The sequence below is a fragment of the Heterodontus francisci genome, unplaced genomic scaffold (genome assembly GCF_036365525.1).
Source record: "Heterodontus francisci isolate sHetFra1 unplaced genomic scaffold, sHetFra1.hap1 HAP1_SCAFFOLD_188, whole genome shotgun sequence".
NCBI classification, from domain to species: Eukaryota; Metazoa; Chordata; class Chondrichthyes; order Heterodontiformes; family Heterodontidae; genus Heterodontus; species Heterodontus francisci.
Genome location: NW_027140635.1, coordinates 2,605,222 through 2,749,400, shown reverse-complemented (window position 1 = coordinate 2,749,400; position 144,179 = coordinate 2,605,222). Strand labels below are relative to the sequence as shown.

At 48.8% G+C, this 144,179-nt stretch overlaps 1 protein-coding gene across 1 annotated transcript; it reads left to right on the top strand.

Annotated features, from left to right (window-relative positions):
• Positions 1-23,322: 23,322 nt before the first annotated feature.
• On the top strand, positions 23,323-84,428 carry LOC137360369 (probable G-protein coupled receptor 139; the record flags this gene model as incomplete). Its single annotated transcript, XM_068025833.1, has 2 exons — positions 23,323-23,497; positions 83,530-84,428. Coding segments are annotated over 2 exons (1,074 nt in total), but the record flags the coding sequence as incomplete, so codon positions are not given.
• Between the last annotated feature and the right edge of the window lie 59,751 nt (positions 84,429-144,179).

The window sequence follows — 144,179 nt, the reverse complement described above, 5'->3', positions numbered from 1 at the left end:
TCGTGGAGGTTCTGTGGATGGTTATCTGTACGTTGAGTTGTGAGCTGCTGCAGACATTCAGGGACGAAGTATGGGGACTGTAGTTACAGTGCCTCTGGGTCTGTAACATGACCAACAAATGGAGCAGAGACTGCAGAGAGGTGACGCACTGTAAAGAAAGAGGAGGAGGGGGCTCTGCCCTACCAACCCCGGGTTTTTCAAGAGCACTTTTCCTACCTATACCTAACCCTGGAGCGGTGTGAGGTGACTCTGATTCAATAAGGACGTGGTCATAGAGCTTTATCAGCAACACGACCAGGAACCTTTCACCAGGGTGAGGACAGAGCTGTCAGTGGCAGTTAAGGTCACAGTTTAATTGAACGTGTACGTATTGAGATCTTTCTACGCAGAAGCGGACGCCATATCCACCATAGACTCACAGAGAGTGATAGGGTCATAGAGTCATTTACAACACAGAAGGGGGCCATTCAACAAGTCCATGCCGGCTCTCTGTGGAACAATACAGTCAGTCCCACTCCCCTGCTCAATTCCCGCTTTCCTGCAAGTTCATTTCCTTCAGGTGTCCATCCAGTTTCCTTTTGAAATCATTGATTGTCTCGGCTTCCACCACCCTCATGGGCAGTGAGTTCCAGTTCATTACCATCCACTGTGTAAAAAGGTTCTTCCTCATATCCCCCTGCATCTCTTACCCAAAACCTTCCATTGGTGTCCCCAGTCCGTGTTTCATCAGTTAATGGGAACAGTTTTCCTTGTCTATCTTATCCAAGCCTATCATAATCCTGTACACCTCTATCAAATCTCTCTCAACCTGCTTTACTCCAGGGAGAACAACTCCTTCTTCTCCAAACCAATCTTGTAATTAAACCCCCCATCCCTGGAACCATTCTGGTAAATCTCCTCTGCACCCTCTCAAGGACCTTCACATTCTTCCGAAAGTGTGGTGACCAGAACTGGACACAGTTCTCTAGTTGGGGTCTAACCAAAGCTTTATAACGTTTCAGCATAACTTGCCTGCTTTTGTATCTTTGTCTCAAATGATGAAGTCAAAGATCTGATATGTTTTGCCATGCACTCCCCTAATATGTCCTGCTACTTTCAAAGATCAATGCATATGGATCCCCAGGTCCCTCTGTTCCTTCACAATCTTTAGAACTGTGTCATTAAGTCTATATTGTTTCCTATTCCATCTGATAAAATGCATCACCTCACACTCCTCTGTCTGAAATTCCACCTGCCACTTCTCTGGTGGATATGGTGTTATCTTGACACCGCTGCAGAACACGGAATGAAATGTGATAACAGGAAAATTTTATCACAAAATTGTGGGAAGAAATAGAAGGAAACGCACATTCATTCTCAATAATAACTTCTCAAATTGACATATTAATCTTAGCATCACTGCAGCTGACATTGTCTGTTACAGTTGTACTGATTTCATGTTTTGGTGTTTTTTTTCTGGGATGGTTATGTGTCGGGTTAGACCCTGGACAATGGATCAGCAATTACATTGTTTTTTTTTTCTCTCCTGCAATGAATGTTTAGCTATTCAACTTCCTGCACCATGATAATCTTTCTCACTAAACCAACAGTGTGTAATACTTTGTTTTTAGCCCCTGTGAGGTGTCTGAAATTTTCTTTGGGCCTTTGTTCTTGCTAAGTTCTGCTTTGAAATTGTTGGGTTTGATTAGCTTTGGGTTTGGGACATGATCATTGGCTTCTTCAGTGGGTAGATCCACACTGACCTTTTTTTTAGCTTCTTGGTGAGGTACACAAGTGCTGTTTACATTAGGGTATTTTCCCCTCACTTTTCCCTTTACTATAGGGAGCATCATTGTTTTCTGATCTGCCCTATGTCCTCTGGGACATTAGTGCTCGCAAGTGTTTGTCCAGCTTCCACTTCACTCTCCTGCTGCACCTCGACTCGGTGAGGCATCTCCCTCACCATTGGCATGCCTTTTCGGGACCTTTCCTTGCCCCTGCACGTTTCTGTAAATACTGTTAGCAGCCTTTTCAGTGTGCCTCTTTGACCTGCATTTAAGGAGGAGACAGTAGGGACTGACACATCTACCATTTCCGGGTTGGCTAATCGGAGAGTTGGAGGTTCCAGTTGACAATCCTCATGGCCCTCTTCTAACCTGTCCACACTGTCCTTTGCAATCCTTCCCTACTGATTGGCTGAAAGATCTGTACTTGTCTGTCCCTTTCACAGCCTTTGCTTTTTGCCTTTGGTCTGTGGTGTCAATTAAATAATTTACCCGCTATACCTTTTGTCACTCGATACGGACCACTGAAACGGGATTTCACAGGTTCACCCTGCAGTAGGAATAGTAACAATACATGGTCTGTGGGCTGAAATGTTCTAACCTTGGCATTTGTGCCTGCTTACATTTTCATAGCTGCCTGGGAGATCTTTAGGTGCTCCTAAGCCATTGCACAAGCTTTCATGAGCCTCTCCCAGAGCATGGAAATGTAATCTAACATGGAAGACTCATCCTTGTGTCCCAAAAACTTCTCCTTGATAAGTTTAAGTGGACCTCTCACTTCGTGTCGATCAACTAATTCAATGGGACTAAAGCCAGTGGAATCATTAGATAGGTCCCTGGTAGGCAACAGGAGAAATCCTAGCGCTTTGTCCCAGTCATGGGGTTACTCATAGCAGTATGACCTGATCATTGTCTTTAGGGTCTGGTGATGCCGCTCCAAAGCCCCTTGTGACAGTAGGTGGTAGACTGAGGGCTTTAGCTGGGTTGTGTCCAGAATACCCATGACTTTTTCAAAAATACTGGACATAATACTGTTTGCCCTGGTCCATCTGGATCTCAGCAGGCAGCCAATATCGGGTAAAGAATTGTGTTAGAGATAGTTCTTTGGGGAATGGCCTCTGGGAATCGGGTCACCACATCCATAATGGTGAGAAGATACTGGTAGTCCCTGTTTTGTTTTCAACAGGTGTTCCACACAATCTACCAGCACTCTGCTGAAGGGTTCCCCCAAAGCTGGTATGAGAATTCAGGCTTCGATTTTTCGTTCATCTGCACATCCAGTCATTGGAGGCTCGTGGGCCATTCTTAATAATTATTTAAGGGACCTCAGCGGCACTACTATCTGGTGAACCACTGTCCACTCTTCATCTGCAGGACTGTGAGGAGGTCTCCACTTCCTCATTAGCACCTCATTCTCTAAATAGTAGCACTCTGGAACTCCCTCTGCTTCAGTTTTGGTTTGGACAGCCTGTGCTATATTTTAAACACAGGGTCGGATTGTTGAACCTCAGCTAACGAAGATATGCTAACACAACATTTGGGTCCTTTACCTTCCCAAATAAGTTTTCAGGCAACCAGTCAGTAGGGTCATCCGTCTGCAGTGTCAGTTCAGGGAATTGTTTGGCCATGGACGGAGTCACCACACTATCAGGGAGAATGCCAGGGACCTTCTCCTGCAGCTGCTCTGGGACAGATAAAATGATGTGACCACGCAGTCGGCTACTTCTACTGTGGTCAGCACAGTGCCCCATACTGGTCAGGGCTCCAGTCTGGTCAGCACAGTGTCCCATGCTGGACAGGGCTCGAGTGTGGTCAACACAGTGCCCCATTCTGTACAGGGCTCTACGGTGGTCAGCATAGTGCCGCATGCTGGACAGGGCTCCAGTGTGGTCAGCATAGTGCCCCGTGCTGGAGAGGCTCCAGTGTGATCAGCAGAGCGCCCCATGCTGGAGAGGGCTCCAATGTGGTCAGTCCAGTGCCCCATGCTGGAGAGGGCTCCAGTGTGGTCAGTACAGTGCCCCATGCTGGGCAGGCGTCCAGCTCAGTCGTACCATGTATGTTATGCTCACAAATAGAGGATTTTGAATGTGATGTCAATGTGCCATTCCAGCAACAATGGTGCACGTCTTTTAAACTTGGTCTGTGCATGTCCACTGACCGCCTGTGCTAGTCACTCTCAGCTGAACCCCCTGTAGTGTTATTTAAAAGGACAAGGCATTCAACCTACAGGTGAGGGGCTTTTGACTTACTTTTGCTATTGTAAATTTAGTGGAGGTGCTGTGGACCGTTTTCTGGAGGTTGTGTTGTTAGCTGCAGCAGACATGCAGGGAGGACAGATGTTTCGGTGACCCAACTCTGGACGACTTATGGGGACTGTAGTTACAGTGTCTCTGGATCTGTAACATGACCAACACTTGGAGCAGAGGCTGCACAGAGGGGACATTCTGGAAAGAGGGAGGAGGACGGGGCTTTGCCCAACCAACCCCAGGTTTTCCAAGAGCACATTTCCTACCTACACCTACCCCAGGAGCAGTGTGTGAGGTGACTCTGATTCAATAAGGAGGTGGTCACCAGAGCTGTGCCACCTCCTGTAACACGACCTGTAGCCTCACACCAGAGTGAGGACGGAGCTGTCAGTGGCTGTTAAGGTCACAGTTCCATTGAAACTCTATGTATCTGGATCATTCCCGGCAGGAGGAGGAGACATATCCCACATAGAGTCACAGAGAGTGATAGGGTCATAGAGTCATTTACAACACAGAAGGTGGCCATTCTGCCCCTCTGTGCCAGCTCTCTGTGCAACAGTCCAGTCAGCCCCACTTCCCCGCTCAATGCCCGTATCCCTGCATGTTCATTTCCTTCAGGTGTCCATCCAGTTTCCTTCAGAAATTATTGATTGTCTCGGCTTCCACCACCCTGGTGGGCAGTGAGTTCCAGCTCATTAGCATCCACTGTGTTAAAAAGTTCTTCCTCATATCCCCCTGCATCCCTTACCCCAAACCTTCCATCTGTGTCCCCTAGTCCGTGTTTCATCAGTTAATGGGAACGGTTTTTCCATGTCTATCTTATCTAAGCCTATCATAATCTCGGACACGTCTATCAAATCTCTCTGAATCTCCTTTACTCCAGGGAGAAGAACTACATCTTCTCCAAACTAACCTTGTAACTAAACTCCTCCATCTCTGGAATAACTCTGGTAAATCAACCCTGCACCCTCTCAAGGGCCTTCACATCCTTCCGAAAGTGTGGTGACCAGAACTGAACACAGTTCTCTAGTTGGGGCCTAACCAAAGCTTTATAAAGGTTCTGCATAGCATCCCTTATTTTGTATCTTTGCCTCTAATGATGAAGCCCAAGATCTGATATGTTTTGATAAACACTCTCTTAATATGTCCAAACACCTTCAAAGATCAATGCATATGGAGCCTGCACAATCTTTAGAACTGTGTCACTAATTCTATATTGCATTCCTATTCCATCTGACAAAATACATCACCTCACACTCTTTTGTATTAAATTCCACCTGCCTGTTCTCTGTCCATTCTGCTAGCCTATCTATATCCTGTTGCAGACAGTTTGTGTCGTCCTCACTGTTACCACACCTGCAAGATTGGTATCCTCGGAAAATTTTGAAATTCTACTCTGTATTCCAAGATCCATGTCATTTATAAATAGCAAAAATACTCAATAAATCAGTGGTCCTAGCACTGACCTTTGGGGAACATCATTGTCTGCCATCCTTCAGTCTGAAAAACAACCATTTAACGCATTCCTCTTTTTGCTGTGCTTTGGTCAAATTCTGATCCAATTGAATGCTATTCCATGAGCTTCAATTTTGTTAACCAAGCTTTTGTGTGGTTCTTCATCAAACAATTTCATAAAATTCATATAGACAACATCCACCACATTCCCTTCATCAACCTTCTCAGATCACCGAAATAAATTCAATTAGTTCAGTCAAGCATGATCTGCCTTTTAGAAATCCGTGCTGACAATCCTCAATTAACTCAAACCTGTCCAAATGTGTGTTGCCCTTTTCCCCTGATTATTGTTTCTAAAACCATTCCCACCACTGATGTTAAGCTAACTGACCAGTAGCTGCAAAGCCTGTGTGTTGTCCATTGATAATTCTGGGAGGTGAGGGTGACCATCTACATCATCATTTTCTCCCTCAGCAGGGAGAAGCAGGTTCAGGGATCCCGTGGCTTTGTCAGGATAGCGGGATTCCTGATGGTGTAGGTGACTCCGCGGTGCCCGCATGTCTACGGGGAGAGGTACAGGAACTGAAAGAACTCTCACTCCATTAAGGTACAGTTGGTGTGTGAGCATGTCCAGTACATCATGTTAGTGAATGTCCACTATCCTGGCAGCAGCAACCATACCTTCATTTTGAAATTGTCAGCCAGTCCAAACACTTCGGGTCTTCATGGAGAACCAGAATGTGGCTCCTCGGAGGCAAAGGGAACCCCCTCTAGACACAGCTCATGTTTCTACTCCCCCAAACCACCTCCCACTGCTAACCAACCTCACGCAGTTAACATATGTATAATGTGAGCAATGGAGTCACCAGGAACATGGTGGAACAGACCATCGGTGTGATTAAGCAATGCTTCCGATGTCTGAACCGCTCGGATGGAGCCATCCAGTGCACACTGGAGCAGGTGTCCAAGTTCATGGTGTTCTGCTGCACCCTTCATATCATCACCATCATGAGGACACAGTCATTGGCACAAGGAATCCGGAGAACACCTCAGGAGGAGGAGGAGGAGGAGGCAGGGAGGATATTTCCTGGATGCCTTCGACCCGGACAGGCTGTCGGAGAGACACTGCTAAGATTACGGTTCCTGCAGGACAACTTCCCTTTCCAACCATGAATTCCCCATTCTCCACCATTACACCCATCTGAGACGCCCCATCATGTGTCCTCTTGGTCATTATCCTGTAATAAAAACAGCAGAGAATTATTACAGCACAGAAGGAACCATTCAGCCTTTCGTGCCTGCACTGGCTTTCCGAATGGACAATTCACCGAATGCCGTTCCCTGCATTCTCCCTGTGACCCTGCACATTATTCCTTCTCATATAACAGTCTATTCAGCTTCAGTTGAACCTGCCTCCACCACACTCTCAGGCAGTGCATTCCAGAATCTAACCATTCACTGTGTGAAAAAAAGCTTTTCCTCATGTCTTCTTTGCACCTTTTACCCTTTACTTTAAATCTGTGCCCTCTTGTTCTCGATCCTTTCACGAGTGGCAACCGTTTCTCTCTATCTACTCTGTCCAGACACCTCATGAGTTTTGAAACCTCTAATAAATCACCTCTCATACTTCTCCAAGGAGAACAGTGGTAAATTCTCCAATCTATCTTCATAACTGAAATTCCTCATCCCGGGAATCATTCACGTGAATATTTTCTGCACTCTCTCCAATGCCCTCACGTATTTTCTCAAGTATGGTGCCCAGAACTGGATGCCATACTCCAGCTGAGGCCGAAGTAGTGTCTTATGCAAGTTCAATATAACATCCTTGCTCTTGTACTCTATGCCCCTATTAATAAAGCCTCGGATACTATATGATTTATTAAATGCTCACTCAACCTGTCCTGCCACCTTCAATGACTTATGCACATATACACACAGGTCCCTCTGCTCCTTCACCCCCTTTAGAATTGTACCCTTTATTTTACATTGTCTCTCCATGTTCTTCCTACTAAAATGAATCACTTCACGTTTCTCTGCATTGAACTTCACCTGCCACCTGTCTGCCCATTCCAGCAACTTTTCTATGTCCTTTTGAAGTTCTTCACTGTCCTCCTCACAGTTCACAATGCTTCCAGTTTCGAATCATCTGTAACCTTTGAAATTGTGCCATGTACACCAAGGTCTGGGTCAGTAATATATATCAGGAAAAGCAAGGATCCCAACACTGACCCTGGGGAACTCCACTACAAACCTTCCTCCAGCCTGAACAGCATCCATTAACCACTATCCTCTGTTTCCTCTCACTCAGCCAATTTTGTATCCATGTTGCTGCCATCCCTTTTGTTCCATGAGCGACAGGTTTGCTCACAGGTCTGTTGTGTGGCACTGTATCAAAAGGATTTTGCACGCAGTGAGTGGTTAAAGTCTGGACTGCACTGCCTGAATGTGGTGGAGGCAGGTTCAATTGCAACTGAATAGCCTGTTATATGAAAATCCATGTTCACCACCTCAACAGCATTGCGCTCATCAACTCTCTCTGTTACCACCTCAAAAAACTCCAGCAAGTTAGTTAAACATGATTTTCCCTTAAGAAATCTATGCTGGCTTGCTTAATCAACTCGTATTTGTCCATGTGATCATTGAGTTTATCCAAAATTACTTTTTTTCGACGTTTTCCCACCACTGAAGTTAAACTGACTGGCATGTAGTTGCTGGGTTAATCTTTACACCCTTTTTTGATCAAGGGTGTAACGTTTACAATTCTCCAGTCGTCTGGCATCACCCCGAGTCTAAGGATGACTGAAAAATTATGGCCAGTGCCTCTGCGATTTCAACCCTCACTTCCCTCAGTATCCTTGGATACATCTTATCTGGTCCTGTTGCCTTATCCGCTTTAACGCGACCTGGAGCCTCACACCAGGGTGAGGACGGAGCTGTCAGTGGCTGTTAAGGTCACAGTTTCATTGAAACTCTATGTATATGGATCTTCCCAGGCTGGAGCATGAGGCATATCCAACATAGAGTCACAGAGAGTGATAGGGTCATAGAGTCATTTACAACACAGAAGGTGGCCATTCTGCCCCTCTGTGCCAGCTCTCTGTGTAACAATCCAGTCAGCCCCATTTCCCCGCCCAATCCCCGCACGTTCATTTCCTTCAGGTGTCCATCCAGTTTCCTTTAGAAATTATTGATTGTCTCGGCTTCCACCACCCTCATGGGCAGTGAGTTCCAGCTCATTAACATCCACTGCGTAAAAAGGTTCTTCCTCATATTCCCCCTGCATCTGTTACCCCAAACCATCCATCTGTGCCCCCTAGTACATGTTTCATTAGTTAATGGGAACGGTTTTTCCATGTCTATCTTATCTAAGCCTATCATAATCTTGGACACCTCTGTCAAATCTTTCTCAATCTTCTTTACTCCAGGGAGAGCAAATCCAGCTTCTCCAAACTAACCTTGTAGCTAAACCCCCATCCCTAGAATCATTCCTGTCAAATCTTCTCTGCGACCTCTCAAGGAACTTCACATCCGTCATAAAGTGTGGTAACCAGAACTGGACATAGTTCTATAGTTGGGGCTTAACCAAAGCTTTATCAAGTTTCAGTATAACTTCCCTGCTTTTGTATCTTTGTCTCTAATGATGAAGCCCAAGATCTGATATGTTTTGCTAAACATTCTCCTAATATGTCCTGCTACCTTCAAAGATCAATGTTTATGGAGCCCCAGGTACCTCTGTTCCTGCACAATCTTTAGAACTGTGTCATTAAGTCTGTATTGTTTTCCTATTCCAACTGACAAAATATGTCACCTCACACTCCTCTGTATTAAATGCCACCTTCCACTTCTCTGTCCATTCTGCTAGCCGATCTATATCCTGTTGCAGGCAGTTTGTATCATCCTCACTGTTTCCCACTCCTCCAAGATTGGTATCATCTGAAAATTTTGAAATTCTTCTCTGTATTCCAAGATCCATGTCATTTATATGTAGCAACAAAATAAAAAGCTCAGTGTTCCTAGCACTGACCGTTGGGGAACATCACTGTCTACCATCCTCCAGTCTGATAAAAAATCATTTAACACATTTCTCTTTTTGCTGTCCTCTGGACAATTTTTGATCCAATTGGATGGTATTCCATGAGCTTCAATTTTGTTAACAAAGCTTTTTTTTGGTTCTTCATCAAATAATTTCATAAAATCCAGGTAGACAACATCCACCACATTCCCTTCATCAACGTTCTCTGATCATCGAAATAAATTCAATTAGTTCATCAAGCATAATCTGCCTTTTAGAAATCCGTGCTGAAATCCTTAAATAACTCAAACCTCTCCAAGTGTGTGTTCTCCTTTTTCCCTGATCATTGTTTCCAAAACCTTACTCACCACTGATGTTAAACTAACTGACCAGTAGTTACTAGTCTTGTGTGTTGTCCATTGATAATTCTGGGAGGTGAGCGTGAGCATCTATGTCATCATTTCTCCCTCAGCAGGGAGAAGCAGGATGAGAGATCCCGTGGCTTTGTCAGGATAGCGGGATTCCTGATGGTGTAGGTTTCTCTGCGGGGTCACCATGTCAACGGGGAGAGGTACAGGAACTGAAAGAACTCTCACTCCATTCATGTACAGTTGGTGTGTGAGCATGCCCAGTACATCATGTTGGTGAATGTCCACTATCCTGGCAGCAGCAACGATACCTTCATGCTGAAGCAGTCAGCCGATCCCAACACTTCGGATCTCCATGGAGAACCAGAATGTGGCTCCTCGGAGACAAAGGAAACCCCCTCCAGACACAGCTCATGTTTCTACACACCCAAACCACCTCCCACCGCCAACCAAACACACACAATTAACATGTGTATAACGTGAGGAATGGAGTCGCCATGAACAATGTGGAACAGACCATCGGTGTGATGAAGCAATGATTCCGATGTCTGAACCGCTGTGGGGGTGGGGGGGGGGGGGGAGCCTTCCAGTACACCTGGAGTAGGTGTCCAAGTTCATGGTGTTCTGCTGCAACCTTTATGTCATCATCATCATGAGGACACAGGCATTGGCACCAGGAATACGGAGGCCACCTCAGGAGGAGGAGGAGGAGGAGGAGCAGGATATTTCCTGGCTGCCTTCCACCAGGACAGGCAGTCGTAGAGTCCCTGCTGAGATTCAGTTTCCCATAGGACAACTTCCCTATCCCACCATGGATCCCCCATTCTCCACCATTACACCCATCTGAGATGCCCCATCACATTTTTATTACAGCACAGAAGGGACTATTCAGCCCGTCGTGTCTGCACCGGCTCTCCGAATGAGCAATTCACCTAATCCCATTCCCTGCCTTCTTCACGTAACCCTGCACATTCTTCCTTCTCATATACCAGTTTATTCAGCTTTAGCATGTTTACAGATGTGGTCACCCCACAGTTTAGGAGTATGCAGGGAGAGAGGGAATGACAGTGAAAAATTATCTGGCAGGTAGCGCAGGTGACCCCTAAGTACATCTCACTCTCCAACAGGTATTCAGTTCTGAATACTGAGGAAAGTGATGCTTCACCTGGGGAGTGCAGCCAGAGCCAAGTCCATGGCACCACGTTTGGCTCAGCTGCAGACTGGGGTACTAGGATGACTGGAAGAGCTATAGTGATCAATAATTAGGTGAGCAGGCAGGCGTTTCTGGGCCACAGACGTGAATCCAGGATGGTGTGCTGCCTCCCTGGTGCCAGGGTCAAGGATATCATTGAGCGACTACAGAGCATCCTGAAGGAGGAGGGGAACAGCCAGAGGTTGTGATCCACATGGGAACCAAAGACATAGGTAGAAAGAGGAATGTGGTCCTGCAGTCAGAATTTAAGGAGCTAGTGAAGAAATTGGCCAGCAGGACCTCAAAGTAGTAACTTCTGGATTGCTCCCAGTGCCACGCACAACTGAGTATAGAAATATAAAACTAAGACAGATGAATGCGTGGCTGGAAAGATGGTGCAGGAGGGAGGGCTTCAGATTCCTGGGACATCGTGATCGGCTCTGCTGGAGATGGGACCTGTACAGGCCTGACTGGTTGTACCTGATCGGAGCCAGAACTGGGTTAATTGCAATACGTTTTGCCAGTGCTGTCGGGGAGATTTTCAACAAGTTTTGCAGGGGGATGGGTACCTGAGGGTAGACTCAGTTGGGACAAAACCTGAAATGAAAATAGAAGGCAGAAAATTAATGGATGAGTCGAGAAGACAGAGGAAAAGAGGGTTAGAATTTTTTTAAAGAGCTTGGCAGTGGTCAAGGGTATCTATTTCAATGCAGGGAGTATAGCAAATAAAGCAGATGAGCTGAGGGCACAGATAGACACGTGGCAGTATGATATCATAGCTATTACAGAAACATGGCTTAAGGAGGGACAGGAATGGTAGCTCAACATTCCTGGTTACAGCGTTTTCAGACACAATCGGGAGGGGGATAAGAAAGGAGGGGGAGTGGCAATTTTGGTCAAGGAATCTATTGCAGCTGTGAGGAGGGATGGTATGTTGGATGGTTCATCAAGTGAGGCGATATGGATTGAGCTAAGGAACCAAAAAGGGGCAATCTCACTGCTGGGAGTGTGATGCCGACAGCCAAATGGACAGAGGGAGATAGAAGAGCAGATATGTATGGAATTCTCTGAGAAGTGCAAGAACAATAGGCCTGTAATAGTAGGGGATTTTAATTACCCCAATATTAACTGGGATAATTTTAGTGGGAAAAGAATTGAGGAAGCAGAATTCTTGAGATACATTCAGGAGAACGTTGTTGTCCAGGATGTAGCAAGTCCAACAAGAGAGGGTGCGGTTTTAGACATCGTTTTAGGAAATGAAGATGGGCAGGTGGAAGGAGAGACAGTGGGGAGCATTTTGGTGGGAGTGATAATAATTCAGTTAGTTTTAACTTAATAATGGAACAGGACAAGAGATATATCAGCAGTTAGAGTTTTCAATGGGGCAAGGACGATATTACTAAACGGAGGAGCGAAAGTGGACTGGAAACAGTTGTTTGAAGGTAATTTAGTCTCAGAGCAGTGGGAGGCATTCAAAGGGGAGATTCAAAAGGTTCATGATAAACATGTTGCCACAAAGAAAAAGGGTGAGGCGGCCAAATCTCGAGTCCCATGGATGTCAAGGAGCCGACAGGGTAGGATAATGCAGAAAAGGAAAGCTTATGTCCGACACTGAGAACTCAATACTGCAGAAAGCCAAGAGGAGTATGGAAAGTGGAGGCATCAATTCAAAAAGGAAATTAGGAAAGGAAAGAGATGGCATGAAAGAATATTCGCAAGCAAAGTCAAGGTGAATCCAAAGATGTTTTCTCAATACGATAAGCGTAAGAGTATAACTAAGGGGAGTGTGGGGCCCATAAAAGACCAAGAAGGTAACATTTGCATAAGGGTGGAAGATATTGGCATGGTTCTTATTGAATACTTTGCCTCTGTCTTCAGAAAAGAGGGGGGATTTAGATATTGTCGTTAAGGAGGAAGAGTGTGAATTATGGGGTGTGTTAAACATAGGGAGAGAGGAAGTATTGATGGAATTAACATCCGTGAAAGTTGATAAATCACCAGAGCCGGATGAAATATACCCCAGGCTGTTCAAAGAAGCAAGAGAGTAAATAGCAGAGAGTCTGCCCACCATCATTTTCCAATCCTCACTAGATACAGTTGTGGTGCCCCAGTATTGGAGAATTGCTAACGTTTTACCTCTGTTTAAAAAGGGAGCGAAGGATAGTCTGAATAATTACAGGCCAGTCAGTCTAACCTCAGTAGTGGGCAAATTATTGGAATCTGTTCTGAGAGACGGGATAAACTGTCACTTAGAGAGGCTCAGGTTTATCAAGGATAGTCAGCATGGATTTGTTAAGGGAAGCTCTTGTTTGACCAAATTGATCGAATTTTTTCAAGATGTTACAAGGAATATAGATGTGGGTAGTGCAGTCGATGTCGTCTACATGGATTTTAGCAAGGCTTCTGAAAAGGTCCCACATGACAGACTGGTTCAAAAAATAAAATCCCATGGCATCCAGAGAAATGCAGCAAGGCGGATACAAAATTGGCTCAGTGGCAGGAAACAAAGGATAATTATTGACAAGTATTTTTGCGACTGGAGGACTGTTTCCAGTGTCATTCCACAGGGCTCAGTAATGGGTCCCCTACTTTATGTGGTCTATATTAAAGATTTAGACGTAAATGTTGGGGGTATGATCAAGAATTTTGCAGACGACATAAAGATTGGTCATGTGGTAGACAGCGAGAAGGATAGCTGTGAGCTGCAGGAAGATATTGACGGTCTGGTCAGATGGACAGAAAAATGGGATTCGACCTGGATAAGTGTGAGGTGATGCAATTGGGGAGCTCAAACAAGCAAAGGAATACACGATTACTAGGACAATACTGAGAAGTGTAGAGCAAGTAAGTTTGGAATGAATGCCTTCAGATCCCTGAAGATAGCAGGACAGGTCAGTAAGGTGGTTAAGAAAGCATATGGAGTCCTTTCCTTTATTAGCCGAGATATAGAATACAAGAGCACGGAGGTTATGCTGGAGCTGCATAAATCATTGGTTAGGCCACAACTTGAATATTTTCTGCAGTTCTGGTCACCTCATTAAAGAAAGTATGTAATTGCACTGGAGAGGGTACAGAGGAGATTTACGAGGATGTTGCCAGGACTGGAAAAATGCAGCTATGAGGAAAGATTGGATAGGCTGGAGTTGTTCTCCTTGGAACAGAGAAGGCTGAGGGGGAGATCTTATTGAAGCGAACAACAAATTGAGGGGCCTGGATAGATTGGCGGTGCAGGGTCTAGTCACGTTAGCAGAAAGGACAGTGACTAGGGGGCATAGATTTAAAGTGATTGGTAGAAATATTAGAGGGAGATGAGGAAGAACTTGTTGACCCAGAAATACAAAATTGCCTCAGTGACAGGAAACGAAGGCTAATTGTTGACGGGTATTTTATTAACTGGAGGATTGTTTCCAGTGTTCTTCCACAGGGCTCGGTACTGGGTCCCCTGCTTTTAGTGAGCGTCTGGAACTCACTACCTGAAAGGATGGTTGAGGCAGAAACCCTGTACTCATTCAAAAGGAGTCTGAATGTACACCTCAAGTGTCACAATATGCAGGGCTATGGAACAAATGCTGGAAGGTGGGATTAGAATAGGTGGATAACTTTTAGGCCTACACAGACACGGTGGGCCAAGTGGTCTCTTTCTGTGCCTTAAACTTTCTACGATTCTATAATTCTATAACATGAAACACGTTATCCTCGTTAACACTCACAGTTATGTCAACACACTACCAAAATGATCAGAAATGATTTTCCATTAACCTATCCGTGCTGCTAGCCATTTATTAAGACATGATTTTGCAAGCAATATACATTGTTGTGCTGCATTGTGGCCTCCAGAATTTTCCAACTACCAACACCAGCAATGGAACAATTGGTTGTGGCTCAGTTGGGAGCACTCTCACCTTTGAATTGCAGGGTTTTGGGTTCAAGTCCTACTCCAGGACTTAAGTCCACAAATTAAGGTTGACACTCCAGTGCAAATCTAAGGGAGCATTGTTAGATGTATTTTGGGCGGCACAGTGGTTTGCACCGCAGCCTCACAACTCCAGGGACCCAGGTTCGATTCTGGGTACTGCCTGTGACCGCGTGCGTTTTCGCCGGGTGCTCCGGTTTCCTCCCACAGTTGAAGACATGCAGGTGATAGGTAAATTGGCCGTTGTAAATTGCCCTTAGTGTAGGTAGGTGGTAGGGAATATGGGATTACTGTAGGGTTAGTATAAATGGGTGGTTGTTGGTCGGCACTGAGTCGGTGGGCCGAAGGGCCTGTTTCAGTGCTGTATCTCTAAAAAAAAATTACACTGATAGTAACAGGGCTGATCCGACTACACCCTTTTTAAAACAGGGTGTAACATTTACAGCCCTCCAGTCCTCTGGCATCATTTTTTAAAAATTCATTCATGGTATGTGGGCATCGCTGGCCAGGCCAACATTTATTGCCCATCACTAATTGCCCATGCGAAGGTGGTGGTGAGTTGCCTTCTTGAACCACGGCAGTCCGCGTGGGGTAGGTACACTCACAGTGCTGTTCGGAAGGAAGTTCCAGTATTTTGACCCAGCGACAGTGAAGGAACGGCAAGATAGTTTCAAATTAACATGGTGTGTGGCTTGGAGGGGAACTTGCAGGTGGTGGTGTTTCCATGCATCTGCTGCCCTTGGCCTTCTATGTGATAGTGGTTGTGTGTTTGGAAGGTGCTGCCTAAGGAGCCTTGCTGCGCTGCTGCAGTGCATCTTGCAGATGGTATACACTGCTACCACTTTGCGTTGGTGGTAAAGGGAGTGAAAGTTGTGGATGGGGTGCCAATCAAGTGCTGCTTTGTCCTAGATGGTACTGACCTTCTTGAGTGTTGTTGGAGCTGCACCCATCCAGATAAGCACAGAGTATTCCATCACACTCCTGACTTGTGCCTTGTAGATGGTGGACTGGCTTTGGGGAGTCAGGAGGTGAGTTAATCGCCTCAGGATTCCTCGCCTATGACCTGCTCTTTTTAGCCATGCTATTTATATGGCTACTCCAGTTCAGTTTCCGGTCAAAAGTAGCCCCGAGGATGTTGATAGTGGGGGATTCATCTATGGCAATGTCATTGAATGTCAAGGGAGATGATTAGATTCTCTCTTGTCGAAGATGGTCATCGCCTGGCACTGGTGCAGTGCGAATGATGCTTGCCAATTATCAGCCAAACCTTGATATTGATCAAGTCTTGCTGCATTTCCACATGAACTGCTTCAGTATTTGAGGAGTCACGAATGGTGCTGAAAATTGTGCAATCATCAGCGAACATCCCCACTTCTGACCTTATGATTGAAGGAAGGTCATTGATGAAGCAGCTGAAGGTGGTTCGGCCAAGGGCACTACCCTGAGGAACTCCTGTAGTGATGTCCTGGAGCTGAGCTGATTGACCTGCAACAACCACAGCCATCTTCATTTGCGCTAGTTATAACTCGAACCAGCTCCTTGATATCAGGGCAGTCACTCATACCTCACCTCTTGAGTTCAGCTCCTTTGTCCATGCTTGAGCCAAGGCTGTAATGAGGTCAGGAGCTGAGTGACCATGGTGGAACCCAAACTGAGCGTCACTGAGCAGGTTATTGCTGAGCAATGGGGAAGGTGGGACATGTACAAGAAGGATGGGTTGCATCTGAACTGGAGGGGCACCAATATCCTGGGCGGGAGGTTAGCAAGAGCTCTTCGGTAGGGTTTAAATTAGTTTGGCATGGGGATGGGAACCGGAGCGATGGATCAGTGGATGGGATAGCTGTTGTACAGGCAGATACCGTGTGCAGAGTGCCTGTGAGGAAGGTTAGACAATTGACACGACAAAGTTGCAGCCAGTAAGATGGGTTGAAGTGAGTCTATTTTAACGCAAGAAGTGTCAGAAATAAGGCAGATGAACTTGGAGCATGGATTAGTACTTGGAGCTACGATGTTGTGGCCATTACGGAGACCTGGATATCACAGGGGCAGGAATGAATGTTGGATGTTCCGGGGTTTAGATGTTTCAAAAGGAATAGGGAGGGAGGTAAAAGAGGTGGGGGAGTGGCATTGCTAATCGGAGATAGTATCACAGCAGCAGAAAGGGAGGTCGTCGAGGAGGGTTTGTCTACTGAGTCATTATGGGTGGAAGTCAGAATCAGGAAAGGAGCAGTCACTTTGTTGGGAGTTTTCTATAGACGCCCCAATAGCAACAGAGACACGGAGGAACAGAATGGGAGGCAGATTTTGGAAAGGTGCAGAAGTAACAGGATTGTGGTCATGGGTGACTTCAACTTCCCTAATATTGATTGGAACCTCCTTAGTGCAAATAGTTTGGATGGAGCCGTTTTTGTCAGGTGTGTCGAGGAAGGTTTCCTGACTCAATATGTAGAGAGGCCGACCAGAGGGGATCTATGTTGGATTTGGTGCTTGGCAACGAACCAGGCCAGTTGGCAGATCTCTCGGTGGGAGAGCATTTCGTTGATAGTGATCACAACTCCCTGACCTTCACTATAGTCATGGAGAGGGACAGGAGCAGACGGGATGGGAAAATATTTAATTGGGGGAGGGGGAACTACAATGCTATTAGGCAGGAACTGGGGAGCATAAACTGGGAACAGATGTTCTCAGGGAAATGCACGACAGAAATGTGGAGGTTGTTTAGGGAGCACTTGCTGCGACTGCTGGATAGGTTTGTCCCGATGAGGCAGGGAAGGGATGGTAGGGTGAAGGAACCTTGGATGGCAAGAGATGTGGAATAGCTAGTCAAGAGGAAGAAGGAAGCTGACTTAAGGTTGAGGAAGCAAGGATCAGACAGGGCTCTAGAAGGTTACAAGGTATCCAGGAAGGGACTGAAGGATGGACTTAGGAGAGCGAGAAGGGGACATGAGAAAATCTTGGCGGGTTGGATTAAGGAAAATCCCAAGGCGTTCTAGGGTGGCACAGTGGCGCAGTGGTTAGCACTGCAGCCTCACAGCTCCAGGGACCCGGGTTCGATTCTGGGCACTGCCTGTGTGAAGTTTGCAAGTTCTCCCTGTGTCTGCGTGGGTTTTCTCCGGGTGCTCCGGTTTCCTCCCACAAGCCAAAAGACTTGCAGGTTGGTAGGTAAATTGGCCATTATAAATTGTCACTAGTATAGGTAGGTGGTAGGGAAATATAGGGACAGATGGGGATGTTTGGTAGGAATGTGGGATTAGTGTAGGATTAGTATAAATGGGTGGTTGATGTTCGGCACAGACTCGGTGGGCCGAAGGGCCTGTTTCAGTGCTGTATCTCTAATCTAATCTAATCTACACTTTTGTGAGGAACAAGAGGATGGCCAGAGTGAGGGTAGGGCCGATCAGGGATCGTGGTGGGAACTTGTGCCTGGAGTCGGAGGAGGTAAGAGAGGTCCTAAATGAATACTTTGCTTCAGTATTCACTAATGAGAGGAACCTTGTCGTTTGGGAGGACAGCGTGAAACAGGCTGATATGCTCGAACAGGTTGAGGTTAAGAGGGAGGATGTGCTGGAAATTATGAATGATATGAGGACAGAAAAGTGCCCGCGGCCAGATGGTATATACCCAAGGATATTACGGGAAGCGAGGGAAGAGATTGCTGCGCCTTCGGCGATGATCTTTGCATCCTCACTGTCCACTGGAGTCGTACCGGATGATTGGAGGGTGGCAAATGTTGTTTCCTTGATCAAGAAAGGAAATAGAGACACCCCTGGGAATTATAGACCAGTCAGTCTTACGTCGGTAGTGGGCAAATTATTGGAGAAGATTGTGAGAGACAGGATTTAAGATTTTTTGGAAAAGCATGGTTTGATTAGAGTCAGTCAGCATGGCTTTGTGAGGGGCAGGTCACTCCTCACAAGCCTTATTGAATTCTTTGAAGATGTGACAAAACACATTGATGAAGGAAGAGCAGTGGATGTGGTGTATACGGATTTTAGCTAGGCGTTTGATGAGGTTTCCCATGGTAGGCTCATTCAGAAAGTGAGGACAGCATGGGATACAGGGAACGTTGGCTGTCTGGATACAAAATTGGCTGGCCAATAGTAGATGGCAAGTATTCAGCATGGAGCTCGGTGACCAGTGGTGTTCCGCAGGGATCTGTTCTGGGACCTCTGCTCTTTGTGATCTTGATAAATGACTTGGATGAGGAAGTAGAAGGCTGGGTTAGCAAGTTTTCCGATGACACGAAGGTTGCTGGAGTTGTGGATAGTGTGGAAGGCTGTTGTAGGTTGCAATGGGGCATTGACAGGATGCAGAGCTGGGCTGAGAAGTGGCAGATGGAGTTCAACCTGGAAAAGTGCGAAGTGATTCATTTTGGAAGGTCGAATTTGAATGCGGAATGTAGGCTTAAAGACAGGATTTTTGGTATTGTGGAGGAACAGAGGGACCTTGGGGTCTATGTCCATAGATCGCTCAAAGTTGCCACCCAAGTTGATAGGGTTGTTAAGAAGGCGTATGGTGTGTTGGCTTTCATTAACAGGGGGATTGAGTTTAAGAGCTGCGAGGTTATGCTGCAGCTCTATAAGGCCCTGGTTCGACCACACTTGGAATATTGTGTTCAGTTCTGGTCGCCTCATTATTGGAAGGATGTGGAAGCTTTAGAGAGGGTGCAGAGAAGATTTACCAGGATGCTGCCTGGACTGGAGGGCATGTCTTACGAAGGAAGATTGAGGGAGCTAGGGCTTTCCTCATTGGAGCGAAGAAGGATGAGAGGTGACTTGATAGAGGTGTACAAGATGATGAGAGGCATCGATAGAGTGGATAGCCAGAGACTTTTTCCCAGGGTGGAAAGGTCTTTCACCAGGGGGCATAATATTAAGGTGATTGGAGGAAGGCTTCGGGGAGATGTCAGAGGTAGGTTCTTTACACAGAGAGTGGTGGGTGCGTGGAATGCACTGCCAGCGGCGGTAGTAGAAGCAGATACATTAGGGACATTTCAGCGAGTCTTGGATAGGTACATGGATGATAGTAGAATGAAGGGTAGGTGGTTAGTTTGAGCTTAGAGTAGGTTAAAGGTTCTGCACAACATCGTGGGCCGAAGGTCCTTTACTGTGCTGTACTGTTCTATGTTCTATGTTCTTTGTTCAAGTGCTGTTTGATAGCACTGTCGATGACACCTTCCATCACTTTACTGGTGATTGAGAGGAGGCTAATGGGGCGGTAATTGGCCGGGTTGTCCTGCCTTTTGTGTACAGGACATACCTGGGCAATTTTTCACATTGCAGGGTAGATGCCAATGTTGTTGCTGTACTGGAACAACTTGATGGGGGAACGGAGGTTCTGGAGCTCAGGTATTCAGTTCTATTTCCGAAATATTATCAGGGCCCATAGCCTTTGCAGTATCCTGTGCCTTCAGTCGTTTCTTGATATCACGCGGAGTGAATCGAATCCTGAGAAACAGCACTGTATACTCCCCTCCACCTCCGGTCTGTACAATGACCCTTCAACACTTCTCTCTGCTTTCTGTCCCAGGGTCAGTGTCATATCCACACTATCACTGTCACATTAATCCGTGTCACAACAAGTCTATAAAATGTCATTTGATCACAGGCCTTTTGAAAATCTATATCCATAAGTGGATAAACATGATAAGGGGCGGAAGATGTTGGTATGGTCCCTTCTGATTACTTTGTTTCTGTCTTAACAAAAGCGGTTGTAGATTCAGATATTGTGGTTAAGGAGGAGGAGTGTGACTTATTGGATGTGATCTCCATCGGGAGAGATGAAGTATTAATGGGATTAGCATCCTTGAAAGTTGATAAATCACCAGGGCCAGTTGAAATGTATTCCAGGCTGTCAAAAGAAGTGAGAGAGGAAATAGCAGAGGGTCTGATCATCATTTTCCAGTCCTCACTGGATACAGGTGTAGTGCTAGAAGATTGGTGAACTGTTAACATTGTACCTCTTTGAAAAGGGAGCAAAGGATAGACCGAATAATTGCAGGCCAGTCAGTGTAACCTCAGTTGTGGGCAAATTATTGGAATATATTCTGAGAGACAGGATAAACTGTAACTTAGAAAGGCTCAGGTCAATCAAGGACAGTCAGCATGGATTTGACAAGGGAAGATATTGTTTGACTAACTTGATTGAATTTTTCGACGAAGTAGCAAGGATGATAGATGAGGGTAGTGCAGTTGATGTGGTCGACATGGATTTTGGCAAGAATTTTGACAAGGTCCCATGTGGCATACTCGTTAAAAAAAATCCCATGGAATCCAGGAAAATGCAGTAAGCTGGATACAAAATTGGCTCCGTGGCAGGAAACAAAGGGTGATTGTTGACGTGTGTTTTACTAACTTGAGGTCTGTTTGCAGTAGCATTCCACAGGACTCAGTACTGGATCCCATGCTTTTTTCAGTCTTTATTAACGATTTTAACGTAAAGGTAGGGGGCATGATCAAGATGTGTGCAGATGGTACACAGATTGGCCGTGCAGTAGATAGCGAGGAGGATAGCTGTAGGCTGCAGGAAGATATTGATGGCAGAAACGTGTCAAATGGAATTCAACCTGGTTAAGTTTGAGACGATGCAATTGAGGAGGTCAGACATGGCAAACAGATAGACGATCAATCGGAAAATACTGAGAAATGTAGAAGAAGTGAGGGACCTTGGAGTCAATGTTCACTGATGTCCTGAAGGTAGCACGTCAGTTAGATAAGGTGGTTAAGAAGGCATATGGAATTCTTTCCTTTATTAGCTGAAGTATATAATACAAGAGCAGGGAGGTTATGCTGGAACTGTATACATCATTGGTTAGGCCACAACCTGAGTACTGTGTGCAGTTCTGGTCACCTCATTACACAAAGGATGTAATTGCACTAGACAGGCGACAGAGGAGATTTGCAAGGATGCTTGCCAGGCCTGGAAAATGCAGCTATGAAGAAAGATTAGATAGGCTGGGGTTGTTTTACTTGGAACAGAGAATGCTGAATGGAGATCTGATTGAAATGGATATGATTTTGGCGGGCTGGATAGAGTGGAGGTGAAGAGTCTATTCACCTCAGCAGAGAGATCAGTGACTAGGGGGCAGTGACTTAAAGTGCTTGGTCGAAGGATTAGCGGGGAGTTGAGGAGAAACTTGTTCATTCAAAAATACAAAATTGGCTCAGTGGCAGGAAACAACGAGTAATTGTTATAATAAAAGCAAAATACTGCGGAAGCTGGAAATCTGAAGTAAAAACAAGAAATGCTGGAAATACTCGGCAGATCTGTCAGCATCTGTGGAGGGAGAAGCAGAGCTAACGTTTCAGGTCAGTGATGAAGGGTCACTGACCTGTTACATTAACTCTGCTTCTATCTCCACAGATGCTGCCAGACCTGCTGAGTATTTCCAGCATTTCTTGTTTTTATTCAAGGGTAGTTGTTGACGGGTATTTTACTGACCGGAGGACTGTTGACAGTGGCGTTCCACAGGGTTCAGTACTGCATCCCTTGTTTATTGTGAGGGTCTAGAACTTACTGCTTGAAAGGATAGTTGAAGCAGAATCCCTCCACTCAGTGAAAAGGAATCTGGATGTTCACCTCAAGTGTCATTATCTGCAGGGCTATGGATCAAATGCTGGAAGGTGGGATTAGAATAGGTGTATCATTTTGCGGCCGGTGCAGACACAATGGGCCAAGTGGCCTCTTTCTGTATCTTAAACTTTCTATGATTATATTACATGAAAGACTCACAGTTACGTCCTCAACGAACTTGATCAAGATTATCAGGAATTATATTCCATTAAGCTATCCGTGCTGTATTTCATTTATTAACCCGTGTTTTACCACCAAGAAATATTTTTGTGCTGGGTTATGACCTGTAGAAGTTTCCAACCACCTTACTTACAGGGTTTACCCAACTTCTCTCTTTTTAAACAGGGTATCACATTGACAATCCTCCAGACCTCTGGCATCACTCCCATATCCAAGGAGGACTGAAATATTCTGTCCAGTGCCTCTGTCATTTCCACCATTCCTTCCCTCAGTAACTCTCATAATTCCGATCCAGACTGGGTAAATGTTCCACTTTATTGTGGTACAAAAAGTGTTGAATTGAAAGTAGTTAACTGAACCAGTTTGTTCAGTGACTGCAATTAGTGTCAGTCTCCATGGACCCTAATTGTGTCACTGGAGGGTTTCCCTCTCCTCTTAATACAGGACTCCTTTCAATGTGTTTTCCGAAAGTGTCAGTGGGAGCATCAGCTCCGGCACCAAAAGGGATCCGAGGCGGCAGAGAGAGGGAGAGGAGAGATCAGAATCTGAACAGTAGATTGGAATGTTACAACAATGGATCAGAATCGGAGAACAATAGATTGGAATATTACAGCAATTGGTCAGAATCGGAGAACAATAGATTGGAATGATACAACAATGGACAGGAGTTTATCCGATTGGTTTTACTGGCTCACTGCCGATTATTATTGGATAACATTGGAACGGCGGATCGCTTATGCTCTGAAGATGATTCAATTTATTTACTATCCCATCCTCGCTACTATTGGTGTCCCTGGTAAGTCTCTGTATCCAACTATTTGATTCATAAACCATATTTCACTGATTTAGTGTTCTTGTCATTTAAATCGTGAGAAGACTGAAACCATTATCTTCAGTTTCTGTCACAAACTCCATTCCCTGTCCATGATCTGCATCCCCCTCGATAGCCGCTGTTTCAGGCTGAACCAGGAAGTTTACAACCTCTGGTATCTATTTAAAGATGAGCTGAGTTCATTCCCATATTCTCTCCATCCCCAGCCCGGCCAATTGTTATGGCCAGGTGATGAGGGGTCACAGTGGATCTTCTTTATTTGTCTGCAACAGTGTTTTTCCTTTATAAACAGTGAATATGCTTAACGTCTCAGTGAGTGTTTTACATTTTACCTTTGGTGTGATAATGAAGAAACCAATTGGACAAGTTCTCTTGAGTTTAAACATGAAAGAGGTGAGTATATTATACTTAACAATATAAACCCGATCTAAATAAAATCATAAAAAAACAGAACACACAGTTATGCACACACTCACACGAGAATCACACACACACAAATAGATTACAGAGTGAGAAGTAAATTTGTGGTTGGATGTGAATCCAGAATACATTTTTAAAAACTCATTCTGTGATGTTGGACGATTCCGTAGTCTTCCAGCTGAAGTTATAATCTTGAAGTCTTTGGCTTGTCGAAGTGCAGTTTGTGGCTGGTCCACATTGCTCAGGGTTTTCTTTGAGGCAAACTTGTAGGTGGCTTTCTTCCCCTGGTTACTCTGTCTGTAGCAATCTGTCGGCTTGAGGGGCCCACAGTCGCATATGGTTTTCAAACTTGTGATGTTAGGTGGAGAGAGAGAGATGGAGAGAGAGAGGGGGACACAGCCCTTCTGCCTCTGCACAGTTTGAATCATTGGCTTGTCTGTCTTTGTCCAGGGCAATCTCCCAGCTTTCACAGAGATGGACGGAAGGTCTCATGACTGCCTCAGTGTATTCTCTGGACCCTTTTAATGAGATTCAAGTTGAGAAACTTCTATCTCCCCAGGGCTCAGGATACCAGTATTTATACTTGGAGGAGTTTGCTCTTTCAAAGTCAATGTGTCAGGGTAGCCATGTATGCCGTGTTAATGAATGTAATCTTAGGTAATTCAATCACTATAGCAAGCCAATGATATAGGTCCAGGCTCATCAGACATGTGTCTCCTGTTGTAGGCCTTGGAATGTGAAAAGGTGTTTCAGATGCCAATTGCGGTGGTTATCTTGGCTGACAGTTTTTTGAAGGTTAACTGTCGGATGTTTTCTATTAAAAGTTTCGTGTAAATTTCCAATCGATGAATTAAAATTCCCCATTTGGCATATTGTGTTATCTTGACACCGCCGCAGCACATGGAAAGAAATGTGATAATGGGAACATTTCATTACAGAATTGTGGGAAGAAAAAGAAAGAAACACACATGCATTCTCAAATAATAATTTCTCAAATTCACACATAAATCTTAGAATTACTGCAGCTGACATTATCTGTTACAGCTCTACTGATTTAATTATTTTGGGGTTTTGTCTGGGATGGTTATGTGTCGGGTTCGACACTGGACAATGCATCAGCGATTACATTGTTTTTCTTTTCTCTCCTCTAATGAAGTTTTAGTGGACTCTGTCGTCAGGGACACAGATAGGTGCTTCTGTGGACGTGAAAGAGACTCCAGGATGGTATGTTGCCTCCCTGGTGGCAGGGTCAAGAATGTCTGTGAACGGACAGGGGGCATTCTGAAGGGGGAGGGTGAACAGCCGGAGGTTGTGGTACACATCGGTACCAATGACATAGGCAGGAAGAGTGATGAGGTCCTGCAGGGGGAGTTTAGGGAGTTAGGGAGAAAGATAAAAGTCAGGACCTCTGGGGTTGTAATCTCTTGATTACTCCCTGTGCCACGTGCCAGTGAGGCTAGAAATAGGAAGATACTGCAGCTAAACACGTGACTAAACAGCTGGTTTAGAAGGGAGGGTTTCAGATATCTGGACCATTGGGATCTCTTCAGGGACAGATGGGACCTGTACAAGAAGGACTGGTTACATCTAAACTGGAGGGGCACACAAATCCTGGCTGCGAGGTTTGCTAGCGTCACTCGGGAGGGTTTAAACTAGTGTGACGGGGGGTGGGAACCAGAGCAGTAGGACAGCCAGTGAAATAGATGAGGGGGGACTAGCAAATAAGGCCAGTAAGACTAAGAGGAAGAACAGGCAGGGAGATGTTGCGGAGCACAGCGGGACTGGTTGTCTGAAGTGCATTTGTTTCGATGCGAGAAGTATAACAGGTAAGACAGATGAACTTAGAGCTTAGATTAGGACTTGGAACTATGATGTTGCTCTCACAGAGACTTGGTTGAGGGAAGGACAGGATTGGCAGCTAAATGTTCCAGGATCTAGAAGCTTCAGGCGGGCTAGAGGGGGATGTAAAAGGGGTGGGGGAGATGCATTACTGGTTAAGGAGAATATCACAGCTGTACTGCGGGAGGACACCTCGGAGGGGTCATGCAGCGAGGCAATATGGGTGGAGCTCAGGGATAGGGAAAGTGAAGTCACGATGTTGGGGGTTTACTACAGACCTCCCAACAGCGAGTGGGAGGTGGAGGAGCAGATATGTAGACAGATTTTGGAAAGATGTAAAGGTAACAGTGTTGTAGTGGTGGGTGATATTAACTTCCCCTATATTGACTGGGACTCACTTCGTGCCAGGAGCTTAGATGGAGCAGAATTTGTAAGGAGCATCCAGGAGGGCTTCTTGAAACAATACGTAGATAGTCCAACTAGCGATGGGGCCATTCTGGACCTGGTCTTGGGGAATGAGCCCGGTCAGGTCGTCGAAGTTTCAGTAGGGGAGCATTTCGGGAACAGTGACCGTAATTCCATAAGTTTTAAGGTACTGGTGGATAAGGATAAGAGTAGTCCTCGGGTGAAGTTGCTAAATTGGGGGAAGGCTAATTATAACAATATTAGACAGGAACTGAAGAATTTAGATTGGGGTCGGCTATTTCAGGCTCAACCATCATCTGACATGTGGGACTCTTTCAAACATCAGTTGATTAGAATCCAGGACCAGCATGTTCCTGTGAGGAAGAAGGATAAGTTTGGCAAGTTTCGGGAACATTGGATAACGCGGGATATTGTGAGCCTCGCCAAAATAAAAAGAAAGCATTCGTAAGGGCTGGAAGGCTAGGAACAGACGGATCCCTTGAGGAATATAAAGACAGTAGGAAGGAACTTAAGCAAGGAGTCAGGAGGGCTAAAAGGGGTTATGAGAAGTCATTGGCAAACAGGATTAAGGAAAATCCAAAGGCTTTTCGCACGTATATAAAGAGCAAGAGGGTAACCAGGGAAAGGGTTGACCCACTCAAGGACAGAGAGGAAATGGGCGAGGTACTAAATGAGGACTTTGCATCAGTATTCACCAAGGAGATGGCCTTGGTGAATGACGAGCCGAGGGAAGGGACTGTAGATAGTCTCAGTCATCTCATTATCAAAAAGGATGAGGTGTTGGGTGTCTTGCAAAGCATTAAGATAGATAGGACCCCAGGGCCTGATGGGATCTACTCCAGAATATTGAGGGAGGCAAGGGAAGAAATTGCTGGGGCCTTGACAGAAACCTTTGTATGCTCATTGGCTGCAGGTGAGATCCCAGAGGACTGGAAAATAGCCAATGTTGTTCCTTCGTTTAAGAAGGGTAGCAAGGATATTCCAGGAAATTATAAACCGGTGAGGCTTACGTCAGTGGTAGGGAAATTATCAGAGAGCATTCTTCGGGACAGGATTTACTCCCATTTGGAAACAAATGGACTTATTAGCAAGGGGCAGCATGGTTTTGTGAAGGGAAGGTCGCGTCTCTCTAATTTGATTGAGTTTTTTGAGGAAGTGACAAAGATGATGAATGAAGGAAGGTCAGAGGAAGTTATCTATATGGACTTCAGTAAAGCCTTTGACAAGGTCCCTCATGACAGACTGGTACAAAAGGTAAAGTCACACGGGATCAGAAGGGAGCTCGCAAGATGGATACAGAACTGGCTTGGTCATAGAAGACAGAGGGTAGCAGTGGAAGGGTGCTTTTCTGAATGGAGGGGTGTGACTATTGGTGTTTCGCAGGGATCAGGGCTGGGACCATTGCTATTTGTAGTCTATATAAATGATTTGGAGGAAAATGAAGCTGATCTGATTAGTAAGTTTGCGGATGACACAACGGTTGGTGTAGTTGCGGACAGTGATGAGGATTTTCAGAGGATACAGTAGGATATAGATCGGTTGGAGACTTGGGCGGAGAAATGGCAGATGGAGTTTAATCCAGACAAATGTGAGGTAATGCATTTTGGAAGATCTAATGCAGGTGGGAAGTATACAGTAATTGGCAGAAACCTTAGGAATATTGACAGGCAGAGAGATCTGGTCGTACAGGTCCACAGGTCACTGAAAGTGGCAACGCAGGTGGATAAGGTAGTCAAGAAGGCATATGGCATACTTGCCTTCATCGGTCGGGCATAGAGTATAAAAATAGGTAAGTCATGCTGCAGCTGTACAGAACTTTACTTAGGCCACACTTAAAATATTGTGTGCAATTCCGGTCGCCACACTACCAGAAGGATGTGGAGGCTTTGGAGAGGGTACAGAAGAGGTTTAGCAGGATGTTGCCTGGTCTGGAAGGCATTAGCTATGAGGAGAGGTTGGATAAACTTTGACTGTTTTCATTGGAACGACGAAGGTGGAGGGGCGACATGATGGAGGTTTACAAAGTTGTAAGCAGCGTGGACAGAGTGGATGGTCAGAAACCTTTTCCCAGGGTGGAAGTGTTAGTTACTAGGGGATATAGGTTTAAGGTTCGAGGAGCAAAATTTAGATGGGATGTGCGAGGCAAGTTCTTTACACAGAGGGTGGTGAGCGCCTGGAACTTGTTGCCGGTGGAGGTGGTGGAAGCAGGTACAATAATGATGTTGAACAGGTAGCTTGACAAATACATGAATAGGATGGGAATACAGGGATAGAGACCCCGGAAGTGCAGAAGGCTTTAGTTTAGGCAGGCACCAAATCAGCGCAGGCTTGGAGGGCCGAATGGCCTGTTCTCTGCTGTACTGTTCTTTGTTCTTTTGTTCTTTGTACTCAGGTTCCTGCACCTTGATAATATTTCTCCCGAAACCGGCAGTGTGCAATACATTGTGCTTTTTTTATCCCCTGTGAGGTGTCCGAGATTTCCTCTGGGCCTTTGTTCTTGCTGAGTTCTGCTTTGAAATTGTTGTGCTTGATTAGCTTTGGGTTTGGAACCTGATCATTGAGTTCTAAAGTGGGTAGATCCACATTGACCTTACTTTTAGCTTTCTGGTGAGGTACACAAGTGCTGTTTACTTGATTGTATTTTCCCTTCACTTTTCCCTTTACTATGGGGAGGATCATTTTGTTTTACCTACCCTATGTCCTCTGCGACATTACTTCTCGCAGGTGTCTGTCCAGCTTTCGTTGCACTCTCCAGCGGCACTTCGACTGGGTGAGGCATTTCCCTCACCATTGACATGCCTTTTGGGGACCTTTCCTTGTCCTTGCACGTTTCTGTAAATGCCTTTTTAGGGTGCCTCTTTGACCTGCATTTAAGGAGAGCATAGGGTCTGATTTATCTAACATTTCAGGGTTGGCCTTTCGGAGAGTAGGGGGTTCCAGTTGGGAATCCTCCTGGACCTCCTCTAACCTGTCCTTTTCGATCCTTCCCTCCTGCCTGTCTGACAGATCTGTGCTTGTCTGTCCCCTTCACAGCATTTACTTTTTTTCCTTTGGTCTGGGGTGTCAATTAAATAATTTACCTGACTCTTCCTTTTGCCACTCGATATGGACTACTGAACTGGGCTTTAAGGGGTTCCTCGTGCATTGAATCTAGTAACAATACACGGTCTCTGGGCTGAAATGTTCTAACCTGGGCATTTCTGTCTGCTTACCATTACATAGCCGTCTGGGAGGTCTTTAGGTGTTCCTGAGCCATTGCACAGGCTCTCGCGGGCCGCTCCCAGACCATGGAAATGTAGTCTAACATGGAAGACTCATCCCTGTGTCCCAAAAACTTCTCCTTGATTAGTTTAAGAGGACCTCTCACCTCGTGTCCATAAACTAATTCAAAGAGCCTAAAGCCAGTGGAACCATTGGATAAGTCCCGGTAACCAACAGGAGAAAACCCAGCTCTTTGTCCCAGTCATGGGGTTATTCATAGCAATATGGCCTGATCATTGTCTTTAGGGTCTGGTGGTACCGCTCCAAAGCCCCTTGTGACTGTGGATGGTAGGCTGACGATTTTATTTATTTACTTATTTTATTTATTTAGAGATGCAGCACTGAAACAGACCCTTCGGTCCACCGAGTCTGTGCCGATATCAACCACCCATTTATACTAATCCTACATTAATCCCGTATTCCTACCACATCCCCACCATCCCCCAACTCCCCTTCCACCAACCTATACTAGGGGCAATTTCTAATGCCCAATTTACCGATCAGCCTGCAAGTCTTTGGCTGTGGGAGGAAACCGGAGCACCTGGTGAAAACCCACGCAGTCACAGGGAGAACTTACAAACTCCGCACAGGCAGTACCCAGAATCGAACCCGGGTCGCTGGAGCTGTGAGGATGCGGTGCTCCAGATTACCCATGACCTTTTCAAAAATACTGGACATAAAATGTGTGCCCTGATCCGACTGGATCTCAGCAGGCAGCCCATATCGGATAAAGAATTGGGTTAGCCCCTCCACCACTGCCTTGGCAGAGATAGTTCATCAGGTGAATAGCCTCTGGGAATCGGGTCACCACATCCATAATGGTGAGAAGATACTGATAGTGCAGTATTGTCTTCAGCAGATGTCCCACACAATCCACCAGCACTCTGCTGAAAGGTTCCCCAAAAGCTGGTATGAGAATTAGGGATGCAGGTTTTATTGCAGGTTGGGACTTGCCCACAACCTAGTGCATGTGACTACATTTACAGAACTCCTCCACATCATTGTGGAATTGTGGCCAGTCAAAATGCTGTCTTCTGCGGGCTTTGATTTTTCATACACCGAAATGTCCATCCATTAGAAGGTCGTGGGCCATTCTTAAAATTTCTTTAAGTGACCTCAGTGGCACCACTATCTGGTGAAACACTGTCCACTCATCATCCGCTGGTCTGTGAGGAGGTCTACACTTCCTCATTAGCTCCTCATTCTTGAAATAGTAACAGTCTGCAACTCCCTTTGCTTCGGTTTTGATTTGGACAGTCTGTGCTTATTTTTTAACACCTCAAGTAAGGAAGATCTGTTTAACACATCCTTTGGGTCCTCTAACTTTCCAAAGAAGGTTTCAGACAGCAAGACAGTAGGGTCATCCGTCTGCAGTGTCAGTTTAGGGGATTGTTTGGCCATGGACCGAGTGATCACACAATCAGGGAGAATGTCAGGGATTTCTGCTGTAACTACTCTGTCTCCCGGACATCTTTCCGTCTCTCAAGAACTACAGGGGACGCTGCCACCTTTTCCCCCGTCAAGTCATTACCCAGGTGCAGTTCGACCCATCAACCGGTAAACTAGGGACAATCCCCATGGTAAAGCATCATGAAACTGAGTCGCACTGCAAGTGCACTGGATATAAGGGTACGGACATATATTGCCTTCCGATACCATTCACTAACGCTCTAGCATTCACTGTACTTTATTTATCCCAGCAGAATGGACTGGGTTGCCCCTGCATTCTTGAGTATAACTATTGGTTTACTTGCCTCACTGGAGGGGTATGGGGTCACTTTTCCTTAGGATACAAATTCCTGGTAACTCGCAGGGATTTTGTTAAGTTTTCCCACACTCTCTGTGGTAGGTTTACTGGGTCTGACTGCCACAGTTAAAGGCACAGCCTGATCTGCTGTGCTTTCCATCAGGTCCCATTTTCCTGCATGGATCTGGTGGACTCTGATTAATTCTACAGGTTTTCCCCGTCCTTTCCATCATTCCACACGATGGTGACCTGCCTTATTACAATGGAAGCACACAGGTCTTCGGCTGTTACTCCTGCTCTCACTACCGTCCTATTTGGCCTGAGGATGGGCCCCCATGTGTCCAGCTTTTCTTCCATGCCCATGGCTGTTCAGGGTCCGATCACACTCCCACCTTTTATTCTCGGGTCTTTGGCGTGTTACGAGGGAAGGGATTCCCTGTTGGGTTAAGGCCTTGTGTACAAGGGAAAATTCATCAGCCAGAATTGCAACCTGCCTGGCTCTTTGAACCTTTTGTCCCTCTTTAGGGGTTTTAATGGGTGGGGGAGGGAGTTTGTGAACTCCTTGAGATGGATCACCACTCTGAGGTTTAGATAAGTGGGCTGCAATTTGAGTGTTTGCATCCACTGGTCAAAACTAAACACAAAAACTGACTTTAAATCTTCTATAGTTACCTGAAAATGAAACGTTTGGCGAAGACAAATGTGGGTCCAATACAGGCAGAGTCAGGGGAATTTATAATGGGGAATAGAGAAATGGCAGTGAAGCTAAATTATTACTTTTTGTCCGTTCCGAAGAAGGGTCACTGACCCGAAACGTTAACTCTGCTTCTCTTTTCACAGATGCTGCCAGACCTGCTGAGTGGTTCCAGCATTTCTTGTTTTTATTTCAGATTTCCAGCATCCGCAGTATTTTGCTTTGATATTACTTTATGTCTGTCCTCATTGAGGAAGATACAGGGAAATCTCCAGAATTAGAGAACCAAGGGACTAGGGGGAATGAGGAAGTGAAGAAAATTATTATTAGTAAGAATGTTGTATTGGAGAAATTAATGGGGCTGAAGTTTGATTACGCGCCAGGATCTGATATTTTGCATCCCAGAGTGTTGAAAGAGGTAGCGATGGAGATTGTGGCTGCATTGGTGACCATCTTCAAATATTCTACAGATTCTGGAGCGGTTCCTGCAGATTGGAAGGTATCAAATGTCACCCCACTATTTAAGAACGGAGGGAAAGAGAAAACAGGGAACTTTAGACCTGCTTTCGGACATCAGTCATTGGGAAAATGCTGGGACTCTATTCTAAAGGATGTGATAAATGGACAGTTGGATAATAATGATCTGTTTGGGCATCGTAAACATGGATTTATGAATGAGAAATCATGTTTGACGAACATGTTGGAGTTTTTATTGTGGATGTTACGAACAGAATTGATAAAGGGGAGTCGGTGGACGTGTTATACCTGGATTTTCAGAAGGCTTTTCATAAAGTCCCCCACAGGAGGTTGGTTAGCAACATTAAAGCACATGGGATTGGAGGTAATATACTGGCATGGATTAAAGATTGGTTAACAGGCAGAACACAGATAGTAGGAAGAAATGGGCCATTCTCACTATGGCAGGCTGTGACTGGTTGGGTACCGCAAGGATCAGTACTTGGGCCCCAGCTGTTAACAACATATGTCAATGATTTGGATGTGGGGACCAAATGTAATATTTCCAAGTTCGCAGATAACACAGAACTAGGTGGGAATGTATGTTGTGAGGAAGATGCAAAGCATCTTCAAGGGGATTTGGACTGGCATACTGACTGGGCAAGAACATTGCAGATGGAATATAATATGGGCAAATATGAGGTTCCCCCGCTTTGGTAGGAGGAATAGATGTGCAGAGTATTTCTTAAATCGTAAAAAATTAAAAAGTGTAGATGTACAAACGGACCCGGGTGTCAGTAAGTCACTGAAAACTAACATGCAGTGCAGCAAGCAATTAAGAAGGCTAATAGTCTGTTAGCCATTATCGTGGGATGATTTGAGTACAGGAGTAATGAAGTCTTGCTTCATGTGCATATAACCGTGCCTCGACCACACCTGGAATATTGCCATCGAGGGAGTGCAATGACGTTTCACCAGACTTTTCCCGGGATGGCGGGACTGTTCTATGAAGAGAGCTAGGGAAAACTTGGCCGTTATTCTCTGGTGTTTCAAAGAATGTGTCGGGTTCTGATTGAAACCTACGAAATAATTAAAGGGATAAACAGCGTAAATGCGTGTACGATATCTCTCCTGGTTGCGGAGTCTATAACTAATGGATACAATTTCAAAATAAGGGGGAAGCCACTTAGGACAGAGATGAGGAGAAACTTCTTGACTCGGAGGTTTCTGAATCTTTGGAATTCTCCATCCCAGAGGGCTGCAGAAGCTCAGTCGCTGAGTATGTTTAAAGTATAGATCGACAGATTTCTAACTACAAATGACAAAAAGGAGATATGGAGATTATGTGTGAAAAAGACATTGAAGTGGATGATCAGCCATTGTCATATTGAATGGTGGAGCAGCCTCGATGGGCTGAATGGCCTACTCCTTCTCCTATGTCCCTGTGTTCAGAAGCTGCTTAACTCTTTCAAACTCGAGGTCAGTTTAGTCAGGCTGCTTTCGGAGGGTTTGTAATGTTTGATGGTACAGTTCTGGTCCTATCTCATGTATGCCCAGGATAGCTTTTTTAGTCATCTCATGATCTGACGAACTTTCATCTGGCAATAGTGAATAAATCTCATGGGATTTTCCTATTACTTTGTTTTGTAACAACAGTGTCCAGCTCTCTGCTGGACATTTCAGCTGCTTTCCAAGCTTTTCACAAGTGACGAAAGATTCTACCACATCCTCTTCATTGAACTGTGTCATGAACTGGGTGAACTTTAAGAGATCAGCACATGGTCCTGAGCTGGGGGTAGCCCCCTCACCAGCTGTGCCTTCACTGGGTGTACTGGGTCTTCCTCTAGTTGTTTGAGCTGCCTTAAAGCCCTCTCCTCCTTCTCCTTCTGGAACACTCTTACTTTTTCCCTTTCTTGAAATTCACTCTGTTCTTTCTCGCACTCTCCAGAACTCTAATTCTAGTCTATTCTGTTCTAGTTTTACCTTAGCTAACATTACTCTATCTGTTTGTGATTCAAAACCTGTTTGAGTCTTCAGCTTCAAGTGAAATATGATTGGCCAAAAGTTTTAGGATTTTGGGTTTCCTAGCTTTTGGATGGAGAGTAATCCCTAACTGTCCAGCTGCATTACTCAATTTTTCAACAGAGAGGGGTTTTAACCTGTACCGAGTTACTTCACTCTGTATGCAACTCCTTTATTGCGCATGTAACTCCTTTAGTCAGAAAGGGAGGGAAACAGAAAGCAGGAAACTACAGACAAGTTAGCATCACCTTTGTCTTGGGGAACATGTTAGAAGCTATTATTAAAGACGGTGCAGCCGGCACTTAGAAAAAATCAACGTAATCAGGCAGAATCAAAATGGTTTTATGAAAGGAAAATCATGTTTAATCAATTTATTGGAGTTCTTTGAAGAGGTAACATGTGTTCTGGAGAAAAGGGAACCGGTGGATGTACTGTACATAGATTTCCAGGATGCAATTGATACGGTGCCACATCAAAGATTTTGTGAAAATAAAAGCTAATGGTGAAGGAGGTAACATGTTGGCATGGATAGAAGATTGGTTAGCTAACAGAAAACAGAGAATAGGCATAAATGGGCCATTTTCTGGTTGGCAAGATGTAAGGACTGGTGTGCCACAGGGATCAGTGCTGGGACCTCAACTTTTTACAATTTATATAAATGACTTGAATGAAGGGACCGAAGGCATGGTTGCTAAATTTGCTGAGACACAAAGATTATTAAGAAAGCAACTTGTGACGGGGACATAAGGAGGCTGTAAATGAATATAGATAGGTTAAGTGAGTGCGTAAAGACCTGGAAAATGGAGTATAATATGGGAAAGTGGGAAATTGTCCACTTTGGCAGGAATTATTAAAAAAGATGCATATTATCTAATGGTGAGAGTTTGCAGAGCTCTGAGATGCAGAGGGATCTGGGTGTCCTTGTGCATGAATCACAAAAGGTTAGTATGCATGTTCAGAAAGTAATTAGGAAAGCTAATAGAATGTTATTGTTTATCGCAGGGTAATTCAATACAAAAGTAGGGATGTTATGTTTCAGTTATAGAGGGCATTGGTGAGACCACATCCGGAGTACAGTGTACAGTACTGGTCTCCTTCTTTAAGGAAGGATGTAAATGCATTGGAAGTAATTCAGAAAAGGTTTACTAGACTCATACCTGTAATGGGTGGGCTGTCTTATGAGGAAATATTGGACAGGCTAGGCTTATATTCACTGGAATTTAGAAGGGTAAGCGGCGACTTGATTTGAACATCTACGATCATGAGCGGTCTTGACAGGGTGCATGTGGAAAGATGTGTGTATCTGGGTGTATCTCGAATAAGGGGTCATAATTTAGAAATGTGGGGTCGCCCATTTAAAACAAAGATGAGGAGAATTCTTTTTTTCTGTGAGGGTTGTGAGCCTTTGGAATTCTCTTCCTCAAAAGGCAGTGGGAGAGAGTCTTTAAGTACTTGTAAGGCAGAGATAGATAGATTCTTGATAAGCAAGGGGGTGAAAGATTATCGAGGGTAGGTGCTAATGTGCAGTTGAGGTTTCAATCAGATTGGTCATAATGTTACTGAATGGCATAGCAGTCTTGAGGAGCCGAGTGGACTACAACTGCTCCTAATTCATATGTTCATATGTTCGTATGCTCTGTCTTCGAACGTGGGCATTTCATGGTTCCAGCAGTGAAAACCACAATAAAATCTGCATTGACATTTTAATGTTTTTCTCAGGAGCAATTGTTTTTCCCACTTCCAATTACTATTTGTTGTTGGTTTACGAAAACTAGAACCTCCAGATTTCTGTTCCAGCCAGGTGAGGAGGGGTCCCAGGACCCCCTCTTGTCTTATATCTTATTTGGCCCCAACAGGGTTTATTCCTTTTTAGCCGTGGACGTGCTGAGCACCTCAGTGAGTATTTTATCTTTTATCTTTGTTGTGATCGTGAAAGAACCAATCAGACAGGTTTTCTTGAATTTAAACAAGAGATGAGTTTATTTTATTTAACAATCTAAGCTGGCTCTAAATAAAATAATAAAAATATACGCTACACATTCACGCACACACTCACATGAGAATCTCACACAAATAAATTAGAGTGAAAAATAAATTTGTGATGGATTAGAGTCCAGAATAAATAAATTTAAATAAAAACGTCTGTGAGGTTGGATAATTCTCTGGTCTGCATTTTTCCACCCTTATTTATGAGTTTCATGTCATCTGCAAGAGTTGAAATTATGTTTTTTTTACACATACGTTGGTGTCATTTATATATCTATCAATATGCCAGGAACAGCACTGGTTCAAATATCGAAACCTGAGAAACAGCACTGTATACTCCCCCTCCCCCAGTCTGAACAATGACCGTTCACTACTTCTCTCTACTTTCTGTCCCTAATATCCACACTATCACTGTCACGTCAATCCATGTGTTCCATTTTTCATAACAAGTCTATGAAATGCCATTTCATCAGAGGTCTTTTGAAAGTCTGTACATAGAACACAAAACACATTATCGTCATCAACACTCACAGTTATGTCATCAATGAACTTGATCAAAACTATCAGACATGATTTTCCATTAACCTATCCGTGCTGTTGGTTATTTATTATCCCATGTTTTTCCGAGAAAGATATATTTTTGTGCTGGGTTCTGGCCTCTTGTAATTTCCAACCACCGACATTAGTCCGACTGGTCAGTAGTTACAGGATTTATCTAATCTCTCCTTTTGGAACAGGGAGTAACATTTACAGCTCTTCAGTCCTCTGTCATGACTCCCATATCCAAGGAGGATTGGAGGATTCTGACCAGTGCCTCTGCTATTTCCACCATTCCTTCCCTCAACAACCGTCTCCATTGTTTTATCAAAGAACTGCATAGGTTCAGTTTTCCTAATCTGTCTATTGAATGACACTTAATCAAACACCTTTTGAAAGTCTATAAATTTACCGTCAATCACACCACCCTCATCAACCCTCTCCATTGTTTTATCAAAGAACTCCATCAAGTTTACCTCACCACCACCTCTCTCCACTCCTCCACTGTTGTTAAATTGTCAGACTGCTTATCCAACATCCAGTACTGGATGACCAGAAATTTCCTCAAATTAAATATTGGGACGATTGAAGCCATTGTTTTCAATGCCCACTCCAAGTCTGTTCGCTTGTTCTTGATTCCATCCCTCTTCCTGGTAACAGTCTGAAATTCAGACAGTCTGTTTGCAGCTTTGCTGCCATATTTGGGACAAAATTAATATTCACATAGACAAAAGTGGGTTAATTAAGGAACACCAGCACGGATTTGTTAAGGGAAAATGGTGTTTAACAAACTTGCTGGCGTTTTCTGAAGAGGTAAAAAGGAAGAGTGATGAGGGCAATGCTGTTGATGTGGTGTAAATGGAATTCCAAAAAGCATTTGATAAAGTGTCACACAACAGACTTGTGAGCAAAGTTGCAGCTAATCAAATAAAAAGCAACATGAAACTAAACTGGTTGAGTGACAGAAAACAGGGAGTAGTGATTAATGGATGCTTTTCGGGCTGGAGAAAAGTTTGTAGTGGAATCAAAGCGAAATACTGCAGATGCTGGAAATCTGAAATAAAAACAGAAAGTGCTGGAAATACTCAGCAGTGTCTGTGGAGAGAGAAATAGAGTTAATGTTCCAGGTTAGTGACATTTCATCAGAACTGGCCAAGGTTAGAAATGTAATAGGTTTTAAGCAAGTAAAGCGGGTGTGGAGGGTGAAAACACAAGGACAGAAATGTGGACATGAGAGCGGGGGTGGGGGATGGAGGGTGTTGAAATGACAAGCCAGTGGAAGCTCAGGGTCATGCTTTTGGACTGAGTGGAGGTGTTCCACAAAGTGGACACCCAATCTGTGTTTGCCCTGCTGCAGTGTTCCAGTGAACATCAATTCCAGTTCGAGGAACAGCACCTCATTGTCCGAATAAGCACTTTACAGACTTCTGGACTGAAGATTGAGTTCAATAATTTCTGAGCATGACTGGTCCATTTTTATTATTATTTTGTTTCATCTGTTTTTTTTTACCATGTGCCAGACTTAAACTGGGATTTTTATGTTGGTGCTATTAGCTCGGGCTGTTCATTATACTATCATTTAACAGCTTCTCTGCACTAATGCTTTATCTTTCACCACACCATGAGCGCACTCTCTTTACCTTTGCCCCATGACCTCCTGATCAGTTAATCTCTCTGGCCCTCTGTCTTACCAAAAACCTTTTTGCTCCATTTTGCGCCATCCCTGCTTTATTTGCTTAAAACTTATTACATTTCTAACCTTTTCCAGTTCTGATGAAATTTCACAGACCTAAAACGTTAACTCTGCTTCTCTCTCCACAGATGCTGCCAGACCTGCTAAGTATTTCCAGCACGTTTTGTTTTTTTATTTAAGATTTGTAGTGGAGTTCCCCAGGGATCAGTGTTGGGGCCCTTTCTCTTCCTGATATATATTATTGACCTAGACATCGGTGTACAGGGCACAATTTCAACGTTTGCATAGGATACAAAACATGGAAGCATTGTGACCTGTTAGGAGGATAGTGTAAAACTTCTAAAGGACTTAGACAAGTTGGTGGAATGGGCAGACAGGTGACAGATGAAGTTCAATGTGGAGAAATGTGAAGTGATTCATTTCGTAGGAAGAACATGGAGAGAAATTATAGAATAAAGGGTACAATTCTAAAGGCGGTGCAAGAGCAAAGAGACATGGGTGTATATGTGCATAGGTCATTGAAGGTAGAAGGACAGGTTGAGAGAGCGGTTAATAAAGCATACAGTATCCTGGGCTTTATTAGCATCAGCATGGTATTCAAGAGCATGGAGGATATTTTGAACTTGTATAAGACACAAGTTAGTCTCAGCTGCAGTACTACGTCTAGTTATGGGCGCCACAATTTGGGAAACGTTAAGACATTGGAGAGTGGACAAAAACATCCACAAGAATGGTTCCAGGGATGAAGAATATCAGTTATGAAGAGAGACTGGAGAAGATGGAACATTTTCCTGAGACAAGAGAAGGCAGAGAGGAGATTTGAAAAAGGTATTCAAAATTATGAGGTGTTTGGACAGAGTGGATAAGAAAAAAACTGTTCCCACTCCTGAAAGAATCGAAAACGAGAGGGCAAATAATTAAAGTATTTGGTAAAAGAAGCAGAAGTGACATGAAGAAAACTTTTTCACACAGCGAATGATTAAGGTCTGGAATGCACTCCTGAGAGTATGGTGGAGGCAGATTCAATCGAGGCATTCAGAAGGAAATTGGATTGCTGTCTGAAAAGGAAGATTGTGCAGCGTTACAGGGAGAAGGCAGGGGAGTGGTACTAGATGAATTGTTCTTTTGGAGATCCAGTGCAGACATGATGGACTGAATGGCCGCCTGTAACAATTCTGTGATTCTGTGACAGTTGACCACAAAATGAGCTTCCAACCTTATATTCGTGCCATCACTATGGCCACCTATTTCCACCTCAATAACATCGCCCAACTTCACCCCTGTCTCAACTCATCTGCTGCTGGAGCTCTCATTCATGCTTTCATTACCTGTAGACTGGACTATTCCAACTCATTCACCCACATTTTACTATCTGTAAATTTGAGGTGATCTAAAACTCTGCTGCCTGTGTGCTAACTCAGAGCAAGTCCCATTCCCCGATCACTGACCTACATCAGCTCACAGTCAAGTAATGTCTTGATATTCAAATTCTCAAATATGTTTTCACATCCCTCCATGGTCTCACCCCTCCCTATCTCTATAATCTCTTCCTGCCCCACAAACCTCTGAGATATATCTGCTCCTCTAATTCTGGATTCTTGTGTATCCCTGATTTTAATTACTCCTCCATTGGTGGCCACACCTTCAGTTGTCTCGGCCCCAAGCTCTGGAATATCCTCCCTACCCAGCTCCAGCTCTGTACCTCGCTTTTATCCTTTAAGACACTCCTTTAAATCCTGCCTCTTTGACCAAGCATTTGGTCACCTAATATCTCCCTTTGTGGTTCGGTGTTATGCTTTATTTCATAATGCTGCTGTGAAGGACCTTGGGATAAGTTCTTGTTAAACTTTGTCAGGCATGAATTGGCATTAGCATATCTATGCTGCTTGAAAATTATTAGTCTATGCTTTTCCAAGCAACAAATATTTTTGACCTGGGTTGTGAAATTCCCCCACCACTGACGTCAAATTGACTGTTCAGTAATGATAGGGTTTACTCCATCTGTCTTTTTTCTAAACACTTGTAACCCTCCAGTCCTCAGCCATCACTCCCATATCCATGGAAAATAGAAATATTCTGGCCAGTGCCTCTTCAGTTTCCACCATTCCTTCCCTCAATAATCCTCATACATCCATCCAGACTGGCAAATGTTCGACTTTATTGTGGTACAAAAAGAGTTGGATTGAAAGGTGTTAACTGAACCAGTTTGTTCAGTGACTGTAATTCACGTCAGCCTGCATGGACCCTAATTGTGTCACTGGATGGTTTCCCTCTTCTATTAATAAGGGACTCCTTTCAATGTGTTATCACATAGTGTCAGTGGGAGCATCAGCACTGGCACGAATAAGGATCAACAGCTCCAGAGAAAGAGAGAGAGAGAGAGAGAGAGAGAGAGAGAGAGAGATAGATCAGAATCTGAGAACAATACATTGGAATGTTACAATAATGGATCAGAGTCTGACAACAATAGATGGGAACGTTGCAATAATGGGCAGGAGTTTCATCTGGGAGTTTGACCGTCTTTCTGCAAATTATGACCGGTTATCATTAAACTATCGGATCAATCTCGCACTGAAGATTATTCAATACATTTACTATTCCATCCTTGCTATTATCGGTGTCCCTGGCAAGTTTCTCTATCCAGCTATTAATGTTATAAACCACGTTTAACAACATTACTGTTCTTGTCATTTACTCTGCCCTCCTTGTTACTTTTGCTTTCCCTGGCAAAACTCTATCTCGAGCTATGGGATCGAGAAACGATTGTTGCTTGTATTAGAGTTCTTGTAATTTACACTACCATCTTTTCTGCTGTTGCAGTCCCTGCTAAGTCCTTATTTCCCGCTATGTGATCTCTAAACCCTGTTTCACTGATATAATGCTCTTGCAATTTTAATTTTGGGAAGAGTGGAGCTCGTGCCATCGGTCTCCATAGGAAATTCTGTCCCCTATCCATGAACACGTATCCCTAAATGGCTAAAGTCTGAGGTTGAACCAGACAGTTTTCATCCTCTGCGTTCTAGTTAACCCTGTCCTGAGTTCTGACCCCCTATTCTCTCCATCACCAGCCCTGCCTACTATCAGTACTGTAATATCACCCATCTGCCTCAGCTCATCTGCTATATAAACCCTCATCTGTGCATTTGTCAGCACAGAAACACCGAAAATAGGAGTAGGAGTAGGCCATTCGGCCCTTTGAGACTTCTCTGCCATTAATTATGATCATGCTTGATCATCCAACTCAGTAACCTTTTCCTGCTTTCCCCCTTATATTGTTTGATCCCTTTCACCCCAAGAGCTATATCTAATTCCTTTTTGAAAACATACAATGTTTTGGCCTCAACTGCTTTCTGTATTAGCAAATTCCACAAGCTCACCACTCTCTGGGTGAAGAAATATCTCCTCATCTCAGTCCTGAAATGTTTACACCATATCCTTCGACTCTGACCCCTGTTTCTGGATTCCCCACCATTGGGAATATCCTTCCTGCATCTACCCTGTCAAGTCCTGTTAGAATTTTATAGGTTTCTATGAGATCCCCCTTCATTCTTCGGAACTCCAGCGAAAATAATCCAAACCGACTCAATCTCTCCTCATACGTCAGTCCCGCCATTCTGGGAATCAGTTTGGGAAAGCTTCGCTGCACTCCCTCGATAGCAAGAACATCCTTCCTCAGATAAAGAGACCAAAACTGCATACAATATTAAAGGTTTGGCCTCACCAAGGCCCTGTATAATCGCAGCAAGAACATCCCTGCACCTATGCTCGAATCCTCTCGTTGTGAAGGCCAACATACCATCAAACAGGGTCTGCAACCTCACACACTCCAAATATACAAGGAACACAGGCTCGTCTTAGCCGCAGAAAGTACAGGCGGCCTGGGAGTCTGTGAACCTGCTTAAAAGTCTATTGCACAGGACTGCCCCGTGCAACACCCTCCACCGCAGACCCCTGATGTAAAGGGGGAAGATTCCCACATAGAGAAGCCTCCATCACGGTTTCCCCTCTCCACCGTATGGCAATGCGGACCGCCAGGGCGAGGAAGTGGAGACTGTGCAGGAGCAGCCCAGACAGGAAACACCTCCACGCCAATTGCAATGGCACGGAGGGCATTTCCGAGAGGCGGCTCGGGTTGTGCGTGATTGGGTCCTGAGGAGGGTTTCGGAGCTTGGGTCCGTTGAGCAGTTCCGGCCGAGCGGCGGTCAGCTCGGTTGGGAGCGTTCCGCTCTCCCGAGCCACCTCGCCACCCACAGTGAAGGCGTCCCGGGGGCATTGGCTACTGCTTCACTCACTGGTCCGTCCCCGGAGTCGGCCACCCGGACAGCCGACGCGCTCTCCTCCGCTGGCAGGGGAGCGCCCTGACTGGAGGTGACCATGTTCCAGACTCGGAATAGATCCCGGTAAAATACAGCCAACTCCCTCAGAGAGGCGTGGCTAACGATCTCCGCCAGGAATTGCGTGTTGTGTTGAAGGCAGTGACACTGGCGGAAAAAATATGTCGCCAGCGCCAACCATCTGGAAGGACCCTAAACATACAGCTGTCTCTGCAGGGTCTGAAGACAGAGAGTCGCAGCCTGCGTGCGGATGCACACCAGCGACTGGCCGCCCTCCTCGATTGGGAGACTCTGGACCACGGCAGAGACCCAGTGTTTCCTTTTGCCCCAGAAGAAATCGACGAGTTTCTTCTGGATCTTGATGGCAAATGCAGGGGGTGGGGCCAAAGTGACAAACCGGTACCACAGAATATTGCCCACCAGTTGGTTTATGACCAGCGCTCGGCCCCTGTGGGAAAGCATTCGGAGCAGTCCTGTCCAGCGCCCCAGCCGAGTGGTGACTTTCGTCTCCAACTCCTGCCAGTTTGTTGGCCATTCTTCCTCAGCGGGGCGAAGGTGGACTTCCAGATGGAGGAGATGCGTGGTGCTCCACGCAAAAGCTGTCAACTCCTCCAGCAGGGAGTCCACCCGCCACTGACACACCAAGAGACCGGAACATTTCTCCCAATTGATCCTTGTGGAGGACACGGCAGAAAAGGTCTGTTGTCAGTCACGCATCCTCCACAAGTCAACGGGATATGTGACTGCGAGGAGCACGTCATCCGCGTAAGCTGAGAGGATGACCCGCATGGCCGCCTCGCGCAGAGCCAATCCCGTCAACCTCCTGAGAAGCAGGCACAGAATGGTTCCACGCAGATGGTGTACAATTGGCCAGACATGGGGCATCCCTGACGCACTCCTCTCCCAAAGCCAAGGGGCGCCGTCAAGGACCCGTTAACCTTGACTAGACAATTTGCGGCGGCATATAAAAGTCGGACCCGCGCCACGAAATGCGGCCCGAGTTCGAAAGCATGCAGAGTCCCTAAAAGTTATTCGTGATCCACCCTTTCGAACGTCTTCTCCTGATCGTGGGAAAGAAAGGTGACTGACTGACCAGTCCTCTGGGAAAGATGGAACAGGTCCTGGACCAGGTGGATGTTGTCCTGGTTGGACCGGCCAGGGAACCTGTAGGACTGGTTGGGGTGGATCATATAGGCCAGCACGGAACCCAGGCGGGTATACATAGCCCGGGCAAAGATCTTATGATCTTATGCTGAGGAGGGGGACCAGATGCCACTTTCTAATCAGGCGAAGATGGCCCTTCTTTGGCAGCAGGACAATGACTGCCCTGCGCCACAAGAGGGGCATTTCCCCGGTCGCCAGGTTTTCCCCCAGGACCCGCGCATAATCGTCCCCCAGGATGCCCCAGAACGCCCTGAGGAACTCCACGGTCAACCCAGCCAGCCCTGGGGATTTGCCCCTCGAGAGCTGGTAGAGGGGGCCAGCTCCGCCAACGTGAGCGGAGCCTCCAACCCTTCGTCGCACTCCGAGCTGACCTGCGGCAGGTCCTCCCACAAAACTCTGCACGCATCCTTGCTGGACGGATCCGGAGAGAACAACGCACTGTAATAAGTATGGACCAGGAGGCCCATTCCCTCAAGATCCGTGATGGAGGATCCGTCGTCGGCCAGCAGCTCGACGAGCTGCTTACGGACACACTGCCATTTTGCCAGCGTCTAGAAGAAGGGTGAGGCTCGGTCCAAATACTCCAGGATCTGTATCCGTGACCTTACGTATGCACCTCGGGAGCCTTTGAGCTGAAGGTCCCACAGCACGCGTTTTTTCTCCTTGTACACCTGTCACAGGGACAGGTCCGTGACAGCATGACCGAGGTGGGACTCCAGGTCGACCACCACCCTCCCTAGGCGCCCGAACTCGGCCGACCCCTTCGCCTACTTCTGACAGAAGATGCGGATTTGAGTCTTACCCACATCCCACCATAGCCTCAAGGAGGGGAAGCCCACCCACCCCGCTTCCTTCTCCAGTCGGTCCAGAATCGACGGAACAGGTCCCGGAATCACTGGTCTTCCAGCAGCCAGTTGTTAAAGTACTTACTCTGTCCGCGTGCGGAGCGGAATGAACTCCGCCCACACCAGGTGGTGGTCCGAGCACGGCACCAGCCGCATGGAGGCCGCTGATACTCGGGAGACATACGCCTGTGAAAAGTTGAGGCGTTCGATCCGTGACCCTCCTCCTCCAGTCCTCCATGTGAAGGCGCTGGAGTCTGGATGGAGATTCCGCCAGACGTCCACCAATTTGAGGGAGCTGATCACTTCCCTCAACTTCTCCACCGAAGCTTGGCCGCCCTGGACACCGGAGCGAACCCCCACATCGAGGGTACAGTTAAAGTCCCCCCTGAGATGATGCACTCGCCGCTATCGATGGAGCTCAAGAGAGCGGACACTTCTTCAAAGAAGCGCGCTTGCAATGCGCCGGGCCTGGACGAGTACACGTTCACAAGGTGGAGCGGCACGCTACCCAGGCGAACGGCGAGGTGGAGCAAGTGGCCCGGCACTAGCTCCTTGATACCCAAGATCTCCGGCTGAAAAGTCATGGCAAACAAGATAGCCACCCCACGAGAAATAGGGATGAGGTGACTCATGTAGACCCCACCCTGCCACTCCAGGAGTCAGGTGGCTATGTCCCCCGGAAAAGGATGGGTTTCCTGCAGAAAGCTCACCGCGTATTTCCCTTGCCTGAGGACAGAGAGATTGTGAAATCTGCGGTGGGACCCACTGCTGCCGTTGATGTTGAGGCTGGCTATGATTATCTTCATGTCAAAGGTACTTAAATAAACCGTCACCAACATCTCACTGTGAGGAGGGAGCGGAAGTGCACCCGGCCTTCCACTCCCCCAGCGACCCATTGAGGAACGCATTAAAAGGGCGCCTCTCAACCATGTTTCAGGCCCGCATCCTTGCCTTCTTTCCTGAAGGCGGCACGAACCGAGCGGATTATCAGCGCCAGATTGGACCAATGGCCGAGGACCAACAGAACGTTATTGCAGCACCCCTGCACACCGCGAGGAAATCCCGGAGTTCCGCCGTGGGGATGAGAGGAGACTCGGTGGGAGGCACGAGGGCTCCACCACCTCACTGGCGATGGAATCAAGGTCATCCTCCGTGCCCCACACCGAATCCCCATCCTCCTCCGGGTCATCACCGCCAGTGGCCACTGTGGGGCGGAAGTCCAGGCCACGCCAGCTGGTCCCGCCTCCGGCCCGATCCCAAACCCAGGATTGATGGTGGAGGAGCCCTCTCTTGGTTCTTGGATGGAACTGGAACCTGTGGGTACCAGCGGTTCAGGAACCCCCTCCACCTCCGTCCCCAGGTCAATCAGAGGTCCAAGGGAGATGGAAGTGCCCGACTCCGGAAATCCAGCTGGAGCTGGGACCAGAGGTGGAGAGAGGAGGCCATCTCCTGCCGCACCAGCACCCACAGGACCAGCAGATATGGAATTACACAGATTGGCCTCTGCGTCGGGAACTGACAGGCGGCAGCGTCAGGCTGTTGGGAGGGCGGCCCCTCACAGGTCTCACTGTCACCCAAGACACCCGACCCATCGGACAAAGGAATGATTTCTCCCGTGGGGTCTAGCATTTCACCAACCAAGGGCGGGCGCCCCACCTCAGGAGATGACAAAATCACAGGAGCATCTCCCGCACCTCCGCTCCAAGGGGTGGAGGGCGCCCGCCCAGGGCTCGAGGCCCTGATCGTGCTGGTGGCAAGGGGAGCCTGAGGACGCACGCCAGGAGAAGCATCCGTGGTTCAGGAAGTTCGTCAGAGGAGAGACGCGGAGGCTCAGAGACCTCCATATCAGCAGGCGCCTCTGCCTCCGAACCCACCTTCTGTCTGGTTACCCAGGGCCTGAGCCCAGCCCTGGGGCAGGTGGATTCCCTGGGAACGGGCCTTAAACTGAGCTCAGGCTTGGGTTGTGTCACAGTGTCCAGGGACGTGGCCCTCGATGTTTATTTTTCCTCTGCACCTTTCTTCCACTTGGACGGGCTGTCCCCATCCCGCCGGAGGCTGTGAAAATCACACCTCTGGCACCGACTGAACGGTATCTGGTGGAGATGTAGGGGAGGTGGGAGGAGGTGCAGCGGCGTCCCCCTGGGCTGCCGAGGTGGAGTTTGCAGCCGGGAGATTTGGGCAGTTCTTATGAACATGCTCCACCCCCTTGCAGATATGCCACCGCACCTCGTCCAAGGTCCAGAAGACGTGGTAGGCCGTCCCCTGGAACTCTGCATTGAAATGGCCATCCCTGACCTCCTCCCACGCCAGCTTCATGAATAGCTGGCAGCGGAAAGAGTACACATGCCGGAGGCTGTTCTCCCGAAGACCGAGCGGGACTGGGGTGAGCCCCGTCTTTACCTCCCCCAGATGGTGCAGGTAGGGAAGGAGGAGCTCACCAGGAATGAAGGGTGGGACATTTCACAAAATGACCTTTTGCACACTGGTCTCCAGAGGGCCCACTGGCCGTAAGTTTCCGCCCAAGGTGAATCCCTTGCTCAGAGCCAGGGACACCGCCTGCTCGATCTTCAGGAAAAACACTGCCTTCCCAAACATTTTCGAGGCTGCAACAATGGCCGAAGGGCCGACAACCTCGGCCATTGCTTTAACATATGCCTCTATTGTCATGTTTGGATGTACGTAGCTCTTGACCCCATGCGTTGATGTTATTAGTGCAAACGGTGACGGGGCAACAGCTGCAGTAGCCACAGCAGCATGCGCGCGAGAATGCCCTGCCACTGGTGACGAGGGACTTGCCATGAGGTCGCAGAGCCGCGCCCCCCCCCCCTTAAGTAATAAACTAACAGTTTCTTTTAAACTGAAGCAATATGATGGGATGGGTGGGGGTAGAGGAGAATAGGGGTGCAAAGGAACAGGACAAGGAGAGGAGAGGAAAGACAGCCGTGTGTTGGAAGGGAGAGATGAGCTGCGAGGATGTGGCTGTGGTTCGGCAGTTGGAACACCTTACTTCAGAGTTCACTGTCCTGTATTCCAGTTAGGGGAGGGTTCTTCGGCCGTGTCACTTAGAGCCGCTCGGTTCTCTCCTTTTCTGCTGTTCTGTGAAGACAATGAAGTCTTTCTTCAGCCGGGCAGCTCCAGCCGTCCCAAGCCACATATTTGGGGGTGGGGAGGGAGCCCCTTTTGTGCAGGATGGCAGATAAACACAACAGCAAATGCAGGGGCTCCCTATAGAATTTGGCAGCCCCACCCCTGGATCTTCTGGTGCCTCTTCCCTCCCCCAACAGTCCAAACAACAAACAGTTCTCTGGTGCTCCAACACCCACCTCGACAAAATGACTTACAGGTCTTCTCGTCTGGAAAAAGTGCAACTGTTCCACAGTAAAATAAAAGCAAAATACTGTGGATGCTGGAAATCTGAAATAAAAACAAGAAATGCAGGAACCACTCAACAGATCTGGCAGCATCTGTGGAAAGAGATGCAGAGTTAACGTTTAGGATCAGTGACCCTTCTTTGGAACTGGCAAATATTAGAAATGTCACAGGTTATAAGCAAGTGAAGAGAGGGTGGGGCAAGAGATAACAAAGGAGCAGGTGTAGATTGGACAAGGCCACATAGCTGACCAAATGGTCATGGAGCAAAGGCAAACAATATGTTAATTGTGTGTTGAAAGACAAAGCATTAGTACAGATTAGGTGTTAACGGACTGAGGTTGAACATGTACAAACATGAAAAAACAATGGGTCAGCAAACTGAACAAACTAAAATGAAACAAAATAAACATAAACAAAAATAGTAAAAAATGTAAAAAAGAAAAAAGAACTAAAAATAAAAGTAAAATGGGGGGCCCCATCATGCACTGAAATTATTGAACTCAATGTTCAGTCCGGCAGGCTGTAGTGTGCCTAATCGGTAAATGAGATGCTGTTCCACGAGCTTGCGTTGATGTTCACTGGAACACTGCAGCAAGCCCAGGATAGAGATGTGAGCATGAGAGCAGGGGGAAGTGTTGAAATGGCAAGCAACTGGAAGCTCGGGGGCCCGCTTGCGGACTGAGTGGAGGTGTTCCGCAAAGCGGTCACTCCGTTTGTGTTTGGTCTCACCAATGTAGAGGAGACCACATTGTGAGCAGCGAATACAGTATACTGCATTGAAAGAAGTACAAGTAAATCGCTGCTTTACCTGAAAGGAGTGTTTGGGGCCTGGGATAGTGAGGAGAGAGGAGGTAAATGGGCAGGTATTACACTTCCTGCGATTGCAGGTGAAGGTGCCATGGGACGGGGACAAGGTGGTGGGGGTAATGGAAGAGTGGACCAGGGTTTCGCAGAGGGAATGATCCCTTCGGAATGCTGACAGGGGAAGAGAGGGGAAGATGCGTTTGGTAGTGGCATCACACTGGAGGTGGCAGAAATGGCGGAGGATGATCCTTTGGATATGGAGGCTGATGGGGTGGAAAGTGAGGACAAGGGGAACCCTGGCATGGTTCTGGGAGGGAGGGGAAGGGGTGAGGGTACAGGTGCGGGAAATGAGCCGGACACGGTTGAGGGTCCTGTCAACTACATTGGGGGGGAATCTTCGGTTGAGGAAAAAGGAGGTCATATCAGAAGCACCGTCATGGAAGGTAGCATCATCAGAGCAGATGCGTCAGAGACGGAGAAACTGGGAGAATGGAATGGAGTCCTTACAGGAGGTCGGGTGTGAAGAAGTGTAGTCGAGGTAGCTGTGGGAGTTGGTGGGCTTGTAATGGATACTAGTAGGCAACCTATCCCCAGAGATGGAGACAGTCCTACTCAGGCCCCCTCCCCCAGATCTTTTTCCGGTACATTGATGACTGAATCAGTGCCGTTTCCTGCTCCCGCCCCGAACTGGAAAACTTTATCAACTTTGCTTCCAATCTCCACCCTTCTCTCACCTTTAAATGGTCCATCTCTGACACTTCCCTTCCCTTCCTCGACTTCTCTGTCTCCATCTCTCCGGATAGCTTGTCTACTAATGTCCATTTTCAGTCCACCGACTCCCACAGCTACCTCAACTACACTTCTTCACACCCTACCCTGTTGAGTTCAATAATTTCAAAGCATGACAGTCCCCTATTTTAATTTTATCTTTAGTTATTTTTTCTTTCTTTCGTTTTTACATGTTTTACAATTTTTTTTAGTTTTTTTTTTGCATGTTTATTTGTTTTCATCTTGGTTTGTTAAGTTTGCTTACCCATTGTTTTATTTTCATGTTTGTACTTGCTGCTGTTCAATCTGCATTCCGTTAGCACCCTATCTGTACTAAGGCTTTGTCTTTCAACACACCATTAACATATTGTTTGCCTTTGCTCCATGACCTTTTGGTCAGCTATCTGGCCTTGTCCAATCTACACATTCTCCTTTGTTATCTCTTGCCGCACCCCCGCCTCACTTGCTTATAATCTTTGCCATTTCTAGTATTTGCCTGTTCCGAAGAAGGGTCACTGACCCGAAACGTTAACTCTGCTTCTCTTTCCACAGATGCTGCCAGACCTGCTGAGTGGTTCCTGCATTTCTTGTTTTTAGTTCCACAGTAAATGCAGCTGTCTCCACTCTCCAGTCACCTCTTAGCAGTTACGAAACTCTGCTGTGTCCTCTCCAGTTACTCCAACACAGTTGCAGTTGCAGCAACACAGACGCAGCTGCTCCCCCTGATTGCCTGCAGGAGGTGCTTCCCAAATTGTCAATCCAGTCCCAGTGCTGTACCAGTTCTGGGAGTATTTTATTGGGACAGTGTAGAGGGAGCTGTACTCTGTATCTAACCCCTTCTGTACCTGTCCTGGGAGCATTTGATGGGGACAGTGCAGAGGGAGCTTTACTCTGTATCTAACCCCGTGCTGTTGCTGTCCTGGGAGTGTTTGCTGGGGACAGTGCAGAGGGAGCTTTTCTCTGTATCTAACACCGTTTTTTTTATGTCGAGGGGGCCGTTATTCCTCAGGCCCCCTTTATATACACACTTATATTTTTAAAATAACTTTATTAAAACCAGATCAATAAAAAAAAACTCAAATTAAAATGCCATTCTAGGCGTCAACGATGCACTCCAGTCCCTGCGGTGCCCACCGGTCGCGGAAGGCCTCAAGCGTACCAGCGGACACCGCATGCTCCTTTTCCAGGGACACCCGGGCGCGAATGTAACCGCGGAAGAGGGGCAGGCAATCGGGGAGGACGGACCCCCCGACGGCCCGCAACCTGGACCTGTGAATTGCCACCTTGGCCAGGCCCAGGATCTGACCGACGAGGAGATCTTCCTCCCGGCCCAAGCCCCTCCGCACCGGGAGCCCAAAGATCAGGAGTGTGGGACTGAAGTGCAGCCAGAATTTGAGGAGCAGCCCCTTCAGATACTCAAATAGGGGCTGCAACCTCGCACACTCCGTATAAATGTGGAACACGGACTCGTCCAGGCCGCAGAAAGTACAGGTGGCCTGGGAGTCCGTGAACCTACTTAAAAGACTATTGCACGGGACTGCTCTGTGCAGCACCCTCCACCCCAGGTCCCCGATGTAAAGGGGGAAGACTTCCGCGTAGAGAGACCTCCATCGGGGTTTCCCCTCGCCGCCAGATGGCAACGCGGACCACCAGGACGTGTCCGGCCAGCTGATGAGGGCGAGGAGGTGGAGAGTGTGCAGGAGCAGCCCGTACAGGAAACCCTTCCGCGCCGATTGGAATGGCATGGAGGGCATTTCCGAGAGGCGGCTCGGGTTGTGTGGGACCGGCTCCCGTGGAGGGTTTCGGGGCCTGGGTCCGATGAGCAGTTCCGGCCGAGCGGGGGTCAGCTCGGCCGGGAGCGCTCCGCACTCCCGAGCCCCCTCGCCACCCGCAGTGAGGGGCGTCCCGGGGGTTTCGGCTACTCCACCCGCCGGACCGTCCCCGGTGTCGGCCGCCCGGACAGCCGAGGCGCTCTCCTCCGTCGGCGGGGGTGCGCCCTGACTGGAGGCGACCATGTTCCAGACTCAGAAAAGATCCCGGTAAAGGACAGGCAACTCCCTCAGAGAGGCGCGGCTAACGGAGCTGCGTGTCGTCTTGAAGGCAGTGACACCGGCAGAAAAAATACGTCGCCAGTGCACACCATCTGGGAGGACGCTCGACGTACAGGTATCTCTGCAGGGTCCGAAGGCGGAGAGTCGACGCCTGGGTGCGGACGCACACCAGCGACTGACCGCCCTCCTCGATCGGGAGTCTCAGGACCGCGGCAGAGACCCAGTGTTTCCTCTTGCCCCAGAAGAAATCGACGAGTTTCTTCTGGATCTTGGTGGCAAATACAGGGGGCGGGGCCAAAGTGACCAACCGGTACCACAGCATGGAGGCCACCAGTTGGTTTATGACCAATGCTCGGCCCCTGTCGGAAAGCACTCGGAGCAGTCCTGTCCAGAGCCCCAGGCGAGCGGTGACTTTCGCCTCCAACTCCTCAGCGGGGCTAAGGTGGACTGCCAGATAGAGGAGGTGCGTGGTGCTCCACGCAAAAGGTGTCATCTCCTCCAGCAGGGTGTCCACCCGCCACTGACCAACCAGGAGACCGGAACATTTCTCCCAATTGATCCTCGCGGAGGACGCGGCTGAAAAGGTCTGCTGGCAGTCGCGCATCCTCCGCAAGTCAACGGGATCTGTGATTGCGAGGAGCACGTCGTCGGCGTAAGCCGAGAGGACGACCCGCATGGCCGGCTCGTGCAGAGCCAATCCCGTCAACTTCCTGCGAAGCAGGCACAGGAAGGGCTCCACGCAGATGGTATAAAATTGGCCGGACATGTGGCATCCCTGACGCACTCCTCTCCCAAAGCGAAGGGGCGCCGTCAAGGACCCGTTAACTTTGACTAGACACTCTCCGGCAGCGTATAAAAGTCGGACCCGGGCCACGAAATGCGGCCCGAGTCCGAACGCGCGCAGAGTCCCGAAAAGGTAATCGTGATCCACCCTGTCGAACGACTTCTCCTGATCGAGGGAGAGAAAGGCGACTGACTGACCAGTCCTCTGGGAAAGATGGATCAGGTCCCGGACCAGGTGGATGTTGTCCTGGATGGATCGGCCCGGGACCGTGCAGGACTGGTCGGGGTAGATCATGTGGGCCAGCACGGTGCCCTGGCGGGTAGACATAGCCCGGGCAATGATCTTATAATCCGTGCTGAGGAGGGAGACCGGACGCCAGTTTTTAAGCAGGCGGAGATCGACCCTCTTCGGCAGCAGGATGATGACCACCCTGCGCCACGCGAGGGGCATCTCCCCGGTCGCCAGGCTTTCCCCCTGGACCCGCGCGTAATCGTCCCCCAGGACGTCCCAGAACGCCCTGAGGAACTCCACGGTCAACCCATCCAGCCCTGGGGATTTGCCCCTCGAGAGTTGGTGGAGGGCGCCAGTCAGCTCCGCCAACGTGAGCGGAGCCTCCAATCCTTCGGCGCCCTCCGGGCTGACCTGCGGCAGGTCCTCCCTCAAAACTCTGCCCGCATCCTCGCTGGACGGATCCGGAGAGAACAACGCACTGTAATACGTCCGGACCAGGAGGCCCATTCCTTCCGGATCCGTGATGGAGGATCCGTCGTCGGCCAACAGCTCGACGAGCTGCTTACGGACCCCCCGCCATTTTTCCAGCGAGTAGAAGAAGGGTGAGGCGCGGTCCAAATCTTCCAGGATCTGGATCCGCGACCTTACGTACGCGCCTCGGGACCCTATGAGCTGCAGGTCCCTCAGCGCGCCCTTCTTCTCTTTGTACGCCTGCCACAGGGCCGGGTCCACGACGGCATGACCGAGGCGGGACTCCAAGTCGAGCACCTCCCTCTCAAGGCCCCCGATCTCGGCTTCCCGCCTCTTGGTCGACCCCTTCGCGTACTCCTGACAGAAGACGCGGATGTGAGTCTTGCCCACATCCCACCAAAGCCTCAAGGAGGGGAAGCCCCCCTGCTTCCGTCTCCCGTCGGCCCAGAATCGACAGAACGAGTCCTGAAATCGCACGTCCTCCAGCAGCCGGTTGTTAAAGTGCCAGTACGCGGACCCCGACCGCGTGCGGAGCGGAGTGAACTCCGCCCACACCAGGTGGTGGTCCGAGCACGCCACCAGCCGCATGGAGGCCGCCGAGACGCGGGAGACATACGCCTGCAAAATGTAGAGGCGGTCGATTCGTGACCCCCCTCCTCCAGACCTCCACGTGAAGGCGCTGGAGTCGGGATGGAGATTCCGCCAGACGTCCACCAAGTTAAGGGAGCTGATCAGTCCCCTCAACTTCTCCACCGACGCTTGGCCGCGCTGGGGACCGGAGCGATCTCCCACCTCGAGGGTGCAGTTAAAATCCCCCCCGAGGATGATGCACTCGCCGCTATCGATGGAGCTCAAGAGAGCGGACACTTCTTCAAAGAAGCGCGCTTGCAACGCGCCGGGCCTGGGCGCGTACACGTTCACAAAGTGGAGCGGCATGCTACCCAGGCGACCGGCGAGGTGGAGCAAGCGTCCCTGCACTAGCTCCTTGACCCCCAAGATCTCTGGCTGAAAAGTCGGGGCCAACAAGATATCCACCCCACTAGAAATAGGGGTGAGGTGACTCATGTAGACCCCACCCTGCCACTCCAGGAGCCAGGTGGCTTCGTCTCCAAGAACAGTGTGGGTTTCCTGCAGAAAGCTCACCGCGTATCTCCCTTCCCTAAGGACTGAGAGATTGTGAAATCTGCGGTGAGCCCCTTTGCTGCCATGGATGTTGAGGCTGGCTGTGGTTATCTTCATGTCAAATGTACTTAAAACCCGTCACAAACACCTCACTGTGAGGAGGGAGTGGAAGTGCACCTGGCCCTCCACTCCCCCAGCAACCCATTGAGGAACACATTAAAACGGCGCCTCTCAACCAGTTTCACGTCCGCGCGCTTGCCCGCTTTCTTCAGGGCGGCACGGACGGACTGGATGATCAGCGCCAGATTCGACCAACCCCTGCAAGCCGCGAGGAAATCCCGGAGTTCCGCCGTGGGGAAGAGAGGAGATTCGGTGGGAGGCACGAGGGACTCCACCACCTCACTGGCGATGGAATCAAGGTCATCCTCCGTGCCCAACACCGAATCCCCATCTTCCTCCGGCTCATCACCGCCAGCGGCCGACACATCCACCACACACTGTGTGGCGGATGTCCTGGCCGCTCCAGCTGGTCCTGCCTCCGTCATGATCCCACCCCCAGGATAGATGGCGGAGGAGTCCTCTCTGGGTTCTCTTTTGAAACTGGAGCATGTGGGTGCAAGCAGTCCAGGAACCCCCTCCAACTCCGCCCCCAGGCCAATGTGTGGTCCAGGGGGGACAGAGGTTCTCGACTCCGGAAATCCAGCCGGAGCCGAGACTGGAGGCGGCGAGAGGAGGCCATCTCCCGCTCCGCCAGCACCCACAGGCCCAGCAGATGGGGCAGCATTCTCAGTTATAACTGGGTCGGGTGTCTCCTGGTTGGTGGTGGACTCCGGCTGGGAGGCCCGACCCTCTGGGGCCTCGCCCTCCCCTTCATTCAGGGCACCCGACCCAGTAGCAGTGGCAGAATGGGCGGCGTCCCCAGGCTCCCCCACCACAAGCAGGGCCCCACTTACTCCTTCAGGAGGGGCCTCAAGTACCGGGGCCTTCCTCTCCCCTCCATCCTGAGGAATAGAGCGCTCCTGCCCGGACTTTGCAGCCTTGGTGGTGGCGGTAGGGGAAACCTGGGGACCCGAAACAGGAGACAGCTCCCCTCCAACAAATGGGGCCTGCGCCTCAGGGGCCCTTCTTACCTCTGTGGAGGGGTGCCTTCTCATCTTTTTCCCAGTTGCGTGCGGAGGTTCAGAGACCTCCATATCATCAGAGGCCTCCACCTCCACACTCTCCTTTTTTATATTCACCCTGGGCCTCAGCCCAGCCCTGGGGCAAGTTGACTTCCCGAGATCGGGCCTTGGGGTGAGCTCAGACTCGGGTAGTGTCACGGTGTCCAGGGGACGCGCCTCTCGATGTTTATTTCTCCTCCGCGCCTTCCTTCCACTTGGACGGTCACCCCCCTCCCTGCCGGAGGCCGTGAAAACCACAGCCTCCGGTACCGACTGAATGGTATCTGGTGGTGGTGTCGGGGGTGTGGGAGAAGGTGCAGCGTCGCCACCCCGGGCCGCCGAGTTGGAGTTGGCAGCCGGGAGGTTGGGGCAGTTCTTACGAACATGCTCCACCCCCTTACAGACATGGCACCTCACCCCGTCCAAGGTCCAGAAGACGCGGTAGGCCGTCCCCTGGAATTCTACATAAAAGTGGCCCTCTGTCACCTCCTCCCGCGCCAGCTGCATGAATAACTGGCGGCGGAAGGAGTACACGTGTCGGAGGCTGTTCTCCCGAAGAACGAGCGAGACTGGGGTGAGCCCCGTCTTTACCTCCCCCAGATGGTGCAGGTGGGGAAGGAGGAGCTCACCAGGAATGAAGGGCAGGACATTGGATAGAATGAGCCTTTGCGCAGTGGCCTCCAGGGGGTCCACTGGCAGAAAGGTCCCGCCCACGGGGAGCCCCTTGCTCAGAGCCAGGGACACCGCCCGCTCGGTCTTCAGGAAAAACACTGCCTTCCCGTACATTTTAGAGGCTGCAACAATGGCCTAAGGGCCGACAACCTCGGCCATTGCTTTCACGCATGCCTCGATAGTCATGTTCGGGTGGACGTAGCTCTTGACCCCATGCTTCGATGTTAATAAAGCAAACGGTGACGGGGCAACAGGTGCAGCTGCAGCAGCCGCAGCAGCATATGAACGGGAAGGCCCCGCCACCGGCGAAGAGGGGCTTGCCATGGGGTCGCAGAGCTACGCCCACCCCCAAGAAACAAAGCACACAACAGTTTTCTTAAACACAAACAATATGATGGGGGAGGTGGGGATGGGAATAGAGGAGGATAGGGCTGAAAAGGACAAGGAGAGGAGAGGATAGGTGGCCGAGTGATGGAAGAGAGAGAACAGCTGCAAGGATGTTACACTTCAATTGGTGGTTGGAGCACCTTCCTGCAGAGTCGACACTCCACTCTTCCAGTTAGGGGAGGGTTCTTCGCCCGGGTCGGTTAGAGCCGCCCGGTTCTCTCCCTTTTCTGTTGTTGTGTAAGGATTTTCTTCAGCCGGGCAGCTCCAGCCGTCCCGAGCCACACAGTTGGGAGTGGGGAGGGAGCCCCTTAAGTGCAGGATGGCAGATAAACACAAGAGTTAGTCCAGGGGCTCCCTATAGAATTTGGCAGCCCCACCCCTGGATCTTCCGGTGCCTTCTCCCTCCCCCAACAGTCCAAACAACCAACAGTTCTCTGGTGCTCCGACACCCACCTCTCCAAAATGACTTGCAGGTCTTCTTAATCGTTGAAAAAGTGTAACAGTTCCTCAGCAAATGCAGCTGTCTCCACTCTATAGTCACCTCTTTGCAGTTATTCCACTCTCCTCTCCCCAGTTGCTGCAGTCTCCACTCTTCACTCTGCAATTGCTGCAACACAGGTGCAGCTGCTCCCCCTGATTGCTGGCAGGAAGTGCTCCAAATTGACCAGCCAATCCCAGTGCTGTACCTGTCCTGGGAGTGTTTGATGGGGGACAACGCAGAGCGAGCTTTACTCTATATCTTCCCCACACTGTACCTGTCCTGGGAGTAGATTAAACTAATATGATTAACATTCTGCATATGTGGCATTCCTGAACATTAATCCCTGTGACAGTTTCTATGCTGTTATGTCCTTATATTATAAAACTCTTTCTGTTGCTGTCTATAGCTGGTGTCTGTGCTCCTCATGTAGATGCCTCATTGGTTATTGCTGAGTGTTGCTATTGAACTATGGGAGCAGTCACTGCCGGTCGCCATAATGACCTCGCTCAACTGACCCTATCCACCCAGTCCATCCCAATTGCCAGCCAGTGTCTGTGGCTGAACCAGCTTGTTCACAACCCAGGCTTCCTATCGAACTCTGAGCTGAGCTGCCAGCTCCATCAGCCAGACCACTTACTTTCACCCCCATATCCTTGCCTGTCTCTGTTTCCGCATTAGTTCATCTGTAGCTGGATCCCTTATCCATTCCTTTGTTAGCTCCAGATGCAACTATTCCAATCCTCTCATCACTTACATCCCAGCTTGTTCCCCCTATAAACTTCAGCCCATCTAAAACTCTGCTGCCTGTATCCTAATTCACACTAAATCCCATTCATCCATCATACCTGCGCTTGCTGTTCTACATTGGCTCCGGGTCTGGTAACTATGTCCTCCTGAAGTATCTGACTATCCCCCCCACAGTTTACATTTCCCAGCTCCACATCATCTGCAAACGTTGAAATTATGCCATTTATATCTACGTCTGTGCCATTAATATGTGACAAAAGGAGGAGTGATCCTAATACTGATCAATGGGGAACACTATTATATACTCCCAACAAGTTTGAACAACAACTGTCCACAACTTCTCTCAGCTTTCTGTTTCTTAGCCAGTGTCATATCCACACTGTCACTGCCCCTTCAATCCATGGGTTGTAGTTTTCCTAACAAATCCATTAGATGGCACTTGATCAGATGACATTTGAAAGTCCATATAAATAACATCAGCCATGCTGCCTTCAACCAGCCGCTCCATGACGACATTGAAGAACTCGATCAAGTTTGTCAGACATGATTTGCATTAACTTGTCCAGGATGCTTGTCATTTATAAACTCCTCTTTTTCCAAGGCAATAAGGATTTGTCCCAGATTATAGACTGCAATAGTTGACAAATTTACATCGATGTTAGACTGCTGGAACTGTAATTCCAGAGTTTATCCATTTCTCTGGTTTTAAACAGGGTGTCACATTGGGGAATCTGTAGTAATTTATTATCACTTCAATATCCTAGGAGCAATGTAAGATTCTGGCCATTTCCTCTGCTATGTCCACCATTCTTTCCATTAGCAACCCTCATAGATCACACCTGGAAAGCGTAAATGTTATTCGTTATCATGGTACCAACAGTGTTGGATTGAAAGTAGTTAACTGAACCCATTTGTTCAGTGACTGTCATTAATGTCAGTCTCCATGGACCCTAACTGTGTCACTGGAGGGTTTTGCTCTACGATTAATAAAGGACTACTTTCAATGTGTTATCCCATCGCGTCAGCGGGAGCTTCATCCCTGGCAATAATGGATCAGTGGTTCTAGAGAGAGGGAGAGGATAGATCAGAATCTGAGAACAATAAGTTGTCATGTTCCAACAATGGAACAGAATCTGAGAACAATAGATTGGAATGTTACACCAATGGACAGGAGTTTATCTTATTGGTTTGACAGTCTTACTGCAGATGATTATTAGATACCATTAGATTGGCGGATCTTCGATGCATTGAAGATGATTCAATGCATTCACTATCACATTCTCGCTTTTCTTGGTGTCCCTGGTAAGTCTCTCTCTATCTTTCAATTCAATAAACTGTGTTTAACTGCATTTCTGATCTTATCGTTTACTCTGCCCACCTTGATACTGTTGTCATTCCTGGTAAATATCTGTCTCCTGATATTAGCTCTAAGGACCATTGCTAACTGTATTACTATTGTTTTAATTTGCTGTTGCATCTTCACTGCTGTTGTCACACTGCTAAGTCACTCTATTCGGGTATTACAGGTGTAAACCACAATTCAATGCATTACCGCCCTTGTTAGTGAAGTAATGGGGAGATTGAAGCCATTGTTTTCAGTATCCAACACAAACTCTGTTCTCTATCCAACGAATCTGCCAATACATGAGGTGAAACAGAGTGTTCACTTCCTCGCTGATTGCTTTGACCCTGAGCTAAGTTCCAATACTGTATCCTTTCCATCCCCAATCCTGTCTACGACTATTTCCTGGACATTTTCCACCCTGACTTGCCTAGTGCTCCTGCACAGTGCTACCCCAGTGGCTGTAGGCAGTTCTATTTGTTCATGGACGTGGGCATTGCTGGATAGGCAAGGAATTATTGTCCATTGCCAAATGCCGTTGAGAAGGTAGAGGTGATCTGTTTTCCTGAACGTTTTTTACCCAGCAACAGTGAAAAAATGGCAATGTAGTTCCAAGTCAGGATGATGAGCTGCTTGGAGGGGAACTTGCTGGTGGTGGTGTTCTTATGTATCTGCTCCCTTTGCCCTTCTAGCTGGTAGAGGTTGCGGGTTTGGAAGGTGCTCTTGAAGGAGGCTTGGTGAGTTGCTGCAGTTCATCTTGCAGACTGTACACACTGCTATCATTTTGCTCCAATGCTGAAGTCATAGATTTACGACAGAGAAGGAGGCCATTATGCATGCTGGCACTATGCAGAGCAGTCCAGTCAGTCCCACATTTTTTTTATTATTCATTCATGGGATGTGGGCGACGCTGGCCAGGCCAGCATTTATTGCCCATCCCTAATTGCCCTTGAGAAGGTGGTGGTGAGCTGCCTTTTTGAACTGCTGCTGTCCGTGTGGGGTAGGTATATCCACAGTGCTGTTAGGAAGGGAGTTCCAGGATTTTGACCCAGCGACAGTGAAGGAGCGGCGATATAGTTCCATGTCAGGATGGCGTGTTGTTCGCTCCCTGCACAATCCTCATGGCCCTGCAAGTACATTTCCTTCCAGTGCCATTCCAGTTTCCTTTTGAAATCATTGATATGTCCATCCTTCCACCACCCTTATGGGCAGCGACTTCCAGGTCAATACGACCCACTGCATAAAAAAGTTCTTCTTCACATTCCCTCTGCATCTCTCGCCCAAAACCTTCCACCTGTGTCCCCTGGCCCTTGTACCATTAGTTAACGGGAACAATTTATCCTTGCCTACCTTATCTAAGCTTGTTATAATCTTGTGCACCTCCATCAAATTGCCCCTCAATCTCCTTTGCTCCAGTGAGAAGCACATTAGTTTTTCCAAACTAACATTGTAACAAAAGCCCTCATCCCTGGAATCATTCTGTCAAATCTCCTCTCACATCATTCCTAAAGTGTGCTGATAAGAACTGGGCACATAACTTTTCTTTGGCCTCCTTATCTCGAGAGACAATGGGTAAGCGCCTGGAGGTGGTCAGTGGTTTGTGGAGCAGCGCCTGGAGTGGCTATAAAGACCAACTCTGGAGTGACAGACTCTTCCACAGGTGCTGCAGAAAAATGTGTTTGTCGGGGCTGGACCACAGTTGGTTCTCCCCTTGCATCTCTGTCGTTTTTCCTGCCAACTACTAAGTCTCTTCGACTCGCCACACTTTAGCCCCGCCTTTATGGCTACCCGCCAGCTCTGGCGAACGCTGGCATTGGACTCCCACGACTTGTGATCAATGTCACAGGATTTCATGTCGCGTTTGCAGACGACTTTAAAGCGGAGACATGGACGGCCGGTGGGTCTGATACCAGTGGCGAGCTCGCTGTACAATGTGTCTTTGGGGATCCTGCCATCTTCCATGCGGCTCACATGGCCAAGCCATCTCAGGCGCCACTGACTCAGTAGTGTGTATAAGCTGGGGATGTTGGCCGCCTCGAGGACTTCTGTGTTGGAGATACGGTCCTGCCACCTGATATCAAGTATTCTCCGGAGGCAGCGAAAATGGAATGAATTGCGACATCGCTCTTGGCTGACATACGTTGTCCAGGCCTCGCTGCCAGAGAGCAATGTACTGAGGACACAGGCTTGATGCACTCGGACTTTTGTGTTCCGTGTCAGTGCGCCTAATTGGGGCTAACCAGAGCTCTATCTCATTGCTTTATAAAACTTCCCTACTTTTGCATTCTATTTCTCTATATATGAAGCATAATCTGTCAGTATTTCCTTCCACATTCAAACGCACATGGAACCCCAGCTCCCTCTGTTCCTACACACTCTTCAGAACAGTGCAATTAAGGGTAGATTGCCTCACCTATCCCTAATGCCAAATTGCATCTCATCATACTTGTCTTATCAAAATCCTTCTGCCACTTTTCTTGCTATTCTGCTAGTATATCTATGTCCTGTTGCAGGCAAATCATATCATCTTCACTGTTTGTCCCTCCTCCAAGGTTTTCACCAGCAAATTTTGAAATTCCACTGTATATCCAAGAGCATGTCATTTGTATACAGCAAACTAAAAGCAGTGGTCCTAGCCATGCCCTTCAGGGAACACCACTGTCTACAATCCTCTAGTCTGAAATCAGCAACCTTTTTCCACAATAACTGTTTACTATCATTAAGCCATTTGTTTACTCCTATTGGGCACCGACCCTCCTATTCTTCGAGCCTCAATTTTATTCACCAGCCATTTATCTGGTACTTTATCAAACACTTTATTCAAATCCATATAGACAACATCCACGGCATTCCTTTCACCAACTTTCTCTGATTCTTTATCTAAAAATACAATTAGATAAGTCAAGCATGATCTCCCTTTTACAAATCTGTGCTCAATATCCTTAATTAACTCAAATCTCTCCAAGTGCCTGTTAATATTTCCACTGAGAATTGTTTCTAAACCTTTAATCTACATTCACAGAATCACATAATCGTTGCAGCGCGGATGGAGGCCATTCGGCCCATCGTGGCCACATTGGCTCTCTGAAGGAACGATTTCCGACGTTTCCATTCCCCCATCTTCTTCCCATAACGCTGCACATTCTCCCTTTTCATATAACTGTCTAATTCCCTTTTGAATGCTTCAATTGAACCTGCCTCCACCACGTTCTCAGGCAGTGCATTCCACATCTTAACTGCTGGCTGCACGAAAAAGTTTTTGCTCATGTCACTTTTGCTTCTCTTACCAAATACTTTAAATCTGTGTCCTCTCGTTCTCGATCCTCTCACGAGTGGGAACAGTTTTTCTCCATCTACTCTGTTCAAATCCCTCATGATTTTGAATACCTCTATCAAATCACCACTCAGCCTTCTCTTCTCCATGGAAAACAGCCCTAATCTCTCCAATTTATCTTCAAAACTGAAATTCCTCATCCCTGGAACCATTCTCATGAATCATTTCTCTACTCTTTCCAATGCCCTCACGTCTTTCCTCAAGTGTGGCACCCAGAACTGGACGCAATAGTCCGGCTGAGACTGAACTAGTGTCTGAGACAAGTTCAACATAACTTCCTTACTCTTGTACTCTTTGCCCCTATTAATAAAGCCCAGAATAATATAAGTTTTATTAACCACTCTCACAACCTGTCTTGCCACCTTCAATGACATATGCACGTATACACCCAGGTCCTTCTGCCCCTGCACTCTATTTAGTATTGTACCCTTCATTCGAAATTGTCTTTTTATGTTCTTCCTACTGAAATGAATCACTTCAATTTCTACGCATTGAACTTCATCTGCCATCTGTCTGCCCATTCCACCAACATGTCTATGTCCTTTTGAAGTTCTACACTATCCTCCTCACAGCTCACTATCCTTCCAAGTTTCGTATCATCTGCAAACTTTGAAATTGTGCCCTGTACACCAAGATCTAGGTCATTAATATATATCAGGAAAGGCAAAATGCCCAACACTGATGCCCGGGGAACACCAACCACTAATCTTTGTTTCCTGTCACTCAGCCAATTTCATACCTATGTGGCTACAGTCCGTTTTATTCCGTGAGCTACAAGTTTGTTCACAATTCTGTTGTGTGGCATTGTATCAAATGCCTTTTGAAATACCATGTACACCACATCAACAGCATTGCTGTCATCAATCCTCTCTGTTATCTCCTTAAATTATTCCAGCAGCTGAACTAAACATGATTTTCACTGCAGAAATTCATGCTGTCTTTCCTGAACTAACTCGCATTTCTCCATGTGACTATTGATTTTGACCCATTTTTTTTAGACGTTTTCCTATCACCAAAGTTAAACTTAAATCACTCATGATGAATTAACTGGCCTGTAGCTGCTAGGGGGATCCTCACACCCTTTCTAGTATAAGGGTGTCACATTTGCCATTCTCTAACTCTCTAGCACTACCCCCATCTATGGAGGATTGTCAGATGATGGCATGCTGTTGTGATATCTCCATTTCCACTTCCTTTAGCAGCCTGCGAAGGAAACCATCCAGACCAGGTGACTTATTAACCCCAACCATGGCCAGCCTTTCCACGACTCCTCCCTCTCAATTTTTACTCTATCCATTGTCTCTACTCTCTCACTCCCATTGATATTTGGTCAGATTCCTCTTCCTCTTCAAACAATGATATAAAGTACTCATTAGGTATATTTGATTTGCTCTGTGCCTCTATGTGTATATTACACTCTTTTCCCCGAATAGGCCCCACTCCATCTCGTTCGACCTGATTAATATATACATGCCTTGGGAAATGTTTGCGTGCCCTTTTAGAACATTTTTGCGTTCTCTTTTATGTTGAATGGGAGTGAATGGTAAAGTGGTAAATGAGGTGCCGATCAATCAGGCTGCTTTCTCCTAGATGGTGCAAAACTTCCTGAGTGTTGGAGCTGCCCCCATCCAGGCAAGTGGGGATTATTCAATTACACTCCTGACTGTGTGGTGTGAATATTACTTGCTAATTATCAGCCCAAGGCTGGATATTGTCCAGGTCGTGCTGCATGTAGGCACGGACTGCTTCAGTACCTGAGCAATCACGAATGAAACTAAACACTCTGCAATCCGTCATGAATAATCCCACTTCTGATCTTCTGATTGAAGGTCATTGATGAAGCAGATGAAGATTGTTGGGCCTAGGAAAATACCCTGAGAAACTCCTGCAGTGATGTCCCAGGACTGAGATAATTAACCTCCAACAACCAGAACCATCCTCCTTTGTGCCAGCTTCCAACCAGCTTAGAATTTTCCCCATGATTCCCATTGACCTCAGTTTGGGTAGGGCTCCGTGATGCCATACTCGGTCGAATGCTGCCTTGATGTCAAGGGCAGTGACTCTCACCTCACCTCTGGAGTTCAGTTCTTTTCTCCATGTTTGGACCAAGGCTGCAGCGAGGTCTGTAGCTGAATGAACCTTGAGGAATCAAATTGAGCACCAGTGAGCAGGTTATTGGTGTGTAAGTGCCACTTGACAGCACATTCGATGACACCGTCCATTACTGGTTCCTAAAGGGTGATAGAAGTATGAGTTTGGAATACTGCTGATGTTCACACTGGGAGAGTGCAAATGGCCGCACAAGATGTCTGTGAGGGCCCATATTCACACTGTAGCAGCTCGGCATGGTGATCAGTATCCTGGGCTGGTTGACACATATTCACACTTTACCAGCTCGGCATGGTGATCACTATCCTGGGCTGGTTTGACACGTATTTCCACTGTACCAGCTCGGCATGGCGATCAATATTCTGGGCTGGTTGACCCATATTCACACTGTACCAGCTCGGCATGGCGATCAGTATCCTGGGCTGGTTGACCCATCTTCACACTGCACCAGCTCGGCATGGTGGTCAGTATCCTGCGCTGGTTGATCCATATTCTCACTGCACCACCTCAGCATGGCGATCAGTATCCTGGGCTTGTTTACCGATATTCACACTGTACCAGCTCGGCATGGCGATCAATATCCTGGGCTGGTTGACCCATATTCACACTGTACCATCTCGGCATGGTGATCAGTATCCTTGGCTGTTCGACCCATATTCACACTGTACCAGCTCGGCATGGCGATCAGTATCCTGGACTGATTGATGGGTGACGGCAAGGGATTGAATGGAGTATAAATATTGTCACACTGAGACTGGACATCAGGATGGTTCTCCACTGAGACATTGCCACTCACACAGGGTGACACTTCAGCTAACCTAGCAATTGTTTAAATAATCTGCTGTGTGAGCCTTTGAGCACAGAGGCCCACAGCCATAGGAACATAGGAAATCGCAGCAGGAATAGGCCATTCCGCCCCTCAAGCCTACTCTGCCATTCATCAATATCATGGCTGATCATCTACTTCTATGCATTTTCCCACACTACCTCCATATCCCTTGATATTTTTAATATCTAGAAATCTGTCTGTCTCTGTCTAAAATATAATCAATGACTGAGCCTCCACAGCCCTCTGCAGCAGAGAATTGCAAAAATTCAACAGCCTCTGCATGAAGATATTCCTCCTCATTTCAGTCCTAAACTGTCCAGCTCCCACTCTGAGACTGTGTCTCCTGGTTCGAGATTTGGTGCAGTTTTGGTCTCCTTACCTGAGGGAGGATGTTCTTGCTGTAGAGGGAGTGCAGCAAAGGTTTACCAGACTGATTCTTAGGATGGCGGAACTAATGTATGCGGAGAGATTGCGTCGGTTAGGATTGTAATGGCTGGAGTTCAGAAGAGGTAGGGAGGATCTCATAGAAACCTATAAAATTCTACCAGGACTCGACAGGCTAGATGCAGGAAAGATGTTCCCAATGGTGGGAGAGTCCAGAACCAGGGGTCATAGTCTAAGGATTTTTATTTCAGATTGCCAGCATCCGCAGTATTTTGCTTTTCTTATTGTCATAGTCTAAGGAGACGGGGTAAACCTTTCAGGACTGACATGAGGACAAATTTCTTCACCCAGAGAGTGGTGAACCTGTGGAATTCACTACCAGAGAAAACAGCTGAGGTCAAACTATTGTATGTTTTCAAGAAGGAGTTAGATATAGCTCTTGGAGCGAAAGGTATCAAAGTGTATGGGGCAAAAGCGCAAACAGGTTACTGAGTTGGATGATCAGCCAAGATCATAATGAATGACGGGGCAGGATCGAAGGGGTGAATGGCTTACTCCTGCTCCTATTTTCTATGTTTCTATGAGACTTCACAGCCAGGGGAAACATCCTTCCTGCATCTATCCGGTCGATCCCTGTAGGAATTCTGTTTGCTTCAATGACATCTCCTCTCATTCGACTGGACTCTGGAGAATAAAGGGCCAGTTTAATTAATCTCTCCTCATAGACAATCCTGCCATCCTAGGAACAGTCTAATGAACCTTTGTTGCATTTCCTCTTTGGAAATATATCCTTCCCTAGGTAAGGAGACCAAAACTGGACACAATACTCTCGGTGTGGTCTCAGCAAGGCGTTATACAATTGCAGCAATACTTATTTACTCCTGTACTCAATTTCTCTTGCAAAAAAAGGCCAACATCATTTGCTTTCCTACACCAAAATGTGTGCTTTGGTGACATATGAACAAGGACACCCAGGTCCCGTTGGAGACCAACACTCCTCTCAGGTGGATCAGTGATTTACTTGTACTTCTTTCAATTTGGTATACTATTTTCGCTGCTCACAATGTGGTCTCCCCTACACTGGGGGAAGCAAACACAGACTGGGTTACCATTTTGTGAAAGAATTCCACTCACCATAAGCATGACCCCAAGCTTCCGGCTGCTTGCCATTTTTGCACCCAACGCCCCCCCGCCCCCCCTTTCCCCCCACCCACTCTCATACCAAAATTTCCGACTTTGGCATGCTCCAGTGTTCCAGTGAAAATCAACGCAAGCTCGAGGGGCAGCACCTGATCATTTGTTTCGGAACTCTACAGCTTTGCGGACTGAACATTAAGTTCAATAATTTCTGGGCATGACTGGCCTTTTACATCTTATCATATTTTCATTTCAAAAGTCTATAGGTGACCACTTGAAACGTCATAGTACACAGAACTACGGGCCAAGTGCAAGAATATCGGATTAGAATAGTTGAGTACTCTATGGCAGGCACAGACACGATAGGTCGAAGGGCCTGTTTCTGTGGTGTAATACCGTATGACTCCATAACTCTATTTTACTTTTAACTGTGTGCCTTTTTTATGCAGACAGAGCTAATCATTATTCTGCTATTAACTCCCTCTCTGGACTAATGCCTTGTCTTTCAAAACAAGCATGAACACATTCTTTGCCTTTGTCTCAGGTCAGTTTTGTTATTTAAACTCTCCTGCCTCTCCCCTATCAGACACCCTCCCTTTTGTTCTCTTCCCCACTACTCTCTGCCCACCCCTTAACTTGCTTAAAACCTAATTCTTATCTAATCTTTACCTGTTCTGATGACAGGTCACAGACCTGAAATGTTAACTCTGCTTCTCTATCCACTGAAGTTAAACTGCTGGACTGTAGTTGCTAGGCTTATCTTTGCATCTTTTCTATTGAATAAGGATATAATATTTGTAATTCTCCAGTCGCCTGACACCAACCCCGAGTCTAAGGAAGATTAGAAAATTATGGCCAGTGCCTCTGCGATCTCCAGTCTCATTTCCCTCAATATCCATGGATGCATCTCATCCGGCTCTGGCGCTTTCTCATCTTTCAGAGCATAAAGTCTATCTAATACTTCCCCTTTAGCACTGGTAAATCTTTCTAGTGCATTAATTACCTTCACTTTCACTGTGGCCTGTGTAGCATCATGTTCCGTGGTGAGGACAGATGTATTCATTTAAGACCTCAGCTATTCCCCTTGCCTCCATGTGTAATTCCCTCTTTTAATCCCTAAATGGTCCTATTCAATCTTTTACCACACTTTTACTATTTCAATGCCTGCAGATGACTTTGGGAATTCCTTTTATGTTAGCTGCCAGTCTCGTTTCATACTCTCTCTTTGCTTCTCTTGTTTGCTTTTCACTTCCCTTGTGAACTTTCTATATTCAGCCTGGTTTTCCATTATATTATCAACCTGATATCTGTCAAAAGGACAATATTTCTTCTTCATCATCATCTCTTTCGCTTTTGTCATCCAGGGAGCTCAGGATTTATTTGTCCTAACTTTCCCCTTCGAGGGAACATACCTTGATTGTGCCTGAAAAATCTCTCCTTTGAAGCAGCCCATTATCCACATACCATTTTTTCTTGTTAACTTTTGATTCCAAAATATTCGACCCTGATCGATTCTATGTTTAATTATATTTATGGGATGTAGGCGTCACTGACTAGGCCAGCATTTATTAAAAATGCCCTTGAACTGAGTATCTTGCTCAGAGGCAAGGTTGAGGGAGGGGCAGGTTTGGCAGCTCAATATCCCGAGATATAGAATCTGCAGGCGAGACAGAGGAGGGGGAAAAGAGGAAGGGGCATTGAAATATTAGTTGCTGCAGTAAGGAGAGATGATATTTTGGAGGAGGAATCAAATGAAGCTTTATGGGTAGAGTTTAGGAATGAAAAAGGGACAGCCACATTGCTAGGTGTTGATTATAGACCCACAGATAGTCATCGGGAAATTGAGGAGCAAATATGTGCGCAATTTGCAGGGGTGCAAAATAAATAATAGGGTGATTATGTTCGGTGATTTCAATTTTCGCAACATTAATTGGGCTTAGATGGAGGGGAGTTCTTAAAATGTAGACAGAATAACTCTTCAGCTCAATATGTAGAGGATCCAATGAGGGAGGGTGCAGTGCTGGACCTAATTCTGGGGAATGAAGCCGGACAGGTGTTTGATGTGTTGGTGCGGGCAGCATTTTGGTGATAGCAACCACAACATGGTACAATTTAAGCTTGTTATGGAGAAAGAAATAGACAAGTTGCAAAAAAAGGTTTTGGATTGGGGGAGAGCAAATTTTAGTAAAATAGGCAGGATCTGGCCAAGGTAGACTGACAAGAGTTAATTTCGGGAAATCAACAGAAGAGCAGTGGGGGGCATTCAAAAAGGAAATGGGGAGGGTACAGGCCCAACATGTTCCCTCTAGGGTAATAGGTAGGAGCAACAAACCCAAAGAACCATGGATGACCAGAAACATTCAGGGTACGATGAGAAGGAAAAGAGAGGCTTTTAACAAACACAATGGAAGCATTAGTGGAGTACAGAAAGTGTAGGATGGAGCTTAAGAAAGTAATTAGCAGAGCAAAGAGGGGATATGAGATAGCTTTGGCTGGTAAAAGTAGGGGAAAACCCAAGATATTTTATAAGTATATCAATGGGAAGAAGATAACCAGAGAAAGAGTCCGACCCATTAGGGACCAAAGGGTAAATTTGTTCGTGGAGACAGAGGAAATGGGTAGGGTGTTGAATGAATACTTCACATCAGTCTTCACCCAAGAGAATGAGGATGTAGATATGGCACTCAGAGAGAGAGACTGTGAGGTTCTTGATCAAATTGTCGTAAGGAGTGATAAGGTATTGGAGGTTTTGGCAGGGTTAAAAGTGGACGATTCTCCAGGTCCGGTCGATTTGTGTCCCAGGATGCTATGGGAGGAAGGGTGAAGATGTAGGGGCTCTGACCCTAATTATTAATTCCTCTCTGGCCACGGGGGAGGTGCCAGAGGACTGGAGAACAGCTAATGTGGTCCCACTATTCAAGAAAGGTTGTAGAGATAAGCCGGGGAGCTACAGGCCAGTGAGTCTCATGTAAGTGGTAGGGAAACTATTGGAGGACATTCTGAAGGAGAGAATCTATCTCCACTGGGAGAGGCAAAATTTGATTAGGAATAGCCAGCATGGCTTTGTCAGAGGGAGGTCATTCCTAACAAATTTGATTGAATTTTTTGAGCATGTGACCAGGTGTGTAGATGAGGGTAGTGCAGTTGATGTAGTTTACATGGATTTCAGAAAGCCCTTGACAAGATCCCCCATGGGAGACTTATCAAGAAAGCAAATGCACATGGGATGCAACGTAACTTGAGAAGGTGGATTCAAAATTGGCTTAGCTGTAGGAGACAGAGAGGGATGACAGACGGCTGTTTTATTGACTGTAAATTCAGTGCCCAGTGATGTACCACAGGGATCTTTGCTGGGTCCCCTATTGTTTGTCATTTCTATAAACGACATAGATAACTTTGTGGGGGGTAGGATCAGTAAATTCGCGGATTACACAAAGATTGACCAAGTGGTTAACAGTGAGGTGGAGTGTCTTCGGTTAGAGGAAGATACAGACGGGATGGTCAAATGGACAGAAAAGTGGCAGATGGAATTTAATGCTGAAAACTGTGAGGTGATACACTTTGGAAGGAGTAATGTGACACGGAAGTATTCAATGAATGGCCGACACCGGGAAGTTCCGAGGAACAAAGGGACCTTGGCGTGTTTATCTACAGATCTCTGAATGCAGAAGGGCAGACTAATAGAGTGGTGAAAAAGGCATATGTGACACTTACCTTTATCAATCGCGGCATAGATTACAAAAGCAGGGAGGTCATGTTGGAGTTGTACGGAACTTTGGTAAGGCCACAGCTGGAGTACTGTGTGCAATTCTGGTCGCCACATTATAGGAAGGATGTGATTGCATTGGAGGGGGTGCAGAGGCGATTCACCAGGATGTTGCCTGGGATGGAACATTTAAGCTATGAAGAGAGGTTGGATAGACTTGGGTTGTTTTCATTGGAGCAGAGAAGACTGAGGGGTGACCTGAGCGAGGTGTACAAGATTATGAGCGGCATAGACAGGGTGGATAGGGAGCAGCTGTTCACCTTAGTTGAAGGATCAGTTACGAGGGGTCACAAGTTTAAAGTGAGGGGCGGGATGTTTAAGGGGGATTTGAGGAAGAACCTTTTTACCCTGAGGGTGGTGACGGTCTGGAATTCCCTGCCTGGGAGGGTGGTAGAGGCGGGTTGCCTCACATCCTTTATAAAGTCCTGGATGAGCACTTGGCACGTCATAACATTCAAGGCTATGGGCCAAGTACTGGCAAATAGGATTATGTAGAAAGGTCAGGTGTCTTTAATGCATCGGTGCAGACTCGCTGAGCTGAAGGGCCTCTTCTAAACTGTATTATTCTGTGATTCTGTGATTTCAGAGGGCAGTTCTCACTCCATTGAAGTTGGCTTTTCCCCAGTTAATTATTCTTACTCTGGATTGTTCTTTGTCCTTTTCCATAGTCAACCAAAGCCATATGGTACACTAAACTTTTTCTCTTAAATGCTCTCTTACCTTGATCTTTTCTATGTTAATTATTTGATACTTGATCCACGTGGCCCACCTCATCCCCAAGAACCAGATCCAGCAGTGCCTCCTTTCCCATTAGACTGGAAATATATTGCTGTGGAACATTTTCCTGAATACACTTTAGGAACTCTTGCCCGCCTCTGCCCTTTGTACCACTAATATCCCAGTCCATATTTGGATAATGAATGTTCTCCGTTATAATTACTCCGTAATTCTTGCATCTTTCAGTAATTGCCTTGCAGATTTCTTTCCTCCATGTCATTCCCACTAGCTGGTGACCTATAGATAACACTGAACAATGTAACTGCACCTTTTTTGTTCCTTAGCTTCAGCCAAATAGATTCGGTCCTCAACCCCTCTGGGATATCCTCTCTCTCCAGTACTGCAAAAGTCTCCTTAATCAATACCATCACCCGCCCCCCTTTTTCCCTTTCCTATCTTTCCTGAACACCCTTTATACAGGAATATTTAACACCCAGTTCTGCCCTTCTTTGAGCCAGGTCTTTGTTATATCTACAGCATCATATTTCCACATGACAATCTGCGTCTGTACCTCACCAGTCTTATTAACCACACTCCATGCATTCGTATATATGCTCAGTAAGCATAATTCAGACTCCATTATTTTCTCTCTTAATCTGACCTAATCTAATAACTTATTATTCTCTACTCTAATTCTAGCTATCTCTCCCATGGTGTGGGTGTTCCTCTCTGATATTAATCATAGTTCCCACACCCCTGTCAAGTTAGTTTAAACCTTCCCCAATAGCACTAACAAATCAACCCAGAAGGTAATTAGTTCCAGCTCTATCAAGGTGCAACCGTCCGGCCTGTACTGATCCCACATTCTCGAAAACAGGTCCCAGTGCCCCAGCAATGTAAAACCCTCCTTCCTACACCATCTTTCCAGCCATGCATTCCTATTTATTTAATTACTTGCGTGGGTGATGGTAGTAATCCGTAAATTATTGCTTTTGAGGTGCTGCTTGCTAATTTCTTACTGCTCTCGCTGAATTCCGACTGCAGAACCACCTCCCTCTTTCTGCCTATGTCGTTTGTACCGACGTGGACCACCACTGCTGGCTGTTCACCCTCCACCTTCAGGATGTTCTGCAGTCACTTAGAGATATCCTTAACCTGACAACAGGGAGGCAACGCATCATCCTGGATACACATCTGCGGCCTCAGAAACGCCTGTCTGTTCCTATGATCATTGAATCACCAATCACTATAAAGATTCCAATCTTCCCTGCACCAGCACCACCACCAACCCCCCAGTACAGCTGAGACAGCTCTGGTACCATGGCCTTGTCAGTGGCTGCAGTCCACAGTGGAACCATCACTTTCTTCAGTATTGAATACTGGTTGGAGAGTGTGATGCACTCAGGGCTCTCCTGTGCTATCTGAATGATACGTCTTGACTGTCTAGTAAACACCCATTCCCTCTCTCCCAGCATACACTTAAGCTGTGGGGTGACCACACCTATAAACGTGCTCTCCACAAATCACTCAGCCTCGTGTACATACCACAGATTCAGACATATTACTATCCAGCAACGCATGCGGGCGCACACGCACACACACAAACACACAAATACTCCAGGCACTGAGCCGCACACACACACAGATTACAAAGTATGTACTGAGGAACACACGTGCTCACACAAACACACATACAAACTCACCACAGCACAATACAGGTCTGAGACACTGACACACACACAAACACGCTGTACAATACAGGCCCTGAGACTCACAAACACGTGCACACACACACAAACACACACAGGCAAGAAGGCACAAAGCACAACCCAGTCTCTGAGACACACACACACACACACAGATGCAAACACATGGAAGCATACCCACACAGAGAAACACACACAGCAAAACGTAGGGCCTGAGATACACGCACATTGACACATGCGCACACATATCAACACAGGCACGGATGCAAACACACACAAACAGACACACATACGTGGAGCAAATCACAGGTCCCACGAGACACACACACTCTCATGTGTACATATACATACACACGCACAAAGACATACACAGACACACACACACACAGACACAGGTGCACACATAGACACACCGCACAAGCCAGGCTCTGATACACAAAACACACAAACACAAACACACCACAGCACAACGCAGGTCTGAGACACTGCAATGCACACAGACAGGCATACACGGCACAGCTGATTCCCTGGGGCAAACGCCCGCACACATAGACACACACACATATACACAGAGCCACACACACAGACACAGAAACACACACCGATCGAGGTCCTGGTACACAAACACAGAACACAGCACAGGGTCTGAGACACAAAACACATAAACCACTTACACACACAGCCACATGCACACATACACACGCACACACACACAAGCAGTTCACAGTGCAATACAGGTCTGAAACTCACAAATGCACATACACACATACACACACATGCAAGCGTACAGTACAATCCAGGCCCTGAGACTCAGAAACACACGCACAAACAATCACACCCACACAAACACACACAGGCACGAAGACACAAAGCAGAATCCAGGCCTTGAGACACACATAGAGACAACCGAGGCCCCGAGGCATAAAACGCACACATACAGACACACAGCGCAACCCAGTCCCTGAGACAAACCCACACACAGACACACACGCAGGCACGTGCATGTGCACACACAAGCACTGATACAAACACACGCAAACATACCCACACAGGCACGCATACACAGCTCAGCCCAGGCCCTGAGGCGCACACAAGCAAAATCACATACACAGAAACAGTACAACCCAGACCCTGAGACACATACACATACACACAGACTCAGCCACATCCACCCATACACAAATACAGATATAAACACATGCAAGCACATCCACACAGACACACACACAGCACAGCACAGTCCCTGAGACAAACCCTGTCTCTTAGACAAAACCACACACAGATACAAACACACACACACACACACACACCGACATTTTAATAAAATAATTCATGGGATTTGTGCATCACTGGCCAGGCCAGCATTTATTGCCCATCCCTAATTGCCCTTGAGAAGGTGGTGGTGAGCTGCATTCTTGAACCGTGGCTGTCCATTTGGGGTAGGTACACCCACAGTGCTGTTAGGAAGGGAGTTCCAGGATTTTGACCCAGTGACAGTGAAGGAACACCGACATTGTTCCAAGTCAGGATGGTGTGTAACTTGGATGAGAAATTGCAGGTGGTGGTGTTCCCATGTATTTGCTGCTCTTGTCCTTCTAGTTGGCAGAGGTCGCGGGTTTGGAAACTGCTATCTAAGGGGCCATGGTGCATTGCTGCAGTGCATCTTGCAGATGGTACACACTGCTGCCACTGTGCGTCGGTGGTGGAGGGAGTAAATGTTTGTGGATGGTATGGCAATCAAGTGGGCTGCTGTGTCCTGGATGGTGTCGAGCTTCTTGAGTGTTGTTGGAGCTGCACCCATCCAGGCAAGTGGACAGTGTTCCATCACACTCCTGATGTCTGCCTTGTAGATTGTGGGCAGGCTTTGGGGAGTCCGGAGCTGAGTTACTCAGTCAAACACAAACACAGACACACATAAACGCACATACACGCACCAATCAGACCCCAGGCACTGAGGCAGACAGATATACAAACACACAAAGACAGACAGATAGACAGACACACACACACACACACAACAGATCAGATCCAAGGCACTGAACCAGACAGATGTGAAAACACATACACACAAACACAGACAGACATGCAGATACATACAAGAGAAAGAGAGAGACACACACACACCGATGAGGCACCAGGCACTGAGCCAGACAGATACATAAACACACAGACACTCACAGATACACACACACACCGAGCTGACGCCAGGCACTGAGCCAGACAGATATACAAATACATACACGCATACACTCATACACACACATGCACAAACACACACACACATAGGCACACATACACACTAAGCGAGCTGATCCCGGGCACTGGGCCAGGCAGATATACAAATACATACACAAAAAGACACACATAATCGTACACACACACACACACACACACACACACACGTGCATGCGCACAGTGGAATCCAGGCCCTGTGACACACAAGCAAACACAAACACATCCACACAAACACACACAGTTACGAAGACACAAAGCAGAACCCAGGCCTTGAGACAAACATACACATACACACACACATAGAGCACAACCTAGACCCCGAGGCATAAAACGCACACATACAGACACACAACACTACCCAGTCCCTGAGAAAAACCCACACACACAAACACAGACAGTCACGTGCATGTGCACACACAAGCACTGATACAAACACACGCAAACGCACCCACACAGGCACGCACACACAGTTCAGCACAGGCCCTGAGGTGCACACACGCAATCACACATACTCAGAAACAACACAACCCAGGCCCTGAGGCACATACACACACACTCAGCAACATTCACCCAAACACAAAAGCAGATACAAACACATGCAAACACAGCACAGCCCAGTCCCTGAGACAAACCTAGTCCCTTCGACAAACCCGCACACAGATACAAACAACACAGACACACCCACACAGGCGCACTCACACTCACAGGCGCACACAGGCACACAGCCCAGGCCCTGAGACATGCACAAGAACGCAAAGTACAACAGCTGCACTAAGACACACGCAGACACACAGCACAACCCAGGCCCTGAGACATATAACACACACACCTGCACACACAGGTGTGCATGCACACAGAAGCACACACAGATGCACGAACATTCAAAGCAGAAATGAGGCCTGAGACACACACACACGCACTCACCCACACACAAATATAGATTCATGCACACGCAAGCACACCCACACAGGCATACAAACACACACACACGCAAACACAGATACATGAAGACACAAGGCACAAATTAGATATGAGTCACACACAAACAAACGCAAACACACACAGAGACACAGACACACGCATACACAAACATAAACACAAACACACAGAGAACAACCCAGGCCCTGAGATACACAAACACACATGAGATCACATCACAGCCGGACACTAAAGCACACACACAGACACGCACTCACACAGAAACAGACACTTTCACACACACACACACACACACACACACACACACACACACACACACACACACAATCATACACACACACACACACAATCATACACACACACACACACACACTCCCTCTCCCTCACAAGCACACACACACACTCTCTCACACTCATACACACATATGTTCTCTTTCACACACACACCCTCTATCTCAAACACACACACATGCACACACTCTCTCTCACACACACACACAGTCCCTCGCACACATACACACACATATGCTCTCTCTCACACACGCTCACACTCTCAAAGGCACACATGCTGGCTTTCGCTCTCTCTGTCACGCACATGCCCACACATGCTCTCACTCTAACACTCAAACACACTCTCACACACACACACAATCTCTCTCTCTCTTTCACACACAGGCACACAAACTCTGTCTCTCACACACACGCTCACTCTCATACACACTCACACACACAGTCTCTTCCGACACAGGCACTCTTTCTCACACACTAACACACACACACACACAATCTCTCTCTCTCTCACACACACAGGCACATACACTCTCACACTCACATGCGCTCTCTCACACACACTCTTTCTTTCACCACACACACAGACGCACGCTCTCTCACACACACACAAACACACACTATCTCTCTTACACACAAACACGTTCACACAAACACACACACTCTCTCTCAAACAGACACACATACACGGACTCTCTCTTTCACCCACACACACACACACTCTCTCACTCACACCCATTCTCTCTCACACACACACACATGCTCTCTCTCTCACACACACATGCTATCTCTCACACACAATCTCTCTCACACATACTCACACTCTCTCACACACACACACTCTCTCTAACACACGCTCACACACACTCTCAGACACATACACATGCGCTTATTCTTTCGAATACAAACACACACACACTGTCTCAGTAACACACACACGCTCTCTGACACATACACACACTCTCTCTAAGACATATACACACACACATACACACACTCTCTGTCTCACATGCGTACACGCTGTCACACATGTATGCAATCTCTCTCTCTCGCAACACACACACAGACACGCACTGCCTCTCTCTCGCACACACACGCACACACACACTGTCTCTCTCACACACACACTCTTTCTCACACACACACTCTCTCAAACACACACACATATACACAGTCTATCACACACACACCCACACACCCTCACACACATACACACAGACACGCTCTCTCTCTCTCTCACACAGACACACACACACACATCCACACGCTGTTTCTCTCACACACACATGCTCTCTCTGTCTCACACACGCATGCTCTCTCTCACGCACACACATGCTATCTCTCACACACAATCTCTCTAACACACACACACTCTCAGACACACACACACATGCGCTTTCTCTCTAGAATATAAACACACTGTCTCAGTAACACACACACGCTCTCTGACACACACACACAGACTCTCTTTCAGACATACACACACACACACATGCACACACACTCTCTGTCTCACACACACGCACACACACTCTCACACACGTATGCACTCTCACTCACACGCGCACAAATACGCACACGTGCTCTCTCTCACACACATACAAGCACGCTCATTCACAGATGCACTCAAACACACAGTCTCGCTCGGACACACACACGCTGTGTTGCTCACACACACTCTCACACACACACACCCACGCACACGCTCTCTCTCACACGCACAGTCTCTCACAGATACACACTCTTGCTCACACACATACTCTCTCTCAAACACACATTCTCTCTCAAGCACACACATGCACCAACTCTTTGACACACACGAACACTCAATTACACACATGCACACACAAGCTTTTTCTCTCACACACAAACACACAAACACACACGATCTCATACACAAGCACAAACACACATACACACATACTCTCGCACACAAACAACTTTCTCAGACACACACAAAGGCTCTCTCTCACATACACAAACACACACGCTCTCTCTCTCGCGCACACATGTACACATGCTGTCTCGCACATACACACACCTACACATGCTCTCTCTCTCTCAAAGACACACACGTGCTCTCTGTCAAACACACATACACACACGCAGTCTCTCACTCAAATACACACACTGTCTCGCTAACATACACAGTCTCTCAGACAGACACACACGCGCTTTCTATCTAGAATACACACTTGCACACACTCTCTCAGTAACACACACACGCTCTCTGACACACATTCTCTCTCTCAGACATACACACACACGCTCTCGCTCTAACACACACTCTCTCTCTCACACACACACTCTCTCTCTTGCAACACACAGACAGCCACACGCTGCCTCTCTCACAAACACTCACATACACGCACACACATTCTCTCTCACCCCCCACACACGCACACACATTCTCTCTCACCCCCCCCACACACACACACATACGCACTCACGCAAACATACACGCTCTGTCTCAAACAGACACACATACACACACTCTATCACTCTTAGACAGACATAGACACACTCTTTCACACGCACTCTCTCTCTCCCACAAACACATGCATACACGCTCTGTCTCACATACCAACACACGTACACACGCTCCCTCTCAAACACACACACACGTACACATGCTCATTCTCTCACACACCCATACACCCACACACACTCTCTCTCTCAAACACCCACGCGCTCCCTCTCAAACACACACACGCGCTCTCTGTCAAACACAGGTGGGCACACACATACACACACACACACAGACACATACACCCACTCTTAGACATGCACACACGCTCTGTCTCGCACACACACACAGACACACACACAGTCTCTCACACAAATATACACACACTCGCTCTCACACACATACACACACACACACACACACACACACACACACGCACTCGCTCTCTCTCACACACACACGCACACAAATACACTCAGATGCACTCACACACGCTCTCTCAGACAAACACACGCTGTCTCTCTTACACACTCACACACACATGCTCTCTCTCTAGCACACAAATGCACACACACACACTCTCTCTCTAACACACTCTCCGACACACACAAAAACACACGCCTTCTATCGAGAATGCAAAAACACACACTCTCTCACGAACACACACACACGCCCTCTGTCACACACACTGTCTCTCTCAGACATACACACACACGCTCTCGCTCTAACAGATACACACAATGTCTCTCTCACACACACACGCGCACATACACTTTCTTTCACACACACACGCACTCACACTCTCTCACATACACAAGAACTCTCTCACACACACACTCTCTATCTCGCCCCGCACATTGACACACGCTGTCTCTCACTTTCACGCAGACACTCACACACACGCACACACATTATCTCTCTCCCACCCACACACACACTTTGTCGCTCTTACATGCACGCTCACGCAAACACATACAAACACGCTCTCTCAGACACACAAACACAGGCTCTCTCTCACAAACACAAACACACACGCTCTCTGTCACACACACACACGCACAGACACTCTCTCTCTCAAACACGACACGTCCACATGTTCTCTCTCAAGCACACACACACCCACACACGCTCTCTCTCAAACACCCACGCGCTCTATCTCAAACACACACACGTGCACTCTCTCTCTCTCTCACACACACACACACGCCCACTCTCAGAAGTACAAACACACACTCTCAGACACACACACGCACACTCTCTCAGACAAACACACGCTGTCTCTCTCACATGCACGCAGAGATACACTCACACACCCACACGCTCTCTCTAGCGCACACATGTACACACTCTCTAACACACACACTCTCTCAGACACACACAGACACGCTTTCTATCTAGAATAGAAACACCCACACACACACACACTATCACTAACACACACACGCTCTTTGACACACAGACTCTCTCACTCATTCATACACGCACATGCTCTCGCTCTAACACACACACACTCTCTCGCAGAGACACACACACACACACTCACGCCACACACACACACACGCACACACACTCTCTCACACACACATGCACTCTCTCTCACACACACCCACATGCTGTCTTGCTCACATAACACACTCTCTCACAGACGTGCAAACATGCTCTCTATCTCTCTCTCAGACACACGGACACACTCATTCACACACACGCACTCACTCACACACACACGCACACAAATACATACATGCGCTCTCCCTCACACACATACAAACACACTCACTCTCAGACGCATTCACACTCAGTCTTTCTCAGACACACACACGCTGTCTCACTCACGCACTCTCTCACACACACGCACACACACACCCTCTCTGTCACACACACACTCTCTCTCACACGCACAGTCTCTCACACACACTCTCTGGCTCACACACACGCTCTCTCAAACACATACACACTGTCTCTAGCACACACATACACACACTCTTTCACACACACATACTCTATTACACACATGCACACGCGTCCTTTCCCTCTCAGATATACACACACCCTCAGAAACATACACACACGCTCTCTATCTCCCACACACACGCTTTCTCTCCCATACAGAAACAGTGCGGCACGGTAGTGCAGTGGTTAGCACCGCAGCCTCACAGCTCCAGGGACCCGGGTTCGATTCTGGGTGTGCGGAGTTTGCAAGTTCTCCCTATGTCTGCGTGGGTTTTCGCCAGTTGCTCCGGTTTCCTCCCACATCGCACACACTCACTCAGACAAATGCATGCTGTCACTCTCACATGCACTCACACATGCTCTCTCTGGCACAAACAAACACACTCTCTCTTTAACACACACACACACTCAGGCACACACACACACACACACACACACGACTTCTCTCCAGAATACAATCACATGCACACACTCTCTCACTAACACACCCACACTCTCTGACACGCACACTCTCTCTCAGACATACACACTCTCGCTCTAACACAAACACACTCTCTCTCACACACACAAACACACACGCTCTCTCTCAAACAGACACACTTACACCCACTCTCTCTCACGCACACTCTCTCACATGCATACACACTTACACACGCTCTCTCTCACACACATACACACACGTTCCCTCACAGACTCACTCGCACATACAGCCTCTCTCAGACACACACAAGCTGTCTCGCTCACACACACTCTCACACATATGCACACACGCACACACGATCTCTCTCACACAAACATTCTCTCTCACACACACACTTGCTCACACACACAGTCTCTATCAAACACACACACTTTCTCTCTAGCACACACATACACACACTCTTTCACACGCACATATTCTATTACACACATGCACACAATGCTTTGTCTCTCACACATACACACACCCTCATAGGCATACATACATGCTCTCTATCTCACACACCCTCAAGCTTTCTCTCTCACAGCCAAAAACACACAGACACACAGACACACACTCATATACAAACACTCTCTCAGACACACACACACACTCTCTCTCACACGCAGAAACAGACACGCTCTCTTTCACATACACATACATATGTACATACGCTCTCTCAAAGACACACATGTACACACGCTCCCTCAAACACACACGTGCTCTTTAAAACACACACTCACACACACATACACGCTCTCTCACACACACATACACTCTCTCACTCACGTACACACTCTCTCACTCAGGCACATACAGTCACACACCCACTCTAGCTCTCACAAACAAATGCACACAGAGACACTCTCTCTCATACATACAAACACTCTGACGCACACATACACACAAACTCTCTCTCACATACACACATGCGCACACACAAATTCTCTGTCAGATGCATTCACACACACACACTCTCAGACACACAAGCTATCTCTCACACTCTCACACGCATGCTTTCTGTCTCTCTCAGACACACACACGCTCTCTCACACATACACTCGCACACATGCACCCATGCTCTCTCTCCCACACACACACGTTCTCTCTCTTACTCAGACAAACACACGCTTTCTCATGCACGCACTCGCACACATGCACACACGCTCTCTCTCGCACGCACACTCTCTCTCTCTCATACACACATACACACAAACACGCACACACGCACGCTCCTTCTCTCTCTCAGAAACACACAGGCGCTCTCACACCCACACTCGCACACATGCACACACGCAGGACACACCCCAGCACTGAGCCAGACATATGCACACACGCTCTCTCTTATACACACACACACACACACACACACACACTGATCACGCCACAGGCATTGAGACAGAGCCTCTCAGTTAATTCAACATTTCACTTCTATACAAGAGCAAAGTGCTGCAGATGCTGGAAATCGGAAATAAAAGCAGAAAATGCTGGAAGTACTCAGCACGTCTGGCAGAATTTGTTGAGAGACAAACAGAGTTAATGTTTCAGGTCGGTGACCCTTCTTGAGAACTGGGAGAGATTAGAGATGGAACAGTTTTTGAACCAGACGCAGATAGGATGGAGGGGGAGGGTTAAGATCAACATTCAGTTTAACAATTTCAATATCATCCTTTTATTATTTAATCTCACCTGTCTTCCACCGTATCACAGACCTTCCCATTTTTTCATTCAGGTTCAATCATTTTAATACATCACTGGGTACACGAACACATTTATAAATCTCAATAAGTCCTCAATCAAACTGGTGACTTTGCTCCAGCCTGATGTACAATTACTCTGTTTATGTCCCTTCCTCACAGTTAACTTGCTGACGATTGGGATCCTGTCTCGGGGAAAGTGCGGTCTCTCCAAATGTGTCACTCGTTACCTGGTGGCCATGTCAGCGGCGGATCTACTGGTCATTATCCTGGACCTGATAATGAGACACATTCCCATTGTTTATCGGGAGCAGTTTCGGTTCCTGTGGTCCATCCCTGTGTGTAATATCCACGCCGTCCTGCTCTATGCCGCCACAGACTGTTCTGTTTGGTTCACCGTCACTTTCAGCTTTGATCGATTTGTGGCCATTTGTTGCCAGAAGCTGAAAAGTAAATATTGCAGTGAGAAAACGGCTGCTGTGGTTGTGGGAACAGTGACTGTGCTGAGCTGTTTAAAGAACATCTTCTGGTATTTTATGTTCACAGGTGTGTATTGGCTGGAGAACGAACCCTGGTTTTGTTCGGCAAGAGGCAATGTTTATGATTCTAGTCTCTGGATAACAATCGAGTTCCTCCACCACATTCTAACCCCGGGGATCCCATTTGTGCTGATTCTGCTGCTCAACGCTCTCACCGTCAGACACATTTTAGTGAGCAGCAGAGGACGCAGGAGACTCCGGGCTTACAGCAGTGGGGAGAGTCGCAGAGACCCCGAGATGGAGAGTCGAAGGAAATCCATCATTTTACTGTTAGTTATCTCGGGGAATTTCATCTTGTTGTGGGCAATGTTAATGGTGTATTCGGTAGATAACCGGATATCGTTTTTGGTGCCTGTATCTGTTTATCTCCCTCAGTTTCTGATGGAATTGGGCTTCATGCTTCAGCTCCTGAGTTGCTGCACAAACACTGCGATTTACGCCGTGACACAGACTCAGTTCAGAGAGCAGGTGAAGAACGTGCTGAAATATCACTTTACTGCAATTGTTAAATGTATTCAATGATCAGAGGAGGGGGCGGGCCTGTAACCATGCTGACAGAGCAGGGGCGGGGACTGTCACCATGGATACAGAGCGGGGACGGGGCCTGTCACCATGGAGACAGAGCGGGGGCGGGGACTGTCACCATGGAGACAGAGCGGAGGCGGGGACTGTCACCATGGAGACACAGCGGGGGCGGGACATGTTACAATGGGGGCAGAGCGGGGTCAGAGCCGCCCACCATGGGGACAGAGCAGGGGTCGGGGCCTGTCACCATGGAGACAGAGAGGGGCAGGGACAGTCACAATAGCGGCAGAGCGGGGGCGGCTCTGGCACATAGAGAGAGTGCGAGGGCGGGGCCTATTTCCAGGGTGACGTAAAAGAGCGGGCGGGGTCTGTTTCCAGGGTGACGTAGACGTGGGAACGGGGTCTGTTTCTCCAGTAACGAGAGGGAGGGCGGGGATCGTTATCAGGGTGAGGTCGAAGTGGGGTCGGGGTCTGCTTCCCCAAAGCTGGAGGAGTGGGCACGGGGATTGTTTGCCCAGTGACGGAGAAGAGGGGGGGGGGGTGTCTGTTTCCACAGTAACGAAGAAGTGGGGGCATGGTCAGTTTCCATACTGATGGAGGATTGGGGGAGGTATCTGTTTCCAGGGTGACGGGGTGTGAGGGCGGAGTCTGTTTCCAGGGTGATGGGGATTGGGGACGGTGTCTGTTTCCAGGGTGATGGGGAGTCGGGGCGGGGTCTGTTTCCAGGGTGATGCGGTGTGCGGGCGGGGTCGATTTACAGTGTGATGGAGGAGTCGGAGCGGGCCCTGTTTACATTGTGATGGAGGAGTGGGAGCGGGGTCTGTTTACACAGTGATGGAGGATTGGGAGCGGGTCTGTTTACAGTGTGATGGAGGAGTCGGAGCGGGCCCTGTTTACATTGTGATGGAGGAGTGGGAGCGGGGTCTGTTTACACAGTGATGGAGGAGTGGGAGCGGGTGTGTTTACACAGTGATGGAGGAGTGGGAGCGGGGTCTGTTTACAATGTGATGGAGGAGTGGGAGCGGGGTCTGTTTACAGTGTGATGGAGGAGTGGGAGCGGGTCTGTTTACAGTGTGATGGAGGAGAGGGAGCGGGGTCTGTTTACAGTGCGATGGAGGAGTGGGAGCGGCGTCTGTTTACAATGTGATGGAGGAGTGGGAGCGGGGTCTGTTTACATTGTCATGGAGGAGTGGGAGCGGGGTCTGTTTACACAGTGATGGAGGAGTGGGAGCGGGGTCTTTTACACAGTGATGGAGGAGTGGGAGCGGGTCTGTTTACAGTGTGATGGAGGAGTGGGAGCGGGGTCTGTTTACAATGTGATGGAGGAGTGGGAGCGGGGTCTGTTTACAGTGTGATGGAGGAGTGGGAGCGGGTCTGTTTACAGTGTGATGGAGGAGTCGGTGCGGGCCCTGTTTACATTGTGATGGAGGAGTGGGAGCGGGGTCTGTTTACACAGTGATGGAGGAGTGGGAGCGGCTCTGTTTATAGTGTGATGGAGGAGTGGGAGCGGGGTCTGTTTACAGTGTGATGGAGGAGTGGGAGCGGTGTCTGTTTACAATGTGATGGAGGAGTGGGAGAGGGTCTGTTGACAGTGTGATGGAGGAGTGGAAGCGGGGTCTGTTTACAATGTGATGGAGGCGTGGGACGGGGTCTGTTTACAGAGTGATCGAGGAGTGGGAGCGGGGTCTGTTTACAATGCGATGGTGGAGCGGGAGCGGGGTCTGTTTACAATGTGATGCACGAGTGGGAGCGGGGTCTGTTTACAGTGTGATGGAGGAGCGGGAGCGGGGTCTGTTTACAAAGTGATGGAGGAGTGGGAGCGGGGTCTGTTTACAGTGTGATGGAGGAGTGGGAGCGGGGTCTGTTTACAGTGTGATGGAGGAGTGGGAGCGGGGTCTGTTTACAGTGTGATGGAGGAGTGGGAGCGGGGTCTGTTTACAGTGTGATAGAGGAGTGGGAGCGGGGTCTGTTTACAGTGTGATGGAGGAGTGGGAGCGGGGTTTCTTGACACAGTGATGGGGGAGTGGGAGCGGGTCTGTTTACAGTGTAATGGAGGAGTCGGAGCGGGCCCTGTTTACATTGTGATGGAGGAGTGGGAGCGGGGTCTGTTTACACAGTGATGGAGGAGTGGGAGCGGGTCTGTTTACAGTGTGATGGAGGAGTGGGAGCGGGGTCTGTTTACAGTGTGATGGAGGAGTCGGAGCGGGCCCTGTTTACATTGTGATGGAGGAGTGGGAGCGGGGTCTGTTTACACAGTGATGGAGGAGTGCTAGCGGGTCTTTTTACAGCGTGATGGAGGAGTGGGAGCGGGGTCTGTTTACAATGTGATGGAGGAGTGGGAGCGGGTCTGTTGACAGTGTGATGGAGGAGTGGAAGCGGGGTCTGTTTGCAGTGTGATGGAGGAGTGGGAGCGGGGTCTGTTTACAATGTGATGGAGGAGTGGGAGCGGGTCTGTTTACAGTGTGATGGAGGAGTGGAAGCGAGGTCTGTTTACAATGTGATGGAGGCGTGGGAGCGGGGTCTGTTTACAGAGTGATCGAGGAGTGGGAGCGGGGTCTGTTTACAATGTGATGGTGGAGTGGGAGCGGGGTCTGTTTACAATGTAATGGACGAGTGGGAGCGGGGTCTGTTTGCAGTGTGATGGAGGAGCGGGAGTGGGGTCTGTTACAGTGTGATGGAGGAGTGGGAGCGGGGTCTGTTTACAGTGTGATGGAGGAGTGGGAGCGGGGTCTGTTTACAATGTGATGGAGGGGTGGGAGCGGGGTCTGTTTACAGTGTGATGGAGGAGTCGGAGCGGGCCCTGTTTACATTGTGATGGAGGAGTGGGAGCGGGGTCTGTTTACACAGTGATGGAGGAGTGGGAGCGGGTCTGTTTACAGTGTGATGGAGGAGCCGGATCGGGCCCTGTTTACATTGTGATGGAGGAGTGGGAGCGGGGTCTGTTTACACAGTGATGGAGGAGTGGGAGCGGGTCTGTTTACAGTGTGATGGAGGAGTGGGAGCGGGGTCTGTTTACAGTGTGATGGAGGAGTCGGAGCGGGCCCTGTTTACATAGTGATGGAGGAGTGGGAGCGGGGTCTGTTTACACAGTGATGGAGGAGTGGTAGCGGGTCTGTTTACAGTGTGATGGAGGAGTGGGAGCGGGGTCTGTTTACAACGTGATGGAGGAGTGGGAGCGGGTCTGTTGACAGTGTGATGGAGGAGTGGAAGCGGGGTCTGTTCACAATGTGATGGAGGCGTGGGAGCAGGGTCTGTTTACAGAGTGATCGAGGAGTGGGAGCGGCGTCTGTTTACAATGTGATGGTGGAGTGGGAGCGGGGTCTGTTTACAATGTGATGGAGGAGCGGGAGCGGGGTCTGTTACAGTGTGATGGAGGAGTGGGAGCGGGGTCTGTTTACAATGTGATGGAGGAGTGGGAGCGGGGTCTGTTTACAAAGTGATGGAGGAGTGGGAGCGGGGTCTGTTTACAGTGTGATGGAGGAGTGGGAGCGGGGTCTGTTTGCAGTGTGATGGAGGAGTGGGAGCGGGGTCTGTTTACAGTGTGATGGAGGAGTGGGAGCGGGGTCTGTTTACAGTGTGATGGAGGAGTGGGATCGGGGTCTGTTTACTGAGTGATGGGGGAGTGTGAGCGGGGTCTGTTTACAGTGAGATGGAGGAGTGGGAGCGGGGTCTATTACAATGTGATGGAGGAGTGTGCGCGGGTTCTGTTTACAGTGTGATGGAGGAGTGGGAGCGCGGTCTGTTACAGTGTGATGTAGGAGTGGGAGCGGTGTCTGTTACAGTGTGATGGAGGAGTCGGAGCGCGGTCTGTTTCCAATGTGATGGAGGAGTGGGTGCGGGGTCTGTTTACAATGTGATGGAGGAGTGGGAGCGGGGTCTGTTACAGTGTGATGGAGGAGTGTGAGCGGGGTCTGTTTACAGTGTGATGGAGGAGTGGCAGCGGTGTCTGTTACAGTGTGATGGAGGAGTGTGAGCGGTGTCTGTTACAGTGTGATGGAGGAGTGTGAGCGGTGTCTGTTCCAGTGTGATGGAGGAGTGGGAGCGGTGGCTGTTCCAGTGTGATGGGGGAGTGGGAGCGCGGTCTGTTTACGATGTGATGGAGGAGTCTGAGCGGGGTCTGTTACAGTGTGATGAAGGAGTGGGAGCGGCGTCTGTTTACAATGTGATGGAGGAGTGGGAGCGGGGTCTGTTTACATTGTCATGGAGGAGTGGGAGCGGGGTCTGTTTACACAGTGATGGAGGAGTGGGAGCGGGGTCTTTTACACAGTGATGGAGGAATGGGAGCGGGTCTGTTTACAGTGTGATGGAGGAGTGGGAGCGGGGTCTGTTTACAATGTGATGGAGGAGTGGGAGCGGGGTCTGTTTACAGTGTGATGGAGGAGTGGGAGCGGGGTTTCTTGACACAGTGATGGGGGAGTGGGAGCGGGTCTGTTTACAGTGTAATGGAGGAGTCGGAGCGGGCCCTGTTTACATTGTGATGGAGGAGTGGGAGCGGGGTCTGTTTACACAGTGATGGAGGAGTGGGAGCGGGTCTGTTTACAGTGTGATGGAGGAGTGGGAGCGGGGTCTGTTTACAGTGTGATGGAGGAGTCGGAGCGGGCCCTGTTTACATTGTGATGGAGGAGTGGGAGCGGGGTCTGTTTACACAGTGATGGAGGAGTGCTAGCGGGTCTTTTTACAGCGTGATGGAGGAGTGGGAGCGGGGTCTGTTTACAATGTGATGGAGGAGTGGGAGCGGGTCTGTTGACAGTGTGATGGAGGAGTGGAAGCGGGGTCTGTTTGCAGTGTGATGGAGGAGTGGGAGCGGGGTCTGTTTACAATGTGATGGAGGAGTGGGAGCGGGTCTGTTTACAGTGTGATGGAGGAGTGGAAGCGAGGTCTGTTTACAATGTGATGGAGGCGTGGGAGCGGGGTCTGTTTACAGAGTGATCGAGGAGTGGGAGCGGGGTCTGTTTACAATGTGATGGTGGAGTGGGAGCGGGGTCTGTTTACAATGTAATGGACGAGTGGGAGCGGGGTCTGTTTGCAGTGTGATGGAGGAGCGGGAGTGGGGTCTGTTACAGTGTGATGGAGGAGTGGGAGCGGGGTCTGTTTACAGTGTGATGGAGGAGTGGGAGCGGGGTCTGTTTACAATGTGATGGAGGGGTGGGAGCGGGGTCTGTTTACAGTGTGATGGAGGAGTCGGAGCGGGCCCTGTTTACATTGTGATGGAGGAGTGGGAGCGGGGTCTGTTTACACAGTGATGGAGGAGTGGGAGCGGGTCTGTTTACAGTGTGATGGAGGAGCCGGATCGGGTCCTGTTTACATTGTGATGGAGGAGTGGGAGCGGGGTCTGTTTACACAGTGATGGAGGAGTGGGAGCGGGTCTGTTTACAGTGTGATGGAGGAGTGGGAGCGGGGTCTGTTTACAGTGTGATGGAGGAGTCGGAGCGGGCCCTGTTTACATTGTGATGGAGGAGTGGGAGCGGGGTCTGTTTACACAGTGATGGAGGAGTGGTAGCGGGTCTGTTTACAGTGTGATGGAGGAGTGGGAGCGGGGTCTGTTTACAATGTGATGGAGGAGTGGGAGCGGGTCTGTTGACAGTGTGATGGAGGAGTGGAAGCGGGGTCTGTTCACAATGTGATGGAGGCGTGGGAGCAGGGTCTGTTTACAGAGTGATCGAGGAGTGGGAGCGGCGTCTGTTTACAATGTGATGGTGGAGTGGGAGCGGGGTCTGTTTACAATGTGATGGAGGAGCGGGAGCGGGGTCTGTTACAGTGTGATGGAGGAGTGGGAGCGGGGTCTGTTTACAATGTGATGGAGGAGTGGGAGCGGGGTCTGTTTACAAAGTGATGGAGGAGTGGGAGCGGGGTCTGTTTACAGTGTGATGGAGGAGTGGGAGCGGGGTCTGTTTGCAGTGTGATGGAGGAGTGGGAGCGGGGTCTGTTTACAGTGTGATGGAGGAGTGGGAGCGGGGTCTGTTTACAGTGTGATGGAGGAGTGGGAGCGGGGTCTGTTTACTGAGTGATGGGGGAGTGTGAGCGGGGTCTGTTTACAGTGAGATGGAGGAGTGGGAGCGGGGTCTATTACAATGTGATGGAGGAGTGTGCGCGGGTTCTGTTTACAGTGTGATGGAGGAGTGGGAGCGCGGTCTGTTACAGTGTGATGTAGGAGTGGGAGCGGTGTCTGTTACAGTGTGATGGAGGAGTCGGAGCGCGGTCTGTTTCCAATGTGATGGAGGAGTGGGTGCGGGGTCTGTTTACAATGTGATGGAGGAGTGGGAGCGGGGTCTGTTACAGTGTGATGGAGGAGTGTGAGCGGGGTCTGTTTACAGTGTGATGGAGGAGTGGCAGCGGTGTCTGTTACAGTGTGATGGAGGAGTGTGAGCGGTGTCTGTTACAGTGTGATGGAGGAGTGTGAGCGGTGTCTGTTCCAGTGTGATGGAGGAGTGGGAGCGGTGGCTGTTCCAGTGTGATGGGGGAGTGGGAGCGCGGTCTGTTTACGATGTGATGGAGGAGTCTGAGCGGGGTCTGTTACAGTGTGATGAAGGAGTGGGAGCGGCGTCTGTTTACAATGTGATGGAGGAGTGGGAGCGGGGTCTGTTTACATTGTCATGGAGGAGTGGGAGCGGGGTCTGTTTACACAGTGATGGAGGAGTGGGAGCGGGGTCTTTTACACAGTGATGGAGGAGTGGGAGCGGGTCTGTTTACAGTGTGATGGAGGAGTGGGAGCGGGGTCTGTTTACAATGTGATGGAGGAGTGGGAGCGGGGTCTGTTTACAGTGTGATGGAGGAGTGGGAGCGGGTCTGTTTACAGTGTGATGGAGGAGTCGGTGCGGGCCCTGTTTACATTGTGATGGAGGAGTGGGAGCGGGGTCTGTTTACACAGTGATGGAGGAGTGGGAGCGGCTCTGTTTATAGTGTGATGGAGGAGTGGGAGCGGGGTCTGTTTACAGTGTGATGGAGGAGTGGGAGCGGTGTCTGTTTACAATGTGATGGAGGAGTGGGAGAGGGTCTGTTGACAGTGTGATGGAGGAGTGGAAGCGGGGTCTGTTTACAATGTGATGGAGGCGTGGGACGGGGTCTGTTTACAGAGTGATCGAGGAGTGGGAGCGGGGTCTGTTTACAATGCGATGGTGGAGCGGGAGCGGGGTCTGTTTACAATGTGATGCACGAGTGGGAGCGGGGTCTGTTTACAGTGTGATGGAGGAGCGGGAGCGGGGTCTGTTTACAAAGTGATGGAGGAGTGGGAGCGGGGTCTGTTTACAGTGTGATGGAGGAGTGGGAGCGGGGTCTGTTTACAGTGTGATGGAGGAGTGGGAGCGGGGTCTGTTTACAGTGTGATGGAGGAGTGGGAGCGGGGTCTGTTTACAGTGTGATGGAGGAGTGGGAGCGGGGTCTGTTTGCAGTGTGATGGAGGAGTGGGAGCGGGGTTTCTTGACACAGTGATGGGGGAGTGGGAGCGGGTCTGTTTACAGTGTAATGGAGGAGTCGGAGCGGGCCCTGTTTACATTGTGATGGAGGAGTGGGAGCGGGGTCTGTTTACACAGTGATGGAGGAGTGGGAGCGGGTCTGTTTACAGTGTGATGGAGGAGTGGGAGCGGGGTCTGTTTACAGTGTGATGGAGGAGTCGGAGCGGGCCCTGTTTACATTGTGATGGAGGAGTGGGAGCGGGGTCTGTTTACACAGTGATGGAGGAGTGCTAGCGGGTCTTTTTACAGTGTGATGGAGGAGTGGGAGCGGGGTCTGTTTACAATGTGATGGAGGAGTGGGAGCGGGTCTGTTGACAGTGTGATGGAGGAGTGGAAGCGGGGTCTGTTTACAGTGTGATGGAGGAGTGGGAGCGGGGTCTGTTTACAATATGATGGAGGAGTGGGAGCGGGTCTGTTGACAGTGTGATGGAGGAGTGGAAGCGAGGTCTGTTTACAATGTGATGGAGGCGTGGGAGCGGGGTCTGTTTACAGAGTGATCGAGGAGTGGGAGCGGGGTCTGTTTACAATGTGATGGTGGAGTGGGAGCGGGGTCTGTTTACAATGTAATGGACGAGTGGGAGCGGGGTCTGTTTGCAGTGTGATGGAGGAGCGGGAGTAGGGTCTGTTACAGTGTGATGGAGGAGTGGGAGCGGGGTCTGTTTACAGTGTGATGGAGGAGTGGGAGCGGGGTCTGTTTACAATGTGATGGAGGGGTGGGAGCGGGGTCTGTTTACAGTGTGATGGAGGAGTCGGAGCGGGCCCTGTTTACATTGTGATGGAGGAGTGGGAGCGGGGTCTGTTTACACAGTGATGGAGGAGTGGGAGCGGGTCTGTTTACAGTGTGATGGAGGAGTCGGATCGGGCCCTGTTTACATTGTGATGGAGGAGTGGGAGCGGGGTCTGTTTACACAGTGATGGAGGAGTGGGAGCGGGTCTGTTTACAGTGTGATGGAGGAGTGGGAGCGGGGTCTGTTTACAGTGTGATGGAGGAGTCGGAGCGGGCCCTGTTTACATTGTGATGGAGGAGTGGGAGCGGGGTCTGTTTACACAGTGATGGAGGAGTGGTAGCGGGTCTGTTTACAGTGTGATGGAGGAGTGGGAGCGGGGTCTGTTTACAATGTGATGGAGGAGTGGGAGCGGGTCTGTTGACAGTGTGATGGAGGAGTGGAAGCGGGGTCTGTTCACAATGTGATGGAGGCGTGGGAGCAGGGTCTGTTTACAGAGTGATCGAGGAGTGGGAGCGGCGTCTGTTTACAATGTGATGGTGGAGTGGGAGCGGGGTCTGTTTACAATGTGATGGAGGAGCGGGAGCGGGGTCTGTTACAGTGTGATGGAGGAGTGGGAGCGGGGTCTGTTTACAATGTGATGGAGGAGTGGGAGCGGGGTCTGTTTACAAAGTGATGGAGGAGTGGGAGCGGGGTCTGTTTACAGTGTGATGGAGGAGTGGGAGCGGGGTCTGTTTGCAGTGTGATGGAGGAGTGGGAGCGGGGTCTGTTTACAGTGTGATGGAGGAGTGGGAGCGGGGTCTGTTTACAGTGTGATGGAGGAGTGGGAGCGGGGTCTGTTGACAGTGTGATGGAGAGGGTGAGCGGGATCTGTTTACAGTGTGATGGAGGAGTGGGAGCGGGGTCTGTTTACTGAGTGATGGGGGAGTGTGAGCGGGGTCTGTTTACAGTGAGATGGAGGAGTGGGATCGGGGTCTATTACAATGTGATGGAGGAGTGTGCGCGGGTTCTGTTTACAGTGTGATGGAGGAGTGGGAGCGCGGTCTGTTACAGTGTGATGTAGGAGTGGGAGCGGTGTCTGTTACAGTGTGATGGAGGAGTCGGAGCGCGGTCTGTTTCCAATGTGATGGAGGAGTGGGTGCGGGGTCTGTTTACAATGTGATGGAGGAGTGGGAGCGGGGTCTGTTACAGTGTGATGGAGGAGTGTGAGCGGGTTCTGTTTACAGTGTGATGGAGGAGTAGGAGCGTGGTCGGTTACAGTGTGATGGAGGAGTGGGAGCGGGGTCTGTTTACTGTGTGATGGGGGAGTGTAAGCGGTGTCTGTTTACAGTGTGATGGAGGAGTGGGAGCGGGGTCTATTACAATGTGATGGAGGAGTGTGCGCGGGTTCTGTTTACAGTGTGATGGAGGAGTGGGAGCGCGGTCTGTTACAGTGTGATGTAGGAGTGGGAGCGGTGTCTGTTACAGTGTGATGGAGGAGTCGGAGCGCGGTCTGTTTCCAATGTGATGGAGGAGTGGGTGCGGGGTCTGTTTACAATGTGATGGAGGAGTGGGAGCGGGGTCTGTTACAGTGTGATGGAGGAGTGTGAGCGGGGTCTGTTTACAGTGTGATGGAGGAGTAGGAGCGTGGTCGGTTACAGTGTGATGGAGGAGTGGGAGCGGGGTCTGTTTACTGTGTGATGGGGGAGTGTGAGCGGTGTCTGTTTACAGTGTGATGGAGGAGTGGCAGCGGTGTCTGTTACAGTGTGATGGAGGAGTGTGAGCGGTGTCTGTTACAGTGTGATGGAGGAGTGTGAGCGGTGTCTGTTCCAGTGTGATGGAGGAGTGGGAGCGGTGGCTGTTCCAGTGTGATGGGGGAGTGGGAGCGCGGTCTGTTTACGATGTGATGGAGGAGTCTGAGCGGGGTCTGTTACAGTGTGATGAAGGAGTGGGAGCGCGGTCTGTTTACAATGTGATGGAGGAGTCTGAGCGGGGTCTGTTACAGTGTGATGAAGGAGTGGGAGCGGTGTCTGTTACAGTGTGATGGGGGAGTGGGAGCGTGGTCTGTTTACAATGTGATGGAGGAGTCTGACCGGGGTCTGTTACAGTGTGATGAAGGAGTGGGAGCGCCGTCTGTTTACAGTGTGATGGAGGAGTGGGAGCGGTGTCTATTGCAGTGTGATGGAGGAGTGGGAGCGCGGTCTGTTTACAATGTGATGGAGAAGTGGGAGCGGTGTCTGTTTACAGTGTGATGGAGGAGTGGGAGCGGTGTCTGTTGCAGTGTGATGGAGAAGTGGGAGCGCGGTCTGTTTATGATGTGATGGAGAAGTGGGAGCGGTGTCTGTTTATAGTGTAATGGAGGAAAGGGAACGGGGTATGTTGACAGTGTGATGGATGAATGGGTACGGGGTCTGTTTACAGGGTGATGGGGGAGTGTGAGCGGGGTTTGTTTACAATGTGATGGAGGAGTGGGAGCGGGGTCTATTTACAGGGTGATGCAGGAGCGTGATCGGGGTCTGTTTACAGTGTGATGGGGGAGTGTGATCGGTGTCTGTTGACAGTGTGATGGAGGAGTGGGAGCGGTGTCTGTTTACAGTGTGATGGGGGAGTGAGCGGGGTCTGTTTACAGTGTGATGGGGGAGTGTGAGCGGGGTCCGTTTACAGAGTGATGGGGGATTGTAAGCGGGGATTTTTTCCTGTGTGATGGGGGAGTGGGAGCGGGGTCTGTTTACAGGGTGATGGGGGACTGTGAGCGGGGTCTGTTTACAGTGTTATGGGTGTGTGTTAACGGGGTCTGTTGACAGTGTGATGGGGGAGTGTGAGCGGGGTCTCTTTACAGTGTGATGGTGGAGTGTGAGCGGGGGCTGTTTACAGAGTGATGGGGGAGTGGGAGCGGGGTCTGTTTACAGAGTGATGGGGGAGTGTGAGCGGGGTCTGTTTACAGGGTGATGAGGGAGTGTGAGCGGGGTTTGTTTACTGTGTGATGGGGGAGTGTGATCGGGGTCTGTTTACTGTGTGACGGGGGAGTGTGAGCGTGGTCTGTTTACAGTGTGATGGGGAGTTTGAGCGGGGTCTGTTTACAGTGTTATGGGGGAGTGTGAGTGGCGTCTGTGTACAGAGTGATGGGGGAGTGTGAGCGGGGTTTGTTTACAGTGTGATGAGGGAGTGTGAGCGTGGTCTGTTTACAGTGTGATGGGGAGTGTGAGCCGGGTCTGTTTACAGTGTGATGGGGGAGTGTGAGCGGTTTCTGTTTACAGAGTGATGGAAGTGTGGGGGCGTGGTCTGTTTATCGGATGATGTAGAAGTGGGAGCGGAGTCTGTTTCGCGGGTGATGTAGGAGTGGGAGCGGGGTCTGTTTACAGAATGATGGCGGTGTGGAAACGGGGAATGTTTACAGTGTGACGGCGAAGTGGGGGCGATGTCTGTTTCCCCAAAGACGGAGGAGTGGTGGCGGTGTCTGTTACCCCAGCGACGGAGAAGTGTGGGAGGGGACTGTTTCCCCAGTGACGAAGGAGTTGGGTCATGGTCTGTTTCCATACAGACGGAGGAATGGGGAAGGGGTCTGTTTCCAGGGTGACGGGGTGTGAGGGCGGCATCTGTTTCCAGGGTGGCGGTGATTGGGGGAGGTGTCTGTTTCCAGGGTGACGGGGAGTCGGGGCGGGGTCTATTTCCACGGTGACGGGGTGTGCGGGCGGGATCTGTTACTGCAGTGAACGAAGCGGTGGCGTGGTCTGCTTCCAGGGTGACGGGGAATGGGGGAGGGGTCGGTTTACAGAGTGATGCAGGAGTGGGAGCGGGGTCTGTGTACTTTGTGATGGAGGGTGGGAGCGAGGTCTGTTTTCAGAGTGATGGAGGAGTGGGAGCGGGGTCTGTTTCCAGAGTGATGGAGGAATGGGAGCGGTGTCTGTTTACAGAGTGATGGAGGAGTGGGAGCGGGGTCTGTTTTCAGAGTGATGGAGGAGTGGGAGCGGGGTCTGTTTACAGAGTGATGGAGGAGTGGGAGCGGGGTCTGTTTACAGAGTGATGGAGGAGTGGGAGCGGGGTCTGTTTGTAGAGTAATGGAGGAGTGGGTGCGGGGTCTCTTCACAGTGTGATGGAGGGGTGAGAGCGGTGTCTCTTCAGAGAGTGATGGAGGAGTGGGTGCGGGGTCTGTTCACAGTGTGATGGAGGCGTGAGAGCGGTGTCTGTTTAGAGAGTGAAGGAGGAGTGGGTCCGGGGTCTGTTTACAGTTTGATGGAGGAGTGGGAGTGGGGTCTGTTTACAGAGTGATGGAGGAGTGGGAGCGGCGTCTGTTTGTTGAGTAATGGAGGAGTGGGAGCGGGGTCTCTTCACAGTGTTATGGAGGGGTGAGAGCGCTGTCTCTTCAGAGAGTGACGGAGGAGTGGGAGCGGGGTCTGTTAACAGAGTGACGGAGGATTGGGAGCCGGGTCTGTTCACAGTGTGATGGAGGAATGGGTGCGGGGTCTGTTCACAGTGTGATGGAGGCGTGAGAGCGGTGTCTGTTTAGAGAGTGAAGGAGGAGTGGGTCCGGGGTCTGTTTACAGTTTGATGGAGGAGTGGGAGTGGAGTCTGTTTACAGAGTGATGGAGGATTGGGAGCGGGGTCTGTTTAAAGTGTGATGGTGGAGTGGGAGCTGTGTCTGTTACAGATTGATGGAGGAGTGGGAGCGGGGTCTGTTTACAGTGTGATGGAGGAGTGGGAGCGGTGTCTGTTTACAGTGTGATGGAGGAGTGTGAGCGGTGTCTGTTTACAGTGTGATGGAAGAGTGGGAGCGGGGTCTGTTTACAGTGTGATGGAGGAGTGGGAGCGGTGTCTGTTTACCATGTGATGGGGGAGTGGGAGCGGGCTCTATTTACAGTGTGATGGAGGAGTGGGTGCGGTGTCTGTTTACAGTTTGATGAAGGAGTGGGAGCGGTGACTGCTTGCAGAGTTATGGGGGTGTGTGAGCGGGCTCTGTTTACAGTGTGATGGAGGAGTGGGAGCGGTGTCTGTTTACACTGTGATGGAGGAGTGGGAGCGGTGTCTGTTTACAGTGTGATGGAGGAGTGGGAGCGGTGTCTGTTTACAGTGTGATGGAGGAGTGGCAGCGGTGTCTGTTTACAGTGTGATGGAGGAGTGGGAGCGGTGTCTGTTTACAGTGTGATGGAGGAGTGGGAGCGGTGTGTGTTTACTGTGTGATGGAGGAGTGGGAGCGGGGTCTGTTACAGATTGATGGTTGAGTGGGAGCGGTGTCTGTTTACGGAGTGATGGAGGAGAGGGAGCGGGGTCTGTTTAATGTGTGATGGGGGAGTGTGAGCGGGGTCTGTTTAAAGTGTGATGGTGCAGTGGGAGCGGTGTCTGTTACAGATTGATGGTTGAGTGAGAGCGTTGTCTGTTACAGATTGATGGTTGAGTGGCAGCGGTGTCTGTTTACAGTGTGATGGAGGAGTGGGAGCGGTGTCTGTTTACAGTGTGATGGAGGAGTGAGAGCGGTGTGTGTTTACTGTGTGATGGAGGAGTGGGAGCGGGGTCTGTTACAGATTGATGGTTGAGTGGGAGCGGTGTCTGTTTACGGTGTGATGGAGGAGAGGGAGCGGGGTCTGTTTAATGTGTGATGGTGCAGTGGGAGCGGTGTCTGTTACAGATTGATGGTTGAGTGAGAGCGTTGTCTGTTACAGATTGATGGTTGAGTGGGAGCGGTGTCAGTTTGCAGTGTGATGGGGGAGTTGGTGCGGGGTCTGTTTACAGTGTGATGGAGGAGTGGGAGCAGTGTCTGTTTACTGTGTTATGGGGGAGTGGGTGCCGAGTCTGTTTACAGTGTGATGGAGCAGTGGGAGCGATGTCTGTTACAGATTGATGGTTGAGTGGGAGCGGTGTCTGTTTACGGTGTGATGGAGGAGAGGGAGCGGGGTCTGTTTACTGTGTTATGGGGGAGTGGGTGCGGAGTCTGTTTACAGTGTGATGGAGCAGTGGGAGCGATGTCTGTTACAGATTGATGGTTGAGTGGGAGCGGTGTCTGTTTACGGTGTGATGGGGGAGTGTGAGCGGGGTCTGTTTAAAGTGTCATGGTGCAGTGGGAGCTGTGTCTGGTCCAGATTGATGGTTGAGTGAGAGCGGTGTCTGTTTACAGTGTGATGGAGGAGTGGGAGCGGTGTCTGTTACAGATTGATGGTTGAGTGGGAGCGGTGTCTGTTTACGGTGTGATGGAGGAGAGGGAGCGGGGTCTGTTTAATGTGTGATGGGGGAGTGTGAGCGGGGTCTGTTTACTGTGTGATGGGGGAGTGTGAGCGGGGTCTGTTTAAAGTGTCATGGTGCAGTGGGAGCTGTGTCTGGTCCAGATTGATGATTGAGTGAGAGCGGTGTCTGTTTACAGTGTGATGGTGCAGTGGGAGCGGTGTCTGTTACAGATTGATGGTTGAGTGAGAGCGGTGTCTGTTTACAGTGTGATGGAGGAGAGGGAGCGGGGTCTGTTTACTGTGTGATGGGGGAGTGGGTGCGGGGTCTGTTTACTGTGTGATGGGGGAGTGGGTGCGGTGTCTGTTTTCTGTGTGATGGAGAAGTGGGAACGGGGTCTGTTTTCTGTGTGATGTTGGAGTGGGAGCGGTGTCTGTTTACAGTTTGATGGAAGAGTGGGAGCGGGGTCTGTTTACTGGGTGATGGGGGAGTCTGAGCGGGGTCTGTTTACAGTGTGATGGGTGAGTGGGAGCGCGGTCTGTTTACTGTGTGATGGGGGAGTGTGAGCAGGGTCTATTTACAGTGTGATGTTGGTGTGGGAGCGGTGTCCGTTTGCAGTTTGATGGAAGAGTGGGAGCGGGGTCTGTTTACAGTGTGATGGAGGATTGGGAGCGGTGTCTGTTTACCGTGTGATGGAGGAGTGGGAGCGGTGTCTATTTGCAGAGTGATGGAGGAGTGGGAGCGGGGTCTGTTTACAGTGTGATGGAGGAGTGTGAGCGGGGTCTGTTTACAGTGTGATGGAGGAGTGGGAGCGGTGTCTGTTTACAGTGTAATGGAGGAGTGGGAGCGGGGTCTGTTTACAGTGTGATGGAGGAGTGGGAGCGGTGTCTGTTTACAGTGTGATGGAGGAGTGGGAGCGGTGTCTGCTTACAGTGTGATGGAGGAGTGGGAGCGGTGTCAGTTTGCAGTGTGATGGAGGAGTGGGAGCGGGGTCTGTTTACAGTGTGATGGAGGAGTGGGAGCGGTGTCTGCTTACAGTGTGATGGAGGAGTGGGTGCGGTGTCTGTTTCCAATGTGATGGAGGAGTGGGAGCGGGGTCTGTTTACAGTGTGATGGAGGAGTGGGAGCGGGGTCTGTTTACAGTGTGATGGAGGAGTGGGAGCGGGGTCTGTTTACAGTGTGATGGTGGAGTGGGAGCGGGGTCTGTTTACTGTGTGATGGAGGAGTGGGAGCGGGGTCTGTTTACAGTGTGATGGAGGAGTGGGAGCGGTGTCTGTTTACAGTGTGATGGAGGAGTGGGAGCGGGGTCTGTTACAGATTGATGGTTGAGTGGGAGCGGTGTCTGTTTACGGTGTGATGGAGGAGAGGGAGCGGGGTCTGTTTAATGTGTGATGGGGGAGTGTGAGCGGGGTCTGTTTACTGTGTGATGGTGCAGTGGGAGCGGTGTCTGTTACAGATTGATGGTTGAGTGAGAGCGTTGTCTGTTACAGATTGATGGTTGAGTGGGAGCGGTGTCAGTTTGCAGTGTGATGGGGGAGTTGGTGCGGGGTCTGTTTACAGTGTGATGGAGGAGTGGGAGCAGTGTCTGTTTACTGTGTTATGGGGGAGTGGGTGCGGAGTCTGTTTACAGTGTGATGGAGCAGTGGGAGCGATGTCTGTTACAGATTGATGGTTGAGTGTGAGCGGTGTCTGTTTACGGTGTGATGGGGGAGTGTGAGCGGGGTCTGTTTAAAGTGTCATGGTGCAGTGGGAGTTGTGTCTGGTCCAGATTGATGATTGAGTGAGAGCGGTGTCTGTTTACAGTGTGATGGAGGAGTGGGAGCGGTGTCTGTTACAGATTGATGGTTGAGTGAGAGCGGTGTCTGTTTACAGTGTGATGGAGGAGAGGGAGCGGGGTCTGTTTACTGTGTGATGGGGGAGTGGGTGCGGGGTCTGTTTACTGTGTGATGGGGGAGTGGGTGCGGTGTCTGTTTTCTGTGTGATGGAGAAGTGGGAGCGGGGTCTGTTTTCTGTGTGATGTTGGAGTGGGAGCGGTGTCTGTTTACAGTTTGATGGAAGAGTGGGAGCGGGGTCTGTTTACTGTGTGATGGAGGAGTGGGAGCGGGGTCTGTTTACTGTGTGTTGGGGGAGTGTGAGCGGGGTCTGTTTACAGTGTGATGTTGGAGTGGGAGCGGTGTCTATTTACAGAGTGATGGAGGAGTGGGAGTGGAGTCTGTTTACAGTGTGATGGGGAAGTGGGAGCGGTGTCTGTTTTCACTGTGATGGAGGATTGGGAGCCGGGTCTGTTTCAAGAGTCATGGAGGAGTGTGAGCGAGGTCTGTTTACAGTGTGATGGATGAGTGGGAGCGGGATCTGCTTACGGATTGATGGAGGAGTGGGAGCGCGGTCCATTTACAGATTGATGGAGGAATGGGACCGGGGCTGTTTACAGAGTGATGGAGTAGTGGGAGCCGAGTCAGTTTACAGTGTGATTGAGGTGTGGGAGCGTTGTCTGTTTACAGAGTTATGGAGGAGTGGGGGCGGAGTCTGTTTAAATTTTGATGGAGGAGTGTCATCGGGGTCTATTTGCTGTGTGATGGAGGAGGGGGAGCGGGTTCTGTTTACGTGGTGATGGAGGATTGGGAGCGCGGTCCGTTTACAGAGTGAAGGAGGAGTGGGAGCCGAGTCAGTTTGCAGTGTGATGGAGGTGTGGGAGCGTTGTCTGTTTACAGAGTTATGGAGGAGTGGGGGCGGAGTCTGTTTAAATTTTGATGGAGGAGCGTCAGCGGGGTCTATTTGCAGTGTGATGGAGGAGTGGGAACGGGGTCTGTTTCTCCAGTGACGGTTTCTATCAATACCAGCTGGAGTGGCATTGAGTCCCACTCACACCCCAGGAAAGAACCATTTCAATCCACATCTCCATTAATACCAGCTGTAGTGGTACTGAGTCCAACTCAGACAACCGGAAAGAGCCAAATGAAACCAGGCCTCTACTAATACCAGCTGTGTGGTACTGAGTCCCACTCACACAACAGGAAAGAGCCAATTCAATCCAGGCCTCTGTGAATACCAGCTGGATTGGTACTGAGTCCTACTCACACACCAAGAAAGAGCTAATTCATACCAGGCCTATATTAATACCAGCTGGACTGGGACTGAGGCCCACTCACACACCAGAAAAGAACCAATTCAATCCAAGTCTCTACTAATACCAGCTGGAGTGGTACTGAGTCCCGCCCACGAACCAGGAAAGAGCCAGTTCAATCCAGGCCACTATTAATACCAGCTGGAGGGGCATTGAGTCCCACTCATACACCAGGCAAGAGCCAATTCAATCCAGGTCTCTATTAATACCAGCTGGAGTGATACTGAGTCCCGCTCATACACCAGGAAAGAGACAATCGAATCCAGGGCGCTATTAAAACCAGCTGTAGTGGAATTAACTCCTGCACACACACCAGAAAAGAACCAATTCAATCCAGGTCTCCATTAATACCAGCTGGAGTGTGACTGAGTCCCATTCACACACCGGGAAAGAGCCAACTTAATCCAGGCCTCTACTAATACCAGCAGGTGTGATACTGAGTCCCAGTCGCACACCAGTAAAGAGCTAAATCAATCCAGGACTCTATTAATACCTGCAGGAGTGGTACTGAGTCCCACTCACACACCAGGAAAAAGCGAGTTGAATCCAGGCCGCTATTAATACCAGCTGGATTGGAATTAACTCCCACTCACGCACCAGGAAAGAGCCAATTCAATCCAGGTGTCTATTAATACCAGCAGGAGTTGTACTGAATCCCTCACACACCAGTAAACAGCCACTTCAATCCAAGCCTCTATTAATACCAGCTAGCGTGTTACTAACTCCCACTCACACACCAAGAAAGCGCCACATCAATCCAAGCCTCTATTAATACCAGCTAGCGTGTTAGTGAGACCAACACACACACCAGGAAAGAGCCAATTAAATCGATGTCTCTAATACTACCAGCTGGAGTGGTACTGAGTCTCACTCAGACATCAGGAAAGAGCCAATTCAATCCAGGCCTCTATTAATACCAGCTGGAGTGGTATTAATTCCCACTCACACAACTGGAAAGAGCCACTTCAATACAGGCCTCTAAAATATACCAGATGGAAAGTACAGACTCCCACTCACGCGCCAGGAAAGAGCCAGTTTAATCCAGGCCTCTACAAATACCAGCTGGAGTGGCACTGACTCCCACTCACAAATCAGAAAAGAGCCAATTCAATCCAAGCATCTATTAATAACAGCTGGAGTGGCACTGAGCCCCACTCACATACCAGGAAAGAGCCCATTCAATCCAGACCTCTGTTCATACCAGCTGGAGTTTTACTGAGCCCCAGTCACACACCCAGAAAGAGCCAACTCAATCCAGGCCTCTATTAATAACAGCTGGATTGGAACTGAGTCCTACTCACACAACAGGAAAGAGCCAATTAAATCCAGGCCTCTATGTATACCAGCTGGGGTGGAATTAATTCCCACTCAGACACCAGGAATGTGTCAATTCAATCCAGGTCTCTGCTAATACCAGCTGGAATGGTACTGAGCCCACTCGCACACCAGGAAAGAGCCAATTCAATCAAAGCCTCTATTAATACCAGTGGGAGTGGTACTGATTCACACACAAACACCTGGAAATAGCCAATTCAATCCAGGCCTCTACTAATAGCAGCTGGAATCGTAATGAGTCCAACTCACACACCAGGAAAGAAGCCAATTCAATTCAGGCCTCTATTAATATCTGCTGGAGCGGTACTGAGTGCCACTCACACACCAGGAAAGAACCAATTCAATCCAGGTCCCTATTAATACCGGAAGGAGTGCTAGTAATCCAACTCACACACAAGGAAAGAGACAATTCAATCCAGGCCTTCATTAGAACCACTTGGAGTGGGACTGAACCCCACTCACTCACCAGTAAAGGGACAATTCAATCCCGGCCTCTATTAATACATGTTGCAGCGGCACTGAATCCTACTCAGACCACAGAAAGGACCCAATTCAATCCAGGCCTCTATCCATACCAGCTGGAAGTAGCACTGAACCCCACGCACACACTAGGAAAGAGCCAAATTGGTCCAGACCTCTGTTAACACCAGCTGGAGCGGTACGGAGTCCCTCCCACACACCAGAAAAGAGTATATTCAATCTGGGCCTCTACTAATACCAGCTGGAGTGGTACCAAGCCACAATCACCCACCAGGAAAAAGTCAATTCTATGCAGGCCTCTGTTAATATCTTTTGGACTGGTACTGGACCCCACTCACACACCAGGAAAGAGCCAATACAACACAAGCCTCTATTAATACCTGTTGCAGTGGTACTGAACTCCGCTCACTCACCAGGATATAGCCAATGCAATCCAAGCCTCTGTTCATGCCAGCTGGAGTGGCACTGATTTCCACTCAAAAAAGGAAAGAGCCAATTTAATCCAGGCCTCCATTAATACCAGTTGGAATGTTACTGAACCTCACTCACACTCCAGAAAGGACCCAATTCAATCCACTCCTCTATTAGTACCAGCTGGAAGTGGCACTGAAACCCACTCGCACACCAGGAAAGAGCCTAATCAATCCAGGCCTCTATTAACATCACCTGGCGTGGTACTGAGTCCCACTCACACACCAGCAACGAGCCAATTCAATCCAAGCCTCGATTAATACCTGTTGGAGTGGTACTGGACCCCACTCAGAGACCAGGAAAGAGCCTATCCAACCAAGCCTCCATTAGAACCAGCTGGAGTGGTACTCAACCCCACTCACAAAAAAGGAAAGAGCCAATTCAATCCAGGCCTGTATTCATATCAGCTGGAGTGCTCCTGAAGTCTACTCACACTCCATAAAGGACCCAATTCAATCCAGGACTCCATTAATAACAGCAGGAAGTGGCACTGAAACCCAAACACACACCAGGAAAGAGCCAAATCAATCCAGTCCTTTAGTAACACCAGCTGGAGAGGTACTGAGCCCACTCACAAAAAAGGAAAGAGACAATTCAATCCAGGCCTCTATTAATACCAGTTGGAATGTTACTGAACCTCACTCACGCCAGAAAGGACCCAATTCAATCCACTCCTCTATTAATACCAGCTGGAGTGGTACTGAACCCCACTCACACCAGGAAAGAGCCATCTCAACCCAGGTCTCCATTAATACAGGCTGGATTGGAAGAGAATCCCACTCACGCACTGAGAATGAGACAATTCAATTCAGGCCTCCATTAATACCAGCTATAGTGGTGCTGAATTGCAGGTTGACAGGTGAATTGGCCATTAGCAATTGCCCCGAGTATAGGTAGGTGGTAGGGAAATATAGGGACAGGTGGGGATGTGGTAGGAATATGGAATTAGCGTCGCATTTGTATAAATGGGTGGTTGATGGTCGGAAACGACTCGGTGGGCCGCAGGGCCTGTTTCAGTGCTGTATCTCTCAACTAAACTAAACTCACACACCAGGAAAGAGCCAATACATTCCAGGCCTCTATTAATACCAGCTGGAGTGCTACTGAACCCCACTCACACACCAGGAAACTGCCAATTCATTCCAAGCCTCTTTTAATACCAGCTGTACTGGTACTGAGTCCCACTCATACACCTTCAAATAACCATTTCAATCCAAGCCTCTATTAATACCACCTGGAGTGGCACCGATTCCCACTCACAAAAAATGAAAGAGCCAATTCAATGCAGGCCTCCTTTAATACCCGCTGGAGTGGTACTGCGTGCCACACAAACACCAGGAAAGACCCATTCAATTCTGGTCTCCATTAGAACGAGCTGGCGTGGTACTGAACCTCACTCACAAACCAAGAAAGAGTCAATTCAATCAAAGCCTCCATTAATACCAGCTGGAGTAGCACTGAGTCCCAGCCACAAACAAGGAAAGAGCCAAATCAATCCAGTCCTCCATTGACAACAGGTGGAGCTGTATTGAGTCCCTGTCACACAGAAGAAAAGAGTCTATTCAATCTACGCCTCTACTAATATCAGCTGGAGTGGTACTGGACTCCACTCACACACCAGGAAAAAGCCAATTCATTCCAGGCCTCTACCAATACCAGCTGGAGTGGTACTGAGCCACACTCAAACACCAAGAAAGAGACAATCCTATTTAGGCTTCTATTAATACCAGCTGGAGTGTTACTGAGTCCCACTCACAAACAAGGAAAGAGCTAATTCAATCCAGACCTCTATTAATAGTAGCTGGAAGAGGCACTGAGCACCATTCACACACCAGGAAAGAGCCAATTCAATCCAAGCGTGTTTTAATAACAGCTGGAGTGGTATGGAACACCACTCACACCAAGAAAGAACGAAGTCAACCACGCCTCTGTTAATACCAGCTGGAGTGGTACTGAAACCAACTCACACATCAGGAAAGGGAAAATCCAATCCAGGCCTCCATCAGAACCAGCTGGAGTGGTACTGAACCCCACTCACAGACAAGGAAAGAACAAAATCAATCCAGTCCTCCATTAACAACAGGTAGAGTGGTATTGAGTCCCTGTCACACAGAAGGAAAGAGTCTATTCAATCCAGGCCTCTACTAACATCAGCTGGAGTGGTACTGGACCCCACTCACCACCAGGAAAAAGCCAATTCATTCCAGGCCTCTGCCAATACCAGCTGGAGTGATACTGAGCCACACTCAAACACCAAAAAAGAGCCAATCCTATTTAGGCCTCCATTCATACCCGCTGGAGTGTTACTGAGTCCCAATCACCCACCTGGAAATAGCCATCTCAATCCAAGCCGCAATTAATACCCACTGGAGTAGTACTGAGTGCCACTCATACAACAGGATAGGGTCTGTTCAATCCAGGCCTCTACCAATAGCAGCTGGAGTAGTACTGAGCCGCACTCTCAAACCAGGATCCAGCTAATTCAATCCAAGCCTCTATTAATACCTTTTGGAATGGTACTGGACCCCACTCACACACCAGGAAATAGCCAATTCAATCCAAGCCTCTATTAATATCTGCTGCAGTGGTACTGAACCCCACTCACTCACCAGGAAAGAGCCAATTCAATCCAAGCCTCTATTAATAACTGCTGGTGTGGTCCTGAGCCAGACTCACACACCAGGAAAGAGCCGATACAATCCAGGCCTCTTTAATACCAGCTGGAGTGGTACAGAGTCCCACTCACACACCAGGAAAGAGTCAATTCAATCCAAGCCTCTATTCATATCAGCTGGAGCGGTACCGAAACCTAATCACTCACCAGGAAAGAGCCAATTCAATCCAGGCCTCTATTAATACCTGCTGCAGTGGCACTGATTCCCACTCACAAAAAAGGAAAGAGCCATTTCAATTCAGGCCTCTATTCATATCAGCTGGAGCGGTACTGAACCCTAATCACAATCGAGGAAAGAGCCAATTTAATCCAGGCCTCTATTAATACCAGCGGGAGTGGGACTGAACCCCACTCACGCACCAGGGAAGAGCCAATTCAATTCAGGCCTCCATTCATACCCGCTGGAGTGTTACTGAAGTCTACTCACAAACCATAAAGGACCCATTTCAATCCAGGCCTCTATTAATAACAGCTGGAAGTGGCACTGAAACCCACTCACAGACCAGGAAAGAGCCATATCAATCCAGGCCTTTATTAACACCAGCTGGAGTGGTACGGAACACCACTCAGTCACCAGGAAAGAACCAATTCAATCCACGCCTCTGTTAATAACACCTGGAGTGCTACTGAAACCAACTCACACACCAGGAAGGGGCAATTCAATCCAGGCCTCCATTAGAACCAACTGGAGTGGTACTGAATCCTACGCAGACCCCAGAAAGTACCCACTTCATTCCAGGCCTCTATTAATACCAGCTGGAAGTGGCAGTGAACCCCACTCACCACCAGGAAAGAGCCAAATCAATCCAGTCCTCGATTAACAACAGCTGGAGCGGTATTGAGTCCCTGTCAAACAGAAGGAAAGAGTCTATTCAATCCGGGCCTCTACTAATATAAGCTGGAGTGTTACTGGACCCCACTCACTCACCAGGAAAGAGCCAATTCATTCCAGTCCCCTATTAAAACCAGCTGGAGTGGTACTGAGCCACACTCACACACCAGGAAAGAGCCAATCTTATTTAGGCTTCTATTAATACCAGCTGGAGTGTTACTGAGTCCCCATCTCCCACCTGGAAATAGGCATCTCAATCCAAGCCGCAATTAATACCCACTGGAGTAGTACTGAGCCACACTCTCAAAGCAGGATACAGCCAATTCAATCCAAGCCTCTATTAATACCTTTTGGAGGGGGACTGGACCCCACTCACACACCAGGAAATAGCCAATTCAATCCAAGCCTTTATTAATACCAGCTGGAGTGGTACCGAGTCCCACTTACACACCAGGAAAGAGCCAATTCAATCCAAGCCTCTATCAATACCAGCTAGAGTGGTACCATTTCCCACTCACACATCAGGAAAGAGCCAATTCATTCCAGGCCTCTATTAATACCTTTTGGAGTGGTGCTGAGTCCCAATCACACACCAGTAAAGAGCCAATTCAATCAAGGCCTCTATTAATAACAGCTGGAGTGGCACTGGACCCCCCTCACACACCAGGAAACAGCCAATTCATTCCAAGCCTCTTTTAATACCAGCTGCAGCAGTACTGAGTCCCTCTCACACACCAGCAAAGAACGAATTCAATTAATTCCTCTACGAATACATTCTGGTGTGGCACTGAACCAGACTCACACACCAGGAAAGAGCCAATAAAATCCAGGCCTCTATTAATAACTGCTGGAGTTGAACTGATCCCCACTCACACACCATGAAAGAGCCATTTCAATCCAAGCCTCTATTAATATCAGCTGGAGTTATACTGAGTCCCATTCACACACCAGGGAAGAGCCATTTCTATCCAAGCCTCTATTAATACCCGCTGTAGCGGTACAGAGTGCCACCCACATACAAGGAAAGAGCCAATTCAATCCAGGCCTCTGTTAATACCAGCAGGAGTTCGGCTGAAACCAACTCACACACCAGGAAAGAGATACTTCAATCCACGTCTCCATTAGAACCAGCTGGGGTGGTACTGAATCCTGCTCAGACACCAGAAGTACCCAATTCAATCCAGGCCTCTATTAATACCAGCTGGAAGTGGCACAGAACACCACTCACACACCAGGTAAGAGGCAAATCAATCCAGGCCTCTATTAACACCAGATGGAGCGGTATCGAGTCGCTGTCCCACAGTAGGCAAAAGTCTATTCAATCCAGGCCTCCATTAGAAACAGCTGGAGTGATACTGAGCCACACTCAGAAACCAGGAAAAATCCAATTCAATCCAAGCCGCTATAAATACCTTTTGGAATGGTAGTGGACCCCACTCAGACACAGGCAAGAGCCAATTCAATCCAGGCCTCTGCTAATACCGACTGGAGTGGTACTGAGCCACACTCACACACCAGGAAAAAAGTCAATTCTATCCAAGCCTCTGTTAATACCTGCTGCAGTGGTACTGAAGCCCACTCACAAACCAGGAAAGAGCTAACTCAATCCAGTCCTCGACTAATACCAGCTGCAATTGTACTGAACCACACTCACACACCAGGAAAGAGCCAATTCAATCCAAGCCTCTTTTAATACCCACTGGAGTGGTACTGAGTCCTCTATTACTACCAGCTGGAGTGGTACTGAGTCCTCTATTACTATCAGCTGGAGTGGTAATGATTCCCACTCACACACCAGGAAAAATCCAATTCAATCCAGGCCTCTATTAATACCAGCTGGAGTGATGCTGAATCCCAATCACACACCAGGAAAGAGACAATTCAATGCAGGCCTCTATTAATAACAGCTGGAGCGGTACTGAGCCACGCTCACACACCAGGAAAAAGCCAATTCAATCCAAGCCTCTATTAATACCCACTGGAGTGGTACTGAATGCTACTCATACACCAGGATAGAGTCTATTCAATCTAGGCCTCTACTGATACCAGCTGGAGTGGTACTGAGCCACACCCACGCACCAGGATATAGCCAATTCAATCCAAGCCTCTATTATTACCAGCTGCAGTGATATTGAAGCCCACTCACACATCAGGAAAGAGCCAATGCAATCGAGTCCTCTATTACTAACAGCTGGAGTGGTACTGATTCCCACTCACACACCAGGAAAGAGCCAATTCAATCCAGGCCTCTATTAATACCAGCTGGAGTGATGCTGAATCCCAATGACACACCAGGAAAGAGATAATTCAATCCAGGCCTCTATTAATAACAGCTAGAGTGGTACTGAACCCCACTCATACACCAGGAAAGAGGCAATTCAATCCAGGCCTCCATTAGCGCCAGCTGGAGTGGTAAAGAAACCCACTCACACACGAGGAAAGAGTCAATTCATTTCAGGCCTCCATTAATACCTGCTGGAGTGGTACTGAACCCCACACACTCACCAGCAAAGAGCCAATTTAATCCAAGCCTCTATTCATGCCTTTTGGAGTGGTACTGGACCCCACTCAGACACTAGGAAAGAACCAATTCAATCTTGGCCTCTATTAAAACCAGCAAGAGTGGTACTGAACCCCAGTCACCAGATAGGAAAGATCCAATTCAATCCAGGCCTCCATTAATACCAGCTGGAGTGGCACTGTTTCCCACTCACAAAAAATGAAATAGCCAATTCAATCCAGTCCCCTATTAATACCAGCTGGAGTGGTACTGAGTCCCACTCACACACCAGTAAAGAGCCAATTCCATCCAGGCCTCTATTAATACCAGCTGGTGTTGGAGTGAGACCCACTCACAGACCAGGGAACAGCCAATTCATTCCAACCCTATTTTAATACCAGCTGGAGCAGCACTGAGTCCCTCTCACACACCAGGAAAGAGCCAATTCCATCCAGGCCTCTATTAATACCAGCTGGTGTTGGAGTGAGACCCACTCACAGACCAGGGAACAGCCAATTCATTCCAACCCTATTTTAATACCAGCTGGTGCAGCACTGAGTCCCTCTCACACAACAGGAAAAAGCTAATTCAATCCTAGCCTCTATTAGTACCAGTTGCTGTGGTACTGAAGCCCACGCACACACCAGAAAACAGCCAATGCAATCGACGCCTCTCTTAATACCAGCTGGAGTGGTACTGTGTCCCACTCACACACCAGGAAAGAGCCAATTCAATCCAGGCCTCCATTAACACCAGCTGGAGTGGTACTGAATCCCACTCAAGCACCAGGAAAGAATCAATTCCATCCAGACCTCCATTAGTGCCAGCTGGAGTGGTAAAGAATCCCATTCACACACTAGCAAAGTGTCAATTCATTTCAGGCCTCCAAAAATACCTGCTGGAGTGGTACCAAACTTTACTCACACACCAGAAAGGACACAATTCAATCCAGGCCTATATTAATACCAGCTAGAAGTGGCATTGAAACACACTCCCACACCAGCAAAGAGCCAATTCAATCCAAGCCTCTATTAATACCAGCTGGAGTGGTACTGAGTCCCACTCATACACCAGCACCAGGTTAAAGTCTAATCAATCCAGGCCTCTACTAATACCAGCTAGAGTGGTACTGAGTCCCACTCACACACCAGAAAAGAGCCAATTCAATCCAAGCCTCTATTAATAACTGCTGGAGTGGCACTGAACCCCACTCAAACACCAGGAACAAGCAAATTCAATCCAGGCCTCTATTAATACCAGTTGGAGTTGGAGTGAGACCCACTCAAACACCAGGAAAGAGCCAATTCATTCCAACCCTATTTTAATACCACTGGAGCAGCACTGAGTCCCTCTCAAACACCAGGAAAGAGTCAATTCAATTCGGCCTCCACGAATACCATCTGGAGTGCTACTGAGCCACAGTCACACACCAGGAAAAAGCCAATTCAATCCAAGCGTCTATTCATACCTTTTGGAGTGGTACTGAAACCAAATCACACACCAGGAACGAGCCCATTCAATCCACGCCTCTACCAGCACCAGCTGGAGTGGTACTGAACCCCACTCAATCACCAGGAAACAGCCAATTCAATCCAGACCTCCATTAGTGCCAGCTGGAGCGGTAAAGATTCCCACTCACACACCAGAAAACAGCCAATTCAATCCAGACCTCCGTTAGCGCCAGCTGGAGGAGTAAAGAATCCCACTCACACACTAGCAAAGAGTCAATTCATTTCAGGCCTCCATTAATACCTGCTGGAGTGTTACCGAAATGTACTCACACACCAGAAAGGACCGAATTCAATCCAGGTCTCCATTAATACCAGCTCGAAGTGGTATTGAAGCCCACTCCCAAACCAGCAAAGAACCAATTTAATCCAAGCCTCTATTAATACCAGCTGGAGTGGTACTGAGCCACACGCACACGCCTGGGGTAGATGGGACCTCTACAAACAGGATGGTCTTCACCTGAACCAGAGGGGTACCAATATGCTGGTGGGGAGATTTGCTAGTGCTCTTCGGGGGGATTTAAACTAATTCAGCACGGGAAAGGGAACCTAAATTGTAGTTCCAGTGTACAGGATGTTGAGAGTAGTGAGGTCAAGAATAAGGTTACAAAGATGCAAGAGGGCACTGACAAGCAAGAACCTGGTTTAAAGTGTGTCAATTTCAACGCCAGGAGCATCCGGAATAAGGTGGGTGAGCTTGCAGCATGGGTTGGTACCTGGGACCTCGATGTAGTGGCCATTTCGGAGACATGGGTAGAGCAGGGGCAGGAATGGATGTTGCAGGTTCTGGAATTTAGATGTTTCAGTAAGAACAGAGAAGATGGTAAAAGAGGGGGGGTGTGGCATTGTTAATCAAGGAGAGTATTACAGCGACAGAAAGGACGTTTGAGGACTCGTCTACTGAGGTAGTATGGGCCGAGGTTAGAAACAGGAGAGGTGAGGTCACCCTGTTGGGAGTCTTTTATAGACCTCCGAATAGTTCCAGAAATGTAGAGGAAAGGATAGCGAAGATGATTCTCGACAGGGTCGAGAGTAACAGGGTAGTTGTTATGGGGGACTTTAACTTTCCAAATATTGACTGGAAATACTATAGTTCGAGTACTTTAGATGTGTCAGTTTTTGTCCAGTGTGTGCAGGAGGGTTTTCTGACACAGTATGTAGACAGGCCAACCAGGGGCGATGCCACATTGGATTTGGTACTGGGTAATGAACCCGGCCAGGTGTTAGATTTAGATGTAGGTGAGCACTTTGGTGATAGTGATCACAACTCGGTTAGGTTTACCTTAGCGATGGGCAGGGACAGGTCGAGACCGCAGGGCAAGAATTATAACTGAGGGAAAGGAAATTCTGATGCGATTAGGCAAAATTTAGGTTGCGGAGGATGGGGAAGGAAACTGCAGGGAATGGGAACAATCGAGATGTGGAGCTTATTCAAGGAGCAGCTACTGCGTGTCCTGGATAAGTATGTACCTATCAGGCAGGGATAAAGTTGTCGAGCGAGGGAGCCGTGGTTTACTCAAGAAGTTGAAGCGCTTGTCAAGAGTAAGAAGAAGGCTTATGTTAGGATGAGACGTGAAGGCTCAGTAAGGGCGCTTGAGAGTTACAAGCTAGCCAGGAAGCATCTAAAGGGAGAGCTAAGAAGAGCAAGGAGAGGACACGAGAAGTCATTGGCGGATAGGATCAGGGAAAGCCTAAGGCTATCTATAGGTATATCAGGAATAAAAGAATGACTAGAGTTAGATGAGGGCCAATCAAGGATAGTAGTGGGAAGTTGTGTGTGGAATCAGAGGAGATAGGGGAAGCGTTAAATGAATGTTTTTCGTCAGTATTTACAGTAGAGAAAGAAAATGTTTTGAGGAGAATACTGAGATTCAGGCGACTAGGCTGGATGGGATTGAGGTTCACAAGGAGGAGGTGTTAGCAATTTTGGAAAGTATGAAAATAGATAAGTCCCCTGGGCCAGATGGGATTTATCCTAGGATTCTCTGGGAAGCCAGGGAGGAGATTGAAGAAACTTTGTCCTTGATCTTTATGTCGTCATTGTCGACAGGAATAGTGCTGGAAGAGAAACGAATAGCAAATGTTGTCCCCTTGTTCAAGAAGGGGAGTAGAGACAGCCCTGGTAATTATAGACCTGTGAGCCTTACTTCGGTTGTGGGTAAAATGTTGGAAAAGGTTATAAGAGACAGGATTTATAATCATCTTGAAAAGAATAAGTTCATTAGCGATAGTCAGCACGGTTTTGTGAAGGGTAGGTCGTGCCTCACAAACCTTATTGAGTTTTTCGAGAAGGTGACAAAACAGGTGGATGAGGGTAAAGCAGTGGCTGTGGTGTATATGGATTTCAGTGAGGCGTTTGATAAGGTTCCCCACGGTAGGCTATTGCAGAAAATACGGAAGTATGGGGTTGAAGGTGATTTAGAGCTTTGGATCAGAAATTGGCTAGCTGAAAGAAGACAGAGGGTGGTGGCTGATGGCAAATGTTCATCCTGGAGTTTCGTTCCTTGTGGTGTACCGCAAGGATCTGTTTTGGGGCCACTGCTGTTTCTCATTTTTATAAATGACCTGGATGAGGGTGTAGAAGGGTGGGTTAGTAAATTTGCGGATGACACTAAGGTCGGTGGAGTTGTGGATTGAGCCGAAGGATGTTGTAGGGTACAGAGGGACATGGATAGGCTGCAGAGCTGGGCTGATAGATGGCAAATGGAGTTTAATGCGGAGAAGTGTGAGGTGATTCACTTTGGAAGGAGTAACAGGAATGCGGAGTACTGGGCTAATGGGAAGATTCTTGGTTGTGTAGATGAACAGAGAGATCTTGGTGTCCAGGTCCATAAATCCCTGAAAGTTGCTACCCAGGTTAATAGGGCTGTTAAGAAGGCATGTGGTGTGTTAGCTTTTATTAGTAGGGGGATCCAGTTTCGTAGCGACGAGGTCATGCTGCAGCTGTACAAAACTCTGGTGAGACCGCACCTGGAGTATTGCATGCAGTTCTGGTCACCGCATTATAGGAAGGTTGTGGACGCTTTGGAAAGGGTGCAGAGGAGATTTACTAGGATGTTGCCTGGTATGGAGGGAAGGTCTTACGAGGAAAGGCTGAGGGACTTGAGGCTGTTTTAGTTGGAGAGGAGGAGGAGAGGTGACTGAATAGAGACATATAAGATATTCAGAGGGTTTGGTAGGGTGGATAGTGAGAGTCTTTTTCCTCGGATGGTGATGGCAAACACGAGGGGACATAGCTTTAAGTTGAGGGGTGATAGATATAGGACAGATGTTAGAGGTAGTTTCTTTACTCAGAGAGTAGTAGGGGCATGGAATGCCCTGCCTGCAGCAGTAGTAGACTCGCCAACTTTAAGGGCATTTAAGTGGTCATTGGATAGATATATGCATGAAAATGGAATAGTGTAGGTCGGATGGTTTGACAGGTCGGCGCAACATCGAGGGCCGAAGGGCCTGTACTGCACTGTAATGTTCTAATTCTAAAAAAAAATTATTGGACACCACTCAGACACCAGGAAAGAGCCAACCAAAGAGGCCAATCCTGGCCTCTATTAATACCAGCTGGAATGGTACTGAACCCCAGTCACCAGAAAGGAAAGCTCCACTTCAATCCAGGCCTCTATTAATATCAGCTGGAAGACCCACTGAGCCCCACTCACATACCAGGGAAGAGCCAATTCATCCAGGCCTCTATTAATAGCTACCGGAGTTGGAATGAGACCCACTCACACACCAGGAAACAGCAAATTCATGCCAACTCTCATGTTATACCAGCTGGAGCAGCACTGAGTCCCTCTCACACACCAGGAAAGAGTCAGTTCAATCCAGGCCTCTTCTAATACCAGCTGCAGTGCTACTGAGCAACACTCCCACTGCAGGGAAGAGCCAATTCAATCCAGTCCTCGACTAATACTTTTTGGAGTGGTACTGGACGCCATCACACACCAGGAAAGAGCCAACGCAATCGAAACCTCTATTAATACCAGCTGGAGTGCACTGATTCCCAATCACAAAAAAGGAAGGAGTCAATTCTACCCAGGCCTCTATTAATACCAGCCGGAGTGGTACTGAAACCAAATCACTCAACCAGAAAGAGTCAATTCAATCCACGTCTCTACTAATAGAAGCTGGAGTGGTACTGAACCACACTTACGCACCAGGAAAGAGCCAATTCAATCCAGGCATTCATTAATACCAGCTGGAAGTGGCATTGAAACCCACTCACACAAAAGGAAAGAGCCAAATCAATCCAGGCCTCTATTAACACCAGCTGGAATGGTACTGAGTCCCACTCACACCCCAGGAAATTGCCAATTCAATCCAAGCCTCTATTAATACCTGTTGGAGTGGTACTGGACCCCACTCAGAAACCAGGGAAGAGCCAATTCAATCCTGGCGTCTACTTAGACCAGCTGGAGTGGTACTGAACCCCTGTCACAAGAAAGGAAAGATTCAATTCAATCCATTCCTCTATTAATACCTTCTGGAAGAGCCACTGAGACCCACTCACACACCAGGAAAGAGCCAGTTTAATCCTGACCTCTATTAATAACTGCTGGTCTGGTACTGAGTCCCACGCACACACCAGAAAAGAGCCAATTCACTTCAGGCCACTATTAATACCTTTTGGAGTGGAACTGAACCCCACTCATACACCAGCTATGAGCCAATTCAATCCAAGTCTCTATTAATAACAGCTGGAGTGGTACTGAGTCGCAATCACACACCAGAAAAGAGCGAAATCAATCCAACCCTCTATTAATACCAATTGAAATGGTACTGAACCCCTCTCCAACACCAGGAATGAGCCAATTCAATCCAGTTCTCAGTTAATAACAGCTGGAGTGGCACTAAACCTCACTCACACACCAGGAAACGGCAAATTCATTCCAAGCCTCTTTTAATACCATCTGGAGCAGGACTGAGTCCTTCTCACACACCAGCAAAGAGTCAATTCAATCCAGGCCTGTACTAATACCAGCTTGTTTGGTACTGAGCCAGAATTACACACCAGGAAAGACACAATACAATCCAGGCCTCTATTCCTACCAGCTGGGTTTTGAACTGAACCCCACTCACACACCTGGAAAGAGCCACTTCAATCCAATCCTCTATTAATACCAGCTGGAGTGATACTGAGTCCCGTTCACACACCAGGAAAGAGTTAGTTCAATCCAGGCCTCTTCTAATACCTTTTGGAGTGCTACTGAGCCACACTCCCACAGCAAGAAAGAGCCAATTCATTCCAGGCCTCTACTAATACCTTTTGGAGTGGTACTGGACGCCACTCACACACCAGGAAAGAGCCAACGCAATCGAGACCTCTATTAATACCAGCTGGAGTGCACTGATTCCCAATATCAAAAAAGGAAAGAGCCAAATCTATCCAGGCCGATATTAATAACAGCCGGAGTGGTACTGAACCCCAATCACTCAACCAGGAAAGAGCCAATTCAATCCAGGCCTCTATTAATGGAAGCTGGAGTGGGACTGAACCCCACTCACGCACCAGCAAAGAGCCAATTCAATCCAGGCATTCATTAATACCAGCTGGAAGTGGCATTGAAACCCACTCACACAACAGGAAAGAGCCAAATCAATCCAGGCCTCTATTAACACCAGCTGGACTGGTACTGAGTCCCACTAAAACACCAGGAATGAGCCAATTCAATACAAGCCTCGATTAATACCTATTGGTGTGGTACTGGACCCCACTCAGACAACAGGAAAGAGCCAACTCAATCCTGGCCTCTGTTAATACCAGCTGGAATGGTACTGTACCCAGTCACCAGAAAAGAAAGATCCACTTCAATCCAGGCCTCTATTATTACCAGCTGGAAGAGCCACTGAACCCCACTCACGCACCAGGAAAGAGCCAATTTAATCCAGACCTCCATTTGTGCCAGCTGGAGTGGTGAAGAATCTCAGTCACACACCAGGAAACAGCCAATTCATTTCAGGCCTCCATTAATACCCACTGGAGTGTTACTGAACACTACTCACACATCAGAAAGGACGCAATTCAATCCTGGCGTCTATTTAAACCAGCTGGAGTGGTACTGAACCCCTGTCACAAGAAAGGAAATATCCAATTCAATTCATGCCTCTATTAATACCATCAGGAAGAGCCACTGAGACCCACTCACACACCAGGAAAGAGCCAGTTTAATCCTGACCTCTATTAATAACTGCTGGTGTGCTTCTGACCCAGACTCACACACCAGGAAAGAGCAAATTCAATCCAAACCTCTATCATTACCAGCTGGAGTGGTACTGAGTCCCACTCACACACCAGGAAAGAGCCAATTCACTCCAGGCCACTATTAATACCTTTTGGAGTGGAACTGAACCCCACTCATACACCAGCAATGAGCCAATTCAATCCAAGTCTCTGTTAATAACAGCTGGAGTGGCACTAAACCCCACTCACACTCCAGGAAACGGCAAATTCATTCCAAGCCTCTTTTAATACCATCTGGAGCAGTACCGAGTCCTTCTCACACACGAGCAAAGAGTCAATTCAATACAGGCCTGTACTAATAACAACTGGTGTGGTACTGCGCCAGAATTACACACCAGGAAAGAGGCAATATAATCCAGGCCTCCATTAGTACCAGCTGGGTTTTGAACTGAACCCCATTCACACACCAGGAAAGAGCCAATTCAATCCAAGCCACAATTAATACCTGATGGAGTTGGTGTAATTCCCACTCACAAACCAAGAAACAGCCAATTCGTTCCAAGCCTATTTTAACATAAGCTGGAGTGGTACCGAGCCACACTCACACACCAGGAAAGAGCCAATTCAATCCAGGCCTCTATTAATACCAGCTGGACAGGTACTGAGTCCCACTCATACACATGATATAGCCATTTCTATCGAAGCCTCTATTAATACCGGCTGGAGTGGTACCGAGTGCCACCCACACACAAGGAAAGAGCCTATTCAATCCAGGCCTCTGTTAATACCAGCTGGAGGTGCTAATGAAACCAACTCACACACCAGGAAAGGGACAATTCAAAATAAAAACAAGAAATGCTGGAACCACCTAGCAGGTCTGGCAGCATCTGTGGAAAGAGAAGCAGAGTTAACGTTTCGGGTCAGTGACACTTTTTCGGAACTGTTCAATCCAGGCCTCCATTACAACCAGCTGGAATGGTACTGAAACCTACTCAGACACCAGAAAGTACCCACTTCATACCAGGCCTCTATTAATACCAGTTGTAAGTGGCACTGAACACCACTCACACACCAGGAAAGAGCCAAATCAATCCAGGCCTCTATTAACACCAGCTGGAGCGGTATTGATTCCCTGTCACACAGCAGGAAAGAGTCTATTCAATCCAAGCCTCTACTAATACCTGCTGGAGTGGCACTGAGCCACACGCACACGCCAGGAAAGAACCATTTAAATCCAAGCCTCTATTAACACCCACTGGATTAGTGCTGATTGCCACTCATACACCAGGATAGAGTCTATTCGATCCAGGCCTTTACTAATATCCAGCTGGAATGGAAAAGAGCCACACTCACACACCAGGATACAGCCAATTCAATTCAAGCCTCTATTACTATCTTTTGGAGTTGTACTGGACCCCACTCTCACACCAGGAAAGAGCCAATTCTATCCAAGCCTCTATTAATACCTGCTGAAATGGTACTGAAGCCCAACCACACACCAGCAAAGAGCCAATGTAATCGAGGCCTCTATTAATAACAGCTGGAGTAGCACTGATTCCCACTCTAAAAAGGAAAGAGCCAATTCAATCCAGGCTTCCATGAATACCAGCTGGAGTGGTACTGAACACCAATCACACACCAGGAAAGAGCCAATTCAATCCAGGCCTCCATTAATACCCACTGGAGATTTACTGAACTCCACTCACGCACCAGTAGGGACCAAATTCAATCCTGGTATTCATGAATACCAAAAGGAAGAGGCATTGAAATCCACTCACACTCCAGGAAAGAGCCAAATAAATCCAGTCCTCTATTAAAACCAGCTGGAGTGGTACTGAGTCCCACTCACACACCATAAAAGAGCCAGTTCAATCCAGGCTTCTAATAAAACCAGCTGGAGTGGAAGTGAACCCCAGTCACCAGAAAGGAAAGATCCAATTCAATCCAGTCCTCTAATAATACCAGCTGGAAGAGCCACTGAGCCCCACTCACACACCAGGAAAGAGCCAATTCATTACAAGCCTCGATTAATAACAGCTGGAGTTGCACTGAACCACACTCAGACACCAGGAAAGAGCCAGTTCAATCCAACCCTCTATTAAAACCAGTTGTAATGGTACTGAACCGCACTCAAATACCAGGAAGGAGGTAATTCAATCCAGTCCTCTATTAATAACCGCTGGAGTGGCACTAAGCCCGACTCAAACACCAGGAAATGGCCAATTCATTCCAACACTCTTTTTAATGCCAGCAGGACTGACTCCCTCTCACACACCAGGAACGAGCCAATTCAATCGAAGTCTCTATTAATAGCAGCTGGGCTTTGAACTGAACCCCACTCACTCACCAGGAAAGAGCCACTTCAATCCAAGTCTCTATTATTACCAGCAGGAGTGATACTGTTTTCCATTCACACACCGGGAAAGAGCCAATTCAATCCAAGCCACTATTAGTAACAGTTCGAGTGGCACAGAACCCCAGTCACACACCAGGAAAGAGCCAAATCAATCCAGGCCTCTATTAATAACTGCTGGAGTGGCACTGAACCCCAATCACACACCAGGAAAGAGCCAATTCAATCCAGTCATCTATTAATACCAGCTGGAGTTGGAGTGAGTCCCACTCACACAGCAGGGAAGAGCCAATTCAATCCAGGCCTCTATTAATACCAGCTCGAGTGGCACTGAGTCCCACACACACACAAGGAAAGAGCAAATTCAATCCAGGCCTATATTAATACCGGCTGGAGTGCTACTGAAACCATATCACACACCAGGAGAGGGAAACATCAATCCAGGCCTCCATTAGAACCAGCTGGAGTGGTACTGAATCCTACTCAGACACTGGAAAGGACTCAATTCAATCCAGGCCTCTATTCATACCAGCTGGAAGTGGCACTGAACACCACTCACACACCAGCAAAGAGCCATTTACATCCAGGCCTCCATTAACACCAGCTGGAGCGGTATTGCGTCCCTGTCATACAGCAGGAAAGCGTCTATTCAATCCAAGCCTCTATTAGTGCCAGCTGGAGTGGTACTGATCCAAACTCACACACCAGGAAAGAGCCATTTCAATCCAGGCCTCTATTAATACCCACTGGAGTAGTACTGAGTGCCACTCATACACCAGGATAGAGTCTATTCAATCCAGGTCTCTGCTAATACCCACTGGAGTAGTACTGAGTGCCACTCACACCAGGAAAGAGCCAATTCAATCCAGGCCTCTATTAATAACTGCTGGAGTGGCACTGAACCCCAATCACACACCAGGAAAGAGCCAATTCAATCCAGTCCTCTATTAATACCAGCTGGAGTTGGAGTGAGTCTCACTCACAGAGCAGGAAAGAACCATTTCAATCCAGGCCTCTATTAATACCAGCTCGAGTGGTACTGAGTCCCACTCACACACAAGGAAAGAGCAAATTCAATCCAGGCCTTTATTAATACCGGCTGGAGTGCTACTGAAACCATATCACACACCAGGAGAGGGAAACATCAATCCAGGCCTCCATTAGAACCAGCTGGAGTGGTACTGAATCCTACTCAGACACTGGAAAGGACTCAATTCAATCCAAGCCTCTATTCATACCAGCTGGAAGTGGCACTGAACACCACTCACACACCAGCAAAGAGCCATTTCCATCCAGGCCTCTATTAACACCAGCTGGAGCGGTATTGCGACCCTGTCATACAGCAGGAAAGCGTCTATTCAATCCAAGCCTCTATTAGTGCCAGCTGGAGTGGTACTGAGCCACACTCACACACCAGGGAAGAGCCATTTCAATCCAAGCCTCTATTAATACCCACTGGAGTAGTACTGAGTGCCCCTCATACACCAGGATAGAGTCTATTCAATCCAGGCCTCTGCTAATACCAGCTGGAAGTGGCATTGAAACCCACTCACACACCAGGAAAGTGCCAAATCAATCCAGGCCATCAGTAACGCCGGCTGGAGTGGTACTGAACCCCAATCACATACCAGGAAGGAGCCAATTCAATCCAGGCCTCCATTAGTGTCATCTGGAGTGGTAAAGAATCCCACTCACACACTAGGAAAGAGCCAATTCATTTCAGGCATCCATCAATACCCTTTGGATTCTTACTGAATAAGACTCACACACAGAAAGGACACAATTCAATCCAGGCATCCATTAATACCAGCTGGAAGTGGCATTGAAACCCACTCACACAACAGGAAAGTACCAAATCAAACCAGGCCTCAACTAACACCAGCTGGAGTGGTGCAGAATCATACTCACGCATTGGGAAAGGGCCAATTCAATCCAGGCCTCTGTTAATACCAGCTGGAGTGGTACAGAATCCCACTCTCATGAATGCCAAGCATTCACACATACACACACATACACACACACACACACACACACACACGTAAACACACAAACAGCCACACGCAGACACACACGCAGACACATCATGCCCCAGCCCCTGAGCCAGGCACACGCACACATAGACACACACACACACACACAAAGACATATGCACACACACCTACACACGCACACCGGGAAATCATTCCACAGACCCTAAGCCACACACACTCATACACACAGAGCCCAGGACGAGTGCCAGACACACACGAACACACACAGACACAGAAGCATGTACACAGACACACTCGGACACACATACACAAACGCACACAGATATACACACACAGTCACACACACAGACACACACACACAGCCACATACACAGACAGAGACACACAATCACAAACACACATTGAGTTCACACCCAGGACCCTGAGTCAGACACACACACACATACCCACACACAGTCACACAGACCCAGACGCACAGCCACAGACACCCACACACAATGACACATTGAGGTCACGCCCAGGACCCTGAGCCAGAAACATCCCACAAGGGCACACAGAGGCAGACACACTCGGACACACAAACATATCACAACGCAGGAACTGAGCCAATCAAACACACGAACATAAACACACACCGAGATCACACCTCAGGCACTGAGATAAACACACAAACATATACACACATGCACATGCACTCATACACACGCACACACACAGAGCACTCAACACAACCCTGGTACTGAGATACACACACACAAAGATAAGCACACACACAGATACACGCAGACACACATACACACACAAATACACAGACACCCACAGATGCACATGGACACACATGCACCAGCACAAACAGATACACAACACAAAGGCACAGGCTCCACCAGGGTAGGCGATGATGTAGTGGTGTTATCACTAGATAAGTAACCCAGATGTCCAGGGTCTTGCTCTGGGGACATGGGTTCGCATCCCACCACAGCAGAAGGAGGAATTTGAATTTAATTTTTAAATCTGGAATTAAAAGCTAGTCAAATGATGACGATGAAACTATTGTCGATTGTTGTCAAAGCCCATCTGGTTCACTAATGTCCTTTTGGGAAAGAAATCTACTGTCCTTACCTGGTCTGGCCTGCAGATGACTCCAGACCCACAACAACGTGATTAACACTTACATGCTCTGTGAAATGGCTGAGCAAGCCTCTCAGCTGCATCTAACCACTACGAAGTGAATAAAAAGGAATGAAACCGGACAGACCACCCGGCATCAACCTAGGCAACGGAAACGACAACGGCAAACCCAGCAATGTCGACCCTGTGAAGTCCTCCTTACTAACATCTGGGGGCTTGTGCCAAAGTTGGGAGAGCTGTTCCACAGACCAGTCAAGCAAGAGACTGACATCGTCATATTCACGGAATCATACCTTACAGACAATGTCCCAGACACTGCAATCACTATCCCTGGGGATGTCTTGTCCAACAGATCTAGCAATGCAAAACTGGGCATCCATGAGGCGCTGAGGGCCATCAGCAGCAGCAGAATTGTACTCAACCACAATCTGTAACCACATGGCCCGGCATATCCCCCACTCTACCATTACATTCAAGCCAAGACACCAACCCTGGTTCAATGATGAGTGCAGGAGGTCATGCCAGGAGCAGCACCAGGCATACCTCAAAGTTAGGTGCCAACCCGGTGAAGCTACAACACAGGACTATCTGCGTGCCAAACTGCGTAAGCAGCATGCGACAGACAGAGTTAAGCGATTCCATAACCATCGGATTAGATCTAAGCTCTGCAGTCCTGCCACATCCAGCCGTGAATGGTGGTGGACTATTAAACAACTAACTGGAGGAGGTGGCTCCACAAATATCCCCATCCTCAATGATGGGGGAGCCAAGCACATCAGTGCGAAAGATAAGGCTGAAGCATTTGCAACAATATTCAGCCAGAAGGTCCGAGTTGTTTATCCATCCCTGCCTCCTCCTGAAGTCCCTGGCGTCAGAGATGCCACACTTCAGCCTATTCGATTCACTCCACATGATATCAAGAAACGACTGAAAGCACTGGATACTGCAAACGCTATGGGCCCTGACAATATACTGGCAAAGGTACTGAAGACCTGTGCTCCAGAATCTACCGCACCCCTAACCAAGCTGTTACAGTACCACTACAACACTGGCATCTACCCTTCAATGTGGAACATTTCCCAACTGTGTCCTGTGCACAAAAAAGCAGGACATATCCAACCCGGCAAATTAGCACCACATCAGCCTACTCTCAATCATCAGTAAAGTTATGGACGGTGTCATCAACAGTGCCATCAAGCAGCACTTACTTCGCAATAACCTGCTCAGTGACGCTCAATTTGGGTTCCGCCAGAGCCACTCAGCTCCTGACCTCATTACAGCCTTGGTTCAAACATGGACAAAAGAGCTGAACTCAAGAGATAAGGTGAGAGTGACTGCCCTTGACATCAAGGCAGCATTTGAACGAGTATGGCATCAAGGAGTCTAGCAAAACTGAGGTCAATGGGAATCAGGGGGAAAACACTCCAATGGCTGGAGTCATACCGAGCACAAAGGAAGAAAGTTGTGTTTGTTGGGGCTCAATAATCTGAGCTCCAGGACATCACTGAAGGTGTTCCTCAGGGTAATGTTCTGGGCCCAACCATCTTCAGCTGCTTCATCAATGACCTACCTTCAATCATAAGGGACGTTGGCTGATGATTGCAAAATGTTCAGCACCATTCGTGACTCTTCAGATACAGAAGCAGTCGAGTAGAAATGCAGCAAGACTTGGGCAATAGCCAGGCTTGTGCTGATAAGTGGCAAGTAACATTCGCGCCACACAAGTGCCAGCGAATGACCTTCTCCAACAAGAGAGAATCTAACCATTTCCCCTTGACATTCAATGGTATTACCACGGCTGTATCTCCCACTATCAACATCCTAGGGGCCGCCATTGACCAGAAACTGAACTGGAGTAGCCATATGAATACCGTGGCTACAAGAGCAGGTCATAGGCTGGGAATCCTGAGTCGAGTAACTCACCTCCTGACGTCCCAAAGCCTGTCCACCATCAACAAGGCACAAGTCAGGAGTGTGATGGAATACTCTCCACTTGCCTGGATGGGTGCAACTCCAACAGCACTCAAAAAGCTCGACACCATCCAGGACAAATAAGCCCGCTTGATTGGCACCCCATCTACAAACATTCATTCCCTCCACCACCGACGCACAGTGGCAGCAGTGTGTACGATCACAGGATGCACTGCAGCAATGCACCAAGGCTCCTTAGACAGCACCTTCCAAACCTGCGACCTCTATCAACTAGAAGGACAAGGGCAGCAAAGACATGGGAACACCACCACCTGCAAGTTCCCCTCCAAGTCACACACCATCCTGACTTGGAATTATATCTCCTTTCCTTCAGTGTTGCTGTGTCAAAATCCTGAAACTCCCTTTCTAACGGCACTGTGGGCGAACCTAATTCGCATGGACTGCAGCGGTTCAAGAAGGCAGCTCACCACCACCTTCTCAAGGGCAATTATGGATGGGCAATAAATGCTGGCCCAGACAGTGACGCCCACAACCCATGAAAATACTTAAAAAAAACACTCACTGACACACTGTGTATATCATGACCCACATTCAGATAAACCCTGTGTAATGTAAAGCACCCTCCTGTCCTCAGGACTATTATTGCACTGACAGAGAACACAGATTAAGATGAACACACACTTTGACTCATCTGTACATCATGACCCACAGTCAGATGCACCCTGTGTAATGTAAAACACCCCCAGTGTTCCCAGGAATGTTAACACAGTGACAGAGAGCACAGATTAATATTAACACACTCACTGAGACACTGGGTACATCATGACCCACAGTCAGATACACCCTGTGAAATGTAAAACAACCCCACTGTCCTCAGGAATATTAACACCGTGATGGAGAACACAGATTAATATTAACACACTCACTGACACACTATGTACATCATGACCCACAGTCAGATACACCCTATGAAGTGCAAAACACCATGCCTGTCCTCAGGAATATTAACACACTGATAGAGAACACAGATTAATATTAACACACTCTGACACTCTGTGCACATCATGACCCGCAGTCAGATACTCCCTGAGATGTGTAGAACACACCCACTGTCTTCAGGAATATTAAGAACTGGGGAGGGGAATGGAGGAGGCGAGTGGGGAGGGGAATGTTGCAGGGAAGAGGGCTGGAGGAGTAGGGGAATGGAGGGTAGTGGGGTCAGGGGAGGCGTGTGGGGGAGTAAAGTGGCGGAGGAGAGTGGGGGAGGGGATTGGTGAGGTTTTCGGGAAGGGGAGTGGGGGCGTGAAGTAGAGGAGGGGCGGGGGTGCGAAGGGTTGTGGGGGAGGGGAGTATGTTGAGAGCAGTGGGAAGGACAGTGGGGAGAGGCGAAGGGGGAATGAGGGATGGGGTGATGTATGGGTTTGGGGGCAGGGAGGGGGAGTGGGGGAGGGGAGTCGGGAAGGGGGAAGGGAGTGAGGAAGGGGAATGGTGGAGGGGACTGGGGAGAGTAGTGGGGAGGGGTGTGCAGGAAGGGAGTGAGGAGGGGAGTGGGGGAAGGGAATGCTGCAGGGCAGTGGGGGAGAGGAGTGGGAGAATAAAGTGGTGAAGGGGAGTGGGGAAGGGGAGTGTGTGAGGGGAGTGGGTGAGGGGACGGGAAAGGGTTGTGGGAAGGGGTGTGGGGAGGGGTGTGGGGGAGGGGCGTAGGGAGGGGAGTGGAGGAGAGGCGAGTGGGCCTGGGAATGGGGGAGCGGAGCAGTGGAGGGGAGGAGAGCAGTAGAGTGCAGAGGGGAGGGCAGCAGGGGAGGGGAGCAGGGGAGCAGATCGGGGAGGGGAGCGGAGGGGTTGGGGGAGGGTTTGAAAGTGTTGTCCGGACGTGGGAGAGGGGAGTGGGAGAGGGGAGGGGATTGGTAGAGTGGAGGGATGTGTGGGATGTGAGTGTGTGCGTGGAGTGGAGGTGGGGAGTGTGGAAAGAGATTGGAGGGAATGAAGAGAGCAGTGGGGAGAGGCGTGGGGAGAGGCGCGCGAGATGGGATTTGGGAGTTGAGTGGAAAGGGGAGTGGAAAGGGTAGTGGATGGAAAGTGGAAAGGTGGGCAGAGAAGTGGAGGAGTGGGGAGGGAAGTGAAGGCGTAGGGAGGGGAGTGGGGGGATTGGGGGGTGTGTGGGGGCTCTGGGGGGTGTATAGGGGGTTTGGGGCAAGAATGGTGGGGAATGAGGGGAGGGGAGTAAGGAAGGTAGTGGGGAGGGGAGTGAGGTAGGGGAGGGGAGTGGAGTGAGGGGAGTGGGGGGAAGGGAGTGGGGGAAGGGTAGGGAAGTGGGGGGAGCGGGAGGGAGTGGGGGACGCGAGTTCGGGCGAGGGGAGGCAGTGGGGATGGAAAATGGGGGGATCATGGAGGGGAGTAGGGGATGGGGTGGGAGTGTGGGAGGGTAGTGGGGGGATGATAGAGACAGTTGAGGGGCAGTGGAAATAGGAGTGGAGGAGTGGGCAGTGGTTGTATAGAGAGTGGCCGAGAGGGGAGGTGAGGGGAGAGGGGGAGGTGAGAGAGTGGGGGAGCGGAGTGGGGGAGTGGATGTGAGTAGGGAAGGGGAAGGTAGGTAGGTGGGGAAGGCGAGGATAGAGGGTTGGGTAAGGGGAGGCGTGTGGGGTAGGGGAATGGCAAGGGAGTGGGGTAGGTGAAGGGGTGTGGGGTAGGGGAGGGGAGGGGATTGGGGTAGGGCAGTGGAGGAGAATGGAAGGTTGTGTGGAAGGGGAGTGGGGGATGGAGTGGGTGGGGGCATGGGGGAAGGGAGTGAGAAAGGAGAGGGGAGGGGAGTGAGGAAGGGAACGGGTAGGGGAGTGGGATATGGAGTAGGGGAGGGGATGTTGAGGGGAGGGGTGGGGAGGAGAGTGGGGAAGGGGAGGGGAGTGGGGAAGGTGGGAATTTGGGAAGGGGAGGGGAGTGGGGGGACGGGTGGGCAGTGGGAAAGGGGCGGGGAGTGCAGGTGGGGAGTGTGGGAGGGTAGGGGAGTGGGGAGGGGAGTGAAGGAGGGGAGTGGGTATGGAGCATGGGGGAGGAGAGTGGGGAGGGGAGTGGGGAAGAGAGTGGGGGAGGAGAGTGGGGGAGGTGAATGGGGGAGGAGAGAGGGGGAAGGGGAGTGGGGAGGGGAATTTGGGAGGGGAGGAGAGTGGGGAGGGGAGGGGACTAGGGAGGGTGGGGAGTGGGGAATGGGAGGGGAGTATGGGAGGGGAGGGATTGGGGAGGGGAGTGGGGAAGGGGAGGGGATTGGGAATGGGTAGAGAGTGGAGTAGTGGAGGGGAGTGGGCGAGGGGAGTGGGGGCGTGGGGGAGTATTGTGGGGGAGGAGAGTGGGGGGAGAGTTGGGTAGGAGAATGGGGAGGAGAGTGGGGGAGGAGAGTGGGAGAGGAGGGTGCGGGAGGTGAGTGGGAAGGGGAGAGGGAATGGGAGTGGCGGAGGGGGACAAGATGTGAAGGGGAGTGGGAAATACGGATGGGAGTAGGGAGCGGAGTGGGAAGGGGAGTGGGTAATGCAGAATGGGGAGGGGGTGTATTGGGGTGGGGGATGGAGGGTATGGAGTGGGGCAAGGAGCTAGGGTAGTGGGGTAGGGGAGTGGGAAGGGGAGTGGGGGAATGGAGGAGTGAGGAGACGAGTGGGGAAGGTCGTGAGGATGGTCGTGGGTTATGGGTGTGGGAAGGGTCTTGAGGGAGGCGAGAGTGGAGGGTCGTCGGGGATGGGATTGGGGAGGGGAATGAAGTGGGGAGGGGTGTACGGTAGGGAGTGCGGGAGGGGAATGGAGGAGGGAATTGGGGAAGGGGAGTGTGGGGAGGAGAGTGGGGAGGAGAGTGGGAAGGAGAGTGGGGAAGGGGCAGGGGAGTGGGAAGGGGAGTGGGATTGGGAATGGGGATGGCGGAGGAGAATGGGGAAGGGGAATGGAAAGGTAAGTGGGGAAAGGGGAGGGAAGTGGGGGAGGGGAGTGGGTAGGGGAGTGAGTAATGAGGAGTGGGTTAGCGGAATGGTAGGGAAGTGGGGTAGGGGAAGGGGAAGGGAGTGGGGTAGGGGAGTGCAGGGAAGTGGAGGGTTGTGTGGGAGGGAGTGGGGGAGCGGATGGGATTGGGGATGGAGTGGGTGGGGGCGTGGGGGAAGGAGAGGGGAAGTGGAGTGGGATATGGAGTGGGTGAGGGGCGGTGGAGGGGAGTGGAGGGGAGGGGTGTTGGGAAAGGGAGGGGAGTGGGGCAGGGGTGTGGGGGAGGGGAGGCGAGGGAAGTGTTGGAGGGGAGTGAGGAGGGGAGTGGGGGCGGGGAGTGGGGGAGGAAAGTGGGGGAGAAGCGTGGGGAGGAGAGTGAGGAGGGGAGTGGAGAAGTGGAGGGAAGTGGCGAAGTGGAGTGGGGAATGGGGTGGAGAGTGGGGAAGGGGAGGGGAGTGTGAAGGGGAGTGGGGGAGGGGTGTTGGAAGGGGATTCTGGGAGCGTAAAGTGGAGTGGAGAAGTGGGGAGCGTGGAAGGATAGTGGGGAGGGGGAGGGGGAGGGTGGTGGGGGAGGGAAAGAAGGGAGAGGGGGAAGGGGAGGGGTGTGGGTGAGGTGTGTTGGATGGGGCGTGGGGGAGTGGAGGAGTGGGGAGACCAGTGGGGAAGGGCCTGGGGGATGGAAGTAGTGAGGAGCGTGGGGGATGGGAGTGGGGAGGGGAGTGGAGTGGGAAGAGGACTTGAGGAGGGGAGTTGGGGAGGGGGGTTTGGGAGGGTAGGGGAGTGCAGGAGGGGAGTGGAAAGGGGCGTGGAAAGAGGAGTGGAAAGGGAACTGGAAAGGGATGTGGAGGCGTGGGGGGGTAGTGGAAGTGGGGGAGTAGGGGAGCGTAGGGGAGTAGAAGGGCCGGAATGGGGAGTGGAAACGTGCAGAGGGCAGTGGGGAAGGGAGTGAGGAAGGGAGTGGGAGAGGGGATTGGGGAGGGGAGAGGGCAAGGGAGCGGGGAGGGGAGTGTCGGAAGGGGAGTGGGGAGGGAGGTAGGGAGGGCACCGGGGACGGCAGTAGGGAGGGCAATGGGGCGTGTGGCAGGAAGGGAGTGGGGAAGTGAGTGGGGAGGGGAGAGGAAAGGCGAGTGTAAGAGTGCGGAGAGTGGGGTAGGGGAATGGGAGTGGGGTTGGGGAGTGGGAGGGAGGGGAGTAGGGGAAGAGAGTGGGGGAGGATCGTGGGGGAGCAGGTTGGGGTGGAGAGTGGGGGAACAGTGTGGGGGAGGGGAGTGGGGAAGGGGAGGAGAGTGGGAAGAGGTGGGGAAAGGGGAGGGGATTGGGGAAGGGGAGGGGAGTGGGAAGGGGAGTGGGAATGGAGAGGGGAGTAGGGGAGGGATGAAGGAAGTGGGAAGGGAGTGGGAAAGGGAGTGGGGAGGGTGTTGGAAGGGGATTCGGGTAGTGGGGGAGGGAGTGGACTAGTGGGGAGGGAGTGGACGAGTGGGGAGGGGGGCTGGTAGCGGGGGAGGAGAGTGGGGGAGGGTAGTGGGGGAGGGAGGCAGCAGAGTGGGAGTGGGTGGGAGCAGAGTGGGGGAAGGAGTGAGGGGAGAGGGGCAGGGGTGTGGGACGGGGAGTGGTGGAATGGAGGAGTGGGGGGACGAGTGTGGGGGTTCGTGGGGAATAGGAGTCGGGGAGGAGAGTGGGAGGGGGGAGGAGGGTGCGAAGGGGAATGGAGAATGGGGAGGGAAGTGGGGAAGTGGTAAGGGAGTAGGAAGGGGAATGGGGAATGGGTGGAGTGGGGAAGGGGAGGGGAGTGGGTAAAGGCGAGGAGACTGGGACGGGGAGTGGGAGAGGGGTGTGGGAAGGAGATTAAGGGAGTGAAAAGGGGAAGTGGAGGAGTGGGGAGTGGGGAGGGAATTGAGGGCGGGAGAGGAGAGTGGGGGAGGGAGGGAGGGGAGTGGGGGAAGGAGGGAGCGGAGTGGGTGAGGGGTATGGGAAGTGGAGTGGAGGGGTGGGCAGATGAGTGGGGAGGGGCGTGCGGGATGGGTTTGGTGAGGGTGGTGGGGGATGGGAGTGGGGGGAGGGGATTGTGAGGGGTGCTGGGGAAGCGGGCTGGGGAGGGGAGTTTGGGAGGGGAGTTGGGGAGAGGAGTATGGGGGTGAGGGGAGTTGGGAGGGGAGCGGAATGGGGAGTGGAAAGAGGAGGGAAAGTGAAATGGATGAGTGGGGAGGGGAGTGGGCAGGGGAGTGGGGAAGGCAGTGGCAAGGTCAATGGGGGGAGTGGGGGGAGGGCAGTGGGCAATGGAGTAGGGAAGGGAGTGGGGGAAGGGAGTGTGGGAGAGGAGTGTGCGAGGGGAGCAGGCAAGGGGGGGTTGGGAAGGGAGTGGGGGTGTGGGTCGGCGAGGTGAGTAGGGCGGGGAGTGAGGAGGGGGCGGAGAGAGTAGTTTGGGAGTGGAGTTGGAGAGGGGAATGGAAAGGCGAGAGGAAAGGGGAGTGGGGGAGTGAGGTGGGAAGTGGAGGAGTGGGGGAGAGAACAAAGAACAAAGAACAAAGAACAGTACAGCACAGGAACAAGCCATTCGACCCTCCAAGTCCGCCTATCTTGATGCCTGCCTAAATTAAAACCGTCTTCACTTCCGGGTACCGTATCCCTCTATGCCCATCCTATTCATATATTTGTCAAGATGCCTCTTAAACGTCGCTATCGTACCTACTTCCACCACTTCCCCTGGTAGCAAGTTCCAGGCACTCAACACCCTCTGCGTAACGAAATTGCCTCGCACATCCCCTCTAAACCTTGCCCCTCTCACCTTTAACCTATGTCCCCCAGTAACTGAATCTTCCACCCTGGGAAAAAGCTTCTGACTATCCACTCTGTCCATGCCGCTCCTAACTTTGTAAACCTCTATCATGCCGCCCCTCCACCTCCGTCGTTCCAGTGAAAACAATCCGAGTTTATCCAACCTCTCCTCACTGATAATGCCCTCCAGACCAGGCAACATCCTGGTAAACCTTTTCTGCATCCTCTCCAAAGCTTCCACATCCTTCTGGTAGTGTGGCGACCAGAATTGCACACAATATTCGAAGTGCGGCCCAACTAAAGTTCTGTACAGCTGCAGCATGACTTGCCAATTTTTATACTCTATGCCCCGACCGATGAAGGCAAGCATGCCGTATGCCTTCTTGACTACCTTATCCACCTGCCTTGCCACTTTCAGGAACCTGTGGACCTGTACGCCCAGATCTCTCTGCCTGTCAACACTCCTCAGGGTTCTGCCATTTACTGTACACTTCCCACCTGTTTTAGACATTCCAAAATGCATTACCTCACATTTGTCCGGATTAAACTCCATCTGCCATTTCTCTGCCCAAGTTTCCAACCGATATATAACCTGCTGTATCCTCTGACAATCCTCATCACTATCCGCAACTCCATCAACCTTCGGGGCGTCGGCAAACTTACGAATCAGACCAGCTGCATTTTACTCCAAATCATTGATATGTACTACAAAGAGCATAAAGTCCCAGAACTGATCCCTGTGGAACACCACTAGTCACATCCCTCCATTCAGAAAAGCACTCTTCCACTGATACCCTCTCTCTTCTCTGACTGAGCCAGTTCTGTTTGCTTCTTGCCAGCTCACCTCTGATCCCGTGTGACTTCACCTTTTGTACCAGTCTGCCATGAGGGACCTTGTCAAAGGCTTTACTGAAGTCCATATAGATAACATCCACTGCCCTTCCTTCATCAATCATCTTTGTCACTTCCTCAACAAATTCAATCAAATTCGTGAGACACGACCTCCCCTTCACAAAACCATGCTGCCTCTCATCTGTTTTCAAATGGGAGTAAATCCTGTCCCTAAGAAACCTCTCTAGTAATTGCCCTACCACAGACGTAAGGCTCACTGGCCTATAATTTCCTGGATTATCATTGCTACCCTTCTTAAACAAAGGAACAACATCGGCTATTCTCCAGTCCTCTGGGACCTCACCTGTAGCCAATGAGGATGCAAAGATTTCTGTCAAGGCCTGAACAATTTCTTCCCTTGCCTCCCTTACTTTTCTGGGCTGGATCCCGTCAGGTCCTGGGGACTTATCTACGTTAATGCTTTGCAAGACACCCAACACATCCTCCTTTTTGTAAATGTGATGACTGAGACCATCGACTCTCCTTTCCCTAGGCTCATCATCCACCAAGTCCTTCTCTTTAGTGAATACTGATGCAAAGTACTCATTTAGTACCTCGTCCATTTCCTCTGGCTGCACACATAGATTCCCTTCTCTGTCCTTGAGTGGGCCAACCCTTTCCCTAGTTACCCTCTTGCTCTTCATATACCTATAAAAAGACTTGGGATTTTCCTTAATCCTGTTTGCCAATAAATTTTCATGACTCATTTTAGCCCTCCTGACTCCTTCCTTAAGTTCCTTCCTACTGTCTTTCTTTTCCTCAAGGGCTTCGTCTGTTCCTAGCCTTCCAGCCCATTACGAATGCCTCCTTTTTCTTTTTGACTAGGCTCACAATATACCGCGTTATCCAAGATTCCCGAAACTTGCCAAATTTATCCTTCATCCTCACAGGTGTATGCTGGCCCTGGATTCTAATCAACTGACGTTTGAAAGACACCCACATGTCAGATGTTGATTTACCCTCAAACAGCAGCCCCTAATCTAAATTCTGCAGTTCCTGCCTAATATTGTTATAATTAGCCTTCCTCCAATTTAGCACCTTCACCCGAGGACTACTCTTATCCTTATCCACAAGTAGCTTAAAACTTGTGGAATTATGGTCACTGTTCCCTAAATGCTACCCGACTGAAACTTCGACCACCCGGCCGGGCTCATTCCCCAATACTGGGTCCAGTACGGCCCCATCCCTAGTTGGACTATCTACATATTGTTTCAAGAAGTTGTCCTGGATGCTCCTTACACATATTGCCCCATCCAAGCCCCTGGCATTAAGTGAGTCCCAGTCAATATAGGGGAAGTTAAAATCACCCACAACTACAACCCTGTTGCCTTAACATCTTTCCACAATCTGTCTGCATATCTGCTCCTCTACCTCCCGCTGGCTGTTGGGAGGCCTGTAGAAAACACCCAACATCGTGACTTCGCCCATCCTATTCCTCAGCTCCACCCATCTTGCCTGGCTGCACGACCCCTCCGAGGTGTCCTCCCGCAGTACAGCTGTGATATTCTCCTTAACAAGTAACGCAACCCCCTCACCCCTTTTACATCCCCCTCTATCCCGCCTCAAGTTTCTAAATCCTGGAACATTTAGCTGCCAATCCTGTCCTTCCCTCAACCAAGTCTCTGAAATCGCATCAACATCATAGTTCCAAGTTCTAATCCAAGCTCTAAATTAATTTGCCTTACCTGTTATACTTTTCGCATCGAAACAAATAGTGCATATATCTCGGAGCATTGCAGGGCTGGAGGAGATTACAGGGATATGGAGGTGTGGGTCAATGAGGGATTTGAAAGGAAGGCTGAGAGTTTTAAAATTGAGCTGTTTCTGATGAGGACCCCATGTAGGTCAATGAGTACAGCGGTGGATGGTTGAACAGGACTTGCTGTAAGTTAGGACATGGGCAGCAGTGTTTTGAATCACCTCTCGTTTATCGAGTTTATAATGTGGGAGACCAGCCAAGAGTGTGTTTGAATAGTCAAGTCTTCAGGTAACACAGGCAAGGGGGAGTGTTTCATCAGCAGAAGAGCTGGTACAGGGATGAAGTCGTCCTATGTTAAGGGGGTGAAAATAGGCCGTTTTACTGATGCTGTGATTACTTGGTAGGAATCTCATCTCAAGGCATCTCAAGGTTAACTATGCAACCAAGCTTTTGAACAGTTTGGCGTAGTCTCATCAATTACAAAGGAAAGGGATGGAGTGTGTAGCTGGGAAATGTTTGGAACAGAGACAGAAAACAATGGCTTCAATCTTCTCAATATCTAATTGGCATTGCAGATGTGTGAGGTAATACATTTTGGAAGGATGAATGAGGAGAGGCAACACAAGTTAAATGGTACGACTTTTAAAGTGGTGAAATAACAGAGACACCCGGGGTGTTTGTACACAAATCGTTGAAGGTGGCAGGAAAGGCTAACTAAACAGTTCATAAATATATGGGATCCTAGGTTTTATAAATAGAGCAAACATAGCAAAAGCAAGGACATTATGTGAAACATATATAAAATACTAATTCGGCTCCACCTGGAGTTTTGTATCGAATACTGGGAACCACGCTTTCGGAAGCACATGAAGTCTTCGGAGAGGGTACAGAACTGTGTTATGAGAACTTGTCCAGGCATGAGGGATTACAGTTATGTAGCTGGGGTGGACCTGCTTGGAGCAGAGAACTTTCAGAGGAGATTTGATTGTGGTGTTTAACATTAGGAAGGGTATAGATAAATTAAATAAAGAGAAACGGTTTCTAATTTCCAAGGGGTCACTAACCAGAGACACAGATTTCAGGCAATTGGTAAAAGAAGCAATTTTGAGGATTTTTGTTGCTGAGTGGTTTGGATTTGGAAAGCACTGTCTGATAGGCTGATGGATGCAGATTCAATTGTAGATCCCAAAAGGAAACTGGATAAATATATGAAGCAGAAAGAATGTAAGGATATGGCGAAAGCGCTCGGGAGTGGAACGAACTGGATTGCTCTTTGAAAGGGCCAGCACAGACTTGATGGGCCTAATGACCTCATTCAGAGCTGTGCTATTCTATGTTTCTATGACTGTTCCTGCCTGTGCTTTCCCAATATTCTGATCCTTTCAACAGGGGTTTGATAAGGTACCACATAACAGCCGTGTTACCAAATTAGAAACACATGGGATTAAAGGACCAATGTCAGCCGTGGCTGTCTGTCGCGCTCTCCTCTTTCAGTCACCAGTTAATCGGATTAAGTCTCACTGCAGGACATGATCACAAGAATCATAGCTGACACTGCAGTGACAGTACTGGGGGAGTTTTGCACAGTCAGAGGTGCCGTCTTTTGAATTAAACGTTACCCCAAGGCGCCGTTCGCCCGCTCAGGTGGATGGTAAAGACCCCATGAGATTATTTCGAAGAAGCACAGGGGGGTTATCCCCAGTGTCCTGGTCCACATTTACCCTTCAATCAACATCACAATAACAGATCTGATCAACATCACATTGCTGCTCGCTGGATCTTGCTGTGCAGAATGTCAAGCAAACAACCGACCTACCAAAGACTGAGGCACACATATTTTGCCACGTGAATATTAAAACTTAAACATTGCAAGTCCCAGATTGGAAGGACATTTGAATAGTATCAGACAATGTGGAACCAAAGGGAGCAAGTACCTTCCCCAATACACATAAAGAGACCTGGTCAAAACAGTCTGTCACGTGACCACCTGCTGGACGACCCGGGGAGTTTTAAACTGGAAAAACAGATTTCGAACTCAGAGCACCGTGTGCTCCTAGCCTGAGAACATCTCCTCTCCTGTCTGCCTGCCTTCATCTTTTCCCACAGAACTGAATCTTGCAAAAACACTTGAAATTCAAAAAGTGAATGGGTTTCTCCGTGAACGAGGTTTTAAGAAGACTACTGGGCCCCAATGAAATGCATGACTTTTTCTACAATCAATGAATACCGTGAGCTCGAGACACAGCAACAAGACATTGCCTCAAACTGTTCCACTAACTTTGCTTCTGCTCTTTTCTGGCCCTGTTTGCATGTTTATATTGCATGTGCATGCTAGTGTGGGTGCGTCATAAATCTGTAGGCAGGAACCGTATTAGATTTTAAGTTTAAGTTTCAATAAATTTAATTCTTTCTTCGTTAAACCAAAGAAAGCCTGTTTGTGCTCATTTTTTGCCTTATAATTGGAAAGTTGTGAACAAGGATTCACGCAGGGGAGCTCAAAACACAATGTGTTTAAAGTTAAACTTTGGTATAATAAGACATGAAAAGACCCCGAGCCACATTTCTCACCTTTAAAACGTACTCATTGGTTGTAAATCGCTTTGTACATGCAGTGGTCATGAAAGGCGTTACATAAATGGAAATCTTTTCTTTTATTTTCAATGCCAGCATGCAGGAAATTAGGTAAGTGACAGAAAGCAGGGAGTCGTGGAGAATGGTTGTTGTTCAGTCTGGAGGGAAGTACACAGTGGGGTTCCCCATGGTCACTGTTGGGATCAGTGTTGCTATATGTCAATACCACAGGATTGTGTACGGAGGGGATAATGTCAAAGTTTTTGGATGGCAGGAAACTCAGAAATATTGATAAACAATGACAAGGATAGTAACGGACTTGAGAAGGACAGAGACTGACTGATGAACTGAGCAGACACATGGCAGATGTAATTTAACACAGTGAGGCATGAAGTGAGACATTTGGGTAGGAAGTGCAAGCGAAGGCAATATAAACAAATGGGTATTGATTAAATGAGGAGCCAGGAACAGAACGTCTTGGTGGTTATTCACACAGACCTTTGAAGGTCGCACGAAAAGTTGACAAGTTTATTCACCGATATTCAAACTTATGACAGATGCCAGGTAGAAAATACTATTGAGAACCAGGCAGAATATAGAAGGTCCAGAGGGGAAGTGAAAAAGCAAATAAGAGAAACAAGGAAAGAGCATGAAAAGAGACTGGCTGCTAGTATTAAAGGAAGTCCCCAAGTTATCTATTGGCATAATAGGGGAAGGGTAGTAAAAGGTGGAATAGGGCCGATTCGGGACCAGAAATGTGATTTACACATGAAGGTAGAGGGCATAGCTGTGGTACGAAATGAATACTTTACATCTGTCTTTAACAAGCAAGAAGATATGGAATCCTTTCCTTAATTAGCTGAGGTATAGAATATAAGAGCAGGGAGGTTATCCTGGAACTGTATAAGTCATTGGTTAACATAGAACATAGAACAGTACAGCACAGTACAGGCCCTTCGGCCCACGATGTTGTGCCGAACCTTTAACCTACTCTAGGCTCAAACTACCTACACACCCTTCATACTACTATCATCCATGTACCTATCCAAGAGTCGCTTAAATGTCCCAAATGTATCTGCTTCCACAACCACCGCTGGCAGTGCATTCCACGCACCCACCACTCTCTGCGTAAAGAACCTACCTCTGACATCTCCCCGAAACCTTTATCCAATCACCTTAATATTATGCCCACTGGTGATAGCCCTTTCCACCCTGGGAAAAAGTCTCTGGCTATCCACTCTATCTATGCCTCTCATCATCTTGTACCCCTCTATCAAGTCACCTCTCATCCTTCTTCGCTCCAATGAGAAAAGGCCTAACTCCCTCAAACTTTCTTCGTAAGACATGCCCTCCAGTCCAGGCAGCATCCTGGTAAATCTCTTCTGCACCCTCTCAAAAGCTTCCACATCCTTCCTGTAATGAGGCGACCAGAACTGAACACAATATTCCAAGTGTGGTCTAACCAGGGCTTTATAGAGCTGCAGCATAACCTCGTGCCTGTTAAACACAATCCCCCTGTTAATGAAAGGCAACACACCATATGCTTTCTTAACAACACTGTCAACTTGGGTGGCAACTTTGAGCGATCTATGGACATGGACCCCAAGGTCCCTCTGTTGCTCCACAGTACCAAGAATGCTGTCTTTAATCCTGTATTCTGCATTCAAATTCCACCTTCCAAAATGAATCACTTCACACTTTTCCAGGTTGAACTCCATCTGACACTTCTCAGCCCAGCTCTGCATCCTGTCAATGTTAAATACTCAGCCTGGAGCCCAGTTACCAGTGGCGTGCCGCAGGGATCAGTTCTGGGTCCTCTCCTGTTTGTGATTTTTATTAACGACTTGGATGAGGAAGTCGAAGGGTGGGTCAGTAAATTTGCAGATGATACAAAGGTTGGTGGAGTTGTGGATACCGAGGAGGGCTATTGTCGTCTGCAAAGGGACTTGGATAGGTTGCAGTGCTGGGCTGAAAAGTGGCAGATGGAGTTTAACCCTGAAAAGTGTGAGGTCGTCCATTTTGGAAGGACAAACATGAATGCAAAATACTGGGTTAACGGTAGGGTTCTTGGGCATGTGGAGGAGCAGAGAGACCTTGGGGTCTATGTGCATAGATCATTGAAAGTTGCAACTCAAGTGGATAGGGCTGTGAAGAAGGCATATGGGGTGTTAGCGTTCATTAGCAGAGGGATTGAATTTAAGAGCCGTGAGGTGATGATGCAGCTGTACAGGACCTTGGTAAGGCCTCATTTGGAGTACTGTGTGCAGTTCTGGTCGCCTCATTTTAGGAAGGATGTGGAAGCCTTGGAGAGGGTGCAGAGGAGATTTACCAGGATGTTGCCTGGAATGGAGAATAAGTCTTACGAGGAAAGGCTGAACATTCTAGGCCTCTTCTCATTAGAAAGGAGAAGGATGAGGGGTGACATGATAGAGGTTTATAAGATGATCAGGGGAATAGATAGGGTAGACAGTCAGAAACTTTTTCCCCGGGTGGAGCAAAGCGTTACAAGGGGTCATAAATTTAAGGTGAAGGGTGGGAGATATAAGGGGGATGTCAGGGGAAGGTTCTTTACCCAGAGAGTGGTCGAGGCATGGAATGCCTTGCCCGGGGAAGTTGTTGAGTCAGAAACTTTAGGGACTTTCAAAAGGCTTTTGGATAGGTATATGGATAAAGGAGAATGATGGGGTATAGATTAAATTGTCCTTGACAGAGGACAAAGGATCGGCACAACATCGTGGGCCGAAGGGCCTGTTCTGTGCTGTATTTTTCTATGTTCTATGTTCTATGTTCTAATGTCCCGATGCAACCTGCAACAGCCTGCCACACTATCTACAACTCCAGCAACCTTCGTGTCATCGGCATACTTACTAACCCAGCCTTCCACTTCCTCATCCAAATCATTTATAAAAATCACAAAGAGCAGAGGTCCCAGAACAGATCCCTGCGGAACACCACTGGTTACCGAGCTCCAGGCTGAATACTTTCCATCTACTACCACCCTCTGTCTTCTATGGGACAGCCAATTCTGTATCCAGACAGCCAACTTTCGCTGCATTCCATGCCTCCTTACTTTCAGAATGAGCCTACTAAGGGGAACCTTATCAAACGGCTTGCTAAATCCACATACACCACATCGACTGCACCTCCTTCATCAATGTATTTTGTCACATCTTCAAAGAATTCAATACGGCTTGTGAGGCATGACCTGCCCCTCACAAAGCCATGCTGACTGTCACTAATCCAACTATGCTTTTCCAAATAATCATAAATCCTGTCTCTCAGAATCCTCTCCAATAAGTTGCCCACTACCGACGAAGACTGACTGGTCTATAATTCCCAGGGTTATCCCTATTCCCTTTCTTGAACAGGGGAATAACTTTTGCCCCCTTCCAATCATCTGGTACTACTCCAGTGGACAGTGAGGACGCAAAGATCATCGCCAAAGGCACGGCAATCTCTTCCCTCGCTTCTCGTATAATCCTTGGGTATATCCCGTCTGGCCCCGGGGACTTATCTGTCCTCATGTCTTTCAACATTTTCAGCACATCCTCCCTCTTAACATCAACCTGTTCGAGCAAATCAGCCTGTTTCACGCTGTCGTCACAAACGACCATTTCCCTCTCACTAGTAAATACTGAAGCAAAGTATTCATTTAGGACCTCCCCTACCTCCTCCGACTCCAGGCACAAGTTCCCTCCACTATCCCTGATCGGCCCTACCCTCACTCTGGCCATCCTCTTGTTCCTCACATAAGTGTAGAACGCCTTGGGATTTTCCTTAATCCTACCCGCCAAGACTTTCTCATGTCACGTTCTAGCTCTCCGAAGTCCATTCTTCAGTTCCTTCCTGGCTACCTTGTAACCCTCTAGAGCCCTGTCTGATCCTTGCTTCCTCAACCTTAAGTAAGCTTCCTTCTTCCTCTTGACTAGCTATTTCACATCTCTTGTCATCCAAGGTTCCTTCACCCTACCCATCCCTTCCTTGCCTCATCGGGACAAACCTAACCAGCAGTCGCAGCAATTGCTCCCTAAGCAACCTCCACATTTCTGTTCAACCACAACCTGAGTACTGTATGCAATTCCGCTCACCTCATTACAGAAAGGAGGTAATTGCACCAGAGAGGTTAGAGAGCATATTTCCGAGGATATTGCCAGGACTGAAAAAATGCAGCTGTGATGAAAGATTGGATAGACTGGGGTTATTCTCCTTGGAACAGAGAAGGCTGAGGGGAGAACTGATTGAAATGTACAAAATAGAGACGGGCCTGGATGGAGTGGAGGTGAAGGGTCTATTCACCTTAGCAGAGAGATCAGTGATAGAACATAGTACATAGAACATTACAGCGCAGTACAGGCCGTTCGGCCCTCGATGTTGCACCGACCTGGGAAACCATCTGACCTGCACTATTCCATTTTCATCTATATGTCTATCGAATGACCACTTCATTGCCCTTAAAGTTGGCGAGTCTACTACTTTTGCAGGCAATGCGTCCCACGCCCCTACTACTCTCTGAGTGAAGAAACTACCTCTGACATCTGTCCTATATCTATCACCCCTCAACTTAAAGCTATGTCCCCTCGTGTTTGCCATCACCATCCGAGGAAAAAGACTCTCACTATCCATCCTATCTAACCCTCTGATTATCTTATATGTCTCTATTACGTCACCTCTCCTCCTCCTTTTCTCTAACGAAAACAGCCTCAAGTCCCTCAGCATTTCCTGGTAAGACCTTCCCTCCAAACCAGGCAACATCCTATTAAATCTCCTCTGCACCCTTTCAAAAGCTTCCACATCCTTCCTACAATGCAGTGACCAGAACTGCACGCAATACTCCAGGTGAGGCCGCACCAGAGTTTTGTACAGCTGCAGCATGACCTCGTGGCTCCGAAACTCGATCCCCCTACTAATAAACGCTAACACATCATATGCCTTCTTAACAGCCCTATTAACCTGGGTGGCAACTTTCAGGGATTTATGTACCTGGACACCAAGATCTCTCTGCTCACCTACACTACCAAGAATCTTCCCATTAGCCCGGTACACTGCATTCCTGTTACTCCTTCCAAAGTGAATCACCTCACACTTTTCCGCATTAAACTCCATTTGCCATCTCTCAGCCCAGCTCTGTAGCCTATCTATGTCCCTCTGTAACCTACAACATGCTTCGGCACTATCCACAACTCCACCGACCTTTGTGTCATCCGCAAATTTACTAACCCACCCTTCTACACCCTCATCCAGGTCATTTATAAAAATGACAAACAGCAGTGGCCCCAAAACAGATCCCTGCGGTCCACCTCTAGTAACTAAACTCCAGGATGAACTTTTGCCATCAACCACCACCCTCTGTCTTCTTTCAGCTAGCCAATTTCTGATCCAAAGCACTAAATCACCTCCAATCCCATACTTCCGTATTTTCTGCAATAGCCTACCGTGGGGAACCTTATCAAATGCCTTATTGAAATCCACATACACCACATCCATGGCTTTACCCTCATCCACCTGTTTGGTCACCTTCTCAAAAAACTCAATACGGTTTGTGAGGCACGACCTACCCTTCACAAAACCGTGCTGACTATCGCGAATGAACTTATTCTTTTCAAGATGATTATCAATTCTATCTCTTATAACCTTTTCCAACATTTTACCCACAACCGAAGTAAGGCTCACAGGTCTATAATTACCAGGGCTGTCTCCACTCCCCCTCCTGAACAAGGGGACAACATTTGCTATCCTCCAGTCTTCCGGCACTATTCCTGTCGACAATGACGACATAAAGATCAAGGACAAAGGCTCTGCAATCTCCTCCCTGACTTCCCAGAGAATCCTAGGATAAATCCCATCTGGCCCAGGGGACTTATCTATTTTCACACTTTCCATAATTGCTAACACCTCCTCCTTGTGAACCTGAATCCCATCTAGCCTAGTGGTCTTTATCTCAGTATCTCCTCGACAACATTTTCTTTCTCTACTGTAAATACTGACGAAAAATATTCATTTAACCCTTCCCCTATCTCCTCTGATTCCACAAACAACTTCCCACTACTATCCTTGATTAGCCCTAATCTAACTCCAGTCATTCTTTTATTCCTGACATACCTATATAAAGCGTTAGGGGGATCAGATTGAAAGTAATTGTAAGAAATATTATAGGGGAGCTGTGGACTTTATGTCTCACCCAGAGGGTGGTGTGAGTCTGGAACCCACGTCCCGAAAGGGTAGTTGAGGCAGAAACCCACAACTCATTCAAAAGGGGACTGGATGTACACCTCCAGTGCCGTAATCTATCAAATGCTGGAAGGTGGGAGCAGAATTTTAGTTTTTTTGTGATACAGCACTGAAACAGGCTCTTCGGCCCACCTGGTCTGTGCCGACCACCAACCACCCATTTTATACTAATCCTACGCTTATTCCACATTCTTACCACATCTCCACTTGTCCCTATATTTCCCGACCACTTACCTATACTGGGGGCAATTTATAAAGCCCAATTATCCTATCAACCAGCACGTTTTTGGCATGTGAGAGGAAACCAGAGCACCCGGAGGAAACCCATCTAGACACAGGGACACTTGCAAACTCCACAGACAGTACCCAGAATTGAACCCGGGTCGCTGGAGCAGTGTGGCTGCGGTGCTAACCACTGCACCACTGTGCCACCCAATTGACGGATGTTTTTTCGGATGGGCCAAGTGATCTCTTTCTGTGCCACAAGCTTTCTATGATTCTCAGATGCAGCCCAGGAAATGTTGAAAGAGGAGGTAAGTCGGACACTAGGGGGATTAAATTGATAAAGAGGAAGTATTAGATAGGCTGTCTGTACTTGAAGTGGATAAAGTCACAGGAACAGATGAGATGCATTCAAGGGAGGTAAAAGGAGTGGAGGCCCGAGACCAGACACAGCGGCGATAGCTGCGGCGGTGAGAGCGGGAACAGACTGGAGGAGCCAGCAGATAAAAAGAGCCGAGTCCCCGAGACCAGAAGCACCGGCCAGGGCGGCGCCGGCGGCGAGAGCGGAACAGGCGAGAGGAGCTGGGA